The sequence below is a fragment of the Trachurus trachurus genome (genome assembly GCF_905171665.1).
Source record: "Trachurus trachurus genome assembly, chromosome: 5".
NCBI lineage: Eukaryota > Metazoa > Chordata > Actinopteri > Carangiformes > Carangidae > Trachurus > Trachurus trachurus.
This window is the reverse complement of record NC_139896.1, coordinates 33,642,998-33,787,176: the sequence shown is the minus strand read 5'-3', so window position 1 is coordinate 33,787,176 and position 144,179 is coordinate 33,642,998. Positions and strand designations below refer to the sequence as shown.

General features: G+C 41.3%; 5 protein-coding genes across 6 annotated transcripts; 2 read left to right on the top strand and 3 right to left on the bottom strand.

The window, feature by feature from the left end:
* Window positions 1-24,885: 24,885 nt before the first annotated feature.
* On the bottom strand, window positions 24,886-40,252 carry znfx1 (zinc finger, NFX1-type containing 1). 2 transcript variants are annotated; one of them, XR_014595419.1, is made up of 18 exons: window positions 39,752-40,252; window positions 38,893-39,127; window positions 37,978-38,330; window positions 37,691-37,870; window positions 37,197-37,303; window positions 36,165-36,403; window positions 35,922-36,053; window positions 35,478-35,626; window positions 35,144-35,287; window positions 34,902-35,016; window positions 34,236-34,465; window positions 33,586-33,725; window positions 31,263-31,395; window positions 30,698-30,865; window positions 28,592-28,702; window positions 28,324-28,419; window positions 25,086-27,820; window positions 24,886-25,050 (listed from the first exon to the last, which is right to left on the bottom strand). XR_014595419.1 is itself a non-coding variant. In XM_083972686.1 (17 exons), the coding sequence occupies exons 1-17, from the start codon at window positions 40,001-40,003 to the stop codon at window positions 25,352-25,354; spliced, it is 5,253 nt and encodes a 1,750-aa protein (XP_083828812.1). In that variant the 5' UTR covers window positions 40,004-40,252; the 3' UTR covers window positions 24,886-25,351. The 2 variants fall into 2 exon arrangements, 1 of the variants encoding a protein (XP_083828812.1); XM_083972686.1 differs by having other exon boundaries at window positions 24,886-27,820.
* A 6,225-nt stretch (window positions 40,253-46,477) lies between these two features.
* tbc1d20 (TBC1 domain family, member 20) lies at window positions 46,478-56,124 on the top strand. Its single transcript, XM_083972440.1, has 8 exons — window positions 46,478-46,904; window positions 47,113-47,298; window positions 47,476-47,556; window positions 48,576-48,762; window positions 49,000-49,101; window positions 49,951-50,092; window positions 53,476-53,654; window positions 53,888-56,124. The coding sequence occupies exons 1-8, from the start codon at window positions 46,847-46,849 to the stop codon at window positions 54,150-54,152; spliced, it is 1,200 nt and encodes a 399-aa protein (XP_083828566.1). The 5' UTR covers window positions 46,478-46,846; the 3' UTR covers window positions 54,153-56,124.
* A 362-nt stretch (window positions 56,125-56,486) lies between these two features.
* Window positions 56,487-66,910, bottom strand: rbck1 (RanBP-type and C3HC4-type zinc finger containing 1). Its single transcript, XM_083971732.1, has 13 exons — window positions 66,740-66,910; window positions 66,567-66,614; window positions 66,002-66,146; window positions 65,561-65,657; window positions 65,032-65,230; window positions 62,401-62,543; window positions 61,317-61,490; window positions 60,566-60,726; window positions 59,582-59,678; window positions 59,266-59,445; window positions 59,075-59,173; window positions 57,969-58,112; window positions 56,487-57,869 (listed from the first exon to the last, which is right to left on the bottom strand). Exons 2-13 carry the CDS (start codon window positions 66,604-66,606, stop codon window positions 57,789-57,791), a joined length of 1,560 nt encoding a protein of 519 aa, XP_083827858.1. The 5' UTR covers window positions 66,607-66,614; window positions 66,740-66,910; the 3' UTR covers window positions 56,487-57,788.
* Window positions 66,911-66,942: 32 nt separating this feature from the next.
* necab3 (N-terminal EF-hand calcium binding protein 3) lies at window positions 66,943-108,690 on the top strand. The gene is made up of 14 exons (XM_083971046.1): window positions 66,943-66,992; window positions 67,874-68,077; window positions 73,731-73,755; window positions 83,340-83,448; window positions 85,063-85,088; window positions 87,551-87,648; window positions 89,201-89,337; window positions 92,993-93,114; window positions 95,082-95,161; window positions 99,309-99,362; window positions 102,143-102,255; window positions 102,691-102,768; window positions 104,089-104,180; window positions 107,751-108,690. The coding sequence occupies exons 2-14, from the start codon at window positions 67,931-67,933 to the stop codon at window positions 107,777-107,779; spliced, it is 1,110 nt and encodes a 369-aa protein (XP_083827172.1). The 5' UTR covers window positions 66,943-66,992; window positions 67,874-67,930; the 3' UTR covers window positions 107,780-108,690.
* A 10,402-nt stretch (window positions 108,691-119,092) lies between these two features.
* On the bottom strand, window positions 119,093-143,757 carry cbfa2t2 (CBFA2/RUNX1 partner transcriptional co-repressor 2). The gene is made up of 11 exons (XM_083971728.1): window positions 143,384-143,757; window positions 130,464-130,622; window positions 129,937-130,178; window positions 129,654-129,743; window positions 126,987-127,171; window positions 126,618-126,871; window positions 123,822-123,907; window positions 123,436-123,628; window positions 122,105-122,173; window positions 121,730-121,920; window positions 119,093-120,764 (listed from the first exon to the last, which is right to left on the bottom strand). Exons 2-11 carry the CDS (start codon window positions 130,594-130,596, stop codon window positions 120,405-120,407), a joined length of 1,803 nt encoding a protein of 600 aa, XP_083827854.1. The 5' UTR covers window positions 130,597-130,622; window positions 143,384-143,757; the 3' UTR covers window positions 119,093-120,404.
* Between the last annotated feature and the right edge of the window lie 422 nt (window positions 143,758-144,179).

Genomic DNA, 144,179 nt, shown 5'->3' with positions numbered 1-144,179 from the left:
TTGTGGCTAAAGCTAGTTGGATGTGGGTGACCAGATTCTTGCTATAGGGATAAAAGCAGTGACAGAAAAACATATGGCTGCACCTCAAAACCCCAAGACACAACCTGATGTAAAATACACTTTGAAAACCATCTTAAAACATTCTGTCCAATCCACTGACACGGCAAAGTGAGCTTGATCCCGTGACACAGCAGAGATAATACATTTTAGTATGATACATTTTAAATGATTCAGTCTTCTCTATCTCCATTTGTTTTTTATCAAACATAAATTAAAGCAGATATCACTGGCACGGCCGTTTCGGCTAATGCTGCGTTCAAGGCAGGCTTTTGAAACCGTAAGTTACAGCTTCAAGTCACAACTACGACTTTGTAGCGTTCCAGGTAACCCGTAGCTCGTGTTTTTACCATCCTGTTGTCTGTGAAAGTTCCCTATAACGGCCACTCGTAACTTCCGACCCATGAACTCGTACCAGATCGAACTGGTATGACTTCACAGGAAGGAAAAACACAAAGTACGAGTTTCTTTGAACGCACCATGAGTTAGCAGCCCCCGCCCTTGTCAGGCATCAATTGGTCCTCGTGCTACGTCACCACATTCACACGCATCCCTTGGCTGCACACACAGCCCTTCATGCCGTTCTCTCTTCTCATTGGATAACACTTGTATCCCACAAGGAAAATTTTCCCCTCGGGTTACAGCAGAGCAGAGTGACGGAGAGACTCGTGTTTAGGCTGAAATACTTCATGTAAGTGATTGCTGACGGAAAATAGGACTATTTAGGACTTATATTAACAAAAACATTCCACTGATATCTGCTTTAACTGCCAGCTCAGTTTTTATGATGCACGCTATAAATAAACTATAAAACTTCGAGATCATTATTGTACACAAACGTATGTAATATGTAGGAATTCCCCCCATCTAGCAGTGCGGTTGCATATCTGAAAGTATTCTTGATGTTGCATTCACGTGAAATGGGGCAGACGTCAGACAGACAACAGACGCTGCATGTAACAGGATAAACAAGCCTCTATGTAAACAAGTGTTCCACCAGCACGAGGCAAAACAATACAGACATGACAATATGTTGACTGCACCTGAATGCAACACCAGTGCCTCCATCCTTCCTCACACTACACAGTGGTGACAGTTCTAACAGGCGCTACCTGGAAAACTTTCTCCCCGAGCCGACAGCTCCGCTGAGTTTCCATGGTTACCTACGATCACGCTGACACACGTAAAAAATGGCGATGCAACATGGCCGCCTCGGTTCGGTGCGTCGCCCACTTATGTATTTGTAACGACTTGTAACAACTCATTCTAAGGTACGAGAAAGCTTTCATTTGTATGCGGGTGTGATTCCACTTCGTATTTATGAAAGCAATATTTGATTTTTGCTAATAAAAAGCCAAATAAGTTACATACTGGGGCTTTAAAACAGATAGCAAAACTATAAAATAAATGTAACCACTGTCATAAACCAATGGAAGTGGGCAATGTCCTGGTTTTGTGTGGTCAGTGCAGCTACAAAACAAGTCCTCAGTAAACTCCATCCCACAGAGGCCACTGCCCTCAGAACTGCAAAGCGGCTCAAAGTGTTTCACAAATCCAGAGACAAAAGGCAAGCAAGAGTGAGCAATTTAGTGCTAACTGCTTTGTGAAGGGCCTCGCAGCCCACACAGCACCATTCAGGGGACTAAACATGGGCCAGGATTACGCTTATCAAGCATCAACTGTTTGGTCACACAGACAAAGGCTTATTGCTGTGGGACAACTTTAATGGCCCGTGGCTGAGTGCAAAGAGTGCCTCTTCTAACAGAGAAAGGGGGTGAGCCCAGGGCAAGAAAGGGAGGGGGCCACAGCCGCACAATCGCTACTTTCGATAATGATGAGAGCAAATGAAGGGATGTGCAGTTAGGGTTTGTTGAGTGGCATTATCTCTTTGCACCATAATGAAGAGGAAGCGGCACATGAGCCACGGAGTGAGAGGCTGAACAATGGCAATCCCTCACCGTCCAGAGGTCCATGTGCGTTTCTGAGGCTAATAATAGCTGGGTAGATGAACAGCCTGCTGAAGGCTTGGCTTTTGAAGTACTAAGAAACTATCGCCATGGAATTCCAATCTGTCAATAACACACCGTCGAAAAACAGTGGGTGCTGTTCCAGTTGGTTTGGTCCACATCTGTAAAATAAGGTTTAAACTTTTATGACCTTGGGAGACAGGTGTCCGCGCTGCCCTGCTGCCACCTGCATGGGCTGAGCGCCAAAATTTGACAAGCAACTTTTACTATATTAACACACAAATGCAAATCACTCCCTCCATTTTGCTCCTGTGTTTTGTTACTTTTCACCCTCTGCTTGACATTTAAGATTTTGTAGCCACCTTTCCTTTCTGTGACACTACTATTGTTATTCAGAGATCTGAGAATGCAGCGACATTGTTCAAGAGGACAAATGAGACAAGATATATACTATATAAATTCAACATACCTCTTTTTTTAACCAAAAAAGAGCAAATAAAGTGAAATGCTAAAATTAAAGTACAGATTATTCATATCTTAGATGCCCATATTTCCAGCTCCAAGTTTCGGTTCTACATGTTGAGGAACATGCTTCTTCCTTACCAAGATTTGGTTAAGTAGGGGCGGCGTTTAGCTCACTTGGTAGAGCTGGGCGGCCACGGTTCGAATCCCGCATCGGACGGCCCTTTACTGCATGTCATTCCCCCTCTCTGCCTTCCCATTTCCTGTCTCTCTCTCCACTGTGCTATCAATTAAAGGCATTAAAAAGCCCCCCCCAAAAAAATATACTTCAGATTAAAAGTAAAAACCATTCAGTAAATATTCACCTACCAGCAACTCTAAAGCTTATCTATTTTATAGTCCAAATGTTTCATGAGACAGGACAGCATACATTTCACATATAGCCTATATATATATAAATAAAATAAAAAGACACGGTTGATGTGACACACTGTCATCTGTCATTTTTGCCCAAGCAGCTTTATCTTAAATCCCTTCTGGATATCATGTGCCTACTGTCTCTTTTCGACTCTTACTTGAGGAGTTAGAGAGGAAACCACATTCCTGGTTCAACCAATTCTCTTCTATCCCCTTTTCCAAATGACACCACTTCATCTGCTCTTCTCTGCCTACAGTGCTTTAGCTCATTTCATGTAATACTTTTATCCTGGTGTTAACATTTTACAAGGCTCACCTACGTGTACCCTGAACCACTGATACACTCCCAAATCTATCAGATATCGTGTCTTTCTCTGTAAATCCATTCCTGGACTGCACTCCATGTAAATCCTGTTCTTCTTTTTTTCTTTCCTGTTATTTTCATTTCTATAATCCTCACCTCGCTATTTTTTTTTCAGAATCTTCTCCCATGGCATTTTCTTCTTCCCTTTTTTTCCCCCGCACTCTCCCTCACCTCCTCATCCTAAAATGTCTGCCCTCAGTCCTACATCTACTCAAGGACAATATGTAAACAAGAATAAGTGATTTGGCATCTTTCACCGCAATATGTTTTCCCACTTCTCCTCCTCCTCTCTCTCCTTAATGCAGCATGTCTAATTAAAAGGCATACAAAACATTACATTATGACTCTGGGACTTCAAGCTCATCTCCTCACAGATCTACAATAAAGGGTCAATAATAGGATGCAAAGTGCTGGGGAAAATTAAACCCACCATTAGCTGCTTTGCACCATCTGCGTTATTGCAGAGTGCACACGCAGAGTGATGTCGTAAATTTCAGCCTGATTTTTCTTCAGAGGGCATGCTTTGCTGAGTTTGCTCTTGTCGTAGTAAAGCATAATTATTGTCAAGGAGGTGTGTCACAGTTAATCTAATTCACTGACAAGATGACAGACTAACTACTTGGGGACGTCGTGAAATCGTAAGAAAGCTATTGGGACAATAAGATGTGTATTTGTGTTTTTGTTCCAAGAGTCCTGCTTTTGAAATGAAACGCAACGGACCAAAACCTTTCTCTGCCACCTCAAAATCCAGGCCATTACTCTGCCCATTGATATTCCATAAGAGTTTGCATTCTAAGGCTTCTCGTCTCCTGCATCCCTGTTCTTCGCAATGAGGTGACAATCTCTTCTTGCACAACAAAAAGACAACGCAACGTAGTGCAGCGCAACACAAAGATGCAGTCAAAGCAGAGTGGGTCGATCAGCCATTCTCTATTTGCGTTTGTTCTCGACATGGCAGACTTTCCTGTAGCGTCTGTGGCGGGTGAATACTAAAGAGAGAGGTAGGCTGTGATGTGTAGAAGGCACACAGGTCTCAATCACCTCCCCAGAGACGCCCGGTGCCTCTGCAAACCAGGGAAGAAACAGAGACTTGGACTTTATTCATTGATACCGCCTACTGAGGTAAAGAGTTTCAAATGGGTGGAATTACAGGATCAATAGTGTGATTAGCAGAGGCCTTGTAGCTATAGCATGTTGTTGGCAATCCATTGCATCAAGCTAAACCCAGGGGACAGGGGGGACGGGGGGGCTGCTGTGCCTTCCAAGCATGGAGGCCAAATGAGGAGGAGGAATGCGTGAGAAAGAGGCAGAAAAGAGGTCTAACCAGGGCCAGATGTAGTGAGCCTTCAAAATACAATACAGACGTTTCAAGATGTTGTGCCAAGATTTAAATGTCACCCTCTCTACATGTAATCTCGGCGCATCTCCTTGAATGATTGTAATCAGTTGGCAAAACTGTATTGCTTGGTGATATATCACAACAAATTGGAGCCTGAGAAGTGCTCTCTGCAAGAAAGAAACAAAGAAAACAAACTGATTTTTTTTTTTTTTAAAGGGAGAAAAAAAAAAAGGCAGACAGATGGCAGAAATTGTGAGCTTTTTGAATATTGAATATGTATTTGTTCTCTTAGGGATCACACTGTCAGTTTTGTTCTACTTTTTGAAAATCAAATAAATACTAAACTCTCAAAATATAAAATATAAAAATGAGCCATACTAAGATGTAGCACACATTTAGTGTTATGTGCATCAAGAGTCTGTGGAACACACTGCCGCTTTAAGCATTACTTTAAAACCCCAACTGCACTGTCATATAAGCAAAAGTGATAGGTGACTCACACTGCAAGATGCGTTAAGATTCAGGTTTACCTGTGGCTGCTAGGAACTGTTATTGTCTGCTATGCATCTGTGTACATCTATTATGGAGATGTCCTCTGTATTCAGCTATTGAGAGATGTAGCTTGTCCTGTTGCACCTGCCCTGTTGGACAGTGCCAGTATTGTTTTTCAAAATGACCTAGGACACAGGAGGCGAAACGTTTCTAGCTGCAAGAAATCTAAACAAGGTGGATCAATCAGTCGGCTAAACTGTCAAAACATAAATAATAAGTAATAAATAAATCACCCAGGAGGATAACTACCGGTAAATGTGATTTGGTTTGGAACAACAAACAGTTGACAGAGCCTTTCCTGAATGTGCATCATCCATCCATCGCTGGAGCCGGTCCCAGCTGTGAAGGCGCAGGCCAGGGTTCAACCAGTCACAGGGCCGACATATAAAGACAAACAACCTCACACACTCACAGTCCCACCTATGGGCACTTAGGCATCAGCTACAGTAATCAACCTAATGTGTGCAACTGCATCTCCTTGGACTGTAAGAGGAAGCTGTAGCACGCAAAGAGAGAGAACCCACGCAGAAACAGGGAAAACATGCAAACTCCATACAGGAAGGCCCCAGGGGATCGAACCCACATCGAACCACTGTCGACTAGACCGCCCAATATGCCTCATACTCAGGAAAATCTCTTGATTTTTCTGTTTCAGTCTTTTGCAGTGCAAGTGTCTGAACAAAAAATCTGCACTCAAGCTGTCATGTGATCCTGAGTGCTGCCAGGTCAAACTGTCACAAAACCCAGCACAAGTCTGCGATTTCTGCTGTAGGTTTACCACAGGAAGAGCCGTCTTGTCTTTTTAACTAGAATTTTTATACCACCAGACCTCAATACAGTCACTAGGTTTGGAACATGCCATTTGCCAGCACCTAGCCTATATAGTAATGGATATAATTGGGCGTTCTCTGAGCTCTTTTCTCTCACGGACAACCCTGGCATACGTTTTTTTTCCCCCAGATATCAATTACCAGCAATTTGAACACTAAATGTATCTATTTTCCTTTCACACATTTAACACTGTACCTGTAAATACTTTGTTCCACACTCATCATCATACAGGTAATACTCAGAAAATTAGAATATCATGAAAAAGTCCATTCACTTCCCCATGATTGCGAACTGTACTGAACCAGACAGAGAGCTTTTAAAGGCTCAGGAACCCTTTGCAGGTGTTTTGGATTAATTGGCTGACAATTTGAGCTACAACATTGAACTTTTTCACGATATTCAAATTTTTTGAGATTCTGATTTTGGGGTTTTCATAAGCTGTAAGCCATAATAATCAAAATTCTAACAAATAAAAGCTTGAAATATCTTGCAATGCCTGTTATGAGTCTAAATAATATATTCATTTCACCTTTTAAGTTGAATTACTTAAATGAATGAACGTTTTCACGATATTCTAATTTTCTGAGTATTACCTGTACTTACTCAGACAATTGCAATATCCCTCCTTTAACTGTTCCCAGAACATCCAGAGTCATTGGGAGAAGAGCCTTTAAATTCAAAGCACCTTTTGACTGGAACAACCTGCCAAACTCCCTTCGCTCCATATCCTCTTTACATACCTTCAAGATTGAGTTACTTAACCACCTTCTAGTGCGTGATATCTGCCTGGTCTTGGAGGTGTCTGATGTACATGTACAATATATGCGTCTCCTTTCCCCGTGTGCTTTGTTGTCGTTTTGTATGTGCATTGCCTTATGTTTTTGTCTCTGTCTCCTTTCCTCTGATTGTCCTTTCGTTTTTGTCTTGGCTCTGTTTTGCTTCTGTCTGTAACAGTGTTGATTGTTGAGATGCTAAGGATCCCCCTTGAAAACGAGGTGATCCACCTCAAGGGGCTTTTCCTTTAAATAAAGTTGATATATAAATTAACTGAACTCAAATTATTTTAATTCACAGTTTCACTCTTTTCCTTTCCAATTATGTATATGACTAAACAGTTGTACCCTTGTGTTTCATAATTCATACTGATCCTAATTTTAAAGCACAGGCCTAAATGAGCCTTGGGAATTTACCACATTTGTCAAATTCCAGAAACTATTTGGCACGTATATCTTTTTGAGCTAAGCACAAAATGGCCTTGCTGTCTCACTTGGCCTTGCAACCTCAAGTAATAGACTGCAAAGTGAGTGGTCCAGCTGGTTTTTGTTTATTGGCCCCCAAACTATGCCCAAAGTATAATCCCCCTCAAAAAAGCTTTTTTAAAACCAAAATTCATGACATTACAGGAAAAAACCCACCTTGGGTTCAAATCCAAAGTGGTTTTCCCTTTCAGCAAATTTGGGCCACTGTGGACCAGCACATATTTAGGGAGGTGAGGCAGATTTGCTAACCCTCCACTTAAAGTAGTACACCAGCAGGCACTCTGTCCCCTGCCCTCAGTGTGTGGCTCTACACTGTTACCAGTTCCTCTCAGTTCAGTCCAGTCTTTGTGCATTTCAAGCTGCTGGCTCTGACGTACTCGCTGAATTTCATTACAGCATGCTATTACATGAGCTAGCTGATGGGCTGGCCTCAGGATGAGAGGGCCAATCAATACAGTCAGTATCTGCCCCCTCTAATCTCTGTCGCCTGTGTTAGCCCTGCTATCTGTAATAGATCTTAAGGATTAGGAGGGCCCTTCTTAAGACACTTCACTTTACTGAGAACTGGCCGGCCAGCAGGACCCATGGGGGCCAGGCCCAGTCATGCTGATCCAGTGTGAGCCGCATGGGGAGTGCCAGTGGGGTGGTGAGAGCGACACACTCGCAAAAACAGAAGACAGGCAGTGGCATAGCTAAAAAGCGAAGATAGGGGGTGGGAGAAATAGAAATAAGGGGGCTGTCACACGGGAGCGAGGTGAAGAAGGCAACGGAGCCGCTGTGACATCGAGAGATTGATAGAGACGGGCAAAGAAGAGAGAAAAGGACAGTGGAGTGGGAAAGATGGTGGGTAAATGGAGAGAGCAAGGCGAAGAAGGTAAGGGAGCACCGGATGAAAAAAAGAGGAGAGAGAGATAAGCAGAGAGGAGGATAAGCACCAGGCCAGGAAAGGCGAGAGCCCATGTAATTTCTATAATCCTCCTGGCATTTATACTTTCACCAGACAGATAATGAAAATGAAAAATAAAATGGAAAACTTCCCCTCTCGGACTAGGCACAGGATTTCTTCTTTTTTTTTTTTTTTTAATCTGTTGCACTGCTCAACTTTTTGCTTTTTTATTTTTCTCTTTACCACAGTGTTTTTGCTGAGTCAACAGAACAGATAGACAGACAGATAGATAGATAGATAGATAGATAGATAGATAGATAGATAGATAGATAGATAGATAGATAGATAGATAGATAGATAGATAGATAGATAGATAGATAGATAGATAGATAGATAGATAGATAGATAGATAGATAGATAGATAGATAGATAGATAGATAGATAGATAGATAGATAGATATGAATTATTCAACAGCATATGAAGTCCTTAAGCTTCATTTTTACAAGACAAGGTTGCTGCTTATCATTTAATACATTCAGAACTATCCAACAGAATACAACACTCTCTCTGGGGCCACTCTGCACCTTAACAAGTACTTTTTTTTTCTCAAAATACATTTTAATGCTAATATTTATGTACTTCTGTAAAGTTATGAATAGATAAATAACTTTGTACTTCTGCCATAATTACACAGACTTGACTTTACACATCTTCTTTTAATCTGCCACAAATACTTGTTATATGAATAGTAACAGCGTGAACAGATTCTCTCCCTCGACCTCGCAACACACACAGAAAGGATATTGAACTGAAGTAATTGTGAGCAAGCTGGAGGGCAAGAGCCATGTCCAATTGTTTATAATGTGCATGGCATGAGAAAGCGGCTCCGATACACTTGTAAATCAGGACCGACAGCAGCAAGCCAATTAGAGAGACGTCACTGTTCATAGCCTGAGATCCATGTTCTTGTTGCTTATGCTTGTCAGGATGATGAGACTTCACGGCAAAAACCAGTGCCCCAGTCATTCCGAGTCACTCACCGAACATCATTCTCCACAGAGGAAACATGTTGTTTACGGAGATAATATTGACATAAAAAAATTGTGTCAAGGCTCAAATGTCATGAATAATACTATTTGGTTCTGTAGTTCACTTTTGACAGACTTTCACAGGAGCAAGCAGTGTATGCAGTGAGGAGTTTTATATTTAAAATCCTCATGAGGATTTGAAAGCAGTTGTGTGCTGCACCGAAGGATACAAAAAGGGCTCCTCCCTCCTGAGTGAAATAATAAGATGAAAGAAAATTGCAGTGCTTTCTAGGTGGTGCACAAAGCACTTCACTCTCATCTACAGCTCCTTCTGGACTCAAACAAACCTGTCCCCTTTTTCTAAGCACATCACAATTAACCTCAAGTACCACCAGGTCAGAACGAAATCATTCCAGTCATTTTCAGTCATTTCTACAACTCTGATGATGCCACTGCCCCTAATTCTTTATGAAAACTCACTATGTGATTGGCTAAACCAAGAGCCAAGATTAATGTTTTCATAGAGCCCAAGGCGTAGTAATGTAATTGCAAAAAGTAAATGCAAAAAACCAGATGTACTAATCAGCACCACATCTCAGTAGTTCCTTCCAAGGGTGTGTATGATTAAGAGAAATGTTGAATATTGTTTGTCATGCAAGTCCTTGAAAGTCCTTAACAACTTTGGCCTCTTTATGCAAGTTAGTCTGGGTTAATTTTCAAGGCTATTCAATTGATTTTCCCATTTGGTATCTTTTAAACTAACCGTACGTAAGGCAACAACTGCAGAACATAACAATTCAAAATAATCAAAACCTCACAAACTCTCACCAGGTGTCACAGTTTGCTACTTCGTTACATCTTTGAATTTCACCAAGCCTATTCAGGTCCCTGTCAGAGTAGTTAGAAATGCCAACCACACCTTGAGGACATATAAATCAAACCAAAAAAAAAAAAAAAACACTCCTTTTACACACTGTCAATATTTTTTTTGTTCTTTCTGTTGGTAGCAACGTCATCACATGCAGTTACACAGCACACACATCCACAGACACAAGATCCAAAAAGTAAGCTGCTAGCTCCCGTGCATACTGTCTCATCTCATCCCCAGGCTGGTGCTGCTGTGTGTCAGTGCCTCCATGTGAGACTCTTTGGTCAGTGATTGTGTGCTTTAAAAACTTATTTTGGAGATTTGCTCACCCTTGTATCCCTGAGCACAGTGTACACTCAGTGAAAGGTGTAGCGGCAATATTTCTGCTTTAACAGCACTGTGCTGGGTGACGGGTCTGTTTACAGAAACATGTCACACCACAAACAGAGGTTGGGATTCAGGGTTTCCGCCTGGCTGTCGTTTGCTTCTGCAATCATCATGTTTGTTAGAACTTTCCTCTTTGGTGAGGGGGGAATCCCCTGTGTTAATGCGGTTCACAGAGGGCCAAGGAGGAGGGGGAGGTTTTTCTCTTTCTCCCTGGTAGTTTACTTTCACCCTTCTTTCTTTTTCACGCTTCACTCAATCATTCCAGCTCAACCTCAGCCCAATCCCAATACTCATCAATACTCAAACTGTAGGCACACACAGAACAACACACACACTCACATACTGCACCTTCCACCACAATATACTGTACAGCACCACTAACACAACAGCACAATTATTTTGTCTAATTTGTCCTAATCCTGGTAATAGGTTGTTTTCCATGTCCTTCTCTGTTTGTGTTTGTTCCCCACTTGTCCTGTAACTCTAGCACCTAATAAAAAAAAAATTTAGAAAACAAAAGAACTTTCCTATTTGGTTATGTAAAATACTTTCATTTATCTGTCTGTAATAGAAACTGAGTGTAACCTACATTACTTGTTTCCAGTTGGTATTTAAAACGGACATAGTGGAAATAGTATTTCTGGAAAACAAAATAAACAGTTGAAGACTTGAATGAATGAATGAATGAATGAAAGAATGAATGAATGAGGGGATCTTCGTGTTGAAGTGCATTCAAATTAAACTTTTCCGTGATCAGCCAAACACACTATTGTTCTTTACTGTTTTTTCTACAGAGGAGTGTTGTTCAGAAAGTTCCACCAAATGTGTTGCTATGCAATGCAGCTCCATGGAGTTTAAGTCTGTGCTTGTCTTTCATCATTTGAAGTTACAGTCTGGTGCTTTTCTTCTAAAAGTTTGGGGTCATTATCTGACTGTTGGATGAACTTCTGACCAACCAGCCAGTCTTCCTTTGTCAGTTGCCTTTTTCTCAGCACTGTGCTAGCAATATACTGTACAGTAGTCTTGTGCTAATAAAGTATTAGAAGGTGTGGTAACATGGTTTGCTCCAGCACTGCCTTATACAGACAAAGGATTGGTAAATCATCAAAAATTGCATTAATTTCCAAGGCTTTGTTTACTTCCTCTGCTGCATGAAAGCTCAGTTAACTGCTTTCATAAGGGTTTTTTTTTCACTTCACAAATGTGAGTGCTCTCAAACTTTTCATCAGTAGTGTGAGCATAATTAGATGGCACTGCAGTGGTGATCAGGTGAGTGAATGCTCTCTGTCAGCGAGGGCTTGGTTCTGTCACTAAAAAAAAACTGACGGAGGGCTTTTGAATGGCTTTCTCCTGGATCCAGTTTTGCTGTCGCGGCACATTGTAACTATCTGTGCCTTTACAGCTGTCCAAATCCATTCTCACTGCTCACACAGTGCTCAAAGCGCAGAACATTTCTGCACAGTTTATCCAGGAAACAGAAATGAAAGGACCGTAGCAAGATGTTTGAATATAAGTCTCGAGTTCAAGTCCCACATTAGAACCATAGGCTCAAAATCATTTATGCTGTAGGTCTTGACTTGCCACACTAATTTGCTGCTTAAAAGTATTAAAGTAAAGTGGTATATGAGCAAATTTTAGGGCCCATTTGAGGCTTTGCTTCTGTATTTTAAGCATCTTTCCTATCTGAGGTTTCAGGATTCATTTTATTGCACTCTGGATCCTTTCCCGTTTCTAAAGCTGCTCTCAGGTGCTGGTGTGTTACTCATATGTCCTACATTAGTCTCAAATGGCAAAATGTTCAGTGCAGATTTATCAATTATCCCGGTCTGCATCCTCTTTATAAAATATTAAGTGACACATGCTTTACAGATGAAATAAAAGAGATCAAGTACAGAAACAATTAATAAAAACAAGAACAAAATGTTCAGTTGGACAGCTGCTAAACCACTAGGAGCGCTAAGTAATGAAGATCCACGGTGCCTTTTGAAAATGTACTCTGATCTGCCACTCTGTGCCTTCGCAGGAAGAAGTTCCAAAATCAACGAGCAACATCTGCTTAAGACTGAAGAAATTAAGTCAAAGACTCTCTCAGGGAAGTTAAGTATGTTTTCCCCAATCCCCAGTGTCTGGCATGATGCCTAATGAACATGGTTTTGTGTGGAGTCCACAGTAAACCAATATTACATTTACAAGATTGAATGATTTTAAAGCATCTTCATTTAGTTGATAATTTTCAGCATGGCATGCTTCTAAATTATCTACACCTCAGTACATTAACATTAGTTGGTTTCAACTGTACGTATTGAGGATTCTGGTGCTCATAAGCAGCTAAAGAGACATTTCACAGCAGGCAGTCATTGTTTTTCTCACCTCAGTGGGTTGAATGCACAGAGGGTGGGAATGTCGCCTTTGCCACTTCGGATTATTAACAAACGCCACATTAAGTTTTGTACAACAATTTTGCCGACAAATATCTCATTAAATTAGTGAAAAGTAACCTATAATCTGGTGCTGTCTAAAGCCAAGCATTTGTCATGAGCCAGCGAAATGGGGACGACACAACAGTAAACCTTTCAAGGAACCCAGCAAAGCATTATACATGTAAAAACAACACCGATGGGTCCTCCCTGCTGAACAGAGCAGTCAGGCAAGCTACGGTAGTAGTGAACATATCAGGATCTCTTGTCTCCCTTAGTGGTTATACTTCATGTTAAAGGGGAACTATGCAAGTCTGCTCGCTTTTCAGCTGTTCTGGTTCCGCTACTCTCAGCCATGTGTATTTGTTTACAACGAAGCCGGCGAAAAATCAATAAATTGAAACGTTACATAACATAAAGGATGTTACGGCGCCTTAACCGTCATAAACAAAAGATTAGGGGTTACAGAGCGTGTTTGTGTCGCAGTGTGCAGAGACGAGAGCTGGGACACCGGGGCGGCGACCGAGTAACTACACTGATGTTGCAAGGTTGGTTTTCAGCCGTGAGACGGTGAAGGCAGAGAGCCTCTGTTCTCACTCGTAACAAGTCACAAGTCATGTAGTTAACTATCACAATTACTAGCTTTTTAATTAAGGCAAAAATGTAGCATAGCCAAGGGAGAAATCCTGCTTAGTTCCTCTTTAATTTACTCAAAGTAATGTAGGCTATATAGTTAGAGCTCCAAAGTATGTTTTATACGCCTGGTAATGTCCTGTCTTTAGTTTCCGTAGCAGACCTTTATGATTACAATTTCCTTTCCTGGGAATACTTACAACAATGCAGTGGAGTGGAGTTTGAACTAATGGTTCTCAATCTGCATTTGATGCAGATTACTGGGGTTGGCTAAATAAATAAAAAATCAACTGTTCAAGCTCTATTTGAGAGTAAAGACATAGAGCATAGACTGAAGATGGATATGTAAAAGTGGACAAATGGGCTAGATGTAGGTACTCCTACTTTTCTTACATACTCAAAGTGAGGTAGGTACAGAGTAATAAACATGGTTGAGACATCATCCCGGCACTGACAGTTGTACACTAGTTTCCCCTGACTACTGATAGTGAGGTGAAAATTTGATTTAATACTGCTATTTAGTGTCACAAAAAGGCCACTATTTACTTTGAGGTGAGGTGAATATAAATTTGCTGTCTTACCAAGAGCTGGACATGTGGGTTGATCATCAGTTTTGTCTGGTCTCAGATGTGCTTTGGGCTTGCTCTGCCAGTAGAGGATGAATACCTCCATACCTGTGTGTCAAGTAGGAAGGTGGATGGCCACTGGTTCACCTGCGTTTGGAATCACATTACAAGGTAGGCTACATTACAAGGCTACCTGGGTATTTATCATGAGATAGTATAGTCACAGTCTGCATCAACATCTATTGCTCTAACTGTAAACGGTCTATACATTTCCCTACATAATGAATGTGCTTTAGGCTACATTAAACACTGAATATTGGCATTTAGCACAGACATTTTTACAGTACAACATCAACCACATTTTCACAGCTGTAAAAACTGGTGCTTAACTGGTTAAAAACCTTGTGTTAGTTTGCTGCATTACCTGGGTTTGCTAGCTCAACTGCACACTAACTTCTGCTGAGTGACAAGTTGCTTAGCCATAATCTTTAACTTTTTGTCCAGTCTGGTTTCCACAAAACATCATTTATAATGGTGTAGCTATTTGCTGGATGGTTTTACCTTGCTCCAACTTATCATTATCTGTTAGCACTTTTACTAGCCTGTGAATATGCTAATCGCTAATGCTTCCTGCACAGTAGCCTACGCCCACTTTGCTCCGAGCCCACTGCCAACATAATAATGTTGTGCAAGTGTTTCTGACATTTATAGTAGCCTATGTATGTTGTCATCAAAACACGACTCTTACTTTAGCACAATAGCAACAGTAGCCTACCCGGCTGACTTATGGATCTAACCTGACTCCACCGCGGTTGGAAACGTACCCAGATGATAGACTGATCCCGGTTTGTTGCAGGCACAAGCTCACCCAGCTGCCACTCATCGAGCCACGCCCCCAATTAAGCAAAAACATGAACAACATTGCACAAAAGTAGGCTAGAATAAAGAAATCCAGGATAACTGAGCAAGCCCGGCTTAACCCAAGTCTGATCGGCGCCTCTTGGCTTAATTGTTTGCATGAACACCGAGCCAGGCTGAGGAGGAGCGGCTCTGTCCAGCCAGGTGTAACTAATTATCTCATCAGTAGACCACAGATTGATCACAGATTCACTGATGAGAAGACACAGGTGTGGCTACTTTCCTCCAATCAACAGGAACTTAATGCTGACGTCACGTGACTCACCTCTTAATAAAAAAATAAGAAAAATCAAAAGCTCAGAGAACAGACTGCAGACTGGAAACTATAATCACAACTCAAGTTCCTTTCACAAATGAACAGCTGTGCACTTTGCCTTAATGATGAGCAGTGGAAGCTTTCATTCATTCATTGCACAAATTCCTTATAAAGCAAAAGTGGCCAAAGGTGCAACAGGTGAAAATGAATTAAATATAAAAAAAAACATTATGCAGTCTGGTGCTTCAATAAATTGCTGATAACAATGGTCACATGAGGTGTTATTTATTTGGAAGGTAGCTGCTCACACTCACTCAATTTTATTCTTATTTATGCCTGTTTAGGCCAATTATTTTGTAACATATTTTATAAAAATAAAAATAAATCTATATGGGGCGGTGCGTGGCGCAGTGGTTAAGGCGGCCGCCCCATGTAGAGGCTACATTCCTCAACGCAGGTGTCCCCAGTTGGAATCCTGCGTCGGGCAGACCTTTCCTGCATGTCATTCCCCCTCTCTCTGCCTCCCCCTTTCCTGTCTATCTATACTGTATGCTATCAAATAAAGGCAAAAATGCCCCAAAAATAGGCTAGGCTACTTAAAAAAAAAATAATAAAAAAAATCTATGCTATTTTGGCTCCATTGCTTTTTATGAGAAGCCAGTGATGTTAGTGGTCACAGAAAAATATCATAGATGGACACAGATTTGTAAATGTATTTTATTTGTTTATAAAGCAGGCCAATATGTACAAGAACATGGAATAATGTATGAAACACATTGATTTCTGATCAGAGTGACTGCTGACTTCACAGATAAAGACAACAGAATCAACTAAGCCTGGCTGTTATAGCCTGGGGCCTGTTGTTCGAAAGTAGAATAAAGATATCCAGGATAAGTGGAAAAGCCAGGTTGGACAAAGTCTCATAAGTCCATCCTGGTTTAGTTGGTTGTTGGAACGCCGAGCCAGGCTGAGGAGGGGCGGCTTTGTCAAGCCAGGTGTAACTTATTCTCTCGTCAGTAGACCACATAGATTGATCACAGATTCACCGATGAGAGGACAGGTGTGGCCACTTTCCTCCAATCAACAGCGGATCTTAATGCTGATGTCAGGGGACACACCTCTCTTAAAAAAAAAAAAAAAGCACCGCTGCTGTCGTAAAGCTCAGAGAGAGCACGGCGGACAACTGCGGACTAATTTAATAATCCAAATTTAGCCTATAATAACAACTCAAATTCCTTTCACAAATTAACAGTTGTGCACTTTGCCTTAATGATGAGCAGTGGAAGATGATTCATTGCACAAATCTGAAGTAAAGTTTACAGCACATGGCCAAATGTGCAACAGGTGAAAATTAATTAAATATTAGAACATTATGCTGTTTGGTGCTTCAATAAATTGCCGATAACAATAATGACGAGGTCTATAAATTATTTGGAAGGTGCTCACACTCACTCAATTGTATTCTTATTTTCTTACCTCAACCAATATTTAGGCCAATATAATCGTAACATATTTTATGAAAATAATTTTGAAGGCCTAATTATGAAAAAAAATATTGTAAATTATTATTGTTAATGCATTTTATTTGTTTATAATTCAGGCCAATATGTACATAAGAACATGTATGAAACACATTGATTTCTGATCAGAGTGGCTGCTGACTTCACAGATAAAGACAACAGAATCAACTAAGCCTGGCTGTTAGCCTGGTCTGGAGCAGGCTAGCTGCAGAGAATAAATCGCCATAGTAACTTGACCAGGATAAAGGTATCCAGCTTTCGAACAACCGACTTGAGGCTAAATTAGGCCAGGATAACCAACATATCCCGGCTTAATCCCTTATCTAGGTTTCGAACAACAGGCCCCCCTGGTCTGGAGCAGGCTAGCTGCAGAGAATAAATCACCATAGTAAGGAGGCTTCAACTTGAGGCTAAATTCAGCCAGGATATATCCCGGCTTAATCCCTTATCTAGGTTTTGTGCAATAGGTCTACCCCTGCTCAGTTGTCACGGCAAAGTTAATTAGTTGTACAGGCCAATCATATTTATTGTAGCCTACTTGATTTGAATATGTTTATTTATGTTGTGAAGTCCAATTCCATGGGAATAAGCAGCCATTCAAAGAAATACAGATTTGGTGTCAATATGGCCCCAGGGGCCCGTTGTTCGAAAGTAGAATAAAGATATCCAGGATAAGTGGAAAAGCCAGGTTGGACAAAGTCTCATAAGTCCATCCTGGCTTAATTGGTTGTTGGAACGCCGAGCCAGGCTGAGGAGGGGTGGCTTTGTCAAGCCAGGTGTAACTAATTCTCTCGTCAGTAGACCACAGAGATTGATCACAGATTCACTGATGTGAGGACAGGTGTGGCCACTTTCCTCCAATCAACAGCGGATCTTGACGTAAGGTGACACACCTCTTAGAGAAAAAAAAAAAAAGCACTGCTGCTGTTGTAAAGCTCAGAGAGAGTGCAGCGGACAACTGCGGACTGATTGAATGTGGAAGTAGCCTAATCCAAAATTATAATCACAATTTAAGTTCCTTTCACAAATTAACAGCTGTGCACTTTGCCTTAATGATGAGCAGTGGAAGTTGATACATTGCACTCATCTTTTATCATCTAAAGTAAAGTTCTTACAGCACAAATAGAAGTGGCCAAAAGTGCAACAGGTGAAAATGTATTAAATATAAGAACATTATGCAGTCTGATGCTTCAATAAATTGCCGATAACAATGTTCAAATGAGGTGTATAAATTATTTGGAAGGTGCCTGCTCAAACAATTGTATTCTTGTTTTCTTCCCTCAACCAATATTTGGCCAATATACTGTATTTTGTAACATATTTTATAATAATAAAAATAAATCTATTGCTAATTTTGCTTTTTTTTTTTTTTTTTTTACTAGTGGTCATAGAAAATATCATAGATGGGTCACAGATATCGAAAATAGTTTGTATTGTCTCAAGAACAGTGTGCACAATTCTGTGCTACAGATTTCACAAACCGTCAGACATCTTTATGCCCTGCATTTGAAGAAGCAGGCAGCGCTGGCAGATGCAATGATTCAGTGTGAGAAGCAAATGAATAGCCCTAATTATGAAAAAAAGAAAAGAAAAAAAACCTAATAAATATTGTAAATGTTTCATGTTATTTGATTATTGTAAATGTATTTAGTTTGTTTAGAAATCAGGCCAATATGTAGGGTACATAAGAACATGGAATAACTGTATAAAACATTGATTTCTGATCAGAGTGGCTGCTGACTTCACAGATAAAGACAACAGAATCAACTTAGCCTGGCTGTTAGCCTGGTCTGGAGCAGGCTAGCTGCAGAGAATAAATCACCATAGTAACTTGACCAGGATAAAGGTATCCAGCTTTCGAACAACCGAGTTGAGGCTAAATTCAGCCAGGATAACCAACATATCCCGGCTTAATCCCTTATCTAGGTTTCGAACAACAGGCCCCAGGGCTATGCAGTCAATGTAAACAAACAAACAAACACACAAATTGGCCCCAAAACATTTTCTCATCTGGTCAAAACACCAATCCAAATCATCAATCCAAAAGGCAAACAAACATAGCCTACTCTACTGTAAGGTGTGAGTGTGTGTGTGTGTTTGCGTGTGCCTGTGTGCAGCACTAGTTCCAAGTCCAAAGCTGCTACCAGTTAATGTAGCCTGGCTGTTGCCCTTGGCTCTTCTTAAAGGTAGACCCACAAATGACCTTTTTTTAAATAGTGGTATAGGCTATAAGTTCGTTTAACACCTGTTGATCTCTGCAAACCATGTAAAACTCGTTTGGTTCTCATGATTCATAAGAATTTTTTTTTTCCAGTTATAGGGAAGGTAATGGATGGATGAATGGTTGGATTAAGGTCACAGTATGTCATTAAGCATTTGAAGTAGCCTATTATGAATAATATATTCAGTCAGTTACATTCAAGCTTTAGAAAAACTGTTGCGGTGGAAAAGAGGGTCAGTGGGAGCACTTTCTTAGGACTATGATACAGTATTCTGTAGTTTCTCAAGATCATTCATATTGCACCATAACATCACAGTATTCTGAATAGGTTCAAATGTAGACTAACATGAAGCTAGTGCTTTAATTTGTAAAATATGGCCCAACCTAAAAGATATCCAACACAGTGCAAACAATTTTAATCATCTCATCAATATTGCCCCTAAGATTGAAGAATTTATCAGTATTAACTCTTTTGCTTTATTATAAGCCACTTTATACTTCTTCTCTCCTGCACTATTGATATTGATTTGACTCATTTTTATTATTCGTCACTTTGAAGATCTATGTTATGTTTTGCCAAAGATCACACTGCAGCACCTTGAACTACAAGCAGAGCTGAAATGATGAGCTGATTAACTATTTAGCTGATTGCCTCATCACTAGTTGTAACAAAGTATTTTTTTTTTACATTGCGTTTACAATGTGGACCCACTGTATTTTGGACTAGTCTACACACAACAGACCAAAATGCAATGTTTTATGGTGACTTGGAAGGAAATGTAAAGAGTAATGTATTAATTGATGTTGAATGGCTAGTGAAAAAATAACTGATGACAAATAAGTAACATTGTTTGTAACCTACTCAACATTGTGTATCTCTTGTCTCGTCTTAAAAAAAGAAGAAGAAATTATATACGAAAAAAGCTAAATATGTGGTCTCAGGTGATGTTAACAACTGTTCTGTGCTGTTTGCATGTGAACATGATTTCATTAACAATTACCACAAAGCTTTACCCCCCCCCCCCCCCCCCCTTTTTTTTTTAACCATGTATCTGGCTTTATTCTATGCTTCCACCTCCCTCATTTGTCCCTTTCCTTCTGAATGTAGATCAATGAGTTTGGCAGTGCACAAATGATACAGCCACACAGGCAAACACAAAGCTGACGGAGGCCAGGACAGAGTGTGTGCTGGTCTCTGCTAACACAAAACCCCACTGAGCCTCCGAGGGCAGATTCAGCTGTGTTGGGGTGGTGCCAGGGGGATGTGCATCTTTGCTTAATGTTTTCTGTCGATGGAGCAGAAACATAGTTTGTTTTAGGCCTGTCATGGCCTGTTGGGGCTGTGCTCGATGGTGAAATGCCCTAATACATATTGATAATGATACACTGATGGTAATGGTAATAAACCACCTTTGTCATAGTACTCAGGCAAAGGAGAGTAGAATGGATTAGCCCAGGTATTATTTTCCCTTTCTTGGCCATATTTCACAGCTGCTCTGTGAAACACGAAGCCAAGCTCATTGCATATTCTGCAAAGCACATAGCATATGGTGTTGTATTAAAAAATTTGGAGGTAAAGCCAGAGTTATGAAGCAGTTGAAGCAGCACTTGGAGGCCCAATGCAGCAAAACACCTTAATGTCAGTCACTAATCTAGTTGCAGGTGTTCAGAGAGGCAGAGCTCAATTAAACCAAATTGGCGTTCACACAGTTATTCAAATTAGTTTAGAATCAAACACTCACAAACCAAATATGCTTACCTGGGCAGAATCGCCCTCTTCCCTTCAACTCCCCCCCCTACCCCAGTGCCAAGATGAGGATGACGATGGGAGGAGCTGAAATAAAAATGAATTTACATTTAAATCAACCTGGAAGCCAAACAAAAATGCGATCTGGGTCTCTGCTTCTCCCACTGCTTTAATCAAAGTTTTGACGTGATGACACACACCCCAGGAGAAGTTGCCAGGCCTGCATCTCAAGAGAGAACCAAGGTAATAAGTTATTAATGTACTGCCCACGCTGCAATTAAGCACCAATTAAAACCACAGGTTGTGTGTCTGAAATATTACCACACTCAAAACCTTTTAAAACTCTCTCTTGCTTCCAGCTCATTTATAACTGAGTCTCACAAAGTACATGCCTGATTGTGGTGCAGAAGATTGAAAGGTAGCAGTGTTTTGGAATAATAATAATTTTTTTTTCAAGCATTCGTGCTTGTGGAAATTATTTGTCCCACAGTACAAGAATTTCTGACTATAATGAACTACAATTACTCACTAACGCGCTCATTTCCGGCTCAGTCATTCCTTCTGTACAATCAAATGTTGCCATCCAGGACTATCTTTAGTGTTTCTCAGTTATAACATACAGTTAGAGGGGTAAATCAAGTTGTGTTAGAGTAAAAAGTTTAAGTATAGACATTAGCTGACTTTTTTTTTATCTTTTTTTTTTTTTTTAAAGAAGTTGAGGCTGTGATCAGGGCCGTTGTATAGGGGAGAAAGGTGATGATAACTCTAGGGGCCCAGCGCCTAGAGAGGCATTGAGGCCCATAAAAAACCCCAGTAGTCTAATCTTTGTATGACTGATTTATTCTGCATAAGACCCTGACTAATACTCATAGTAATGCTGCATTAGCATCGAAACAAAGTAGGTTAAATAAAAAAAAATGATAATGGAAAAGTCAGGGGGTAGGGGCCCACTTTAGTATTCTTTAAGGGGGCCCAGAATTCCTAGCAACGGCCCTGCTTTGATAGTGCATAGTTGCGTCTGATGATGCAGAAATGAGTTAGTCAGCCTTGGTCTGAGATGTAAACTTCAGTTTTATTCTTTAGTCTTGGTTTTCAGGTCCTTGCTATTTTTTTTAAAAACCTTTTTTATACCTACATTCACATTTTCTCTCCTCTCTGCTATAGCCTCTTTTTTTATTTTGATTTTCCTCTTAATGTTCTCTTGTCTGCATCTCTCTCTACCTATTGCATTCACTGGTCCAGTGGAGAGGAAGATCAGTCAAACTATTCTATTCACTTCATATCAAGTCAGGCCCATTCTCCCTCCACATCATCTCTCCTTCTCTCCGTCTCTATCTCGCTGTCTTCTCCCCCATATCCAGTGTCTCTGGTGGACTGAGAGCAGATCAGTCAATCACTCCAGTACATCCTCTTCCCATCCAATCTGACTATCTCTCTCTTGATGTTATCTTCATCTCTCCCTCTCTGTCTGTGCGAATGTGTGTGCGCATTAGTTTCTGCCTGTCTGTCTGTCTCTTTGTGTGGCCTTCCCTGTCTAGTACCCAGTCCAGTAGATAGGGATCAGTCAAATCCAGAGGGATATGAACAGCATGTTAACAGAGCCCAAAGCATCCGTGGGAATCGTGGCTGGGGATGGAAGGCCAGTTGAGGCTAAGTGAGCTCGCTGCTGTCAGCAAGAGGGAAAAAACGGCTCGGTGATCCATTTGGTCAGAAAATCATGTTGCTGACAAATTTGTAAGAAATGAAGGCCAGTGGGGCCGTTGTGACAAAAGAGAGGTAAAGTAACATTTAATGAAAGTATGCTGGCTGTCCTTACTTTCATAAAAACTTGTGATGAATAAACCTCGACTGCCAAGAGTGGGAGCAGCCTTAAAGAGATCCAGGACCTTATACACAAGGCAAAAATAAATTTAAGCAGAATGACTGAAGAGAGCTGAGAGCTGAATTCCAAGTGCATATGATTAAAAGAATTTAATTTCACAAGGTGCAAGTGCCATCAAATGACATTATCAAAGAACTTTTTTCTTCTGAGATTAAGTGAAAGAAAGAGTTGCCATATTTTTAAGACGAATGTAAGAACTTCCAGGAATATGCTGCAACTGTGCAGCGCAGTTAAAAAAGTTTTAAAAACAACTCCTCTTGAGCACAGCCATGTAAACAACCTCTAATTTATTATTTAGCTCATAGACGTGGTTCATCGCACATGAAAAGACTTTTAAAAGGTATTACATGATATTGAGAACCAGTCTTTGAGTCACTTTGCTTAAGATGTTTTTGCTGAAAGAGCAGCTGAGTTGTTGTGTGTTCTGCGCAGTTGCATCATAACAATCACCCTTATCCTGAGTTTTGTAGAAACTTTAGTCCTCAACAGCTTTACTGATGAAATGCCTCCGAGGGAACATTAATGAGCAATTTTCTGATAGTACAAACCCATTTCCCCTGCAGTCTACATAATATCAACAGTCCATTCTGTGACTATAGCCCTTGCTGCATTTTCTCAGGAGTAGATTATTTTTTCTTTTTTAATTTTCCTACGGCTATGTTTAAAATGCAAAGAAACAAAGAACTTAAAAAGCTACAGTATACTCAGATGTGTTGTCAGAATGATAGATAGATAGATAGATAGATAGATAGATAGATAGATAGATAGATAGATAGATAGATAGATAGATAGATAGATAGATAGATAGATAGATAGATAGATAGATAGATAGATAGATAGATAGATAGATAGATGAGAATTGTGTTTGACTTCTGAAACTTTTTTTTTATTGGGTTGTTTTTTTCAGACTTCAAACTTTATATTAGCTATCCCACAATTCCACAAGTCTTTCTCTTTTGATTATTGTTGTTTGTTTTAGCCACGTTGTCTTAATTCTCTTCCCTTTTTTTTTAAATTTTATTTTATTTTTCTCTTTTTTCTTTCTTTCAGGTTTATTTTTTTTGAAGTATTTGAGGGTAGGGCGGGGTGATTGATGTAACGGTATATGTTCAGTGACTGTACATCATCATTTGTTTTGTGTCTGAATTAAAGCAAAATAAAAATTTGATCAAAATAAATAAATAATGTAACATATCTGCAGGCAAAATGATCTACTTTGACTAATGATGGTAACAATAGTTTATACAATCAAATTACCTAGTTGATTTTGTGAATGGGGGACTTTATACATCTACGTGGAGATTTGGATCGACTTGGTTAGACTTGTTGGTAGTTTCTTTTTGCAGGGACAGACCAGCTGAAACTCTGACAATAACATATTTTAAGTCCAGCTGACATGATAGATGAGACAGTCCACCCTGTAGGATATTACCATTTTTCTGCAGTGCCTCCTTTCGTCCAGCTCTCTCTCAGCCTGGTGCTTGAATCCTATAAATACTGGAAGAGTGGCACCCTTTTAAAGTTTGCTCAATTTTAACCTTGTCTTGACAGCACATTTTTGTTGTCCACCCCCCCCCACCCACAGACAGCACAGTTTGCATTGGAGCTGGTTTTGTGACAGGGACACATTCATCATGTAATAAAGTGATGCAAGGTTTTACAAAATGGCAAAAATGAAACTCAGCGACTATGAGTGCTGTACAGTAGTGAAGAGGAATTGTAGCTATTTCAGGGTTGTTTCTTTTGCTGCACACACACAATGATGGCCTGTTAGGGACACAAATGATTAACTCTTGCTATAGTGTTCTGTGTGTGTGTGTGTGTGTGTGTGTGTGTGTGTGTGTGTGTGTGTGTGTGTGTGTGTGTGTGTGTGTGTGTGTGTGTGTGTAAGCTTGAGAGATAAAAAGGTTACAGAGCGAATCTATATTTGCTCTAATGGTAAGGAAGAAATCTTCTTTTTCATCCATTAGGTAGTTAATATTTCTACAGAACAGTAACCCTAAAAATAATTTATGTATATTGATCATTCCCTTACCCTGAGTTTATGTGCTAGTCTCTTTTCTCTTTTCTACATATGCACATCTTGTAGCAGCGTTCATATTCACATTAAGCAGCACCCACATAAAAAATAGAAATAACATACACAGTGACCCCAATTATATTTTCAGAGACATGTTATTATAAAACATCTGCATGTAAAATAAATAAAAAAGAAAACAACGGGTTTATAGAGAAAGATATTTTTAATGTACTAAGTACTTATAAGCAAGTTGCAAGCATGACAAAAATCTAATAATTTCTCTGCATTTTTTCTTACAGTGCTTTACTGCCATCTATTGTGAAAGTACAGAACAGCTATTGCTTAAAACAAGGAGTCTTGAACAGATCCAAAGGGTTAGTTAACATAAAAAAGACCACTATGACTAAACAAAAAATACAACAAACTTAAAACAAAAGAAAACAACAGTGTGACTTCAGTTTATGAAAGAAAAGTGGTTATGTATGACTGAGAAATACTAATACTTTCAAAAGTGAGTTTCATGCAAGATGATCATTGTGCTCAGCCCATTTCATCTCTCAAAAAACTTGATTATTACCTACTCATGATTACCTACTCATTATCTACACCGAGTACAATAAATTCTCCAAGATCTCTCATCATCTGTTATGAATCCATATGTAATTGCAGTAAAACCATGACAACCATGATATTGTTCCTCGTGGGTTTTGCATGGTGTTTGAAAGGCAACCAGAGACCTCTTCAATGTGGGTTTCAGAGTTCAAGCTGATCAAAATTGAGAAGGTTGTTGGCTTCAGACCAGGCAGGATGCCGTGCCCCATCCATCTCCGTAGCGACTCGGTTGCCACTTGCCAGTCTGTGCTGGCCCCCGCCAATGGTAGCATTACATTCTGGGCACTGCCGACTCTCCATAGCCCCTCCACACTCCGTTATGAGATAGACGTGGTCGTTAGGACATTTGTGCCAGTGACCAGGGGGCAATGTTATAGCAGAGACGATCATCTTTCTCTCCTCCTCAGTGATCCCCAGGCCAGTGAGTGGAAGCTTTTGTTTCAGCTGCTTCATGGTTTCTTTCACTCTTTTTTCATCTTGCTCAGTGAACTGGCCAGACTTTTCTAGAACCTCTCTTATTGTTTGTACCTCAGGTTGAATTTTTGCACTCTGTCCTCTTCTCTCTGCCATATGACAAGAGACGTCGATCTCAGTAAGGAAGGTGAGTCTCCGCAGCTCTCTCTGTAAATCATAGACCTGCTGGTCTGTGAACTTTTGGCGGCGGCCGCTAAGCCAGAAAACAAACTCTTCAACATGACTCTCAAAGCTGAAGCCTTGTGTGACTGATGCTTTTTCTTTTTCCACCTTTAGTAGCTTTGTAACTCTTGTGAGGAAATCCATCTTGTTTTCCAGGACCCACAGGTCATTTGCTGTGAGATAGGGCTGTCCCAGTTTGTCAATGATGCGGTTATATTCATTGAGCTGAGGCATTAGGATCATCTGATCATCAGTGAAGACGCTGAAATTTTCACCCCACTGTTTTTGAAGGGTCTTCTTGTGCTCTTCAATGTCTGCCTTATGTCCATTTATCTTCGTCTTTACCATCTCTATCTCGGCCAGGCGGCGGTTGATGTAAGATCCATAACGTAGATTCCTCCGGATTGGAGTTCGACACCTGGGACATTCCTTGAGCTTTATGGCCACCTCTTCTTGATTTTCCTGCTGTTCGTCATCCATCTCCATGTACTTGTCCATGGCTGTGTATTCAATGATGTGGTGACAGTCTTCCAGCTCAATAAAATAAGCCTCAGGGTCATCCTCAGTTCCAAAGAAAATCTCTGTGACGTCACTCTCATTACAGATGCGACATTTGCGAGGACATTTGTCTCCACACAGACCTATGCAAGGGTGGCCGCATTCCAGGGTCTTGTCACAGGGTTGGGTGCATGGCGGTCGATCGCATGGCTCATGACAAAGCTTACTGCATGTTTGGTGAGGACACTGCCAAGAGCAGGGCTCAACACATGGATCACAGGGCTGCCCACAGGTCTTCGGACACTTACTGTGGACGCAGAAATTCTGACATGGGAGACGACAGGGGGGGCAATCCCTCGTGCAAGGTTCTCTACACTTGTGAGAACATATCAGGAGACGTTCACAATTGTGAAAACATGAGTAATGGAAGCGTCCCTGATGACACCTGCCACAGCTACCACTGCACTGGTGGCCGCATTTCAGCTGATGCGTACATGGCGTCTGACAGAGAGGCTTCTCTGATTGTGTTTGGTAAAAGCAAGCCCCTTGTTGGCTGTGCCCACACTTTAGCTGTAAGGTGACGATCACCTTGCACCTACTGGTACACGGTGCCCCGCACACTGAATCACATGGGTGTCCACACTGGAGCACTTTCTGGCACGGTTCTTGGCATTCAAATGTCTCCGGGTCCTGGTGGCAAGGAACCTTCTGCGTGTGTTGACACTGGGGTATGATCTTCTCAACCTTCACTGAACATTTCTCCGGGCATTCTTTATAACACAAGAGTGGACACCTGTGTCCCTGATCACACAAAATCTTCTGGCACTTCTTGTTACACATGTACTTCTCGTGCTTAGGGTCGTATGGGTGGCAGACTCTCGCGCAGACGTGGCCACATTTCAAACGGAACTCGCAAGGCTGAGTGCAGCCCCCCTCAGGGGCTTGTTTGAAGTGCTCGGCACAGGACGCTTCTATCTCTCGACCTGGATGATTCATGCAGCACAGGGTCAGGGCCTTCCCAGCCTGGTCGTTCTCCCTCAAAGTGTGGAAGATGTTACTCCACAGTTTCACATGGCCCAGTATTTCGCTGTTGCCAATACAGTAGAGACCTTTCTTGGCACGAGACAAGGCGACACAGACACGATTGGCGATGCTCAAGAAGCCAACTTTACCCTGCTTGTTGCTGCGGACCAGAGACAACAAGACAATGTCGTTCTCTTCTCCCTGATATTTGTCTACAACATGCACTCTGACCCCCTTGAACAGGCTGGCGGGCATGAGTTTGCGCAGACAGTGGAGCTGGCCAGTGTAGGTGGTAAGGATGGTAATTTGCTCTGGTTTGTAGTCCTGAAGGATGAAATAGCGACAAAGTTCGACTACAAACTCAGCTTCATGTCGGTTCTGGTGGCTTTTGCCATCTTTGATCTCTTCCTCATGATGGGTGTGCTCCACAAAGAATAAATTGGTATTAACGCCCTGTAAAACAGCAAATTCTAGGTTAATCTTTGGTTGTATTACATTTTTTTTTATAATTCACAAAATTCATCTTGTATTTGTTTCCCAACTTTTATTTAAAACATAAGAGTTCATTTGCAAAAGCAGATAACTCCGTTAAAAAAAGAAAATTCAAAACAATTTCTAATTATTATTTACACCAGGTGATATCAGTCAAACCAAAGTTGACTGGCTTTGACCAAGGAGTTGAGACATAACAAAACAGACGTAGCTCAAAAAAATAAAGCTTTATTGAAAACAACACTATGCAAACAATAATTCAAAAGCATCAGCTCATCTTTTTCAAAATGGCATTAATCTGCTTTTGCAAATGAACTCTTGATATGTAAAAGGTTGCAAGACTGTGAGAGTATTTCACATTTTTTTGTATTATTTTTGTAACCATGCAGGTTACTAAACAGATATTCACTGCTGGGAGAAACAGCAGAATGGAAACACAGCAGGACAGCCAATACAATACACACCTTGATGTTCTCATAGTGCAACACAGAGGGATGATTTTCCAGCTCTGAGTAGATGTGTGGGGTCAGAAGACGGGCAATTTCTGGCCTCATACGATGCTGGGAAACAAACAAAAACACAAGCATAGCTCAATAAAGTCTGTCACATAAAGATACAGAGTGGGTACATGCACCTACAAACATGTGCACAACTGCACCCAAAGACGTCTGCATTTTACTGGGTCATAGATGCTGCAACAAGTTAAACAGATGAAGAGATTGAGAAACAAACCTGGTAGTTGAGCCTGACAAAAGGATGGCCCATCTTCACCAGCCTCTCAAACATAGACATCTCCAGGTTGAAGTTCTTTGCAAGCTCATACACTGTGGCACTGGGGTGTAGCTAGAGGAGAAATCACATTTCATCTTATACTTTAAAACCTTTTTTAAGCTACGGAGAACATATGATATACATCGGTCTTATTTCTAGCTTATGCCTCCTTCCATCTAGTGGTGATTACAGTAAGTTAATGCGCAGGGTAAATGGCCACTTGAGGCTGGTCCTTCAAGTAAGTCAGTCCCCATAGTCTCCACGTTGAAATGACCAAATTTACAGCAGAAATAAATATGTTTATATATTTACGTCTGTGTAGTTAATTTCCTTACATGACAGAAGTACTGTAGGGTGGTGAAGTTTTACACACCTTATTATGGCTCAAAACCATGCTAAATTAGGGCATGCTACTTTGACTGACAGCCAGGCAAGCATAGGCTTGCCACAAGTCAATGTGAAGTCTAGGCTCCACACATGCCCCTCTTCTTTGCCTATTTTTGCATCAGCTGCCAGCTCATTTGAGTCAGGTAGCCTACTGGCAAAATGGCAACAGTGAAACGGCCTAGTCTCATTGTCAAACCTGCTCTTCAGAAATCTGTGGTCTACGTCAAAGAGGCTGTGTTCATCTTTATTTTGAGTCCATGGTGATGACAGTCATTGTGATCACACCATTTGCAGTTATGCAAATGCTTTTGAACAGTTATTACACAGTTCCTAGACACAGGTGGGGACAGTAATCTATACAGGAGGAAGCCTGGGAGGGATAAACAAAGCTCTGCTATGGTTCTCTGTCGAAGGATGACTGGATGGGAATGCATGCAAATGCACTTGAACTTTCTTTTGCTGTCCTGTTAAGTTTCTTGCTGTTTTGCCTGCATGTGTGTGGGTTTGTGCGTTTGTCTGTGCGTGTGTGCAAACCTAATTTAGCTAGAGGACAGAGTGTGATTGTGCATGTGTGTGGGAGGGGTGTGGGGGAGGCAAGACAAATTCTAATATAAATGTGAAGCATTGTGTTCTGCTCGATTCAACACCAAACCTGTGATTAATGAACAGCACAAAAATGCCAAAGCTTATTTTACTCGGAAAGTGTGATCCATCCACCTCCATTACATGCACACAATCAAGTTCGAGTTCCACAAAAACAAAGCTCCTCACATTTGTTCATAGAGTCAGAACAAATACTATCAAACTGTTTTAAACCCATGAAAAGGAGACTTTCTTATATTTGCCTCAGAATAAAAAAAATGTGTTTTTTGCAGGGTTTTTTTTTTTTTTTTTTTTTAACCTTGCCCGTGATTGTAGACTAGTTTAAATTGATAAATCAATATTGAAGTATGTCTGATTTATTTATTTTGCACTTATAGTCAACAAATATCTGCTGGATTAGTCTGCTGGTAGTTTCAGGTACACAGATAAATGATTTTTATATTAATCTGAAGTACCTGTATAAAAATGGCCATTGATTTCAAGCGAGTCACAATAAAAGGTATTCAAGTCAAAATCAATTTTAAAGTCCATTTCCATGCTTCCTGCACCTTCCATACAACTCTAACAAGTCAGGATTGTTTGTCTAGTCAAATACATGCATAAATGCATGTAGAACAGTGTGCTATGAGCAAATATTAGGAGAAGAGCAGACAGAAGTTACACAACAAGAAGAAACCAGGACAGAATATTGAGATATGTGATAGAACTGTGTGTAGCTGTGATCGCACACTGCAGATTGCGAGACAGGCTGCCTGGCCATATGTCCTTGGCAGGCTCTGACAAGTTGCTGTAATAGTCTGCTGATGTCCAGCATATCACTCCTCTCCTCTTGAAAAGTCTGGCATGAGATGTTTTTTTTTTCTTTTTTGGTCTAGCATCCATTTCCCTCAAGGCAACACACATAAACATACTGATGATTGCACAACTCTACAAAATCCCACATGACAGGCTGTCCTTCAAATTTGCACCTGGACATGCAAATGGGGCAATTTCACAGAGTGGCAGCCTATTAAAATACAATGGCACACAAATACATACAAGCCCAACACTGAGCAATGGGTCTGTGTGAGCTTTCACCTGCTGGTGGTCTCCGATGAGGATGAGGTGTTGGCACGCTTGGCCCAGTGTGGTGATGGTGTGGGCCTCCAGAACCTCTGCCGCCTCCTCTACGATCACCAGACGTGGACTCACTTCCTGCAGAGCTGAGCGGTACTTGGCTGCGCCTGTTGTTGTCATGCCAATAACCTGATGGACAAGATATCCGTTCAATTCCACACCAAACTAACTTTTGTTATTACCACATTCAAGTCATTATTTTTGCTGTCAGCCCTTGCAGGGCCATTAGACTGTAATGGTGGCTTCCTTATTGAACAGCCCACAATTTGACTCAGAGTTAAGTTTATTTTTTGAGTATTATTGATTACTATCATTATTATTATTATTATTTCATGTCAATAAACATCTCTATCTAAGCAATGAATATCTCAAATACAACCCAAACTATCTCCATGGCTTTATAACACTATATGTTTTTATATGATATAGGTGAATTAACAGTGTAACCTGTTACCTCTGCCTAAAACTAAACTCATGCTCATCTATTGTATCAGTCATAAGACCTACTCCTTTAGTTATGCTTTACCGTGGCTTTCTTTAGGAGACAGAGGCTTTCTTGCCGTTTTACATCAGCCAGTCTGTCTGCTGCGTTCTGATAGGCCTGTTCAGACTGTACAGCTTTGGTGCGAAGCTCCATCCTGTACTGTGAGACCCACAACCTGCAGACACAGAGGAAATTAATAACAATAAAACACTGTGACAACTGACTCAATTATATAAAGGCCTGAAGATTCACATTCTTTGCTCTGCATCTGTAGAAGTACACCAAAAAAAGAATGATGCTTCACTGCAAGTGTAGTTTAGCAATTGCAGTGAACCATGTCTTCTGGGATTGTCCCAAGTTACAGGAAAAGTCTTCTGGAGGGATATCAAATACCCCTGAGTTCTGATGTCCTGTACCCTAGGTCATGTTCCTTTTTTGAAATGTAGGAGAGAGATAAAGCTGCTGTAAGAAAGTAAGAAAACAACTACGAGAAGATGGTTAAGCCTGATTCAGCCTACCCTAGATGACTGGTTTGGAATTTCAGGATGGAAAGATTGACCCACCAAATAAGAACCCAAAAGGACAATTTTGATCAAATCTGAAACAACTGGATTTCATTCATAGCCCCCACGAGAGCAGACTTTACTTGATCTCACTGGTTTTGCTTTGTAAAAGCACAGTTTCTGTACATTTCATTAAGTTGTATCAGAATTTTCTCTAAGTGAACTCGTGTGCCTCTTCTAGCTTTATTTATTCCGAGTATTTTGTCAACACGGGCTTTAAGCGGATAACTGTGTTTCCACCGATGCTACTCTGGCGCAAGTCTTGCGAAGTTTATGTCATTAGACGAGAGTGGGTTCTGCAAGGGACAAACAAAGTCTGACCCATGATTTGAGACTGATGGCTGGTGCTGCTCATTCTCTGGACTCAAAACAAACAAAACTTATCATTTGTTTTTATTTTATTAGTGATGTCATGCAGATGTATTCTTCTGTCTGTTCCAAATAAACATACAATTTAAAAAACAAAACAAAAACAACTGCAGTGAGACATTTATCTGTCATGGCAGGATATTAGCCTATTTGTTAGTTTAACACTAGAACCGCCAACATTCCATGTATTCCTAGAACCGCCAAGAGGTCATTTTGACCTCCATTCATTCTAATGCAAAAATGGTAAATGGACTGCATTTATATAGCCATATATATTATATAACCAGCCAGACACACAACTCAAAACACTTTATAGTAATCCTTCACATTCATATACATACACATACTTTACAAAAAATAACAATAGTCGTTGCTAGGCAACCAATAAAGACGACTCTTTATTTTTCTATTTTTCGAACAGTGTGTGTATATAAAAATTTTCAAAATTGTTACAAATTTCTGAATTAATGTCAATTTCTCATGAGAGCAAGGGACTGTCATTGTTATGTTCAATGTTTATGAGTAATGTTAATTTGTTATCTGTTTGACAGCTTTCTAATATCTGAACTCGTGTTGTGTTGTGGGATGAGGTCAAAATGACTAACTAACTAAATAACTAACTATCTAACTAACTAACTGACAAACTGAGTGACTAAATGGACATTATTTAGCCCAGATTGCAATGATTAAAATCAGTTTTATACATTTTTATATACACACAGTGTTCGAAAAATAGAAAAATAAAGAGTCGTCTATATTGGTTGCCTAGCAACGACTATTGTTATTTTTGGTAAAGTATGTGTATGTATATGAATGTGAAGCATTACCATAAAGTGTTTTGAACTGTGTGTCTGGCTGGCTTTATAATGTATATGGCTGTGTAAATGAAGTACATTTAGCATTTTTGCATTAGAATGAATGGAGGTCAAAATGACCTCTTGGCGGTTCTAGGTAAAAGCACTCTTTTTTTCGTTCTCTTTTATACTAGAATCGTGAAAACGCATAAGCTGATGTAGAACACACTTTTAGGAAAAGTCACCGACTGGAAGACATAGGGATTTTACGCAAACAGAGTTACGTGCATTCTAAGAAGCAAGAGAGGTCAAAATGACCTCACGGCGGTTCTAGTGTTAAATGATCATTAAGACTATGTAAACATGAGTCCTTACAGTCCTGATTTCACAGTGATAAAAGTTATGTCTTGGCTCTGTGAGGTGACAAGATCCTCTGGGATCCTTTTTCCTGGTGATTAGTTGACTTAATTATACACACTGGGAATAGACTACTTCTGCCAGACTCAGGTTGCTGGGGGGATGAGAGGAGTGCAGGGAAATGGGGGAAAGAGGACAAAAATGCGAGAAAGGTAATTGAAGGTGATGAAGAGGAAGAGTAAAAAAAAAAAAGAATCAGGTAGAAAAGAAAAGCAAACCTACCGATAGAGTCGCCATCTGTCCTCCTGATTGAGGGCCCAAACATCAAAGATGTTATCTGCTTCCCTTTGAGACATAGCTGTAGTCTTCCCCAGCTCTCTTCGGACTTTCTTCTTCATCTTTTGCTTTTGGTGTCGTTGCACCTGTATGGATCAGGAAAGATCATTGATTTATTAGGATGGTCTATTGTCATCAAATGTTTTAGATTAAAAACTATTATCAAAGGGTAAGTACTGGTTCATTAGGTTATGTGTTAGTGGGAAGAGAAACATGACAGCAAATGAGTGAATTTAGCTACAGAATGTGAGGGTGAACTTGTGGTTTCAGATGTTTCGATGGGCATAGGCAGAGTCTCCACTGGGAATTCTTTGAATTTATTACAGTTGTAAATTAAAACATGAATACAGCTTCCTTTTGCAGCAAAGTGGCTTTAGGCTATTACACTGATTGACAGTTGGTGGCAGTGATCTGCCAATACAGACAAGAAGGACTGCTACAGAGCAAACACTGATATACTGCACCCATGGGTACATTTAAGAACAATGCTGATACCACTTCTTAGACTGTGAGCACATCCTCACATTTGTTCCTTGACCACTGCGCTAAATGAAAGAAAGTACAATTTCCAAATGAAAAACAACTTAAAATTGTACCTCAAATCCATCTGCACTCTGCTCCACCCGCATCTCAGCTCCATCCAGATTCATAGCCAGCATCAGCTTTTCCAGTTCCCTTACTGCCTCCTCCGATTCTTCCTGCTTTCTGCCACCTCTGTCACCGAAGATGTCATCAATAATCCGCTCTGCCTGGATCAGATCGGCCTCTTCTGCGATTTCAATGAGGTCCTCCCCCTCAAACTCCATTGCTTCCTCTGCTCTTATGTCTAGCACATTAATGTGGGAATTAGTAATAAAATGAGTTCAAGACTGTACAATAAATAAAGGCACAGCATTTTCATTGACATAAAAATGTTACAGGGTGTGAGAGTTTATTGCTAAATCATAAAAAGGGTTTGGTTTATATCATTTGCAGGATTCGTAGGAACATCATTGCTTCTTTGACAGTCCAACGTGTTCAACTGGTCTGTCGACAACATTTAAACAGCACTGAAACAATAGCAAGGTTAACAACTTCATGAAATAACACTAGATGTTCTGTTCTGAGGATATATAACTTGGGAATCACTGTTTTTCATGTGCTGGCTTTTATAGGAAGAAATTTTGTGCTGTTGAAACGATCCATAGAACAAAAAAAGATGCCAATTGTCATTATCCTCTCACATGGTTTCAGTGAAGCACCGCTTACAGTAGAAGCCTTACCTTCATTTCTATTTGCATTCTCTGTCTCCCTCTGCAGGACGACAGTGGAGCCCAAACCCAGCCACTCAACAATCATAGACTTCTTCTCGTTCCAGGTCTCGAAACCATCCTGCATCTACAATCAATAAACACAAACTGATGAGTCTTCACTGTGCTCTACCTTGCTTTTCTCAGTGAACACATACACACTACTATAATACTTTTCTATACTGTATATTTATATCTCATCAAGTATAACTCACAGGTGGCAGGTTCAGACTGTCCCAGTGTCTGTTAGAAATGAACTTCCGTAAGAAGCTTTCACGTAGGACGCCTTTCAGAGAACACTCAAGCATGACACTCTGACTCTGCAGCTCCCTCTCCTCCTCACTCAGCTGCCTGTGAATCTGTTCAACAGAATACACTGTGATTAGTTCAAGAAATAGCATAACAAGAATGTGTGTGATCCATGCTGCAACTTGCAGAGCTGAATTAAATGACAAGCAAAAAGTTTCACTACAGAACTGTTCAAAACATTATGTGAAAAGATGCAAACATAGGAACGTACACTAGGCTAAAAGGTAAGGGTGAACTCACCTCACTAAATGCACCACGCAGGTGACCCGGCAGCGACTGTCGGAAGCCATGTGAGTGGGTCAGTTCCCTTAGAGTAAAAGGTTTCAGGATCTCACTGTTGCTGCGGCCTCCAACTCTCACAATGCCACGTTTCAGGAATTCATAAATACCTTAGATGTCGGAGGCAAAAAAAATGCACATTCTGTAAAACGGGAAGCTTATTGGTCTTACTTTGACCAAGGTTTGTCAAAATGAAACTAATTAACTACACTTGAAATAAGTATCTGTCACTCAATGTTGAACATTACATCATATAAATAAATGCACATGTGAAAGATTTTTTTTGTATAAAGTACAGATGCATTTCTTTGGTTGACTATAGGTCTGAAACTGTGTTTTTTTATTTGCCAAACCACTTATACAAAGAATAAAATATATCTATTATAACTTGTTATCACTGCTTACCCTCAAGGAACTGATCCAGGGCATGGTTAGTATAACATACTACCAGCATCGGAGCGTTGCCGAGAACACCTCCCCAAAGGTCCTTATTGGTCAGCAGAGCTTGAGCAATCTTAAGGCCAACGTAGGTTTTTCCTGAGAAAATGGGAGGAATCAGAATACATACTTGTCATTTCAGAAACATGCAAACCACATTTAAATGTTCCTTTCATCCTCAATTAAGTCATCCTTCCGGCGATGTCTTACCGGTGCCAGGGGGTCCCTGTATGATGGTCAGCTCCTTTGTGAGGGCCATTTGGAGGGCGCTCATCTGAGACTCGTCCAGCCCCAGTGCCTCCATGTTTGGCCAGGAATCTTCATCCAGGCTGTGAAAGGGCTTCATTTTGCCCTTTGATTTGGGGACAGCAATACATGACAGGTCATACTTATCATTTCTCTGCAGATATGCTGGGGCCCGGACATCTGTGTTGCACTCCACGATGTGCCTGGAAGTATTATGAACAGCATTGAGTGTCTAGAATTTCCCAAATTGAAGCTTTTTCTCAGTAATTTAAATCTTAGATCGGGATTAATGAAGACTGTAACAACTATGGCACCATAAACAGTCAGTCTGTTTTTGCCATTCAAGTTAATCTATATAACCTTTGCACTACTGCAGCTACAAGTGTTATTTACAACATCAGTAAGCAGCAAGAGTAAGTTAGGGTGTATTTGAATGCAGTAACAGGTTTTAACCTAAGAATATATCAAAAGCAGTAGTGAGAAATGGAGAATCAATGTCAATCAAATGTCCCTAGCTCACCTGGTTGTTTTTAATTCAACATCAAGAGCAACAGCAAGAAAATTGATAAATGGCCTCAAGAACTGTTTCTGATATATAAGAAGTTTATGTAATGGATAACTCCCGTATTGCGGTTTTGAAGGAAACACTGGAGAGAAGTCGGAGAGACAGATGGCCAACAAAGTGTGTCATATAATGCATCACTTTGTGGTATCTGTGAAGGGCACTAGGAGTGCAGCATATAATAGAACTTTTGAAGTCATCCATGCGTGATAGCTTTCTGGGAATACCACGCCGGTAGAATTAATTTGTGCCAATTAAGAGTGTGATTGCTAAACTTACTTTGTCTGGTTTCTCCCCCTTGCTGCCCTCTGAAAAATCTACGTGTGAACTTGCTTTGAAAGTGCCTTGGGATTACTGTAGATCATGACTCTGACCTTGACAGCAAAATCTGAAATCCCTACAAAACACAGAGAGATAAAGACACACACTCATACCTTTGGAAGGGCAGGTCGTCCTCCTGCTGGTCCTGTAGGCCCTCTAGGACATAACGGTAGGCCTCAAAGTAGGCTGTGGACTCCACCATGAGGAACACTTGATCATTCTGTGGATAACATTGGTTCAGTTTAGTTCCTCTTGTCTTGTTTGTCAGATTTGTTAAAAGCTGGTCTGTCACTGCGTGTTTTACTTATTTCAGGTTTAATCTTGTACGTGTACACTTTTATAAGACATATACACAAATAAAATAAATGAAAAAGAATATACTGACAAGTGTAATATTTTCACCACTGTGTTCATACCAGACTAAACTATAGTAGAAGCTTCTTAGCGCAATGTTTTTATTAGGTGTAAACAATTAACAGCAAATGGGCTGTGGAAATAATGTATGTTCAAAACTTTTGCATGTAAATGTTAGAAACCACTTCCTCATGTTTCCTCACCAACTGAATGTATAAACAACTGTTGCACAAACACTAGACTATTGCCCCACCTGAAATCTGGCCAGCTTGTATCTGCTTTCTTCTGTGAAAGTAATCTGCACCTGCCCCTTCTCCAGGTATTTGGGGTCCCGATCTGACACTGTGGCAAACAGGAAGTTCTCAAAATTATCACAAGACAGGCAGACCAGGGAACCGTAGATGAGCCTCTTGGAATTCTCCCAGCGCACAAACTGTAGGAAGGAAGGAGATGGAAATATACTTTATATTAACCTGCACAGCCTCTGTTTGCAGCCAAGTAATTTAAGTATTAAATTGTGACAAACATCCAGGGGCCCACCTTAAGTGGCTGAATGTCAAACTGGACTAAATAGGCAATGCCAGTATGTGTGCACTTGGGGGCCACCACTTGTGTGTCGAAATAAATGCGGATATCATCGAAGCGTTTTGTCTTCAGTGGGCTGTCGTTCCCTCCCATCTCCAGCTGGTTACGGAGCAGCTGCTGAATCCCATCCCGGAGGGGCCGCACAAAGTCCTCCCTCATCAGCCGGAAGTGCGTGTCCAGGTAGAGGTGGGTGCTTGTGTAGCGCTGGGAGGTGAGGTTGGGTCTGAGGAAGGGCCTGTGGTCTGGGTGGAACTCCTCCACAGTTGGATAGATGGGTATGGTCCTGAAATCTTGGTGCTCCTCTTCACCTGGGTTAGACAAAAGGGGAGATTCAGTTACATATCTATAAAACTCTGTGGTAACGAACTACTCATAACACCTCCTAGCTAATTGGGCAGTGTAGGCTTGATTGCATAATCCCGTTAAGGAACACTACATTCAACCAGGCTGTAGTCTCATTCAAAGCATCACATCAATGGAACACAGTGCCACAATCAATCAGAGAATCTCCATCATATCAGTCATTCCAAGCACATGTTAAGAACTGGCTTGTAGACAGCCAAAGATGTGAGCATTGATGTTGTTATTGTTGTCCAAATGTGTATTTATTTATTAACGTGGACACGCATCACGTTGTCGTCGTCCAAATGTGTATTTATTATGTATGTATTTATGGACAGTGTGTATGTGGTACAATATTTTATTCAATTGTTGTTCTTTTAAAGGTTGCCTTGTACAATCTGGCAGAGGGACAGTCGATGAAAACTAGCATTTTTTAAGCTAATTCAGGTGCATTTACATGTGTTTTTTCTACAATGTTTATTAATGTGCATTGTCCCTTTTCAAATAAACTAAACTGAAGCCCATTACCTGGGTTACCACCACCAGTGGGTAGGAGGGTGTAGGTGTCACTCTTTGAACGCAGCGTCCCCTGAGCAGCTTTCTCCTGTAGGTGCTTCACCAGGCCATGAAGCCCCTCCATTGTCTCCTCCATTTCAGGCTGGATGTCCACTCCCATTGCTCTCAGCCGGTTGATGGAAGCTTGAAGCAGCGTCAGTAATAAACCCACTGGCTCAACAGAGCTAGCAGGGAAGCTGGTCAGAACCTGATGAACACATGTTATATACACAGCATTAAACATCTAAATCATAGGTTGCTAACAGAAAGAAACACTTAAATAATATTCACATTAGTTTAAAAAAAAAGAAATCTGTGAAACAAAGCATGTTAAAGGCCCCGGAGGGAGTCCTAGGATTGTGTTTTTTGGCAGGTTTAGGAAGAAATATAAATTTTTAAACATTTAAAGGGATACAGTAGTTCAACATTTTGGCAAATTGGCCCACTGCCGTAATCCCTATCTTCTTAGCAGTAGGTTCATTACCTATTTACCTCGAAAACAACTTTGTCTCATTATGCTCCGTTATTATCTCATAGTGTGGTGAATGTGCAGGTCACAACTTGTCCACCAGAGCGTTTTGGAGTTATTGGATTGTGTATTTGATGAGTTTGATGAGGTAAACCAAGAAAATCCATTAGCCTCCGTACCGTAGCTCTGAGCAGCTCGCGGCTCGGCTACGCCGTTCAAAAAATAGCTTACACCGACAATTAAAGGTAACAAACCTACTGCTATGACTATAGGGATTATGGCAATGGGCCAATTTGCCAAGATGTTGAACTATCCTTTTAAGTGAGGTGGCTGGCTCTTTCATTCATTCCCTCCTCTGTTTACCTTTGACAGAATAGCCAGGATGTTTTCCAGTTGATTAGGGTACTGTGTCCTGCGGACAGAGTTGTATTCTGACACCATGCCAGCTACGTAGTGGGGCAGGATGGTGAGGAAGAACACTGAATCTTTTACAATGTCGGCCAGGTGCTGCACAGACCCTCTGTCCGCCCGCGACTTGAAGGCTCTACTCAGCACCAAGCAGAGGAGTTCCACAAGGTCCTTCCTCATCGCTGTGTCATGCAGGAGATCCTTCATGGCTGGGTGAGAGGAGAGGGTGATGGCCACCACAGACGGGTCTTTTCCAGAGAGTTCCTCTAGTGATTTATAGCCCAGGCGACGAGCATGTGGTGGCCCAACTCTTCCTGTAGACTTTGACCTTCCTCCGTCCCCCCTTCGTCCGTCTCTCGACTCGTCTCCTCTCTCGCCTCCTCTACCTCCTCTCCTATCCACACTATTTCCTCCTCTCCTTGCCCCTGCTCTTTCATCTGCACCTCGTTCGCCATTTCTTCCTCCTCCTCCTCCACCTCTCTGTCTGTCTGCACCTTGCCCTCCATTTCCTCCTCTCCCTCTCCCCCCTCCTCTCTGTCTACCACCTCTTCCTGCACCTCTTTCATCCGCTCTTCCTGCTGCTGCTGCTCCTCCTCTTCCTCCTCCTCCTCTTCCTCTCCATTGCAACCCCTCACCTCCACCTGCCCTCTCCTGGTTGTCTCTTCCTGGACCTCTCTCTCCTCCTCGCCCTATGTTTGCTCTTCGTCCCCCTCTTCCACGCAACCCTTCACCTCCATCCACCACTTGTTCTCTCAGCCAGTCTCTGTGTGCCCCTCTTCCCCTGCCTCCGTTAATATTCTCATTTTGGCCAATATCATTACCTGTGGGTTTAAAAAAAACAACATATATTCAATGAGACTTCAAAATTGACACTTTAGTTTCATGTTGTTTGCTCTTGGTTTTACTTGACTGTGTAATTACCATTATTAGCATCTCTTCTCCCATTTGGTAAAGGCAGTCTTTCCATTGTCTTGCATTTGACAGTTTGTTTAGGCTGGTTTTCTGGTGTCTGAGAAATTAGAAAGTGAAAGACATGAATTTCCATCACAATAAATAAACATGCATCTTAATGCTGTGTAATTTGTGCACAAGACTATGAAAAATAACCACTATGGAAAAGAGTTCTAACAGCTGAACACTGAAAGAGGAAAAAGAAAATACAAGACTCAAGACACTCAGGTGGTTAAATAACAGTATTTACTTAGTAAGGCAGTTCAACAAGGTAATAAATCCAAATTGACAAAGGTGCACTGGCTCACTGAGAAAGACTGTATCTGTCAGACGCGCAGCTTGTTAACAGGCAAGGCAGGCAACTGCTTGGGGCCCGAGGGCAGTTTTATCTACAGAAATATCTCAAAATGCGCTACCCCCAGTGACCCCACCGCACCCCCCTCCCTGTATCGTTGTATATCGTCGATTTGCGAATTGGATCTAAGTAGGAAACCCCCCTAAGGGGCCCCATGTCATTCTCCTGATCCCATCTAACGTTAACCTGTATGATGCACCGAAGTTATCACTCCCAAGGAAAACATTTAAAAATCACTCTCTTATCTCTCTTCAGGATTATTATTTAGGTTTCTGGCAGCAGCAAAACAGACAGATAAAGTGCCCCCTCCCAGTGCTGACAGTGAAAACTGTAAGTTTATATTGTCATAAAGAATCTTTAGAGGGCTCTTTTGTTATCAGTTCAACGTCCACCTCCAGCAAGACAGCAACACATGCCCATCATGAAGATGACTTGTCTCCAGTTAACACCATAACTGAACATTTGGAATAAAAAAAGTTTAAAGGGACAACGAGGAGTTTTGGAAAAGCGAAGCGTTTTCACACTACATTTATGAGCCTCCGCGCGCACCGTACATTTCTTTGACCGGGCGCAAGACGGACTCATGTTTTCATTCATCAAGAATTAAAGTCAGAGGTTCAAAGAGGTTCACATACCGTCGTAGTTCAGACCATAAACGGCGATTCAGCTGCGTTATTCTCATGACTCGTTGCGAAACCGAAAGTAAGAAACGCTGGTCGGCTCGACCAGCATCTCCGCCACCACTAATAATAACAAAATAACGATAGAGACAAAACGATATATTTATCGAAAATGGGCCCATTAACAAGTGTGGGTAGCGGAGATTCATCCACATTAACGTGAGACTTTTTTATAACCAAATAGAAACTCCTCGTTGTCCCTTTAAATTTCATGCATTTTTTGTTGGTGTTCGATTATTTATAAAATAATGGTGATAAACACTGGTTGGAGGGCCCCCTTGGGATTTTAGCTTAGGGCCTGTTAGGGTGAAAACTGTCTTAAAGCAGAAGTAAGTGATATATTTGTGTTAATATAAGTCTTAAATAGTTATATCTTCCGACAGCAATCACTTACATAGAGTGTTTGGACCGAAACATGGGTCTGTCAGTCACTCTGCTCTGCTCTGAGCCGAGGAGAAAACTTTTATCATATCCTACAGTTTTTATCCAATGAGGAGAGAGAACGGCATGCAGGGCTGTGTGTGCAGCCAAGGGACGCCGTGAATGTGGTGACGTAGGGACCAGGACTGTTATGGTGCGTTCAAGGAAACTCGTAACTCGTGTTTTTCCGACCTGTGAAGTCGTACGAGTTCAATCTGGTACGAGTTCACGGGTCGGAAGTTACGAGTGGCCGTTGTAGTGACTTTAACAGGTAAAACAGGTCGGAAAAACACGAGTGGGTTGCCTGGAACGCTACAAAGTCGTAAGTTGTGACTTGAAGCTGTAATTTACGGTTTCAAAAGCCTGCCTGGAACGCAGCATTAACCAAAACGACCGGATCACTTACTTCTGCTTTAACACTGAATATTTGCCTTTACTAACTGAGATTGATATGGTGCCTTACTGACTAACAAATAAAACAGAACACCACTGTCTTACTGACTGATGAGATAAAGCTGAACCCGTGTCTCTACACTGTAGATTACCAAGCTGCACACAGTTACCTCATCAGAACTAACACTGAACATATATTCTCCACTTTGACATGACTGATCAACACTGAATATATCTCACTAATGATAGTTTTAGTAGACTGAGCACTTACACATTTACCCATTTAAACAAGTTAATCCTCAGTGGTGTGAAACTTTTGTCTTTATGTAAGTTGTTCTGAACTGTATTTGAGCTGTTGTGTCCTGTTGAAGAATGAGAGGGAGTCAGGCATTAACCCCGTGGTAGGCAAAGGGTTAACACATGGAGAGATAAGAGCCAGGACATACAGTATAGAAAGATTTATGTATCTGTTTGCTCTCACTTTAGGTAGTAGTAAAGTTTAGTCTCATGTTTTAACTAACCTATTGTGTCTTATATTTTTGACTAACCCATTGAGTTTAAAGACAACTGAAACTTGTAAGCAAACCATATACTGTAGATTTATGTTGAGTTAATTCATAATGCAATGAATACCAGTAACCTGATCATTCAGAGGCAAGTTGAGAGCACACACAGCCACAGTGAAAACAAAACATCTCCAAGACCGAAGGGAGGAGAGGATGAGAGGCCTGTGAGGCCTGCTGAATGAAGCATTGTGAGGAAGAGTTTTATGATCTGTATTATCTGCCTTGGACGCTCAGACACCTGGGATGGAAAATTTATGCCAGTGTAGGGAGCCAGCCTGAGCGCACCAACGAAGGGAGGGCCAAGTCTAAACCACAGCCACTCCCCACCTGTTTTTGACCAATAAGAATTAATTACAAATACACACACATAGTGCGAAGTATTAAGAATTAATGTAACGCTTTCGTCTTGGGCAGATGACAGAGAATTCTCACTCTCTTGGGATGGTGATTGCAGCTAACTGCTTGCAGACTCTAAAATCGCCTCTGGTAGGCCTATCCGTGTGTGTGTGTGTGTGTGTGTGTGTGTGTGTGTGTGTGTGTGTGTGTGTGTGTGGTGGTGGGGAGGTTAACTGACAAGACATAAAGTGTATCTCACCCTCCCTTGAGAAGTGTTTATGCCTATTTATTGATCACTTTTATACACTGCATGCTATTATTAGTGATTTACAAGGCCACTGGAGCAATGGACTCAGATAAGGGATGATGACTTAAACAGTCATCATCCCTTATCTGAGTCCATTGCTGGACTGTCTACAGCTTCTGAAGAAATGAAAGTGACCACTGTACTTCTCTTTGGTTAAAAAGTGACATCAACTTGTGTAATATCCAGGCTACTTGAACGACACACTCCACTCTTTCAACTCCGCCCATAGCTGCACTAACGTTACTGTCGCCTGGCAGCCAAAAGAAATAGCTACAACTTCATTGGCGACCCAGTTGTGAATGTGAAGTTGTTTATCGCTGTGTTGGCCCTGTGATAGACGGGAAACCCGGGAACCTGTTTTGGGCATGCACCGCCCTCCCCCCAATGTCAGCCGGGCGGGGCTCCAACCCCAGACACGCTACACAGGTGAGTCATTCCGCTAATTAACGCCGAAGTGTTCATGTTGTCTTCTCACAGCCGAAACTCTGGTGTTTTTCTCGCTGTCACTACTAGGCTATTACTTCCCCCCATCGTTGTCATTTACTTGTTCGGTCGATGAAATACTAAGAAAAGCTACAAAGTCTTACCGTTTTCTTACACATTGCTGCTTTTTTGCGATTGTGTTTCCGCGCCATCTTTGCTGTGACAACATCTGGCGACCGACGAGACAAGTGACAGCCAATCAGAGTGTCCGGTTCAGATACTCGCGGCTTCACCGTTAGCAGAACCTTTAAATTGAATAGACCTACCAGTGTATGCTATTTTTAAGGCCTCTATAGCTCTTTGCTTGTAGGCTACAGTAGTCCTATCCAAACTTGAATATAGCCCCCAAGGTGAGGTGAACTTGGACCGAGATTATTGGAGTGACAGAAAAAAGTGAGTGAATAAACTATTCTGATAAGCAGAATAATCGTGACAGATAAAAACTATGGTAACTTTCTATGTTGAACTTCTCTCATGTATGACAGTTTGCAGTGAGGTTCTAAAGAATATGGAAAAATTGAGGATAGCCTGCTTTATTCTAACAACCCCCACAGTTCATTGTTGAGTGGCATTTACAATTAGGCCTATGATAAACTCTCTGATTATGCGTAGGCTATTGTTTAAATGACAACTTTATCAGGCAAATTTTAAAGTTATAGGCCTATGTTAAAGGTCTTGATGTCCTCCTCAGAGGGTTAATAGCTGTGTGTGACGGGTAGTGACATTTAGCTATCTAAACGCACTTTCAGAGTGCACTTGGCCTGAAGCATGTCAATGGACTGAAGTCAAATGAAGAGCTGGCCCTCTGCTGGAAACATTAAGGAGTTGCATGGGGATGGATATCTTGTTGGTAAGTTTCCTTTCGCTTGAAATCGGATGAGTGCGCTCTGCTCTGACCACAAAATATCTCTCGAAGCTGGTTAAATGTAGGCTACGCAGACTAAGCAGGCACTGAATACAGTGGTACGATTTGTTCAGGGATTCTCTCAAATGCACAATCCTTCTATAGGCCTACATTTAAAACTGTCTTGATTATTGGTGTCAGTCTCGATCTTTATTATCCCTCCCTTCATACTGTATTTCTCTATCATTTCCTGCCACTGATCTCTCCGACAAAATAACATAGCCTAAATACGGTAACTCACCTACAGTGAAATCCAGTTGACATCAGTATTTCCAGGAATATTAAATGCAGGAAGCAGGCCTGTTTGTTATTATTGCAGCATCTGTGTAGCTCGCCGGTAGTCTGAGTTTCCCTGCTGCTCAGATCGACGCTCTGGCTGCTTCGTTCAGGAAGCTGCTATTTAAATGCTCAGTCATTTTCGTTTTCGTTTCGTCCGAAGGGATGCACCACACCTAGATGGAGGCAGTGTGGAGCGGGCATGGATGACTAAGGCGCACATGATCATGCAAATGGTTTATTGACAGTTTCGTCTGTCCTGTATATTTAGGCTTTATTAAGCACATTCTATGACGGGCTGCTGGGTGCCTGACAACCTGCCTGCTTTTTATTATGACACAGCTACAGCTGATGGGATGCATAGGCCTAGTAGCCTACTTCATACCACATAGGAACAATTAACGGGCTATCAGTTGATTAAAATTATTTTATGAGTAAAGGTGTAGGCTAAAAGTCGTCTGTAGTTCACTAACAGTTTCAACTATCCTTACGGAAACAAAAATTGGCTATCGGTGGAAGATGAACTTTAGATTTACAGTAGTAGCCTAAATCCCAAAAAATTGCTGAAATGAATGAAAAAAAAAAAGTTTTAGCTACATAATAATAATAATAAAAATAAATAGGCTATAGCCTCCTACTTGATTTTTGAGACGTTTTGTGTCAGTGCAGTTTCCTTTTGTAGCACTGTAGTAGGCTATAATTTGTGCATATAAGCAAGAAATTGTGTAGGAAGCTATAATTTCTTGCTTTTTTAAGCCTACAATTGCTGTGCCAACAAAAAAAACATGACGTCAAGTGTCTAATAATAAGAATAACTATTATAATAGGCTAATGTAGTAGTTTCTGGTAAAAGCAGTAACCTAGTCGTGGTGGTATTAACTTTCATTTTACAACCCACCTCCTCCTCTTTTTTTTTTTTTTTTAACCCACCTCCTGCTCGTTACGCCTCTCGTCATCCTGATGACGTATGATGAGTCAGAGCAGTAGGGAGGATCTCTAATGCTAATGTATCCCATTGGTCGCCTCAACCAATGTAAACATGTAGCCGTTTCATCGGTCTAACCCTCTAACCTCACTGATATCAAGCGTCGCTTCGCCTTGTATTAAATCGTTGTCAAGTCGGCCAGGTGTGTGTTTTAACGATGGCGGTGTTGCCTGAAGTGCTGGTTTCGGAGCCACGGCGGTGCAGCGTTAGCCCGGTGGCGAGCTAACGCTGAGTAGCTAACTGTCGGGGTCGTGTTTGTATGAGGCTGGCCTTTGCTAATTAACACGGTTAGCTTTCAGTTGGCAGGCACGGAGGGATAAATTAGAGTTTAGCCAGACGAAGAATGGCGAGTAATGTTATCTAACAAGGACACACCAAGACGTGGAGAGAGAAAATGAAGAAATCTCGGAGTGCTGGTGTCTCGTCGCCAGTGAATGGGAAACAGGGTAACGGTGAGTATTGTCCCGCTGAGTTGACTGTCTGCAGTTTAGCCTGCCATACTCTGCATAAGTAAAAAAAAACATGACAGCTCGTGTCTGTTGGGGTTAGCGAGGCTTATCATGTCCCCGACAACGCCTACAAATGTATTCATTCAATACACCCGCATGCTGAAAGTCAACATATGCCAGCTAGTTGAACGTGGTGTTGTGTGTGTCTCAGACTGGGACGCCAGGCGGAAGAGGAAAGTCGCGGACATCACGCAGGCCCTGAGCGTGAGTCCGGTGGATGTAGCAGCTCTGAGGAGGATGGCTATCAGTGAAGGAGGACTGCTGACTGATGAGATACGTTGTCAAGTGTGGCCTCGGCTTCTCAACGTGCCCCCTCAAGTCTTGGATCAGGAGCCAGGTATCATGTGTTAGCTACTCATGCATCGACAGAGTAATGACAAAGTAATACAAGCTCCATATCTATAAGCTATATTGCACACACCTGTCCTTCTATACATGGCATTTAGTAAGTCATGCAGTTGCAAGCTTTCACATTGACTCATGCAGTAGTGCTAATGGTTAGATGTCTTGTCAGAGACAGTGGAGCGAGAGAATAACAAGGACTACAACCAGGTGCTGCTGGATGTCCAACGCTCACTGAGGAGGTTCCCACCTGGTAAGTACTGACACACCACAAAGTGTGACTCTACATTTACAATGTTGTCAGCTGTATTGCTTCAGAAAGGGTGTTATACGCTCAGGTGAACACACAATCAAGCAGTGCTGCACCTGTCTAGAGAATTTGACTTACAAATGAATACTAAGCAGTCAATCTAGCTTCTCTACAAAGCCACCCATTCACTACAGTAAACGGTTTACTCAATTTACTAATTTAAAAAAATCTAGATTTTCTGTTATATTTATATTCTATGTTAAATAGAAACCACTTTGCTCTCACTTGATTTTTAGTGTTGCCTTTGCTAGGAGGCTTCTTGGCACTCAAGATTACACAGAAGGTTCAGCCACATTGTCTACTCTGTCATTACAGAATCTCTGCCAGTTCATCTTAACAATATTGTCAAATCAAGATCTATCCATTTAACACTATACTTGAAAAAGTCCACCCAGAAAGTGGCCATGAAAAAATGTAAGAACTCTGGAGATTTCAGCTTCTTTAAGCATGGATCTCAGTAAACTTTGATCAGTACCAAACTGTGATATCTTTCAATCATGAGGTTGAAGTCACACAATTTAAATTTCAGTACTACTGTATGGAGGAAAAATCTCAGCAATACTATACAATACTAAATTTTCACATTTAAACCCCTTAAAATAAATTAATGTAGGTATTTTAATGCTCAGAATACAAAATAATATGTGCCACTATAGGTTTTATACAAAAATTATGATGTTGCATTATTTATAATCGTGTTTTTCTTTTTGGCAGGCTTGGCTTCTTAGGTGATCCATGAATGTTACCATTCATACACACAGATTATCCTATTTTTGTCTGAGGATTATAACACAACAAGCACTGTTTCTAAATTGTTAAGTCATAGGCTTTAACGAATTAGTGAAGGAAATTGGTAATAAAAAAACTGACACTGGATTGTGTCTATTATTATTATTATTATTATTACAGGCTCCTTGGCATACCTAAAGCTAAGTGTGTTGATTTTGTTTTGTGTGAAACAGGTATGCCAGACGAGCAGAGGGAGGGTCTCCAGGAAGAGCTAATTGACATCATCCTCCGAGTTCTGAAACGAAATCCCCAGCTACATTACTACCAAGGATACCATGACATTGTTGTCACCTTCTTATTAGTCCTGGGGGAGCGCCTTGCAACTGCTCTTGTGGAAAAGCTCTCTACACATCACCTCAGGTACTTGACATATACATTTATAACAATATAACAGTGAGGCCCAAAAACTCTGAGTCTACTTTCCAGTTTAAAATAAGCTGGAAAGTGAATGCGATAGTTAGAATAAACTGTTTAGTCAGTTTTTCTTTCTTTGTTGATTGTCTACAATATTCTTTCCCTTCCTCCCTCCCTCTGTTTAACAATGGGCTCATTGTTGTGCACTTTCAAAATTGCTCTTTGTTATTTTCTTCTTCTCAGGGACTTCATGGATCCCACCATGGACAACACAAAACATATACTCAACTATTTGATGCCCATCATCGAGAGGGTCAACCCAGATGTGCATGACTTCATGGAACAGTAAGGCTCCCTGCCACTTTAGTGACAACAGGCCAGATCAAATGATTTTCTGTTGCTTACTGAGCTTTGTGAACTGCTCAGTTCAAACGTTTCCAGAGCTTTATTATGCAGTATACGTATAAGCCAAGTAATTGCCAGTTTAGGCAGATTTAACTGGTGCTCTCAGCTCTGAGAGAATAAAAACCTTCATATGTGACAGAGCTTCCCCTTTGGTTATAAAAGTTGATACTGTTTGTATCTGCTCTATAGATTGTGTCCGATGCCCTGAATTTGGACACTCATCCTTTAATTAATTTCACATGCAAGTTAGAAGAAGGTTTATAACAATTACTGTATGCGACTTTGAGCTTTCAAACATTTAAAAATCAGCTTGATCGCTCTACAAAAGATGAATGCCACATGTACCAGTAGCTTTTTACTATAAGATAGACATAATGTGTTCTTTTAGTTAAAAATAAAAAATCCATAGGATTTATTTATCAAAAGGAATTTGAAATGGGTGATACATTTATTTGAATTTGTTTTACAGCCAATGGGCTTCGCTGTTTCCTGTGAAGGATGACTGCTTTTACAGTATACTGATCCTATTATGACAGCTCAAAGTTACTTGTGCAAAGACTGAGGATCACATGTCACATGTCCTCCTACCTGGAGGGCTAACATGTTAGTTGCCCTCTATACCTGACTTTCAGTTCAACTCAGACTCAGACTTTCTTTATTTGTCATTGCACAAGAAACACAACAGTGATTATTGGCAACGAAATGTCAAGATCCTGCTGCATTGTACCTAGTGTAGAAAACTTCATTTTGTGTGCTGAGACGGGATTTCTGCCGTGTTTTGATTTTCAGGGCTGAGGTGGGTACAGTCTTCGCTCTTAGTTGGCTGATCACCTGGTTTGGCCATGTCCTGTCAGACTTCCGCCATGTTGTCCGGTTGTATGACTTCTTCCTGGCCTGCCATCCATTAATGCCCATCTACTTTGCTGCTGTGGTGAGTTCCCAATTATCAGCACTTGAAGTATACTGCCCAATCAGACATTTCTAAAGAATGATTTAAGGATTGACCCTTTAATACTGAAACTAAAGCAGGATACAATCTGCCTGTTTGAGGCACCACAGAAACCCCCAATATGTGAAAGTTACAAGAATTAGTGCGTACATGGGGCGGTGCGTGGCGGCCGCCCCATGTAGAGGCTACAGTCCTCAACGCAGGCGTCCCCGGTTCGAATCCCGCGTCGGGCAGACCTTTCCTGCATGTCATTCCCCCTCTCTCTGCCTCCCCCTTTCCTGTCTATCTATACTGTGTGCTATCAAATTAAAAAAAAGGTAAAAACGCCAACAAAAAAAAAAGAATTAGTGCGTACATTGTTTAGCTATCATGAGAGGGTCTGACCGTTCCTCCGATCAGCAGATAAGCTGTTGCCAGAGATGAAACCCCCTTTGCTGCATCGACCACTTGCGCATAGTCATAACCAGTCAGCTGTCACATAAGTTCACATGAGCACGAGTGATTCTTTTTCTTTTTCTAAGCACCATTTATTATGAGATTCCTATCTGCCACTTAAGAATATCTGTGTGTGTGTGTGTGTGTGTGTGTGTGTGTGTGTTGTTTATTCGAGCATGACTGGAAATGTCAAGGATACGGGTTGACAGTCAATTTGCCTTGGGGCAGTATTTTTTATTTCATTAGATGGCAGGCCAGAACATACAACAAAGGCTCATTTAAGAAATTGATCAATCATAAATGGAACTAGATTTTGATTGGTTAATATTCAACTGTGTGGTGCTGTGGCCCATAGGTGTATGTTATTTTATGTTTTTTTTTTTTTTTCATATAGCATAGTGTACAAAAAAGCACAGAAACCTTTTGAACTTTCTGTCAAAACTTTTTTTTTTTTTAGAATAAATGTCTTGTGAAGCTCTTAAATCTGAAAGGGACTCAGGCCTGTCTTTGTGGGTTCTATTCAAATAAAACATTTTCAGATGGGCTCAGCATTTTTACAGAGATCTATGGTCTCCACGAAGTGCGAGCCTCAAAATGAGAACAATCCAGTCTTTCATACTACAGAAAACAAAGATATGGGAGTAACCTCCCTCACGCGCAGCTTGTGGTTTCAGGATGGACAAGGAAGCAGCTCTAAGTTCTCCGGAGTCAAAACCTGATATATAGGGAAGGAATGCTGATAAAGAAATACTCCTTTACCACAGTCAAGGTCAGTTCACATGTAACTGTCAATTCATAATTAACTACAAAGGAGTTAAAACGAGGTTACATGAGAGGACACTGTTGAAAATGATAAATATCTTGGGACTATTCTGGATAATATGGCAAATTTTACCTGACATTCAGAGAACCTCCAGAAAAAAGGCCAGCAACGACTGTCCTGTCTGAGGAAACTCCCCTGATGATTTTATTTTATAGATCATACATCAAATCTGTGCTGACCTTTTCCCTCCTCTGCTGGTTTGGCAACCTTACACCAGGTCAAAAAAATGCACTAAGCAGAGTGATAAAATGTAACAGGTACAAGCACTCCTTTGTTCCTACAGCCGTCTCCCTTTTGCATTCAGGACAGGATACCTGATGGATTGATATTCTGTGGTTTCTCACAAGCAGGCTGTTTTTTGTTTTTGTTTCTTTTTGTTTTCATGTGATGCTGATGGTGTTGGAAATAATTGTCAGTACACACTGATTGCACTTTCCCTACCTTGGACGGGCTACTTGAGTCGCTGCTACTGACGTTTCAGCACACTGTATTATCCCTCCCTCTTAGACTTTTAATCATATGTCTTTTTTACTTGCTGCAACACAAATACCGGTAAAACTGAACTGACCATATGCATATACATAAATCTTTCCCATTATAATGAGAAGACTGATTCTGTGGATAACTAATGCAGCCATGAAGGAGATCTATTTGAGCCCCACAGTGCAGCTTATAGACCTGATGTAAATGTCTTTCATTCCCTCACAACATGGATAAAAGAATAACATGCATTCTTTCGGTGGGGGTAGATTCTGTTTTGTACATCGAAGCTAAATGTAGCACTGTCATACTAGGAGGTCAGATGTAGTGTCCCCGGTGTTGGGTTTCTACTTAGTTTCCTGTTTTTGCCCCCAGAGGGTTTTCCTAATTTTACACAGTCACACACCCTTTCCTTCCCCTCAAGCAGCTAGAAGCATACAAAGTGACAAATTTGGTATGAGGTTCAATACAGAATACAGTGATAATCATAATATATCAAAGGCCATTTACTACATTTATAACTCATGCATTTTTCTCCCACACTGTATAAAAAGATCACTGGTTCTTTATGTATGACCATGACTTTAAAGCCCCAGTATGTAACTTATTTGGCTTTTTATTAGCAAAAATCAACTATGTCTTTCATAAATACGTATTTCACTGAAGTGGAATCACACCCGCATACAAATGAAAGCTTTCTGGTACCTTAGAATGAGTTGTTACAAGTCGTTACAAATACATAAGTGGACGACGCACCGAACCGAGGCGGCCATGTTGCATCGCCATTTTTTACGTTCAGTGGCAGCGTGACCGTAGGTAACCATAGAAACTCACCGGAGCTGTCGGCTCGGGGAGAAGGTTTTCCAGATAGCGCCTGTTAAAGGGATACTTCACCCAAAATTCAAATTTCACTCATTATCTACTCACCCTCATGTCGACTAAGGGCCGGGAGAATTTTCAGAGTCCTCCGTGCCTTCTCAGAGTTACGGGGGGGGGTCCGCGCAGCAGTATTTGTCCATATAATGGTTGTGAATGGTGCTCACTTTTCTTCGTCCAAAAAGACACACCAAAAAACATCCAAATACCTCCATACTGCTCGTCTGTAATGTCCCTCTTGTATTGACAGTGCAAATCGAGCAGTGAACTGAGACACTGGAAGCTTCCGCTACAAACAAGCTTAAAATATAGACTTATTTAATTTTTTTCGGAACAATTTCTCATGTCGGGGCTTCAATACAAGAGGGACATTACAGACGAGCAGCATGGACGTATTTCACGTAAACAATACAACATCACCATGACAACATATTGTCACGCCTGTATTGTTTTGCCTCGTGCTGGCGGACCACTTGTTTACATAGACGCTTGTTTATCCTGTTACATGCAGCGTCTGTTGTCTGTCTGACGTCTGCCCCATTTCACGTGAATGCAACATCAAGAATACGTTCCGATATGCAACCGCACCGCTAGATGGGGGGAATTCCTACATACAGTATTATACCTTTAAATTCGTTTTATAAAGTAGCCACTGGTTCAGATTCAGATTATTCTAAACTCATGGAGCTCTGAAGCAATTGCATATTGTGACACTTTGAATGACAACTCTGTATTTGTGCCTGTGTTGCAGATTGTACTGTACAGAGAAGAGGAGGTTTTAGAATGTGAGTGCGACATGGCCATGGTTCATCACCTGCTGTCTCAGATCCCCCAGGACCTGCCGTATGAGACTCTGATCAGCCGAGCAGGAGACCTCTTTGTCCAGTTCCCTCCTTCTGAACTGGCTAAAGAAGCTGCCTCACACGAAAGGTGCTTATCTCTTTAGGGTTATCTTTACAGCTGCCTCAGTGGTGGTAATAATTTACTTCTCTGCTTCTACATTCACACGCTGACGTTATATGAACTGTAAAATTCATATTTCATTCATGTTTCTGCTGTTTCTCAACAACTTCAATCACTCACTGTTCTTTTATTAACCCTTTCATATTCTGTCTCTCTTGGTCCCTCTCTCTCTCTATGCATGTCTCTGTTTACCTCCGAAGCACGGCAGCCTCTACCTTTAAGGACTTTGACCTTGCGTCCACTCAACAGCGACCAGACTCTGTTCTCCGTCGCCGACGCAGGCAAAAACAAGCCGCACTGGAGAGCTCAGCAGCCGGCTCGGTCGTAGCAGTGGCTCAGCCTTCGGCGGCGCGGCGGTTTGTTCGACTGGCCGTCATGGGTCTGACAGTGGCTCTAGGGGCAGCAGCCCTCGCTGTCGTCAACACTGCCCTGGAGTGGGCCCCGAAGCTGGATCTGTTTCCTTGATCTGCTCCTCTTTTACTCCACTCCAGCTTCATCTGTCCCTAACTTTAGTTGGTGGGTTTGCTTCCAAGAACCCTTTAAGTAAATTAAACCACAAACCCATCAGTCGATAACACTGTCAGGAGCGAGATGTCTAAACTGCACCAGTTAACGCTCCTTTTCTTCGAGGATGTTACTAAACATCCCACCCTGCGTAGGGCTTTTAGGACCCCAGCCGAGGGGCCTCTCAGTGACTCCTGAAGAGCGTGCAGCAGTATAACACTAGGAGCTGCCAGTGTTCTGAAATGAAGAATCCATCCTGTTATAATGAAGAGACTGTATTTCTATTATCGATGGTGTCATTATTAAAGTTTATTTATATTTGGTATTAGGGTAATCTGATATTGAGTTATGCTCACAGAGATTTATGCTGAAAGCTTAGTGGACTCACTACACTTGAAACTGCTGCCAATTAAGAGAGCTGAAGTGAATGTATGAGCGTGTGCATGGGTTTGTGTGTGTGCGTGCGACTGCGTGTGCGCGTGTGTTTGCAATCCGTTTGTTATCCTTTGATACCTGGACTGAGACCAAATAGAGGATTGGTAGAATCCTCTCTTTGTATAATTTCCTGTTTCCTAATTCAAACTGTAGGTATGTCAGCAGCTGTATAGAGATATGGTCATTTCACACAGGCACTTTTTAAGGTCAATATTTTTTTTATTATGTTTTTAGGTCCTTTGGCCCCTTTTACTTGTTCAAATCAGCCTTTTCAGCAAAGAAAGAAAAACTATGAAGTACCTTTTTAAAGATGGAAACAGTTAATAAATAAATAAATTAGTGTCAAAATGTTCTACCAAACTCAATGTTCCGTCACCTGCCTAAGAGTTTATTTTATTTTTAGCTCAAAACTCAAATGTTAAGATTAAGCCCCTGATTGGAGTACAGCTAACAGGTGCACACTCACTTCTTTGAATTTGCAACCTTAAAAATGTGTCTGTGTTTCATGGCCTCAATCAGCTAGTCTTTGTTTTCTCTTTCACTTTTTCTGGAGTAGATGATTAAATCTCTCCTGTAGTTCAGCAACTGACTGAAAGACTCTCATTCAATTCCTGGTAGCAGAAGCAGCAGAGCTCGGAGAACTGGCAAAGAAAATTGAGAAAAGTTAGTGGTAGTCTTTGGGTGGGCAGACCCAGTTTGCACTGACATTAAAGTTAGTCTAAGGTGCTTGACTTGCACCTACTGGAAAAGGTGCTCCCGCCAGAGAAAGCACCTGGGGCCTTCGAATTAATACTGTCCAACAGTTGTGTTTTAAACATGATATAAACTTTGAACACAGCTTTTCGTAAGCAGGATCGCCTACAGTGTAGAATTTCAACAGCAGTCCAGCTTATTTCAATGTTCCAGTCGTTTCTTTCAATCACATGAATAAGGGATTGCATATGTGTCAATGGCACCCACCTGAATACCCGAGTCTTAACAGAAAATACTACTAAATAGTTAACCAGAGCACTTCATTATAAGTTAATTCATTTGAAATCTTTTTTGTCTTTTGCGTAACAGAAATGTCACCTGTATTGGATGGCTCAAACCCCAGTCAACTGAAAACAAATCATGAAAGCAATTCAAATTGATCAAATTAGTTTTATTGTTACCTGAGTGTTAGAAACTAAACACCTGGGCATCCCATTCCTGTATCTTGATTTATTAATTTATTGCCTTTGTAGTGAGCTACTGATTCAGCTGGTGAGAGATCTACAGTACAGTCAGATCAAAATGAAGGTGACCTGAAACGTTTCCAGGGATGCTCGAGGTGCCTGAGAGAATAGCTGTTCAGCAGTATTGTAATGCTACATGTATCTGCACTCAGTGGTTTTCGTTTATTTCCATTGCACTAAATGATTTATCTGCCTTTTATGTTTATTTTGTTATAATAAAACTGTCATACTAATGTTAAGTTGTACAGAGAATGCTAATAAACTATAGTGAAAATGTTCAGTGTGATTGTTGGAAATGAATGTAGAAAATGGAAATATCTTACAACCTAAAAAAATACTCGACTTTCAATAACAATTATTTTCTTTCACACATGAAGTTTTTTTGTTTTTTTTTCACAGAAATTTGTAAATGATAAAGCTTAATAGATGTCATCTACCTAACAGTCTATTCTGTGTGCAATGGAGGAGGTGGATGTTTTTAAGTTAATATAATATAATATTGAATAATTGAATAAAAATGCTAGGACAGCAGTGAGGAGCTTTTCTCCTTCAGCAGAAGGTAAGAACAGCCTTTCAGTGTAAAACTGCGGCGAAGATCAAACACCCAAATGCAATAGCAAAAACCCAGAACACAGCGTTGACAGAAGAGTAAGTTTAAGGTACATCACTTGGATACAGCAAAGATATTTTTCAGATCAGGACCCACCTAAAATAATAATTTCATCTTGTCCACATAAATCAATTTTGCTTTTCATCCAAAATGATATTTTGGTCATTTTAGGGCTGATGGAGACGGCACACATTGATGAAAGCCTTATGTAGTACCTTTTGTCTTTGAGATAATACCCTTCTTCTAAAATATTCTTCATTTTATGTAATGACATTGCTGAAGAGAAATTAACTTAACAGAAATAATTGATATTGATATATAGATACTTTCAACTAATGCTCAAATCCACCAAACATGTAAACAAAATATATTCTTATACCTGACAAAAAATATATATAGCAACACTATTTGTCAAGCCATGTTTTAAACCTGATACTTCAAAGATATGAACTGCATCAGCAGCTTGTTTTGCATTGTCAACACATTCATTCAATGTAAACACACTGTAGTCTGATTAGACGCCCCAAAGAAGTTCCATTGCTTACAACTCTCTTTATAAATCAATAATCGCTGATCAACTCTTAACAACTAAGTGTGTTGCTGACATCTGGTTTCAACTTCATTTAACTACCAAGCCAGAGAGATTTCACTTTCAGTTCCAGGAAATATAACAGTCATATATTTGTTTAAACTAAATGCTGACTTGAAAGTATAAATTATGCATGAATGCTTATTGTTCTTAGGTTGTAGTTTTTTTTTTTTGCACAGGAACTGAACAAAAGAAATTCCATATTTACAGACTTGTTAGCTATGGAGCAGCATTTTTACAAACTGAGTGCAAGCATTTGTCATAGTTTTGTCTAGAAAAGTATATTCTCACACACACTTGCCTGATCAAACTACAAGTTTTGCCTTAAAGCCATATTTGCATAAAAGACAATATCATGATTGAAGTAGGATGAAAGCAGCAGCCAGAGGTCGAAATGCATATGAAAAATTGATGCATCACAAAAAAAGGCATTATCATAGCTCAGAGTCCCAGATTATTTACAGTTGAGCTGCAGAGATGAACTGTAGCAAGTTAAAGCTGGAGATTTGCATGTCTAGTATTTTTAACCACACTGCGTGCGCTGTGGGAAGGTGTGGTGTTATCGGCAGGAAACCGCCTCTGCTGTCCTGTCAGTGTGTTGCTGAAATCAGGGTTGGAAGTCAGTAAAAATGAATCAAAAGAACCCGTGAATGCAGCCAGCATTAAGCCAGACACCTGAGCAGCTGAGGTTTACATTTCTTGAGATAGTGCATGTTGTTCGCTCTATGTTCATTCATGTGCTTGGCTCAGTGGCAGTTCTGACAGTTGGGATGACAAGGCTGATTATTCACTCTGCATCTACAACCACCTGTTATGTCTCCATTGCCCTGTGAAAGACAAAAAGAAAATAGTCAGCTGTACAGGTCACTCTCCTCAATGATGAAAATATCTCGCCCCCATGTGTGTGTGTTTGTGTATGTATTCACATTTGGTCCCCAGCGAGCTTGTTTAGTGACCCAGCAGATTTCTGTCTTGCACATCAGACAGCAGATCCAGTCGCAGCCGTCTTTCTTCTGGACGATGATGTCACACCGTGGACATTTCATGGCCTCCCCATTCTGCAGCAGGCTCTGTAGTCAAACCCAGTCAAACGGTGTTAAATGTTAAGTTGCATCATTAAACAGTGATGAGTCAAGAACTCTGAGCCTAGAGTGCTGTCGGAGCAACACGCGCACGGATATTTAAATATTGAGTAGCAACTTTGAAAAAGTCAGACAAATACTTCACAGTTAAACTTCCAGATAAAACAGAACTGATAGGCAAGATGCTGGTTAAAGTTTTTGACTCATCTGGTTCTGTTTTCTGTTTCTGGTGTAGTAAATACACTATTATTAGTCAGTGCTATACATGTATGCAGCAAGCTATCTTTATTTTATTTACTATTATTATTATTATTAGAGTTACTGTTGCTTTTGTCATCTCTGTTATTATCACCCCATGATAAGTTACTGTTCACAGGAGAAACCATGGACAAAGGAAGGTGCATATGGGGCAGATTAACTCACTATTATTACGGTTATTATTGTTATCTTGTAATTATCATTTCTCATTTTTCAGATACTCAAGTTACCTATACATTTTGGTAATATACCTGTTCAGGAGTGCTGTGTTAGAGAGTGTAGGTGCTTTTGCAATGAATACATTTAGAAATTTTTTTTCTTTCCTTTTCTTTTCTTTTTTAACCTATTTTCTTTCTGTATATGCTTTGATGAGATGTACATGTATGAGCTGTTTCTTCAAACAAAAACTTTAATAGCAAAAAAAAAACCAGACACTTCATCAGCACACACATCTGTTTTTTTTCATGACTAGAATATTCACAGTCCACGAGACAAGATAAAAAAAAGAGAAAACCTCTATGAGAAGGCTTAGAGTACGACACTAAAGTTCAAAAGTTCAAATGTTGCATCACTGCACAAGAAATAGACTGTACTGTTGCTCATAATGAACAGAAATAATAAAAAACAAGGTTGTCTCTGTTCCACATGCAGATGTTTATAGTTGAATGGCAGCTGTTGTAAATCTGACCCACCTCCAGCATCTGCTTGGTCTGCTGAGCCGCCTCGTCGTTGGCCGCCCGGATGCGCAGGTCATCCTGGTAGTCCTTGCAATTCATATCTTTGTGGATGGCCTGAAAAAAAAACCCACACACACAGCAGCTCTTATGCATGTGTCAAAAGAAATGCTTTACTCACTCAATAGAATAAATGTAAGGCAGCTAACCCTGCAGAGGATGCAGTTGGTCTCGTCGCACGTTTGGCAGTGGAACTCGTCGACCTCGTCCTCGTAGACGCACCAGCCTGGACAGTTGGGCGTCTGACAGTGGAAGCTGTGCTCGGCGCGGCTCTCTGCGATGCTCAGCCGCATCTCCAGAAACCGCTGGTGCTCCTCTTCAGTGAGCAGCTAACCAATCAGATCAATCATTTTCACATTAGGTCTAGATTTCCAAACAACCCATACAGAGTCATAACATGGATTATTTTCTAGATGACTCTGGATCAAATCTCTGATGTCTGATGTCTGAGTCTCCGTGTCTCACCTCTTTGATTTCTCTGTCCAGTATCTTGCTGTCACAGTTGTCCGGACAGGACACCTCAGCGTCTTGACAGTTCACTATTGTCCCTTTCAGACATTCCCTGGACAAGGAGACATGCACACACACAGAAGAAACAATGTCACATATAGTCCAGTCATTTTATGAAAATAGGTTGAACAAATTGCAACAGAAGCAAACTCAACTGATTTTGTATCCTCAACATGTCCTGAGTGAGGGAAAAAAGCCCCGAAGAATCCATTCATACGCCTATTAATTATTTTTCTCACGTGAATAGGGAAAAATTTTAACCTTTAGATATCTCCATGAAAATTACTGAGTTGATTACGTACATTAAGACAAACAAAAAATGTATTACAAGTTTTTTGAAATTCTTTGTTAACATGAGCAAACAGTGCATAATCTAATTATATATGGCAAATTTGCATACATACAACACCAGATCTAAACATTGGGTAGCAGGTGAAAATGTCTAGTTCAATCTTGTTGACATATTACAGGTAGGCAGTAGCTTAATGAGCTAGGGCGCTTAGGCTACCATGTAGCAGGTAGGTTCGACAGGTTCGAATCCAGTCCACGTCCTTTGCTGCAAGTCCTTCCATCTCTCCATCCCCCTTTCACAAATATCTCTCTATCTATCATTAAAGGCGAAAACGGCAAGAATACTTATACTACTTAAATCTAAAGGTTAAAAACTTTACCCTATTCACGTCTGAAAAATAATTAATAGGCGTATCATGGGATATATTTCGGTCTTTTTCGAAACTTTCCCCTAATGGGATTCTTCTGGGCTTTTTTTTCCCCTCACTGAGGACATGTTGAGGATACAAAATCAGTTGAGTTTGCTTCTGTTGCAATTTGTTCAAGGTTGAACCTCATTTTGGCTTAAAATGACTGGATTAATACTGTTCTTGTAGACGTATAGAGAGCAGACAATATGAGATGCTACAAAGCAGTTTCCTGTCTGACCTGCAGAAGGTGTGCAGACACTCCCTGAGCACAATGCCCTCTCCTGGCTCCACGGTAGAGAAACAGATGGGACAGTCAGTCTGTGTGACATTGGGGATAAGGTTCTGGTCTTCTGTTGCCAACAAGCGCAGGTAGTTCCTCTCTCGTTCTTCCTGCTTAGCCTTCATTATCCAGCAAGAGAGAGAGATACATACACAGCACACAGATCCATTAAAACATCAGAACTTTGTGTTTCCAGAAAATGTAAAGGGAAGCAACTAGACTGTTAAAATGAGCATCAGCAAAGTTTTCATTTACACAATTCTGGTGGTGTTATGCAAACTCTTCCATGCATAATTTTATTTAGTTGAGAATATTACTATTACTTATACTAATACTAATATTACTATTACAAATACTTTACTTCCAGGAAAATAAACTGCCACTGAAATGACTCTGTGAAGCATTTTAGGCCTTTTTACTGCCATTTTTATTTGCACTCTAGAAGCATAGATTCTCAGTTCTATTTAAGATATTTTATAGTAAATCTAGCCTTGTATCCTATTTATTCTCAATTTTTTTAAGCGAAACATTATGTTGTTTTTTTAATGTATGCAAGTGCATGAAAATAACTATCAAACTGATTCTGAATGTTAAAGGTGTCAGAAAAATGCATAAAGCTCTGAAGTCTGGAGCTGATGTAAATCCTCATTGCAAAGCTGCAAACCCAGCAGGTCCACACACAGGACAGCACAAGGATCTGGGCTGTTACCTGTTCATACTGCATCATGGCCAACTCTTCCTGCCGAATCCGTTGCACCTCCTGCTGGTCTGGCTGGTAGATATCAGGCACCTCGTAGCCCTCTGGGCGTTCCCCTCCACACATCTCACAGCCAGGACGCGTCGGCTTGTTCACGTATGTGCAAATGGTGCAGGCCCAGCCCAACTGCACACACAAACACAGATATTAAATTCAAATGTATTGAGGGATAACCCCTTGAGATGCATCATCTCGTCTTCCAGGGGGTCCTATACATAGAAACAATCAGACAATACAATACAGTCACATAAACACACAACACAAAACATACACTTAAAGTGTGCAAAGCGGCTCCCAAATCCCTCCCGCCCACCCCATCAGCCCCTAACCCATCACAAGGGCGAAATAGAGGTAAAAATACATTAAAATAATAATAATAATAATAATTTAAAAAACTAATAGCAACAGCAGGGGGTCTGAAACGAGGACATTAGTGAAGTCTTGAACAGATGGAAGGAAGTGACAGATCTAATAGATGGCGGTAAGTTATTCCAGTCAGAGGGGGCTTTGTGTTTGAAAGCACGTCTACCAATTTATTTTGAAGCTCTTGGGTCGGAAAAAAACAGCTGATGCGAGTGTCTGACAGAGTAAGATGGACTAGGTATTGTTTTAGGTAGAGGGAATAATTAAAGTGGACACATTTATAAATAAACTGAAGCCAATGGAATCATTGCCTACTGTTGAGAGGAAGCCAGTCAAGAGTTTGATGCATGATACAGTGATGGGTTCTATAAGGACATCTTAAAATAAATCTACAGATACTGTTAAAAGCAACATCAAGAGAGTGTACTGTAGGTATTTCTCTGATGTGTTTTGGTATATGGTGTCAGCATAGTCCATTATTGGTAGTAGCAGTTGGGTGGAGATTCTTTTCCTTACTTGAAGAGTGAAACAATTTATGGAGCGTTAAAGTATGCTGAGATTATGATTTATTCTATCAGATATAAACAACAGCTGGACATATCATCTACAGTAGGCTACATACAGACTTAAAAGTGCTGAGATGCGGGATAATGTCTGATAGTGTTTGACTGACCTGAGGTTTAGGAGCAACTGGGGGCTTAGGAGGAGGAGTTGGACGAATCTGTGGAGGCTCTGGAGGAGGAGCTGTCTTCTCACCACCACCTCCACCTAGCCCTCTAGCAAAAAGTTGCAGTGACCCCATTGACTCCACAATCCCTACAAACAGATTTCCATTCCATTAGACTTGTATTCAGTTAAATCCAACAAAACCTCTATTGACCTGTAAATGCCACTGGTTAATCCAGGCTAGTGACTGGCTCTGTCTAAAACAGGGTATTGAACCTCAATGTATTTTCTTTTTTTTTTCTTTTTTTTGATCAAGATTTTATTTCATTACTCAAAAATTAGGAAAATCATATGTGAAAAATACAATAGACAATAGACAATACTCACAAAAAAGCAAAAAAAAAGAAAAGAAAAGGGAACAGCACCAGAGCAGATGCACACAGAAAACAAGATAACTTTAATGTACAATTATATTATGAAAGAAATTTTTTTTTTAAATGAAATAGACGGATGAATGACAAAATAAGTACCGGTAAAGATGATAATAAGAATAAACAATAAGGTAACTATAATAATAATAATATATGTATAACTAGAAAATTTCCTCTCGGGAAATTTTGAAAGGCCCACGGGGCTACTGCCGGTTTTGCCATCTCTGTCAACATGGGAATCAAACCCACGATCTTAAGGTCAAGACAGAGCTGATCAGACAGACACATGGGCTGTGTTCGAAACCACATACTCCATACTGCATACTTCCATACTCCATACTACATACTAATCGATCATACAGTATGCAGAGCGTTCACACTGCTGCGTACTATGATAACCCACAATGCATTTCGCTCCTGCCCGAGCCGAAATCAGCCGCCCTGAAGCTGATTTCACTTAAGCTCTAAACTCTGTAAATATATAACTTCAGCAACATTTGAAACATTTTTAGGCGAGAAAGTACTACTTCGTATCCCCATGGTGTTGAAAAAATGACAAAATAACACCTATTTACAATTTTAGTCGGACGAAGTCGGACTTCTCTGGCGTTAGTAAAACCAGCCGTAGTGAGCACTGTACTTCCGGTTTCTGTGTCAAAATAAAGCACCCGTTGCAATTGACCATAAAGAAAGCCGTTACAATGACGTCAGTGCTCTTACTTTATAAACAGGAAGTGAACCTGTCCCCACTGTGGCTAGCTTGGAAACGCCGTTTGGACCGACCTCGTGCTCCTCCTTCTCCGTTCTTTTTTTTTTTTTTTCGCGGCAAGGAAGAGGCGGTCCTTGACGTCACGTTGCGTTGCATCTTGGGTAGTTTGAGTATGAGTAGTGACCTCATGATGTATACTCAACATTTCGGCCGAATCTAGTATGCATCCGGGAACTTCTCGCCTACTGCAAATCGCATACTGCGCAGTGTGAACATACTGCATACTCAAATCGTTAGTATGAGTAGTACGAGTAGTAGGAGAAGTATGCGGTTTCGAACACAGCCATGATCATCTTTCTATAGACCCTTTCAGAGAGTATAAACAAAGACAGGTGTTACCAAGGATACTAATTAAGGCTCCATTCCATTTAGTGTAGCAGAGCGTTTTCTAATGAGCCACACCTGTCTTTGTTTATACTCTCTGAAAGGGTCTATAAGCACTGATATGGAGGAGCTGTAACCACATTAGGGTGTGTGTGTGTGTGTGTGTGTGTGTGTAACTGTAATCACATGAAGCTGGTTCTAGAGTCTCTGTGTGTGTGTGTGACTATGAGCTGCATCCTGTGTCAGTCTGATTTAGCTGTTTCTCTGTTTATAAACATTTAAACGAGCGCCAGGTGGATTGTTTATGAAGTTAACGAGCTCTGGCCTGAGGATCACAGAGGTTACCACGGCGATAGGGGCCCCCCCAGGCTGAGACAGACAGAAACGTGGAGAAAAAGAGCGATTTTCTGCCTCTGCACTGGTCTCACATTTAGGCTTAGCGTGAGAAAACGGTAACTCCTATCAGAACAAAACACAGATCACATTGCTCTAAGGACTTACTGAAAATTTTGGTACGATTTGGTGTTTCTACAGTAAATATTTTGGAGAGGATGGCAGTTTTAAAACATCAGGCTGTTCTGCTTCTCTCAGAAAATATTTGTATTGGAGTCAATGAGGAGCAGAGACAGACGTGGCCGCACTAAGAGGCTCCGAGTTTAAATTCTGTAAGTCTCTCTGATATTTTGAGCAGATGATGAGTGACAGAACACTGGTCCCTGCAGCTATTTCATAGCTGTTGGGACCAGTGCCCGGTGCGATTGCCCGTGGCCCTAATTATACTGTGAGAAAAAAAATAAAAGCTAGAATAAATGGATAAATGACAAAAAATAAATAAAGTATAATAACAATGATGAAATAAAAATACAATAAAAATTCTGGTGCGGAAAGAAATTTTATAAACCACTAGTGGTCATTAATACACTTTGGGTCATATTACCCGGACAGAAAAATAATTAATAAAAAAGACAAGAAAAAAAAGGACAAAGAATATAAAAATATGCTCTGATACCATACAGCAATAACAATAACAATATATTTTCATAACTAATCTAAATGTATCTGTGTCCAGCAGCTTTGACCTGTCAGTGTGTGTGTGTGTGTGTGTGTTACTGACCCTCAAAGAGTTGCTGCTGCTGGTCGTGTTTGTGTTGATGCCGTGTGAGATGAGCAGCTTGGGCAGAGAGAATGAACAGGAAGGCCTGGTCTCCGGTCTTACGGATGCCGTGGCTGTATAACGTGTCCCGGTCCCGAGCCAACCGCTTGCCGATGACCCAGCGCTGCAGAAAGGGGTGGAACCCAAAGTCATGGCTGATCTGTGAAGGTGAAATTGAGGGACAAGACAGATCATTCAACAAGACAGATCATTCAACGCAGCTGCGGTGTAGCATCTGTGCAGAGGGAAAAATACTCTCACTTGTAATATGATCGATGATGGTTGTCTATGCACTGAATTTGTGCCAGTGTTCATGTATAAGTGCATTACAAGTAGATAAAGTGCTGTGGAAAATTGCAACATAAGTATAAAACTGCTAACACAGTAACAACAGAACATCTGCTGACTTCACAGTTTGCACTGTGTTTCATACCAAAGCACAGGAAATAGCAATATATAGTCAAAGTTGCTGTCACATCAGTAGGCCTACCTTGTCTTTAAGTTGTGCAATAGTCATATCAGCAGAAACCACAAGAGTGACTGGGATGTAGTTTTCTGACTGAGCGTCCTCCACTCCAACCTTCAACCTGCGGAACACAACAGCACAACGTGTCAGTGTTGTTTTAGTGTCTATTTTCCTTCTTCTTGCATAACAAGTCCAGTCAAATAACTTAGACACAGTCATGCCTGGGCACACTTTTTGTTATTCATTTCTTGTTGCCATATACTTGGCCTTTATTCTCTGTGACCCTTATCCACTTTATAATCCCCACCCCACTTTAAAAATAAACACTTCTCTACAAAAGAGGGAGGAAACGTCCCCGTGTGCAACAACACTTTGTGGTTTTTCTTGTTTTGGGAACATCATGCCAATAGTAAGGAAGTCTCACACACACACAAACACATGCCTGCACACACAGTGACGTCTCACCTTATGGAGTCCTGAGGGTAGGCCTGACTGTTGATACTGACAGACACGGGAACACCGTGTTGCGACAGCATCTGACACAGTTTCACAGCTTCGTCGCTGTTCCCGCAGCTGAGGGCTTCACCCAGGGAGAGGGCCAGTTCCTCGGCTGCAAGGGAACCAAGGGAAGGGAGGAGTTTATTTCCTCATGTCAGTTACTATAAATACACTTCATTGCCTAACAATGGCCGTCACCACTGGATAGCACTGTTTTGTGTATTATACAATACAATGGTGAGTAATTCCTCATATATTACAGGGGGGAAAAAGTCTCAGTTCCACCTGTCTGTCCTTTAGAGTGGTGTAAGTCACTTTTAGATTACAGCAGTGTGTTTATGACCAATCAAAACAATGGACACTGGACACTGTAACAGAGATCAATAATAATCAATAAACAGACTAAAATGATCGGCAACGTGTTTTAATGACAGACTCACAGACATGGGTGGTCTCGCATGAGGAGTTAAGGCGAAACTACATAAGATTAGTTTCAGCAATAACAAAATCGAAACTAAGCTGAATTGCTCACCCTCCTTCAGATTGACTCCCGGTGCAACTTTACAGGCCATGATCGCACCTGAAACGACAGGCAACACAACATGTGTCGCAGCAATCGTATGACAAACAGACGATCAAAAACACAACAACAAGAATCAGATTCAATCTCAGCTGTTTGGAAGACAAAAAGGTTTGATAACTAACTTTTCTCCGCTGCTCGCGGTGTCGCGCGCCCAACAGTCACTTCCGCGGGTCGAGTCAGCAGGTGGAGGAGGTCACGTGGACACTACAGGTGAAAGAAAAGTGACTGGACTCAACTAAACTGTGTGTTTTCTTCTAGCTTTCCTACAGCGAGTCGCCTCTGATCCTCTGACAACTGACAGCGAGACGCACAGCTGGAAACGAAAGTGAAACCAAGTCACGTTCAGGAAGAGAATTTTAAAGAAAAAGTGCACAGGTTTGTTAGTTAATGTTAAGAATTTTAAATAGGCTACACCTTGAATCAAAGGAGAAAGAAAAGATTATCTTTTTTTTTCTCCATGTAAACTGCTCTCACTTACAATTGTTTACTTCCCCCCGTTTGATTTAAGGCAGATCATTGTGTTCAAGAGTAGGCTAGTCTACACCAAGCAACTCTACATTATAATAGTAACAGTAATAAAACTTACTATAATGAAACAACCAAAGCAATGGAATATAATACTAACGTACTGGGATAATAATAAATGAATATAGTTTTTAAAAAAAATAAATAATAATGATCAACAACATCCAGCAGATGGCAGTGTCTATCTAAAGTTGGACAAATTAATGGCTCCACTGTTTGTTCTATCAGATTTTTTATTTATTTATTTATTTACAAGGTTTAACTTTGAGTTCTGTGTAAATTTATAAATAGCCTACTGTTTATTCCATTTGCACAATAAGATGTGCATGTTCAATTGTGCAAGTAACCCTCTTATGGTTTTGATTACAAAATTGGTAGGCTACAACAAATTGTTAAATACGGGATATCTGTGTTTGTTAAAAGTGACTGATAAATAAAATGATCTGTAGGAAAGAAACCTCTGCTCCTCCTGAGCTGTTCAACACTTTGATCCAGATGCGCGGCGCAACTAACGAGCCAATCAGAGCGGCTCCAGCAGGAGGGGCCAGCAGCCCTGCTCAGCAGCAGCAGCAGCAGCAGCCTGATCACAAAGTTGCAGAGCGTCTCCTCCTCCCCGCCTGCTCCGCTGTAGCTTTCACACCTGCCACCTGCTTCTTTCTCCTCCTCCTCCTCCTCCCTCTCCTCTTCTTCCTGCACACCTCCAACCTTCACTTCACTTCCCCTCCTTGCAGCCGTCAACAGTTTCCAGCGAACTGCACCGGTCAAAGTGTGTCTCGACGCGGTCCAACATGTTGGCTTGTACGGAGATGATCACTATGTGTCTGCAGTCGGCCAAACAGAAGCATCTCCGGGCTCAACAGCAGCAGCAGCAGCAGCAGCAGCAGCCGCCGCCGCCGCTCCACAGCACCGGCCAGGGGCTTAATATCTTTCATGATGTGAGTGCATCCACTGTCTTACTAATGCATCACCTTGGAAAAGTGCAGTTAGTCCACCAGATAATTAGCCTAATGCTTTTGCTGTTCATGTTTGTAAACTTCATCTTCATTGTCTTTAGATATGATCAGTAAAAGTCAAAATACATTAAAGTTCCTTCAAGGGATCATAAAAGATGAAATTATATAATACTGACATTTTTACTTGTTTCTCTAATTCCATGAAAGTGTTTTTTTTTTTTTTTTAAATCAAATGTCCTTATCCTATATACCCACATCACATTTCTAAAGATGATACAGTGTGTGCATGTGTGTGTGTTAGAGCAAAATAGGAGGCACTGCAGCTGCTTCCTCTGCATGATAAATTAAGCTCTCACAGTCAGACAGTTTTAGGGGCTGCTGGGGGGGGTCCTCCTCTTTTTTATTGGGTGCACACATACAAGAGCGCTGGAGGCACAGAACACACACACAAATCTTTTATCTAAATATTACAAAATCAATTGGATATTAAATCGTGTTATGTTGTGTCATGCTTTTTTTATATAGTTTATTGGACTTCAATGAATTTGGATTTTCTGTGTTACTTCTCTCTTTATCTCGTACATAATTACACACATACGTGCACCTGCCCCAAATGGAGCTTAAACCAACAACACCCCCGCTGGCTGATTAACCTACAACGCTGCAACAGAGACTATCCATCAACAGGCTAATTATCCAGCCATCACGTACTGTCTTGTCCTGGGTTAGTAGGCCAACGATGTGTCCAAATCTGACTGACAGCTTTCCATCTGCTCTGCCTCTAATGTAGCACACAGGCAGCTTCGTCTAAATAAGGACACACTATACTCGCATTTTGCAGAAATGTCACTTTATTTGTGCACACGCCGTGTTCCCTGAACGGATTACAGCACCAGAGTGGCTCTGCAATTAGTCCTCAGCCTTGGGTTTTTTGTTGTTGTTGTCAGAGTGGAGGCAGGCTGACAGAACACTCGGCTTGATGGTTCCCTGCTCAGAAACATGATTGTGTTTGAATTTTGTCTAAAACGGCCTGTATAGGAGATAATGGTGCTGAGAAATACTTAACACTCACAACAGCCAGACAGGGGCACGCTGTCATGGTTTTGATTACCACACTTGTCGGTTCATTGTCCCATTTCACCACATTCAGTCTTCTCTTCAGTCTGTCACTCTCGGGTTTAGTAAGGGCGAGACATTGTTCGAGATCTCATTTGTGACTGTAGGTAGCCTATACCCCAATTATTCCACTGGCAGATTTTGCCTTGAGAAATCAAAATGTTCATTTAAAGCAGGTAGAGAGAGCTGTCTCACGTCGCTGTGGCATTTCCCACAGTCCCAATGGTGCTAACGTGGCTAAATAAAGTCGGACAGGCAGATACTAAACCTAAAAAACATAGCATGAATATTTTGTGTGTGTCAGGGGAGAGAGTTGTAAAGCAGATCAATGGTGATTGATTTTCAGAGATAATGCCAGTGGATGAACTTTATAATAGCAAAGGTACACATTGATTATCAATAGAGACAAAACACACACACACACACACACACACCAGCTCAGTGGAAGTGGGAAGTAGAATGGCGATGTTAATGAATATAAAATTATGTTGGTTCTTGGAAGGTATCAGAGAAATGTATTTTCCATGTGACAGGCAGGAATATCAGTGCATCAGAGTCATTTTTACATGATGACAGAATAAGCTGCAGAGACTGTAACAACACACATTCACAGGGTAAAACACAAAGAAAAGAGTCCTGTTCAAAGACCAGGGACAATCGGTGATGGTTGAAGGAGCTGGTTATTATTCATATTGTGGGGTTTTTCTTTTTGTTGTCTTTGTTTTGTGCAGTGGTTCTGGTTTCCGAGGCTGGCTTGATTCACAGCACTTTCTCTGATTAATTTCTCTCTCCCTCTCTCTCTCTTTCTCTATCGCATCTCTTCCTCCTTTTCCTTAGCTTCATCTTTCACTGCTCTCGATTCTCGAACCAAAGAAAAAACAGGCATGTAGGCATGTAGTGAAACACAAAGGTAAAAGCAGCCGGGAACAGGAAAATATACATTACAGGCAATCTCCAGAAAAAAAAAAAAAAAAGGAAAATACGGCACGTGCAATATGCCTGGCAAAATACAGTATGATCAGTAGCTCCCGTTTCCTCTTTGTTAAGCTGAAAATCTAAAAAGGAAAGCAGCGTGTCAGCAGAGCCTGCGAGAACCCACTGTCTTAACACCTGCCACCATGACATCAGAACAGCAGCGCTCTGGGAAGCAGGTCTGACCTTTTCTGGGCTTGCTGTAAATGATGCATTATCTTCTCCTGACAGTGAAGAGCCCAAAGACACAGCCAAACAACAAACAAGTTTAACAGTACTGCACCTGGATTAAATGCTGTTTAAGATGGGTTATGGCACCAGGGGGGAGACACTTCTGACTGAGAAGGGGAGGAGGAGATTTGCTGTGCGATAAGTACGACCATATCAGATTCATGTTGTGCCATGTCATTAAAAGCAACATTAAAAAAAAACACAGCAATCTGCAGCTGTGCAGTCACCTTCAAGTCTAGACAGATGAATCAGAAACAGAATCAGAAATCAAGTGTGTTGTGAAGTGGAGTGGTGGCTTTAAAATAACCTGGCTCTTGTTATTAGTCTGGAGTGAAGTTGTAGAGAGATGGGGGTTGACAGGCGAAGGGTACGAGTGAGGGAAGCGCAGACTTTGAGCTTGTTGACCTAAGGAAAATGAAAGTGTGGGGCAGGCTCTGCTGCTATTATTAACCTGTAGGTCAGAAATGACGAGCATCACAGCACTGACCTCTGCCTGACGATGTCAACAACAGACTGAGGGGGTGGAAAAGAATCAATAGAATTGAAGAGATTACTTCATTTAATTTCTCATTTACATATCACAGTATGAAACCTATGATCATGTTACATTTTTTCAAGGTGGAGTTAATTGTGTTCTACTTGAAAATGTGATTGCAGGAGGAAATATTATAGCGCCACAACAGTTATAATTTATCATACATGTAAATAATGTATAGTTTCAGATTCTCTTTTATCTGTTTAAAGCATAAACCTGTTGAAGTACATCTCTGTGCACAGTTGGTTCTCCCTCTTCTCATTCTGACAGTGATATATAGTGGCGCACATCTTCCCCAGTTTAGTCCAATTATCTGAGCCGCATGAGAACAAAGGTGATCGTTAAAACTGTCACCCAAGCTGTCCATTGTAAACATTCATTTGGTTTACAAGAGGCACTTCAGACTACTTCAGCTGAGTCCACTGTACTGTAGTTATGTATGCATTAACTATTCAAGAGATATTTACAGTATAATAGGCATTTTGGGAGCTCTAATCTTTACTTTCACTGCAGATAAGTGGTTCAGTCATTATGGTGACACTGGGGAATATTTAAAACCTGTTTTCCTCAGATCTTGCACCGTCCTTCGATCTCAGATATTTGGCCATATGGTGAAGAGCCAAATACAAAATGTGGACGATAAAGTTGCTTATAAACAGAGAAAAACCCAAGCTGGAGTTTTTGCCTTGTGTCTTGTTCATACCAGGCTTTCCCAGTGATAGTTGCCCAATTTACACTAGAACTGATTTCAGCATATCTGTGCCAAGCGAGTTTATTTGTGCTTTAAAGCATAAACTTTTAAATACAGATGCTGTCTCTGGTTGCTGCAGATATTTAAACCTCTGGTAAAGAAAAGGCTTTTTATTATCTGTAACAATTAGAACAATACCTGCAGCCTCCGACACACTTAATTTCTCATCAGCAGGAAAGAACAGAAAGAACATGTTTTGGCGGTGTCATGTGTAAATGTCAGCCAGTTCCTCTATTAATCCTTGTCATATTCCCATTTTCCAGCGATCCAGATTCATTATTACTTGTTTAATATTTTTTTTGGTGCATTTTTTAACACAAAACACAACTGCATATGTCCAGTATTACCTGTGCCATCATTTGTGGCATGCGATTTATGATTTTTGTTTTTGCTTTTGTTGCAACTCGGTGTTGTGTTCACTTTTGATTGGGTAGCTTTGTTCCCATTAAGTGACCTATCCTCTTTTCATTCAGAAGCATCCTCATCATAGTTGCTATTTTAACAAACATGACAGACTTTGGTATCACAGACTCTCTTGGTAATCATTAACTCTCATAGTGAAACAAAAACCCCAGAAATCCCCAGACAAATCATCATCATTGTTTACTATGTGCACTGTGCAGCAGCATATATTTTATCCTTCCTCTGGTGTTCAGGTCACCAGTGACCCGTTTTCAGGTTTTAAATGCATAGAAGTACCACATAAATTTGTTTATAGCATCAAGGCTTTTTGACTTTGTCAGGAACCGCTATTTAAACAAAATAAAACAAAAAAAAGGGGGTCAATTTTGACCCGGTTATTATAGTGCAAAACCAACATTTTCATGGATAAGGAAGCCTAACAACGTAACCAAGAGATGAGAAACAAATGGAATGATAAATAATTATTTGTGGAAGGTTCAATTGAAGCCAAGGGGTTTACTGACAAAAAAGGCCCAGGGGCCCACACCAAAAATATTAAAACTAATATTTTCATGGACAATGAAGCCTAACAATGTAACCAAGAGAAGAAAAACAGATTGGATGAAAACAATGTTTTTAGTGTATTTTACAGCTGATTTAAAACATGGGTCAAAACTGACCCTAACACCATAGATGGGAGCAGAAAGCTAACACAAGACGAAGGTTAAGGAATAAGACAGCAAAAGACCGAACAAAACATTTTGATATAGCCACTTGTTTAACCTTGTTTGACCTAAAACTGTGATTCAGTCTTTCTTTGTCAGTGTAATTGTACCTGCACTCTTCCTTCTATGTCACCATTGTCAACTGGGTAAAATCTGGACTGGGGCTTCTTACAGCCACTGGCCAATCAACGCATTTAGCTGCAGCCAGTAGCCATAGCCACAGCAGCATTAGTGCCTGATGCTTAGAGCTGGTCTTTTAAATACACCACTGCTGTGGGGGATCTGCCAGCTTGGCATTCCTCTGGGCACCACTGATGAGCCTCAGCCTGTTGCTGTTGCTCTCCTGTTTATTGTTTATGCGGAATCCTAATTATGTGTAACCTGGGCAACAACTGCTCCTATGTATTAAACTAAAAAGTATAATCAACGAATGTTTAATTCATTTGCACATCCATGTCACTTGCTGCAAATTTTGTTGATGCAGCGTGTCTGTGCAAGGTGAAAATGGTTTTGAAGAGATTTTTTTTTCCACTTGAGTGGAGACAGTGACGAAGGCAGCTGCAAGATAATAACTGTTTGGCCTTACACTGATTCTGAAATTAGTATTTACCTCAGAAGAATAAACCAGTTTTCAAATTGACACATGTTACCAGCATTCAACCTGACATGAGTCACGCATTCAGAATGTAACCGCCCGTGTCACTGTCCTTGTTTGTATGACTGTTCTGTTCAGCGCAGCAGAACAAATGAACCTTGTACAGTGGACGTCACGCATCCTATTGTGTTTTTGACAAACTGCCACGATGCTTAATAATCTCTACCTGCCTATTGCAAGAATCCTTTTAGTGATGCCTGGTTAGAAGTAATAATAACCATCTCCTCTGCCCCCTTTCTGTGTTTCAGATTTTCCGCCGAGCAGACAAAAACGGTGAGTAAACAGTACACAACATGTCCTGTGATGAATAATTTGTCACAATGCATGCTCGTCGTTTCCCCCACATTCTTTCACTTGTTATTATGCCTGAGACAATCTGGGTAAGGAGAAACGAGAGAGACTTGCATGAATGACTGTTTGAGCGAATCTCCTTTCCTCTTCATGCTCCAACAAGATGCTGGCTCGTGGCCATGAGTGGAAGAACATGTCACACAGAATAAAGCACCTCTCTGTCAGTGTCGAAACAGATGACTGGGTGCTGTTTACAAATTAATGTGAGTCATGTTAACACAAGCCGAGCCAAATTATTCTTTTTCTGGCGGTGTGTGTGTGTGTGGGAGCGTGGGGGTGTTGGGGGTGTTGCATCATGAGTGTTACCTTAAAGTAGGAGTGGCCTCTATTGGATTGTGCAGTTTTAGGCAGATTTAAATTGTCATCTGGGGGGCGGTGTTTAGCTCAGTTGGTAGTCGAGCAGCCCTATCCTGCGTGTCATTCCCCACCTCTCTGCCTCCCATTTCCTGTCTCTCTCTCTCAACTGTCCTGTAGATTAAAGGTACATTGTGTAGGAATTACTCCCATCTAGCGTTGCAACTTGCGGTCGTATATTGCAAGCAACTCAATCGTATTTTTCATGCTGCATTCACGTGAAATTGGGCAGACAGCAGACGGACGACAGCTGCTGCACGTAACGGCATGAACAAGCCTCTATGTAAACAAGTGGTCCGTCAGCACGAGGCAAAACAAAACAACGTGACAATATGTTGTCATGGTGATGTCGTATTGTTTACCTGACCCACGTTTTACCGGCTTTCTCTGGACTTCTGTGACTAAAATGACATCTGGTTTGTTACCGACGGCCGTCTGCCCGACTGCAGGTGAATGCAGCATCAGTGCAACGCTCCATTCCTCCTCACTGCGTTACCGCGGTGACTTTTCACAGACGCCACCTCGACCTGAGCCGACAGCTCCGGTGTCTCCGCTGAGTTTCCGTGGTTTCCTACCGTCACGCTGCCACTGAACGTAAAAACATGGCGACACCACATGGCAGCCAGCACCGAGCTTACCCGCTCCATGTAGATATGAATGATATGAACGGCTCATTCAGAGCTGAAAGGAACACTTCACTTTGTTGATGGGGGGATTACTGATTAATGAAAAACAGACTTTTGAATGAAATAATCGATTTCGTGAATCGATAACAGGAGAAGTTACACATTTAAGGGCAAAAAATTAAAAAATTGTCATTTGGGAAACAAAGCCTGACAATGTGACTGCTGCTGTGAGCATGTCCACAAACTGAACAATCAGAATACAACCTGTTTGCAGTGACGCAGTGTGAAAACAGTGGCTGAAGGCAACACTGAAAGTTCCCATGTAGCCTATACTTGCCACTGTGCACATTGTGGATTGCATCTACTATGTGGTAGCCTAGGTGCTACTTTTGAATACAGCAGTGCAGTATTAAACTGCCTTATGCAATGCAATGTGTAGTGAGCCTTTGAGATGGCTGTTGTTGCTCAGAGTGTCAGACCCTCATGGGGGCTACAGTACATGGTTGTTGGCTTTGCTGATCAAACCATGGATGCACTGCACATAGACTCAAACAGGATTTGCTCAAGTTGCAGTTTTTCTCAATAAGTCCTGGATAACACAGTGTGATATATCATTGCTCTGTAACGTTAAGTGCATTCCGGGAGTTGTATGGGAATGAAAGTACTTTTTTTTTTTTGTCGAACCGACTTTTCCTTCGAGCTATCTCATTTAATTTTACTCAAGTGATGGTCCTGACTCTTGCAGTTTTGAACTAGTCCCAGGAAACGTGATAACGCTTGCTCCTCATAGCTGCTGGGTGTGCTAGTATGTGCTGTTGGATTAATAGTAATAGTGAAAAAAAACTGTCTGCAAGGTTTGTTATTGTTATGTCTCCACACCCATGACAGGCTAGCCAGGTATTAAGTTTTCAGGCTGGCTTTCAGCACAAACAGAAAAATGGATCCAAGGTTGAACTGATTAGAATTTGGTGGTTAAAGATCAAAGGTTGCCCTTGCAAAACACATTTCAAGTCACAAGTCACAAATTCATATGCCAATCATGACACAGTTTAACACAAATGTCTAGTGGGATAGGTCAACTTCACGGTGACATCACATGAAAAACACCTCTGGTCATTTTCATGTTCATATTCAACGCTTTAACTCCGGAAGGAGAGATTTGGACCATATTTCCTGGAGCTTGACTGGTTGGCAGAGACGTATAACAACGAGGTGTTGATTCTGTTTTAAATGTTATAGACTGTTTCTCTCTACACTATCCTGCTGTAATGGCACAGAATGATCCCATCTGTTGCTTTACTCTTGGCAAAATGCATAAACACATTTACCTCACAGAGTTGTGTCCAGCTCATATAACCGTCAGGGTCCAGACAAGCACAACTCCACCAACACAAATTATGTAGAGCACCACCCAGGACAGCTGAGCAGAGAAAGGGAAAAAAATCTCCTCTAACTTCAATTAAGTAAATGCAAATCCAGAATAAGTGAATGGGGTTTGTTGTTTATACCACAATAACTCACTTGGAAAAAAATACAGCATGCAGCCATCATTATTGTGTTGCATCCATTTAAAGAATGGGAAAATAGTCATCTTAGGCCACATAGACCCACTGCACTAGCTACATTGCTTTATTGATTGCCCCTGCCTATTACATCCAATATTAAGTAATATTTATGTGGTTTATTTAAACATCCTTGCCGTAATAATAACCTCCTTTTTCCTCTGCTGATGCTATGGTTAAGAATGTCTAATTAAGATGAAAATAGGAACCAAAGCAAATCAGGAAAAAGTGCACATTACTGAGACATTGTTGCTTTAACAAGGTGTGTGATCATTACGCCTCTAAACAGCAATTACCGGTACTTCTCAACAGCTCTTAACCTTCACTATGACGAGTCTCACATGTGATGAATGGTGCTACGGCTTCCAGCCAAATGTGTTCACCGCTAGATTTTTATTATAACGAGCTCGGCTGATATGACTGTCATGAGCCAGCTGTGGAGAGAAGGGGGGGAGGGGAATCAAAATAGTATATAGTGTGCTCCATCCATTGTTCTTTATCTTACAGTAATATATACCACAGGGATTAGACTGAATATGAAATATCAACGAACTAAGCAGCAGCAGAATGTAAAGAATAATAAGCTATTAGAACAACTGGATTTGTTGGAGTGCTTTTTTTTTTTGCTGTTCCTCCTCTCTGTCTCATCATTTCCTGTCTCACTCCATCCTGTCAATTAAAGCCAAAAAAAAACTAAAAAAAAGAAAGAAAAAGAGTTGGACTTGTTAACATGCAGACAAAGTCTTTCCTCAGCTGTAGGATGTCTTGCCTTCGAGTTTCACTAATCAATATACTTTACATTAAAATTAATCAAATGACTGAGTCTCAATCGTGACGAGCCCACAAATAACCTCCCTCTACTTTTCCCTCTGCTTCAACAGAGCATTTCAGTGTCTCTCAGCTCATGGTTTTACTTCACCTCACATCTGTCACATCTGCTGTAAAAGACAGCTGTGTTCAGCCCCAGCACCAAACATGAGACAGGTGAATTTAGCCACTAGTTGGTAAACACAGTGGAGCTTCAGCAGCTTAAGAGATAGATACTTTCAAGGAGTATGTGTAGACCAAAGCTAAAGGGAAATTTTACACTGCATTTGTCCAAGTTTGTTGCTTTGAGGTGGATTTAATTACTGCAAAACAAGATTTGCACATTCACTTTTTTTAATTAATATTTCAAAGGTATCACATGGTCTTTGAGCAGGGTAGCCAAAAAAAGAAGAAAAAAACCTTAAGCTGATTGTTAAAGATGAAAAACAGCATGTTCGTGTCCCTGAAGGTTTTTTTTTGTTTGTTTTTTACTGCAAGCACACTCTCCTTTAATAATGTTTTAAGACTCAACATCACCAGTGTGGATGAAATCCTGTGGATAATTAGACATCCTACAGAAGTTAACCAACTGTGACAACCTAATTGGCAGAATGGTCTCAGATGAGCAACCTTGTTTGACATTTCTACATGTAGCAGTTTTGGATTTTAGGTACACAAAATTAAAGTTGTCTAATTTGTATGAGGAGGAACTTCACATTTTACTATAAAATATAGTTGTTGTTCTCAAGATGTTCAGTTATCAGACACACTATCCAGTGGGGAAGCTGAGGAGGTCATTTTCCTCTTTGTCTCCTGGGTTTTTAATGAACCAGTGAACCTTCTTCTTGCCTGACATCCACTCCAACATACAGGAAAAGACCAGTCCGCTTCAGACCATTAGTGAGCATGAAAATGGAAAAGTGGTAGGTGTATGCAATCTGAAAGCAGCCTTCATGCTTAAATTGGGATAAGGAAGCTGAAAGACAGCTTATATCACAGATGGGCTGGTGGTGCAACACATCCTAAAGTAGAGCATTGATACTAAGAATACCAGAATCGGGAAAGGCTTGAGTATAGTATAGGAGTTTACTATGAAGAAACAAGACCCAACTCTCTCAGTATTGCTAGTTGCTTTCGAAGCAGTGATGCATTTGTGGGAATTTATAAACCACTTAGGAGAGGCTGCAATGGGACTAACCTTTTCAGAGATAAGAGCGCGGCCTACTTTGTGCCCTACTTTACAGGACTCCCTCACTTGCTCATTTTGGTTCTTGTTTACTCTGATCCTGTGAACACTTTGTTTAGACTAGTCTGACTTTTTTTTTTTTACTGTAAATGAGAAAAGGCCAGATACAGCATACAGAATCAGCAGCACTTAACCAGCCTCACTCAAACCAGCTTGGAATTCCTCAGTGATTTTTCTGGCTCAGTGTATAGCGAGCAGTCTACAACGCATATTGCTTTTGATTGGCCTCTGCTGTGTGATTTATAGCTACTTTCTTGCTGTAATAATGGCAGTGTGCTGTATGAATGCTTTACCTGTATATTTATATGCTTCAGTTTAAGTCGGCGATATTAGACAGTTAGCTCTGGTGTTCTGTGAATATTCACCACCGTGTCTGTTTTCAGCACGTTGATGATTTATTGTTTTTAAAGAAAACAGCTGTGATGACAAATTGCTCCAGTGATGAATGGGTCTAGCTGGGATTTGAGTCCTGTCATGTCCATACTTTTTATGATTCCACCATGTCAGTGACATGTCTTTGTTACAGTATTATCTCCTTTTTTTCTCTCTCTTGATCTTAGAAATGTGGCCTTGGAGCCTTTATGATGCAAGCTTTGTAATTTTATGAACAGAATCACTCTCATAAAAAAAAAAATCATCATATAATGAAAAATGTCAGAAGAAAAAAAGTGAAAAAACATCTAAAACATTTACTTTTGCTGTATAAGTCACATCACATTCACATTAACTGGAAACATGGAGTACCTCCACATAATGCATGATCTACTTAAAGAACTTAATGTTCCTTATATGTCACCGGCCATGCATGAATGATTTATTAAATTGAAGGCATCAGTTGGTATTTGTGTTGGCAACTCAGTAACCAGTGGCATTTTAATTTTCAGTAAAACACAACACAGAGGGACATAACAGGATTAGAAAATACATTTAGTGGAATATTTTAGGGATGTACAGTTTTAAAACAGAACAATGTATCATGTTATTCAGGCATGCACACGCAATAAGAGAAAGAGGGAGTTTATATTAGATTATAACACAACAGTATTAGGGCAAGAAATGGCAAAAGTTCAATGTAAAACGACATAGCAAAGATGAAGAACTCTGGTGTAGCACAACACATCAGTGCAGAATAGTATAGTCTCTGTAATATAGGGCCTATAGTATAATACATTATAAATGATAAACATCACTTCAGAATGTCACTTAACTGAGCAGTGACGCTCCATTTGGCAAATAAGTGTTGCGTGAACTTCTCCATCCTCCCATCATCCTCACATCCCACATGTCATAAATAGAGATCCAAGTGATAGGAGTGAAGATGCATAAATTGGAGTTAAGAAGCAAACCAACAGGTATGAGTCTTAAGATGACACAACAACACATAATCCCCCTCATCTGACTGTGCATCTTCAATTTCCCGATGCCATCTGTCGCCAACATCACTTCAGGGCCTGCAGGAGATTAAAGACATGATTGCTGTTTGGCATTTAAAGTGTGCGAGACAAATACATACACTTACAACTTTTGCCATTTATAAGTATAAATACAAGTATAATTTTAAACAGACTATACGGGGGGAACATACACACTGGATTTTTTCATTTATGTATACATCAGATATAAAATCACATGCAGTCTATTATTTTCAAAGGTGTTTAAAGGCATCTGCAAGACGTTCTTCTTAGCACACAGATCTGCATGTTCAAGATTTGAATTTGATGTCCTGTAATAGTAATGTGTTTTCATGCTACTGTACCAATAGAGCTGCTCACTAGACTTTGGGTTTGCACTTAATTTGTACAAACAACTTATGTTGAGTTTAAACAGTAGTTGATCACAGCTCCAGTTCTAAAGTGGATACAGATGATCAATTGGAAAGTAGAAGATCATGCAAAAATCAGTATGCAGATGTAACAAAGCAACTAAATCAACCAATGGGCAGCTTGAAATCTTGTCTCTTTACCAGTAATAGAAGAGATGACTCAGTTCCAGTCGTGTGTGTGTGTGTGTTTGTCGCGGTCATCCTCTTTCATGAGGAAGATGTTTAACCCAGAACTGTCAAAGTGAATAGAAGAGATTGCCAGTGCTCATCATTAGTCCATCAAACACATTATCAAGAGTGTCACTTCTGAGCATAACTGCTGCCTGTCTGGTTTGGCAGTCCAAATATAGGAAGCTCTCCAAACACATTGATTCAACACAATGCAACTGAGAGGAGACGAAGACATGTGGAGGGATCTGAGGGCTCAGATGCACAAACTAAGTACAGATGGCATCAGGATATGAGTAAAACTTTGTAAACTAAGCATAAAGAGTGTAAAGATTATCACTGAAGCGTGAAAATAATGAAACCCTGAAAAATTCTCAATATAAAATCTGTATTAAAATGCGAAGGTTTTCACCTTCAGAGTAAGATTATAATAAAGTGCTGCTCCAACATGCACATTCTTTGTTCTAAGGTACAGAAATAACACTGATTTCTTTGTATTGTATTGTTTGTTTTATCGCCTTTGCTGAAACAAAGATAGAAGGAAACACTTATCCTTTTTAAATCAATCTTTTTTTTTTCTTAATAAGTATATTTTTTGAGCTTTTTCATGCCTTTATTTGACAGTGCAGTCAAGAGAGACAGAGAGAGGGGGAATGACACGCAGGAAAGGGCCGTCCAATGCGGGATTCGAACTGGGGCCGCCTGCACGAGGACTATAGCCTCAATACATGGGGCGCCTGCTTAACCCACTGCGCCACTCAGTGCAACTTAAATCAATCTGGAAGTGGAGGAGCATAAAGCAGATAGAGAGTGAGAGGAGGAATGGAAGACTGTCTGAGAAAAAGAGAAACTGGGCCAACGTGGCGATGGCCAGGTGTGGTCTCTGACCAGAATAAGCCTATTACACATTCTGGTCAGAGGTAATGACGAGCGGTGTCAAAGAGGCTCCAGCAGAACAGATGGTCTCCAAGCTTGCCCTTGAGTTTTCATGCCGAGTCAGCCAACTGGAACTCCGTGGCATATATTAAACTGCTCCCAGTTTTACCTTGTCATGTTGCAGACAGGGTCATTATTTGGGCAGTTTTACTTGATGGGTTTATGGAGCCAAAAGTCCTCTCCGTTCAGAGGGTTTAAAAAGCTCAGTAATGACATGGCTGGGTTGCTTTTGTTTGTTTCAGGGGCTGTTTGACCCTCCATGACAAAACCAGTCTGTTTTTCCTGGTGCAACAAATAGGCTACTTCATGGCCGTTCTCATTTTTCCATCTGCACGTCTTGGCTCCGTGTTATCGCTCTAATCATTCGGCCTGTCCTTCAATCGCATAATCTGAGTAACCACCTTCCTCCCGCACACTGAGTGTCTGTCATGGCTGAGAAATGTTCCTCCTAGATTCCAATCTATCTGCTGCTCTGGATTCTGATGAGGGTTAAAACATCTCACAGTTTCCCTCCGGCAGACTGACTGCCGACCGATCCGTGTGGTCGGTGCCAGTAGACAGACTAATGGTAGGATCACGAAGGAGCACTTCTTCACAGATGACAACTGCGCTATTTATCTTCTGTTGATTTTTTTCTCTGTATTGTCTGTCACAACAAGCTGTGCTCACAGTTAACCAGTCTGGGAAGTAGGAGTAAACTCTAAACTGCTCAAAGTGTGTGGTGTCGGTCGTCCATTTTACTGTTTTATTCTGTGGACTGTTTCTGTGCAGTATTTTCTGCAGAATAATCTTATTGATGAGGATTTGAAGGTTTTCCTTGGCTTATACACACCTCCGAATTAAAGCATGACTTTTGTTTTTGACTGCCTGCCATGGCTACCAAACTGTAGAAGATATGTGCTGAAATAATTGGGCAATTTGGCAGAAAAGTGATAAGGAAGAATTTTGATGTTTCATTAGATCAATTAAACAAAAAAAACAAGTCAAACACTTATTCCAGTTTATAAAAACTGTGAATTTGCTTATTTTGTCTTTTCTAGGTCACATCTTTTTCCTGTGTTTTATTGAATTTTTTTATATATTTATTAAATTTGTATTACCTTAGTTACTAGCAGCTGACTGTTTTCTGAGTGATCAAATAGAATAGAAAATATAATTTAATCATTCCGCAAAACCAATACCTCTGAGGTTTTCTGATGGGAGAAGGTGGGTGGGGCTTAAGGCATGGCTGAAAGTGATGATTTCTTTGTTGTGACATCACAAAGTTACCAAAGTCAGTGTTAATATAGAACATTGACCTGCTCAAAGATAAAAAAAAATCTCAATCTCTCAATTTGAGTGAACATAATAGGTTTTGGACTGTTGAGTGCAAACCAAGCAGTACGGACGTTCTCCGGAGCAAGAGTGGAATGAAAAGAAGGAGAAGGAAGAAAGGAAACAAGAAATAACTAATGTGCACCAAGATGGGTCCCATCAGCTTGTAAGATTAGTGTGTTGTCACACCAGAGATAGAAAAAAAGGGGCTATAGACACGAAAATTAATGATATGGTGGATTCAGATTACAGAGAACGCAGCTTCTAGAGTGTGATTATCTGAAGCATGTTGGTGAGGGATCATCATGTGCTCTGTGAAATGCTAAATCTACATATTTCAGTAATTTTCTGATTAGTCTAACTAATGTGGTTATATTAAGGCAAATATAAAAATAATTGTATAAAGTGTTTGTAATTTGCTTTGTGTGAAGCTCGTATAAAAGCACCCGTCATTAGTACACTGTTGTCAGACTCGAGAGACTATCCCTTCAGTTTGACGCCATTGTGAGACTCCACTGTGCCGTTAAAATATAGATCAATGAAGTTTAGGAATAGAGGTGTTTCTAAAAATGTTCTGAGGTGATAATTGGGACTTCATGATCTCATGAGTGGTAACACACACAGCAGCTTGTTATTGTATCATAATAATCAAACACTCCCTTGTATTTCAGATGATGGCAAGCTGTCATTCGAAGAGTTCAATGCTTACTTTGCGGATGGGATCCTGACCACAGAGGAGCTACAGGAGCTTTTCTACTCCATAGATGGCCGACAAAATAAGTAAGTGTTCTTTTTTATGTTGTTGTTGTTGTGTTTTTTCTGAAATATCTTTAATCCGTCATGGCGCACAATGACTAATATTTTTGCCTTTGTTTTGTTTTTCATTTCTATAAGTGCTAAATTGCTTCACATCAGTTTTTAAACCCATGCCTTTTATCGTCAGAAAGACGCATAAAAGAGTGTGAACAGCAAGCGTTTTGAGCTTAAAGGCATCGTTAATGTGTTCCTCTCAAGCAGACTGAATTAATGTTTACCCCCTTCCTTTGTACATAAAGTACTGTGGGCTACACACCAGCCACTTCAAAACCTACTCCTCCAAAATTTCAATAGAAGAAATCAGCCTCAGGGCAGCTGCTGAAATCACTGGTCTACAGAGAAGGTTTAACTCACTCACTGCAGCCTCACAGGAAAAGAGCGTTTCTCCACAGCTGTGTTTTTTAAAACGGCTGTCATGGTTCCGTCCTTAAACCAGTTGTCTTTATTATCTTTGGCAGATTTGGGATTTGTATTCATAAAACAGTTTGCAACTTTCTACTGTATGTACTTTCTGCACTTGTGTATGTTGTATGTACCAACACTGAAAGCCAGACTTTAGAATTTAGCAGTCAAACTAGTGTATGCAACAGCTCAGATAATGTAGTGAATCCACTGTGACCAGTCTAGCATATCATACTGTATACCCATGGCCACACACACCCACACACCCACACACATACACACAATGCAGAGATACTCTGGTTTTTAAATTGACTTTGTTTCTTTTCTCTTTTTTTGCACCTAACCAATTAGAGTGAGAACAGTGTTTGGCTGCAGGAACAACTCTGCATTTATTTTCTGATGTGTTGCCAGTTCCTCTATCACAGTGTGATAAATTGCTTTTGGACAGGCTCTTAGGCTCGGACTGGCACCCACATGACATGGTCGCCCTCACAGACCTCTCCTAACCACACTCCAAGCCTTGAGGCACTTGGCATGAACTGAGCTCTGATGTCTAATTAAAGTCCTTTAGTTCTATTAGTTGTATGATAGCAGCGGTGGAAGAGGAGCATTTCCAAAAGCTGCAGGTTTTGCTCTTAAATTATTGTTGTGGTTGATGTGTAAAAACCGTGCTATCAAAATGAACATTTATCTCAGAACCTGGAAAAAAAAAACATGGTTTATTGTTGTGAGCTCTTTTAAAAACAAGCAGCTTTGCAGATGATAGTGAAAACCACCCGTAAAGGCCATTAGAGCCACAGGCCACGCAATAATTTCTGCTGTGACTTATATAGAAAATAATTATTGATTTAGATTTCTCCAGTAGGGTGAGAAAGAACTGCCGCCAGCCCCATTGCATTAACAGTCATTCTTCACCAGAAATATTCTTCTTTGCAAGTGCAGAAAAAATCATTTTCTAAGCAGAACAAATGTGTCAGCTTTTTGATTTGTAAGGTTTTCTACACTGGAATCTGTGAGCGTTTCTCCCCTCAGCTAATGTTACAACACAGTGCACAGCTCAGAGCCACTGTCAGCATATCTCTGTGGCAGAAATTAAGTACAACATAACTGTGAATTTCTTTAATTAACTTTCTCAACACTTTTCCCATTCCTCTCCTCTTGTGCTCTGCCCTGCAGTAATCTGGACACTGACAAGCTATCAGGTTGGTGGGAGAGTGCTCTGGCTGATTTAATGTGTCACAGTGCGTTAACGTCTGCTTTTAGGAATTCACCAACATCAGTGTTTGTTGTCTTTATCTGTGGGTCCATATTTTCAGGTTATTAGCAGCATGGATGACATCAAACCAACTCTTGTTTACTTTCTTGCTGAGAGGTAGATGAGAAGATTGATATCACTCGCTTATCTGTGTGGCAGAAGTGAAGGAAGATCCAGACAGCGGTTGACTTAGCTCAGGATAAAGACTGAAAACAGAGAAGGTGGTTGTTACCTTTGGACAGGTCATCTTAAAGGTATAATATGTAGGAATTCCCCCCCATCTAGCAGTGCGGTTTCATATCAGAACGTATTCTTGATGTTGCATTCACGTGAAATGGGGCAGACGTCAGACAGACAACAGACGCTGCATGTAACAGGATAAACAAGCGTTTCCGCCAACACGAGGCAAAACAATACAGGCGTGACAATACGTTGTCATGGTGATGTTGTATTGTTTACCTGACCCATGTCGAGTAAAATGACATCCGGTTGGTTTGCCGACGGCCGTCTGCCTGACTGCACCTGAATGCAACACCAGTGCCTCCGTCCTTCCCATAGACTGTAAAAAGAATGGATGTAGCACCCGTGACGTCACCCATTGGTTTGGGGGAGCCTGTTTTGTGCTGCTACTACGGGGGTTTGAACCGCGCCATGTTGGATTTTACTTGCTATATTTGGAGAGGTGCGGCGGTTGGCCGGCTGAGAACCCGCCCACGGCACTGGCCTCGAAGCAGCGGTCTTCAGACCTGTCACTCAACGTTTCCGCGCCCTAATTGGCCAGAATTTTAAACCTAATAATAGTAAAACGGTAGAGTTTTACAAAAATTCACCCCCCTCAGAGTGTGTGCGGGGGTAGAAACTATCGATTGAGACCAAAAAAATGAAATGTACCAGGCTGTAAATATGTTTTTTTAAGCTGTAAAGTCGGCTATTTTAACATGGGGCTCAATTGGAGTTGCTCCCTTCTGGAGCCAGCCCCCAGAGGAAGCCGAGGGGATTGCAGTTTTTTGAACACGGAAGTGAGCTTCACTTCTCAGACCGACAACTGCCCCCTTGGTCCTTCCTCACACTACACAGTGGTGACAGTTTTAACAGGCGCTACCTGAAAAACTTTCTGCCGAGCCGACAGCTCCGCTGAGTTTCTGTGGTTACCTACGGTCACGCTGCCACTGAACGTAAAAAAAATGGCACTTAAATGGCCCACTTATGTATTTGTAACGACTTGTAACAACTCATTCAACTCAAGGTACGAGAAAGCTTTCATATGCAGGTGTGATTCGACTTCCGTGAAATACGTATTTATGAAAGCAAAGCCAAATAAGTTACATACTGGGGCTTAATGCTGATCTAAGATACGTTAAGGTAACCAACTACTTGTGGTAGCTTCAACTTTTCTGCACAGACATGAGTGGTATCCATCTACTAATTAAACTCATAGAAAACAAGTGATCCAGCTATTGACTGTTTTTTAAGAATGTGTTATTTGAGTTGAAAATGTGCAAGCTGCACCTGCAACACTGTGAAAGTGGAAAAAATAAGTCTGTCAGGATCTATTGACCCATATTTTTTTTATCACTTTAAAAATGCATAGTGTGTGTCAGATGGCCTAAATAAAGAGAAGAGAAATAGGACAGAGACCTGTAATACCAGTAGCACCCAGAATAAAACTTGCTCTGCATAATTTATTGAATGGGAATAGCATCTTTTTCCATCTGACGTCAAGAGAAGTTGACAGAATGTTCCTCTCGTTTTTGTGTGTCACAGCAATGTAGAAGGTGCTGCGAGTCCATTAACCTTGGATCAAGTTGTTTTCTTTGTGTTACATTGAGTGAACTCTTTGGTTGTTGTAACACTAGACCTTTAATTAAAAACTTATTACGATTGGAATATTCTCTTTTCTGTTAGATTTAAAATGATTTCCCTATATGCATTCTCTTACTGTGATTCATTTAAAAAATGAACTCAATTAGTTTCCATGTTCCCAGTGTTGTGCACGCCCTCACATGGAATATTAATGTGTAGGAGTTACTTTATGTCATATGGCTATATCTGGTATCAGATCAATCTTAACAGCTACAGGTGTTACAAAACAAGGTGATGACATTGATGACTAACATAACACGTTCTCAGTTTCTTGACATGGTAACCCGCAAGTGTTGTGACACCCAGCCATGTAGAGATTTAATGCTTAGAATTCAACTTGACTATAAAGTTAAACATGGATATTTTTACCCATTACTAAGATATTCCCACTGTGGTTGGCTTTTAATTGGAATCTGTCATGGCAACATGTAAAAGTTTGTCTCTGGCTTTTAGAAGCTGAAACGCACTTATGTTGTGGCTGGTCGATGTTTTGATTGTATTGACATTGCAACAGCGCTGACAGCTTTTTTTCCTATTTCTTGTTAGATTACTTCTCTCAGCACCTTGGGGAGTATCTCAATGTCCTGTCAGCTCTGGAGAGCCTGAATATTGCGATCTTAAAGGCAATGGATAAAACTAAAGAGGTGAGGTTTCTATTTTTGCCTCTGAACGTTACGTCATGGGCCATTTGGTTTTTCTGTGAATTTGCCTTCATTCAGTATAATAGATCACAAAAACTCAAAAGATGCTGACTGAAAACAACTAGGTGTTAATACGCACCCACACACACACATACACAATGTCTGTTTGTGCCACAAATATGCTTAGTTTAGTGCTGATTCATGGCTGTGAGAGGAAACACTGGCGTGCACAGATGGAGCCAATGCTGCACCAAGTCTCCTGAAACTGATGAGTAAACAAAAGAGGAGGAAAAATACTTCATCCACAGGCCTTTTTTTAAACGACCGACTCTTAGATCTGACTTTAATGGAATAATCCAAGATTTGGAGAAATGCGCTTAGTCACCCTCTTGCCGTCAGTTACGCTGATGTAGATTAAAGTCTGCGTTTGAAGCTGCCAAAAGAAGACAGTCAGTCTGGTTTAGCATAAGAGCAGGGCAGGAGTGAATCAGTGATCCCTGCTCTATTTCAAAGCATCAAAATTTGTCTATCAACACCTCTAAGGCACATTTTGTTGACTCACTCCCTGTCTTCAGTATTTATGCTAAGATACAGTATGCTGACAAGCTGACAGTGGTTGGCTCATGCTACCATACAGATGTGACAGTCCTCTCATGTAACCCTTTGAAAACTCCCTTTGGATTCATTAGACAACTCTTAAAAGAAAAAAAATGACTGCCATAGAGTGTGAGATATTCATTCATTTAGCTTTCTTTTTAATTTTTGCAAATGTAGCTTAACTTTGGAGAAACCTGTCCACTCTCTAATTTGACCATTTGTGCATTTGAACCGTGTCATCACTGCAGGAAAGTGTATAGTTCCAGTGGTTTTTTTTTTCTTACATTATCTAATTGCAGTTGAAAATATATTTTAAAAATCTGAGGCTTTTGAGATAATAACCTTGAATCAGACTATATGTGAAATTTAAGAGAAAATTGTGAGAAATTGTGGAGAAAACAGCAAAGCTTGTTAAATGAAAAGAGGTGAGAAGATGTGTCCTGAATAATTATGCTTCCCGTCTTAATTAGTTCACCTTGCTCCTCTGTTCTGGGACTTTAAAGCTGTCGGTGTGGTGAAATCCATAGAGGATTGTACAGTCACTAGTTAGCAGCTGTGGTCTGTCACAGAGTGCCGTGGATTGCTAATCCCATGATGCATTTTCAGTAGAGGCTACTCGTCATTATAAGTTTTGACAAAGAGCCATTGCGCTGTTACTTCATTAGCACGTTGCATGAACATGGCTCCTCAGAGAATGTGTAATCATGCTCTTGTTTGGGGACTCGAGCGGCAATTATGCCTCCTATTAAAGCTCTTCCACCTTGGATTTTGGATATGCGTTGCTGAATAATGCATGTGTGCAATTAATTAGACAATTTAACTGCAGCTGTCACAGGTTCCTCAAGTGCCTGTAGTTGTTTTGGAGAAGTTATCACACCATCTCTCTTCAGCATCTGTCATGTCTCTGAGATGCTCCTCTTTCTCTCCATCTGTCTCCATCTCCCTCTCCCTCTCTCAGGAGTACCAGGGCTCCAGTGTGTTGGGCCAGTTTGTCACCAGGTTCATGCTAAGGGAGACGTCCAGTCAGCTGCTGTCTCTACAGAGGTCACTGCAGTGTGCCATGGAGGCCGTGGAGGAGCAGAGCAGCCCTGCCCCGTGAGAAACCGCAATATGTCACTGTCTGTATTGTGTGTCACTTGTGCAGATTGCCTTGTCACTTTTTACACTGTGCTGTGTCATTGCCATGGGTAACTGCTTGCTCAGGAATGGCCCCGCTGGTGTTCTGTTTGGCTGGCACGTCTCCACCGCAATCCTTTTAAGGATCTCTGTCCACACATAGTGTCATGTCCTCATAGAGCAGTGGTGCAGTAAAGACTGTAACCATGAGAATTGTACCTCCAGAACACAGTTTTCGGTTGTTTCAACAAAAACAACAATTTGTGGGACAAACTGTATAATCACCCAAACCTAGCTGTGCCTTAAAGGGATAGTTCAACATTTTGGCAAATTGGCCCACTGCCATAATCGCTATAGTCATAGCAGTAGGTTCGTTAACTTTATTTGTCGGTGTAAACTATTTTTAGAACAGCGGAGCGGAGCGGCAGGCTGCTCAGGGCTATGCTACGGAGGCTAAAGGAATTTCTTGGTTTCCCTCATCAAACTCATCAAATACAAAATCCAAAAACTCCAAAACGCTTTCGTGGACAAGTTGTGACCTGCACAATCACCACGCTATGAGATAATAACGGAACGTTACGAAACAGAGCCGTTTTCGAGGTAAATACAGAGTAAATACAGAGTCTGCTTGCTGAAAAACTGTCCCTGAACGCAACGCGCATCAGCAGTTTTGCATGTACAGTATTTACCTCTAAAACAACTCCGTCTCATAACGTTCCATTATTATCTCATAGCGTGGTGATTGTGCAGCTCACAACTTGTCCACAACAACGTTTGAGAGTTTTTGGATTGTGTATTTGATGAGTTTGATGAGGGAAACCAAGAAATTCCTTTAGCCTCCGTAGCGTAGCTCTGAGCAGCCTGCTGCTTCGCTCCGCGGTTCTAAAAATAGCTTACACCGACAGTTAAAGGTAACGAACCTACTGCTATGACTATAGCGATTATGGCAATGGGCCAATTTGCCAAAATGTTGAACTATCCCTTTAAAGGTATAATATGTAGGAATTACCCTCATCTAGCGGTGTGGTTGCATATCGGAACGTATTCTTTATGTTGCATTCACGTGAAATCGGGCAGACGTCAGACAGACAACAGACGCTGCATGTAACAGGGTAAACAAGCGTCTATGTAAACAAGTGGTCCGCCAAGCCTCCAACTGCTAGAGACTACAGGGACTCTGGAGACATAGCACTCCTCAGAGAGGTTATAACCTCTTTAACACAACCATGGTTGAAGCACTTGTCAAGCTACAATCACCTCTACTCCTGGAGAGAAACCATTATCGACAGCAGAGAAATCTTTATAATTACCCCTTTAAACCATCTCGAGTGGTTCATCACAGCTTGCCTTGCAGCAGGAGTTTGAGCACTGCTCATTGTGCTGTTTAGGCACGAGAACTTGTCACACTTTTACAGGCTGAAAAATTGGAGGAAAAGATTAATAAGCGGCAGTGAACCGTGATGTAAAATCAGCTTTTTGGGAGATTTGGTTTAATCTGTGAGAGTTGGAAAGCATTCCTGTAAAGCAGCCTCGGCTTTTAGTTAGAAGAAGTTAATCAGTAAAGAAATTCTGCTTTATCTCAAGGTATGCCATTGCCATTCAGTACAAAGCTCTGAATCTGCTGCAACTGGCACTTAATACATTTCTCTTTACATTGTAGTTCATTGAGATCTCAGTTGGGGGGGGTCACTTTTTAAATACATTCAGAGAAGAAGCTGCTCTGTGAATCAATCCATCAAGGGGGCGTTCAGTAAGTAGAAATCTACCTCACCCCAGGTCAATATCATGACACGTGGCTTTCAAAGCAATTTCAAATGAACCGTTGGCAGTCAAGGATATACCCTCCCCACTTTTCAAAGATAAATAATTCGGAAGCCCGACGTGCAGTGGCCGGGGTCGTCTGCTGCACCGCATGTGTCATGGCTCAGCGGAGCTCTCCTCTCTCCCCTCTGGGCGCCACACTGGTATTATCGAAAATAATGGAGCGATTATAGCCAGGGTGAATTATTGAGAGGGGACTTGGGGGAGGCAGGAGGGGGTTAGCAGAGGGAGCAAGGAGGATAAGGGTGGCATTGAAAAAGAGAGCAAGTGTACCAAGAAAGATGAACACAAAAAGTAAGTGAATGACAGACAGTCTGGGAGGCTGTCTGTGCCAATGAAGGGAGGGGAGGGGGGCATACAGAGGGTCTTGATAAGGATCTTTTTGCCCATAAATAACTCTTTTGAGACAGCTCAAACAGGTATAGATTTTAGAGAGAGAAAGATTGAGTGTGTGAGCGTTGGGTGGTGCTGAATTACAGACATATTGAGTTGGCAACAAACATCCATTTCTCCCTCCTTTGCTTCCCCACAGTGGATTTATGGCTGTTGCAGTGGCCTTTGGGCTCCAGGCTCTTCTCAGCATGTGAACCTCCTAGCAATGCGCTCCCTCCGCGCTGTCAGCATGACGCTGCACACACACACAAAATAGCATGCACACACAAAGACACAACAAAAAGGAGTGAGAGAGAGACACACACACTACAAGGACAAACACATGCACTTGGGCATTTAGAAATGGTTAGGCACGCACACACACACACACAGGAGAAAATGAAAGTGTGCACTCAGATATACACAGTCATCATGTGACTCAGTGTCACACTCTTATAACTTGATGTCCTGCCCTTAAAGGTATAATATGTAGGAATTCCCCCCATCTAGCGGTGCGGTTGCATATCGGAACGTATTCTTGATGTTGCATTCACGTGAAATCGGGCAGACGTCAGACAGACGACAGACGCTGTAACAGGATAAACAAGCGTCTATGTAAACAAGTGGTCCGCCAGCACGAGGCAAAACAATACAGGCCTGACAGCTCCGGTGAGTTTCTATGGTTACCTACGGTCACGCTGCCACTGAACGTAAAAAATGGCGATGCAACATGGCCGCCTCGGTTCGGTGCATCGCCCACTTATGTATTTGTAACGACTTGTAACAACTCATTCTAAGGTACCAGAAAGCTTTCATTTGTATGCGGGTGTGATTCGACTTCAGTGAAATAAGTATTTATGAAAGCAATAGTTGATTTTTGCTAATAAAAAGCCAAATAAGTTACATACTGGGGCTTTGATGCTCTGCATTTACACATGGCAAACTGCTTTCCTTTTACAACAGAGCTGTGTGTGGTTGTCTGTGTGTGTGTGCATATCTGAATGTGTAAACAGAGGAAACAGTTCTCTTTAACACGCAGCCTGTGGGTTAATAAGCACTTGTGTGTATGCTGCCCTTCTCTTGACATTGTTTTCACCTCTGTACTGTTTATCTGTGGCTGCTGAGTCTACCATCGACTGCACTCCTCTTGCATCAGATATTAATCTCAGTTTCTGATTTAAATCAATTATTAATGCATCCTTCTTTACCTCATTCCCCCTTTCTCTCCGTCTTTACCTTGCACTTTTTACTCCAGTCCTCTCTCTTTCCTTCCGAGTTGCATTAGCCTGTATGTCCTCTTCTTCATCTCCCATGGGACTATATCTCTCTCTCCCATACCTTCAGTTTCTGTTTTATTATTTCCCCCCAGCAGACTCCTCTGACAGTTGCTGTCTTTTTCTCTGATGTTTGTCTCCCTTGGTCTCCACCGCTGTCATGGCAGGAGAGAGGTAAAGGCACCTGAGCTGACAGCAGTACAGAGGAATGGCAGGCGGTGTGGTAGGAAGGTCCATAATAACCTATGCATGTCCCCATCAGACCCCTGCTCTGGCATCCTGACCACAGGTAAGAGGAATACCCAATTATAATTTATAATGCAACTTTTAAACATATGTCCGATTATCATCAATAACAAAACCAACCATCAGTTATTCCTCTGGACTGTAGAACTCCAATGTTTTAAAAGTAATTCAAGATAAATAAAAGAGCAATGTGTAATATAAAAAATGTTGATGATGGCTGCAGATTTGGGTGTTCCTCTTTAAAACGGTTTGTCTGTGCAAGCAGCTTCTTAAAGGGATACTTCACCCAAAATCGATAATTCACCAATTTTCTACTCACTGTCATACCAAGGAAGGGTTCGGAGAACAGTATGCAGTATGGAGGTATTTGGATGTTTCGTAGTGTGTGTTTTGGACGATTCAAAAGTGAACTCTATCCACCGCCATTATATGAAAAGAACTCCAAAAGCGTTTTGATAACTCCTTGGCATGACAGTGAGTAGAAAATTGATGAAAACTGTTGTTTGAGTCGTGTGCTGAAAAAATTGAAATCTTGTTATTTTACACATGACTTTAATTGTGTGTTTACTATTGTTACCATGACAACGAAGGTCCGGTAGGCTATGTCTCCTCCTGGTGCACTTCTGCAGGTCATGAGAGGACAGGGACCTGATAATATGTTTTTGCTCTTGTCAGCAAAGCTCTCTCTTTGACCAACCTGTCTGTGGTTCCTCTGGAGGACATAGATTTTAAAGCAGGATTTATTTCCACTGCTCAAAAACAGAGAATATTCTGTGTTGTGCTTGTGAGTATTTACAGCTGTAGGGCAGTGTATGTATGATTGTCTCAGGGTAAATGCTGCTTAATTAAATCATAATAAAGAAATGTCTCACCCCAGTGCAACAATGTGGCTCACACATTAATAATTGTTGGACAAACCTATGGCACAGAGGACTACTGTGTCCTACATCAGGCTGGGGCTGCACAGCAGGACATAATTGTGGTTGGTTTTGATATTTCTTAGAGCATGTGTTTTTTGATTGATTATTGTGATTATGAAATGAATCCGTGAAAAAAAAAACAAGCGCCTATTTTGTATCGCTACTGTAATATCCTTTGATGTGTAAATACACAGTGCGCAATTGTCAAAGTCTCGCAGTGAAGAAACACTTCTCACATTCTGATAATTTGATTGGTTTTACATTCCCACCAAAGCATATCAGTGAGGAGACGTACGCCCTCATCATCAGACATTTTGGGGAATTGTTTTCAGTGGTTTACACATGGATGACTCCCATCACTGTCATTAGTACTGTGCATAATTAGAGCAGACAGTAAGCTCTCCCTGAGGGCTTTTCTCCTCTATTGACATTTACTAGAGAAAATAATTTCATGTTGAGCCTCATTTATTATCTTCTTCACTGGTATTGATGGACTGAACAGCTGATATTGAGCCCGCAATGAAGACACTCAGATTTAAAACCAATCAGACGTTTAATGTCCATGTATATATAGGCCTAACCTGGTTTTATTTTACAAAACTTGTTGCACATTAATATTATTTATCCTTACACACTTTTTTCATGGAGTACATTACATTCTTTCAAAGTGAAAAGAGATATTCCCAGAGAGGGAGCTTTTACACATATACTGTGAATCCACTTCTGCACTGTTCTCTCTATGTTTTGTCCTTATCAGTTGATGGAAACCATCTGTATGAGGTCTCTGACATCAATCAAATTATATTCTCAGCATCTAACTCCACAGTGTAAAGCAATGCTATAAAATATTCACTGGACTTCTACACTTACTCAAATCAAATGGGTTGCGCAACCCACGAGGGCACAGATGCTCTGAATAGAGAGTCCCCACAGTTCCACTCCCAGTCAAACTCTTTGCTATATGTCTCCCTGTAGTGTGTACCCACACTACCCTAATTTTAAAAGAAATATGATTATCGTACACAATGGACGTTGGCCACACTTTTATATTTTTTGGTCATTCCACTGATTTAGTATTGTTCCATCTCAGGTGTGAGCCCAGAAGATGGAGAGAACTGGTGCTCCCAAATCAACAGGCTGCAGCAACTTCTGGATAAACTAGAGTGTCAGGTAGGAAAGTTTCCTTTATATTTTGACAGTAACGTACTCAAATGTGTTAACACATTTCAGTAATATTGAGAAGGAGGAGATTGCCTTGCACAGCACAGATCAGAACCTCACAATGGTGCCGGCATACGACAAAGAGGTCATATAAACACTTATTTATGTATTTAAAAAGTCAAGCAGCAACGCGTTTCACCCATGTGGGCTTCATCAGGCTTGTGGCTCAGACACAACCACTGCCCCTTGTAGGTTCTTACTGCAATCAGTGGAATAAGCCGCAGCTGGCCATGGGCTGGTCCAGCCTGTCTTCAACTCATCAACTCATCACTAATATATCAAAGGTTCCACAGGTTCCATAAATACAAATGCTACTACAAAAATATACATCGATCTGAATTCAACACCGTAAACAAGAGAACAAAGAGTAAAATATAACATACTTCCTATAGACCCCTGTGAGGGGAAAAAAATACTATTTAGCATATTCATGCAATTGTTTATTGACTTGTATAGGTCCTTATATTTGTTTTTTGCTACTTCATGTGGTCTACTGTGTCAGTAGTTCATGAGCCACCAAGTGAGGAGTAATAGCAGCACATCCCCACCCCTCCCCTTCCTTCACCTATCCCCCCCCCCCCCCTTTTTTCCCCTCACAGGGGTCTATACTGTAGGAAGAATGGGCCTCATTCACCAATATCTTCTTAAGAACCTTCTTAGATTCTTTCTTAAGTTGTTCTTAAGAAGTTCCTTAAGAAAACCCTACGTCAGATTCATCAACGCGTTCGTAAGCCTCAGAATTGTTCGCAGCTGTGTTCTTATGCCATCTCCTCGTAAGTTGAGGGCGTGTGCCAGGTGAGTCTAATTAACATAGGATTAGCATAGGTAACAGCCCCATCAATGCCCGTAAAAGGGCATGAGACTGCAGGGCCGTGTGCACACAGAACCCACAGGCACTGAGCAGAGAAGGTGGAGTGAGAAAGAAAGTTGAAATGCTCAAATCTGGCAGGGAGCACCAGACTCCAAACGTAAAAAGAACTTAAGTAGTGAAGTGGCGCTACTGCGGCAGGAATGAGACAAAGAAACAAACAAAAGGCTTATATTTAGTTTATATTTTTATATTTATATTTAGGCTATATTTAGTTGCGTCAGCAGTAGATGCGGCTCTTCGGGTTGTTATCAGAGAGACCACACTCTCACGTGTGCCATCATAAATATCACCATATTTATTATCACCTATGAAAAAAAAAACAGTTGTGTGTAGTGTGCACTGTTGCAGCCCACAATTAGGAAAAAAAAAATCATATCGGCAGCTGTATGCCCCCCCCCCCCCCCCCCCCCCCCCAAAAAAAAGAGAAAAAAAACAACTGATATGAATTAAGTGTCTATAATGTTTTTTAAGAGACTGCAATGACTTGTCAATTATTATTATTAATATATATGATTATTAAAAACATCATAAAAGATAAGAAAATAATTCTTATTCAAATCATATAATATCATACAACTGCAGAACAAAAGAAAACGCTATAATCGGTTATTTTTGCAGAAGTCTCAGCACCTAAAAGTGCGTAAGTATACTCCTGACTGTTCGTAGATTTTGTTCTTAGTTAAGAACAAATTCTGGATAAGAAAACATTCATGAATGCCACAATCTTCGTAAAAACTTCGTAAGTAGGATTTAAGAACAAATTTGTTCCTAAGAACGGTTCGTGAATGAGGCCCAATGTTATTTTTTACTCTTTGTTCTCTTGTTTATGGTGTTGAATTCAGATCGATGTATATTTTTGTAGTAGCATTTGTATTTATGGAACCTGTGGAACCTTTGATATATTAGTGATGAGTTGATGAGTTGAAGACAGGCTGGACCAGCCCATGGCCAGCTGCAGCTTATTCCACTGATTGCAGTAAGAACCTACAAGGGGCAGTGGTTGTGTCTGAGCCACAAGCCTGATGAAGCCCACACAGGTGAAACGCGTTGCTGCTTGACTTTTTAAATAAATAAATCAGTGTTTATACGACCCCTTTGTGTGCGGTGGAACTCCTTCCCTTTTTTTTTTGGACATTTCAGTAATATGTTGTCTTTCTGTGCCTTGCCTCTATTTACTTTTTTGATTATCCTCTGCCCCCACTGTGTGAGTAGGTGCACAGCGATGCAGCAAGTGAAACACACATCCAATTAAGTTTGAGGACAGAAAACCTCAAAGAACAGTTGTTCTTTGAGGTTTTTTATTCTAGAAACTGTGCACAGCAAAAGCAGACATTGCGATTATGCCAAATAATGAGTTAAATGAAAGGTACCTTAGAAATTAGCATGTTCACAACACATCACTGTCCTGGTTTAGGTTATGGTTCAGAGATGGCTCTTCCTTTGAGCATGAGAAACCTGGTCATTCATGTTCCTGTATACATGATCATAACAGCATCAGTGTTTTATCTGATCATAACCAAGACACAAGAGCTCACTGATTAGTGCTGTAACAAAGATGTTGAAAAGAAGCAAAATGTAACATGTGAAAGATCAACATGAAGGTTTCACAGTCGACTGAAAGCACAGGGCGAAAGATTCAAATCCACGACCAGAGGCAGAATCTAGTCTCTCAGATCAAAGTCTTTACTGGAGAAAAGGTTCGGTAAACCGGCAGTCAGGCAAAAAATATCAAAAAGCTCTAGGCTGAGGTCAGAAAACTCAGAAACTGGTCAAACAGTAGGAAATGTCTGGTATACTCTCCCAGCAGGGAACAAAGACAAATTGGTGCAGAGGGAATGGAGCACAGGGACTAGAGAGAGACAACAACACGTTGCACATTGGATTGGACGGATAATCACAGGAGTGGAAGACACATGGGGACACCAGAATAAAACAGGAAAAGGGGGAAAAACATAAAACACACTCATCAATCTGTTGAGAATATAAATATGTGGGTTTTAGCTGTGATGTGGAAAACAACAGATTTCTTCATCAGGCCTGTTTCACATTTGAAATGTATCGTCAAATGTTTACTCAGATAATCACAAAGAATAATACAAGCCCTCACATCGTGTAAGAACAATGCTTCTGCAGAACTGTGCATCCATCAAACACAAAGCAAAGTCACCTCTCCTGTCTCATTCGTTATCCAATGACCCGTTCTCATCACCGCTCCTACAAGCCTCTTTCATCACTTCATTTTCCTTCTGCTCCATCTCATTCTTTGTCCCTGTTCTTTTCTTTATTAGCTCCTGTTATTCCCACTTTTTGATGTTCATTTTCCCTCCTTTCAGTCTCTCAAAGCACATTTCTCTCTCCAGTCTTCGGTTTTGTCCACCCAGGGGGGGGGACTCAAGAGTGGAATATCAAAGCAATTCATAACCTGTAGGATATTCTGAGTGCAATATCCATCCCCACATCATCAACACACATTTTGCTCCTTTCCCCAGCTCAAATCTCAACTGCAACCGAATGAGTTTTCTGCCTCAAAGGTTAGGCTCACTGTCTGTATAAACACAGATATCCACACAAGAACCATAACCTTTAAGAATGAAAACTCCTTCCATGTTATTACATTTGCTTTATTTCATTATCCATAACAACATATTGATAGGCTACATACAGCCCCAGGGTAAGGTTGGAAGAAATAAATGTCGTAGATTATACGATTATATTTCCTACTTGTTTTTCTGTGATTGTACATTTTTTATTTATTCTCTGTAGAGCACTGTTTCAGACTGTTTCATCATCTTGGTTACATGTTTAGCTATAAGAAACACAAGGCCTTTTTAAAGACAAATATATTGTTAGCAGGATAAATACAGTGGGCATTTTTACACTACAAGTACCATTTAAACATAACTATGAGTGGCAATAAGCAAAGGTACAAACATTCTATGGGATTTATTTTTAACAGGACTTGTCTAATTATAATATATAATAATATAATATATATATATATATATATAATATAACAAATTATACTTCAGATACATGTGCTGAATGCATTCTGTTTATAGAATATTTTTCAAATATCCTGGCAGAAAAGTTGTGAAGGCACATGCAGACATTGGTTCAGTGGTTTAATTACAGTACTTTATATCCATACTTCTGGCAGCACTAATTAGCCAATTGTTCAGCAGAGCCAGCAGCTTTTTCTCATGTGTTTTACTTTTTTCGTTTTAGAGTCCTAAGCTGGAGCCACTGAAAGAAGACACACTGGCCAGCACGTACAAGTCTGTAAGTCACCACTGAGAGCAAAGCTTGCTCTCTGCAATGGTCACCACCATAGAGAATAACCTCCCCTCAGACTGGTTAGACTGGGTATACACTGGCTAGATCTCTAGTTTATTTAATTTTTTCTTTGGTGGATAATTGATGAACAGTGTTTTCAGATTTTGTCTTTCTGTCATCCTTATGTCCTAACTCAGCTCAGATCATTTAACATTCATAATGCACATTATCTAAATAAAAAACCAGGGATTCAGTATCACAATAGTTAATCAAAAATATCAAATTACTAGCAAAATTCTCCTCTAAGTAAATATCGAAAGGACCCGTGTGTCAGATTTAGAGGCACCTAGTGGTCAGGCTGGAGATTGCCACCAACCAAGGCCTTCAGGTAACATAAAAATATGACTCTTTCTAGAGCCGGGGATTGGATTTGTCCATTATGTTCAATAGAAACATGATCGTGAGCAGCTTCTCCTCAGGTACGAAGTATTCATTCTAAGCAAATTAAAATATCATGATTCTTAGTTTCAGGTGATTATGCACTAATGAAAACATAATCATGATTGCAATATTCCCATAAATCTCTCCCCAGATATTCTGCTTCCTCTGATTCTCTCTGCCTCCAGCATTTAGAGTATGTTCCCAAAGCTGACATGATATTATTTAAAGTCTTTTTCAGCTGCACCAAGCAATCAGTCTCTCTTGAAATTGCATTTTAGACATCCATTTTGTTCACTGTCCTCATTTTAAATGTCAAGCAGTGAGCAGCAAGGGCCAGTTGATGTTTGCTGGCCTCACTTTAAAATGAGAGAGAAGCGGCTAGTTTGGGTCTGATTTAACATCTTCACAAAAAGAAATTACCAACACTACAGCAGTAAAGTGAAAGTCTGTTTTAACTGTTTCCATATGGGCTAGGTGTATTTCTTTTAGGCTTTTATAATACCTAGTCCTAGATAGCTACCAATATGAAAACTAATGAATGTAGATTTCCTTGTGAGGAGGAGCTGAGTGACAAAATCCAACAATGCATAATTGTATGATTGAAAAATCTAATAAAGGACATATATTCATTTCATTTCATAACCTTTATTTAAACTTGGAGATATATTGAGGAGTAACCTCATTTACAATATAGCCAAGATGAAACACAAAACATATAAGGACAGAAGACAAGACATTTGAAACATACAAAAGCAAAACAGAATACCGGAAGTTAAAGGTGACAATACAAGGATAAATTGAAACATAGGTGTAGTTAAAAGCAGGAGCAGTTAGAGGTCAAATAAGATTTGGTTATGGTTTTAAATTGTCCTATTGATAAAAGTGAGGTAAGGTTCAGATGATTTTGCAGAGTGTTCCAGGTTGTAGGTGCAACAGTAAGAGAAACTGGTCTTTCCAAGTTGGGTGTTAACAGAGGGAACCTGCAGTGTGAGCCAGTCTTTTGAGTGTGTGCGATAGAGACCTGCATTAAAATATACTAGTGAGTTGTTGTAACTTTGGAATACAGGTCACAGTGATGAGTGTTGTAGCTGTCGCCAGTAATAAACCTCAGGGCTGAATGATATAGGTGTCAAGGGGATGTAGAGTTGTAGCTGATGCATGCCTGTATAAGATGTCTCCATAGTCTAAATCTGACATGAAAGTTGCCTCAATAAGTTTCTTCCTGCAGTGAAAAGGAAAGGATGATTTGTTTCTGTAGAAAAAGCCTATTTTTTGTCTTAGTTTAATTAGCAGATTAGATACATGATGTTTGAAGGTGATTTTGTCGTCGATTCAAAGTCCAATATATTTGTATTCAGAAACTCTTTCAATAGCTGTATGTTAATAGTGGAGATGATTTGCGTATTATTCTTCCTCACATTAAATGTTGTCTGCTCAGGCAGATTGTTTCAAGACATCTACCTCTAAAACAAAGACAACAAAGGAGACTATAATTTATTTTCCTCCTGTATTCTTAGTTACTATTTTTGATATCATGATAACTCTCCCCAGGGACATCTGTGGACTGTTCAGCGCTTAACTGTTATTTTTAAACACTTTGAGCATCACGAATTAAATTCCATTTTTCTAGTGGAGATACTCAGAAGTCTTGGGTTTTTGTTATGTGAGTGAAGTGAAAGGAAAACATAAGACAGGCTTTACTGCAGTAATGACGCGCTCACAGCACTGTATTGTTGATCATGTAAAGAGGGCGGGGTGTGGATGTGGTACACTGGTAGGCCACATGCCAGATAAGGGACCACAGTTTCCCGGAGGGGGGTGAAATGTGACAAATAAATTGTGTGTTCAGATTTGGTTGAGATGTAAATAGCATATCCTGCTTCTACTGTCAATATATTAGATGAAAGCAGTGACAAGCTACACTTAAAGACACTGATGAGGTATCATGGCAACATAGTTATTATAATTCAAGTCTAGCCTCAGTGCTCTCTTATGTAATAATCAGTTTCAGGGTTTTTGATTCATTAGAGCTTAAAAGAGGCCCTTGATTTCCACTGTCTGGCTTCAGTTTTCGTCTCCGTCCTTCTTCACGCAGCTGTTTCCACTTGATGACAAACAAAACTGAAAGGACTTAAAGTCAGAGCTTGCAACATAAATTCAAAGAGGCATGACATATATTTATTTATACCTCATCTGTTTGTCAGGGACGGTGATATATGTACCCTGAGGAAGGTACAGCAAGTCGTCCATCAGGGGTTTTCAAAACTCTTCCATCTTGACAATGTTTGTTTAATGTGTCAGCCCACTTCATCCCTCATTTCTGTCTCTCACTGTGTCATCCACAGAACATCCTGCTGGTTCAGAGGCAGATGTCAGTGACCACTGAAGATCTGGACAACTTTCAGAAAGTTCTGAAAAGCTACATTGATGCCACCTCAGCCCACTCTGACAACCTGCAGTGAGTGTCTTTGATTGTATTCAGTATATCTCTTTAAAGCACTGTCAGGCTCTGCTGCATTGACGTCTTCATGAGCACTGAGGCAGCGTCGAATCAGGAGTTTAAATTGTCGAAACAGATGTTCATGAGTGAAATGGAAGGATTAGCATTCACTTGTTTGATTTACATTATATATTGAAGTTGAATGAATGAAGTTTTACATTAATGTCAGTTTAGCATTTCCCCAACTTATAACTTAATGAAAAGTTAAGTTACGTTTTATTCTAACGCTCGGTTTGTCTGTCTTTCTTACTTTTCTCCCTGGCTACTTTTATCTCTTCATCTTTCAAAGAAGTCAAACTCTTGATGTGATTTATCCTCGCCCAGTGAAAACTCACTTACACTTTGTATCCTCTTCTTGCCCCACTCTACTTTTGTTCTCTATCCTGCTGTCAGTGTGTCCGTTCACAAGCTCCCGGGAAAGTCGTGTTACATAATGTATGAGTTCTGGCAAGACCGCATCTCCTGGATGAGGTCAGTATGGTGTGTGTGTGTGTGTGTGTGTGTGTGTTTGTATGTGTGTGCATGAATGTGTGTGTGTATCAGATATTGGCAGACTTATTTGGCACTCTTAACTTTTTGATGGAAATGTTCCCCACCAGTGAAGATGAGCAGATGGCCCATCTCTCAGCACGCACACACACGTGCTCTTTTACACACACACACACACACACACACACACACACACACACACACACACACACACACACACACACACACACACACACACACACACACACACACACACACACACACACAAAGGATGCATATAACATGGTTTCAAATGGAATCTATGCCATATACATATCAATGAATATATTAATCTGTCATTCAGAACTTGTGCTCAGATTTTTGAAATACTACTTGTTTAGTAGAATTAAGGAGAGACACTACAGGTGAATAGGGTAAAAAAAATTTAAATAACAGATATCACCATGAAACTTCCCAAGTTTATCACTTACATTAAGACATATATTTTTTGCATTACAAGTTTTGTCCAATTTTATGTAAATGAGGCAATATCTAATGAAATATGTGCTAATTTGCATACATTTCCAGAACCAAAATCTGAAAAATGGATAAAGCCCCTATTTTGTTGACATATGAGAGTCTGAAGTTTTTACAGAGGGGATTTTGGATATCTCTTTTTATCACTCTGTAAATGAGAAAATACTGTCACCAGCCTGTTTTTAGGAATAAAATGTTGTATAAATCAGGCTTTGAATGATATACTGTATCAACAATCCCCTCTGTAAAAACCTTCAGAATATAGACAGGGATCAAACTGGAAGGTTTGGTGTCTCTAAGTGCTGCTGAAGTGGAGATTTTGGACTCAGAGGAAAAACTCATTTTGAGAAAACGGCCTTTAAAGACTAGTATTGTAAAATTCCATAAATGTTCAAGAGAGAGAGAGAGCTTTACAATGATACCTGACATGACATGGGTCAGACAACAGACACAGCACAGTTTGTCACAGTGGCTGTTAACTTTTGGTGAATTTAGGAGAAATCTACTGACAAAAGAGACTAAATGAAGTAAAATAACCACCTTAATGTGGATGTTCTACCTTTTTTTCCCCCCGACTTTTCTGAAAGAATACATGTTAAAGAAGAAAAATAGCCCAAAATCTCAAAATTGATCAGTGCATGAAAAACAGTGTTTTTGCCTATAGTGTCTTGCTTATCATGCATTCTTTGCAAACTGATACGCAAGTCAGCTCGTTCTGACCTTTTCTCTTTCTTGTTCTTTATGCTACATTTTCCTGCTCTGCTTCTTTGTTGTCTGTCTCTCTAGCTATCTGCAGTCCAACAGCAGTAAAGATTTCCAGCGCTGCGTCATTGACATGCTGGAGGATGCTGAAGTGGTATCTACAATGTTGCTGCCAGGTGTGTATACTGTGTGTGTGTGTGTGTCAGTGTGTACCTTGTTACTGTGACATCAGCTCACATAGGTGTGGTTTAACGTCTGTAAAGAAAGACAGTGTGCCAGTTTTATTGCAGTGGGAAACACAGATATTTCTTATTTGGTTGTTCCTGCATAATTCATGAGTCCAGTTTTTTGTTCTCCAGACAAGTCAGTGCACATTCAGCCCAAAACTCCCACAAGTGGAGCAGGTACTCACAATTCAAACTGCCGTCAACATTTTCTGTTGCTCTCAGAGTTGTTGTGAGGTCACACAAGCAGAGCCCTGCTTCTCCTCTGCAGAAATTCATCGTCTTTTTAAGAGCATCTTTAGAAATGTATCCTGGATATACAGCAGACTTGAAAATGACATACTGAGTTTGCAGCATCCATGTCAGGGATCCCCACATTTTAGAATAGCTTTGAAATAGCATCATTGACTTGCTATTCAGCCTTTTTCTGGACATTCAAGTGTTGCTGGTGTTTTTAAAGGGACATTGTGTAACTTCTCCTGTTATCTATTCACGAAAATCGACTATTTCAAAAGTATGTTTTCCATTAATCAGTAATCACCCCCATCAACAATACACTGATGCTGCATTCATGTGCAGTCGGGCAGACGGCCGTCGGTAACAAACCAGATGTCATTTTAGTCACAGAAGTCCAGAGAAAGCCGGTAAAACTTGGGTCAGGTAAACAATCACCATGACAACATATTGTCACGTGTATTGTTTTGCCTCGTGCTGACGGACCACTTGTTTACATAGAGGCTTGTTTATGCCGTTACATGCAGCGGCTGTCGTCCGTCTGCCATCTGCCCAATTTCACGTGAATGCAGCATGAAAAATACGATTGAGTTGCTTGCGATATACAACCGCAACGCTAGATGGGAGGAATTCCTACACAATGTACCTTTAAATACAGTATGCATGCTAAAACACTTTCATGGGTTTACTACTTTGAAAAAAACTTCTCTAGAAGTAGTCTGCAGTATTAAATTGAGGCGCAGCTATAGATCATTATGTTGGCCTGGCGTCACAGTCTTTCCCACACAGGCTCCTGCTCAGCTCAGAGGTATGATTAGTTAATGTGCTGACTGATCAGTGTGTGTCTCCAGATTCTTGGGGTTTTGGCTCAGTGTCCGCTGTGTGATGATACTTTGGTGTGTGGTGATATGTTTGGATGCACTAAAACCTCCCATCTGTGGAAACCGGGGGTGCATCCAGAGTTTTCATCCCCCCTCCTCCCCTGACAATAACACTTTGGGACTTTGCTTATTGAGTCTGAAGGTAGAAAATGTTTTCAAAACAGACATTTACTGTGGAAGTGCAAATAATTGATGAACTGAAGATCCAAGTGGGGATCTTCTTCCCCAAACACTATTTTTACATTATCTGTTTCAAAGTTTGCTGAATCCGGTGATGGCTCACATGCACAGATCAGTAATACAGGATGTAAAAACAAAGAGTATCAAGTATTTTGTTGGGTTCTTTCACATTTTGCATAATGAGATAGGCACCGTATTCTTGGCAACGTGACTTACATCTGACGCACATTACTTATTTCTTGTCACCGCGTCGTTGACTCCTCATCAGGATCGATGGGAGAGCAGCATGAATCACTGCCACTCCAGCCCCGGCTGCAATCATAACTCCTCTCTCTCATCTTGACATTTGATTAAGTTGTTGTAGGCCCTCTAAAAAATGTGATGCAGAAAACAGTGGCGTTAATTATTACTTCAGCCTGTTTGCGTCCATTGCAGATGGTGATTTTGCTGCGTGGGCTGCGAGGGGTTGTGATCGTTGCTAGGTTACTGTACATGGTTGTTTACTTCCACATCTGTGATTCACATGCGGGCACGCCGACTGTGTCAGACATAAACTGTAGAGTTTTGGTGTAAACACAGGAATCAGATATGGGTCATTTTTGAAAGCAGATATAAACAGACAGCACAGAAAAATCTCCTGTTGGTAAACAGAGTCGGAGAAATACAACCTCAGCATCACCAGTGTATAAAGTGTTGAGCCTCATGGGGAAAATTACTGGAAATAAGCTTCTTTATCACTCATCATTAGATGCAAACAGACCAGTTCCTGGTCCTGGCGTGTTGATGCTTCACCTTCCTGCGCATTGATGGAGTTTTGAGGGGTTTTTTTTTTCTTCGTCTACTAAAACTAAATCACCAAGATGCTTTTTGCAGAAAGAACTCATCTGCCTGCTCTGAGACGCTGCCGGTCTCAGTGCAGACATTATTAGTGGCTTACTTTGCCCCTGAGCGTCAGAGGCGTTTGGCCGCTGAGAATAAGAGTGCAGTCGTGATGCACTGATTGGGAGGAAGAAGGAGGATAGTTTATGAGGTGCACGTCAGAAGCACAGGAAGGAGTTGACTCTGGAATCAATAATAGAAAAATAAATAAATCACAGCGTTCTGCTGCTCCTACCTGCAGCTATTATTGTCTGTGCCGCTGACTGTCACTGAACACTGGCTCCGCTTTTTTTTTTTTTTTTTTTTTCCCTACAGCCTTGTGTTTTAAGAACATGGTTGTCCTGTCCAACTTTCTTTGATTACCAACCAAGAAACTGTGGAAGGGCTGTAGCGAGTGAGTGGTTTTCTCTGACTGAAAAGGTCAGGTTAAAAATAAGCACCAGGTTAAACATACTGTAAGATCATTTCTGCCCTACAAAGGCAAAGTGCAGTATCTGTAAAAATGCCAAACTGAGAAAAACAGCTTTTTGTGTTTTTCATTGTCAGGTTTAAGCATCAAATTATGAATAACTACCAAGTCTATAATTGATTAGATAAAGGTGGACTGAATTAAATGTATTTTGTAGTTTGTCTTTCTGACCAATTTTGACCGTTTTATGGCAGATACTGCACTTTTGCCTTGGCTTTGGTGCAGATACTGCACTTTGGCTTGGTATTAGCTACAGATACGACACTTTGCCTTGGTTTTATTCCAATGGAATTATAGAGTAAATTATAGAATGTAGGGAGTACAGTACTCTTTGCAGACACTAAACTTTGCCTTGGTTTCACTGTGCTTTTTTGGATGGATGGCAAAATAAAAAGCCCAATAACTCCGGAAATTTTAGCAGCAGTACCAACCAGTGCCACACTTTTGATTGGTCAAAAAAAGAAAAGAAAAGAAAAAATGCAGATACTGCCCTAGATTTGCTTTGTATCTGCCCTGTGTTTGTGACGTTCATGTAAAAACAATATAGCTGTTAAACAAGGGAACAATGCGCAGAATGTTATATGAATGGATATAATATGAATATTATATTATATTCTGTGTTTTTTTCAGTTGCCCTGTTTTGATTGCTGCCTTCCTCAAACGACGCAAATCATATTAGTTTGTTGGCTGATATAAATATTTAGCTTAATAAATTGGAAAAACTGGAGGTTAATAAAAATGTAAATTAGATTAATGATTTGTAAATGTAGCCTGATGACTCCCTGAGGAGTCATGAATTGTTAGTTAAACAGCAGGCTGTCGTGAAGTGACCTAACTTTCGCTCTCTCTCCCTCTGTGTGTGTGTGTGTGTTTCCTCAGCTTCCTGGTGGATTATGACTAACAACTAACGAGTGAATCCAGAACGTCACATCTACTGCCTACACTGTCACACGGACAAAGACACATCGGCACAGCAACCCACCCACCTGCATGCACACGCTCACTCACATACACGCACATACTCACACATACACATACACACACACATGCATTTAAATGCTCATACGCACACAGAAGAATTCAAAAGGCATCCATGTGTTTGAAAGCAACGGGAGCCAGAGACAATGGCGTCACCCAGCATTCTCCAGCAGCATCTTTTAATGTTCCTCTGACTTCGACTGCTCATTATTGTGCCGCTTGTATCAAAGGGATAGTTGACACCCTATAGCCAATTTATAGACTTGAAAGTGACTGATTTTCTGCAATGCAAAAGCCAGTTTTTTTTTCATTTATGTTTTTATTCACAACCCTGACTTGTGCTATGGCCTCCTTTTTTGCAGTACTTGTCTGATAATTATTTCAGTGGAGAAAAGCCAAGAAGACGCTGGTGTAGGCTACTACATCAGTCCTGGTGAATTGGGAAGAAAATGACATCGCCTGTAGTGTTTTAGGCTTGTGAGGAGTTGTTTACTGGTGAATAAAATTAAAGTGGTTGAAAAAGAAAAGAGGATGAGAGATGGAGGGTTACTGCTGCCTCAACATGCATGCTGATGACTGTGGCCAAGAGCTTTCAGGAACAGTTCCTTTAGATCCTGGCTTGTATAATGTTGTATGATATTGTAGAGCTGTATTTCTTTTCTTTAGCTACCTTAATGTCATGTGCAGAGAATGAGAAAAAAAGCTGTTATTATAAAAGCTACACCTGCCCTGACATCTATCTGCAGTACTGCTAGATACAGTGGTCAGTTTTTTCTCTTAGTTACCTCTCCTTATCCTTCAGCCTGAGACAACGTCTTGGTCTCAAATGTAAAAGTAAAAAATGTGCGATTTTCTTGTATCACTACATTATAAAGAGAAAATATATTTAAGGTATCTTGTATTTATTTTCATCATGATAGAGTTCATTCCATCTGTACATTTAGATCTCGGATATATTCATATTTCTGTTGTGCTTTGGTTTGGTAATAAACGCCTATACCTGTAAACAAACTGAAAAGCAACTTTAATAAACTATTAAAGCTATTAATTGTTTTGACAAGTGAAAATGCTTCTGAATTTTCAGTGTGGACACAGCTTTTTTCCGTCTTTTTCCATCATATATATACATAGTATATACATATTGCAACGACAGGAAAATACTGCTGGACTGAGAGATACAGAAGATTCTTCATACAGCCATCAGGCTTTTGAATTCTTCTGCAAATGACAGACAAATGAATTTCCCTTTGGGGATTAATAAAGTCATTCTTATCTTATCTTATTATAAAGACCAATATTTCCACAAATATTATAATTATTGATAATAATAATAAAAACACAGGGGATGCTGGCAGCAGTACAGTGGTATTGAGGCATCATTGGTGTGCTGTACTTTGGTTTCAAATCGCAAGCCAAATCCAAACAGCCCGAATGATGCATCAAATGATAGTGTGAGAAACCATCGTTCACATTTATGACCCCAGCTCTGCAGCTGAATGGAGCAGTTCACTGTTTAGCCTAATAATCTGACTCACAGATAAGGAGCACAGAAACTTTTCCTTCATCTCTGTCAGTGATTTTGTTCATCAGTGTTGTGTGAGCTGTGAATGTCTCTCAACACTTTGACATAAAGACAGCACTTGAAATTTATTCAGAGTTTTTGTGACTCAAACTGGATTTAGCCACATCTAAGTCCCAGGTTGGAAACCTTTATGTGACAGTACATTTTATCCTTCCAATTCAACAGAAGGGCTGAAATGCAAATGTAACAGTGGCACACTGCAGCATCCAAACCAGACAGGAGATGCTGCACATACAAATTTATTGTGAATTGACCTGAGGCTACACGTCGAGGCCTGGAGAAGTCTATGTGTATGACAAGCTCTGAATAGCTGAATGTAAAGTCCTTCTGTACAGCCAGTATCTTGTTATGACAGGAACGCATAATTGCTGGAATTGCTGAAATTGTTTGTGCCAAATGTGCGACTGCACACACAAGCGTGCACACAGGCACAGGGGCTGGCACATCATTGCACTGATTGCTGGGCCTGTAATATTTGATTGCATGATTGATGCTGGCGAATTGAAACCCTCTCATCTTTAGCCTCCTGTTGGGCAGGCTGCTGCTAAGGCAGAATGAATATGTAGTGGCCATCAGGGCAGCCATGTAGATGAGGCTTGGAGGACATGTAGCCACACATCCTTTTTCACATCTTCAAAACCTTGAGGGGCATGTGTCACCACTACATCTGTTACCAGGAGGGGCGTCCAATTCACAGTGAATTATAGGAAGCGAAGAAAAAAAAAGAAAAAAACACTTCATGCACAGTGGATGCCACAATCAGATGAACAGTAATGTATTTATTTTAAACAAAAAACACATTATGGGAACATTTCACTGTGATGAAATGTCTTTATTTTGTTTTGTATCAACTCTTCTCCCAGAAACACCTGATAATGAATACAGTATAGATGCTGTGAAACTCAATAAAAGAACTGTATAGAGCATAATAAAACACATTACGTATAAAGCACAATTCATTCAGAGAAAATGCTTTGCTCTTATTTGCTTAATGTCTCATCCCGAGGTATGTAATTGAATCCAGGGAAGGAATGGCATACTCTGCCACTAACGACGAAAACCACATTATATAGAGGTAATGAAACAATTGTATAAATAGATTTAATTGTTATTGCTGAAAAAAGTATTGTAACAAATAGTGTTTTATTTCATTTTATAAAATATATGCCCCTTTTCTTAAAGGGATAGTTCAACATTTTGGCAAATTGGCCCATTGCCACAGTCCCAATAGTTTTAGGAGTAGGGTTGTTACCTTTAATTGGTGCAAGCTATTTTTAGAACGGCGGAGCAGAGCCGCGAGCTGCTCAGAGCTACGCTACAGAGGCTAATGGGATTTCTTGGTTTCCCTCATCAAACTCATCAAATACACAATCCAACAATTCCAAAATGCTCTCGTGGACAAGTTGTGACCTGTTCACCAGGCTATGAGATAATAACAGAACGTTATGAGACAGAGTTGTTTTCGAGGTAAATTCATGCAAAACAGCTGATGCGCATTCCCGTCGCAAGTAGTCTCTGCATTTTCCTTGAAAACAACTCTGTCTCGTAACGTTCCGTTATTATCTCATAGCGTGGTGAATGTGCAGGTCACAACTTGTCCACCAGAGCGTTTTGGAGTTGTTGGATTGTGTATTTGATGAGAAATCAAGAAATTCCATTAGCCTCCGTAGTGTAGCTCTGGGCACAGTGGGCAGCTCGCGGCTCTGCTCCGCCGATCTAAAAATAGCTTGCATCGACAATTAAAGGTAACAAACCTGCTCCTAAAACTATAGGGAGTATGGCAATGGGCCAATTTGCCAAAATGTTGAACTATCCCTTTAAGCTGCTGCGACACATACAATACTTCTGTTACAGCTGATGCTGCGTTATTAATATTCTATACCTGATTTATTGTCTGTCTCTGAGATACGGTAGGGGTTGATTTGCACAGCATCTTTTCCATTTTTGCACACAATGTAGGGTTTCTATGCTGGTGCTGCTGCTGCTGCTGCTGCTGCTGCTGCTGCTGCTGCTGCCGTCCCTGATGGATGAAAAACATACACATAGAAGCCACAACAGTTATTCAACATTCCAACATGGTACTGAAACAACATTCAGTGAGCGCCAACCAGCTTCTTTGCCTTTTACTGGATTTTATTCTGTGTAAATATGAACCATTTTTAAACACTTAGGGACATTTCCATAACCTATTCACTCTAGCTACACAGTATTGTCCTATTATATGTCTCCTGATTGTGAAACATGGACACCGATGAATAGCCAAAGTCAAGGTTCAGACCTTGTGCAGTCATTTCAAACGGTACAGTCCTCTGAATGACACTGCCGCCTCTCAGTGCACCCCTCCTTTAGCAGAAGTGGAAAAAAAGAGTCCTTTTTTAAATTCATTTTCAGGCAAGTGCCCTTGGTTCTCATTTGCGCAAACACACGTCACCAGAGCGAAAAGCCAAACCCTAAGGTGACCAAATTAGATTTGCTGTCCTGTATCATTTCTCCTCCTGCCTATTTCTCTGTCTTAGTTATTTCATTGTGCAGAGGGCAACACACAGAAGGTATTTAAAGTCAAAGCTTGTGTCACCTCTCTGTTGACAATGGCAGAAAACCTTGAAGAAAGTCAATACGACAGCACAAGATGGCTGTATTAGATATTTTAAAAGATAGTGTGAATGTGACTTAGCTCGCAGACACACTTTTCTAAAGCCACATGGCAAAATAAAAGTGTTGTAACATATTTGATACATAAATCCAGTTATAACTATAATGTGTGTGTTTTGCTCATGAATGAGATGTACAATATACAATGTCAACAGATGTCAATGTACAGTACAACAAACAAAAAGATAGGACACATGCAAATTAAAGAGGGCACCGGATAATAATTTTTTTGTGAAACTCATCTTCAGAGACATCCAAAAACTGGAGGCCAAAGGTGCCAAAGCAGCAGCTGCTGTGCTATTTCGTGCTTTACTTTCTCTGTTTCTTTTCACCCTGGAAACTTTATTGTGTAGGAGGTAATATGCTCAGAGGACGTCTTGTCTCTGAAAGACTGAGTCACTCACCCTCGTTGACATGGAGACTCCTCACACTGACTTTTAGGTTTTGCTAAATAGTGCCGTTTATTTTCCCAAGCTAATTGCATTCATAAGATAAGAATGGTTTACATTAAAAATGCAGTTTTTTGTGTGTTTTTTCCATGCTAAAATATGAAAGCTACATTTTATGCCTGTCTTGGATTGTGTTTTGATGGCAGCCCCTTGCAGCAGAAGTAGTTCCTCAAAACCAATTAGTGCTTTAAATCACTTCTGACCTTGAGGAACATTAAGTGTTCATAATAGCATGCTGCCAAAAAGCTTTTGAAAAAGAAAATGAGAAGGAGAGAGGGCGGGAGGAGGAAACGTCTCTAAAGAGAGATGTGATGTTGTGAAAAAGAAAGAAACGGATGGAGTGTTATATCAAAAGAATGGGAATTCATTGTCATGTCATGTCCAGCATGGGACTAAGTTATCACTCCAATGTCTTTTCGGTCTCTCTGTGAACTGAACTCTGGCCGATCCTCCAGCGCAATCGTATAATTTAAGCATCATGTTGAGCGGAGGTGAAATAAACAATGATAGCTCCCTATGGCCAGTTCCCTATGGCCCAGTAGACAGAGACAGACAGAGAGACAGAGACTCTGAACCAAGTACGGTGGGATGAAGAAATGATTTATTGAAAATGAAATTAAAACAAACGCACGATTGAATACAGAAGCTGGCATAAACACAGGCGATGAACACAGATCAGTCAACAAGGGGCAAACGCTGAGGTTAAATACACGAGGGAGAAATGAGGCACAGGTGGGGCAATTAACACAGGTGAGACACATGAGGTAATCACAGGAAGACAAGACACGGGAAATTTCATAAGCAGGACAAACAGGAGGCAAACCATGACACAAATCCAGAGGGTACTGGCAGGGCCGTTGTATAGGGGAGAAAGGTGATGATAATTCTAGGGGCCCAGCGCCCAGTAGGGCCCACAAAAAACCCCAGTAGTCTAATCTTTGTATGACTGAATTATTCTGCTTAGACTCTGACTAATACTCATAGTAATGCTGCATTAGCATCAAAACATATGTAGTCTAAGAAAAAAAGTGATAAAGTCAGGGGCCCACTTTAGTATTCTTTCAGGGGCCCCAGAATTCCTAGCTACGGCCCTGGGTACTGGATCTGACAGACACATTTCAGGCTATCACAAACTGTTTCCCCCTGTGATAATGGTGTATTTAGGAATGTCAGGCTGAAATTTGCAGTCCTCACTTGTTGCAGATAGATAAGTCACCATGAATTTCCTTCATTTGAACATGATTTGAAGGCCACATTTCACATCGGAACTACCCTCACGATGTTCCTTTCCTTTGGCAGCGCAATCTGTAAGCTGCATTCTTAGCTGTTAAGAGCATTCCCCTCTCTTTCGATTGTGATATTTTGCGATAATGGGCTTGAATTAACACAGAGTTGGTATTGAGAAGCCAGCAATATAATATGAATCATTTATTTGACAGATTTATAATGTTCCTTTACTATTGGATTTAGAAGAGACAATATCAGTTGTCAGGGTCAGAGGAAATTAGCTTAAAAGAAGCATGTTTTTTTCTGCTGTAAAGTTGAAGTAGGAGTCTGTGGGGATCGATTTGCTTTTGGAGCCAGCCTCAAGCAGCCATTTGAAGAGGTACAGGTTTTTGGTACTTCTGTGATGGCTTAATTTTTCAGCATTAGAGGTTGCTGCTTGTGTATAACATATCAAGATGGAGAGCACCATTATTGTCATTGAGAGCATTTTAGCATTTAGGCCAAAGACCAATTGTGCCTAAGTGTCCTCACAGTGTCACTGAGTGGCTGCACACGGTTGGTCTTGTTCCCTTTGTTTACAGTCGACTTCTTATCCTCTCACGATGAACAAAACCATCTTGATTATATATCATTATGTGAAACCCTCTACACACTCAGCTGCTGTTGTACAGTAGGCTACATTAGATGTATTATTTAGTAATCCAATGCACATACTGTATTGCTGTGCAGCTACTATCTACTTCACATTATTATACTGTAACCTATTCATCATTCAGAAGAAGCTTATTGTTTTCTGTGAAATGTATTCAGATTACAACGGAACAACAAGCTGCACAAGCTGCACATGGGACCACACTCCAGTTGTTAAAGGAACAGTTTGACATTTCGAGGAATGTTCAGTTTCACAAGAGTATACCACTTTCATATCAGATACTCATATGACCAGCTACTGGTTAGCTTAGCTTAGCAAAGAGACTGGCAATTGTATGTGATTTTTAAAGGAAAGATGTTTGCTTTTAACTACACGTTTGCATGCAGATAATAGCTGTCTAATGCAGACATTTAGAGTGTCAGTTGCACTCGCCCACATAAATTAACAGTACATGACCTCAAGATACAAAATGCACATGAACACTGGGGGCAGTGCAGGGACAGCCAGCTGTTCTGCACTGAAATGCTCAGTGTTGTGGTGTTTAATGAGCAGACTAATCCAACAGAGCGAATCATCAAACATCTTGGCAAATATTGGTTGGTGTTTCTGAACTTTCACTTCTAACACTGGAGAAATATTTTCATGATGTGGGACTCACAGACCATCTGCAGGGGCACCGCTGTCAGTTCTTCAGCTGTGATCTCTAACTAAGAAAAAAAAGGGAAAAGAAATTCAGCCTCATCCTCCAGTAACATGTGTAGCACTTTGACAATTATGTTCCAGAGACAGCTGGTTGTCTATATATCTCTGGCTTTAGAGGTGCCGGTGGGCAGATGTTGCTATGTTTGTACAGAGCTTCAGGCGTGCAGTGACTTCCTTTCCCAGTCTGTACCCTAAGCTAACCAGATGCTATATATATATATTCATTGCACAAACACAACAGCAGAATCAGTTGTCTCTTCAAGTGAAAAAGCAAATATTCATATTCCCCAAAAATGTCAAATGAATCATTTAGGTTTTTTGAATGTAACATATTCACATGCTGCAGCAAGTAAAGAGAAACGTGTCCACAGATTCATTTGAGGCTAATTATGTTTCAACACATAATGCAAGATCAGTTAACTTATCACAGGTATTGTGACAAAGCTGCTGCATATTCAAAGGTCATTGAAGTGAATTGTTAAATGTAATTCTTCTACCATGTGGGAAACTTATGACTCATAAAATGAAACCAATTAGATGTAAAAACACACACTTAGCAAGATGAGGTAGCAAGAAGAAACTATCAATTTCAGTGTTTGTGTGTATGATTCAGTCTTTGTTATAAAAGTAGATGATGGAAACTACAGGAGTCAGAGCAGTGGGGAAATCAGAGTTGAGGGATGAAAAGAGGGGACGGTTGGGAGCGAAAGAAGGAGAAAAAATATGTTTTCTGTGTCTCTGCTTTGCATGCTGCAGCTTGTTTTTGAGGCATCATGAGACAAGCTTTGGAAACGAGAATCTAAACTGACATCCATTACGCCGCCTCCGGCGAGACATTGGGACAGAAACCAGGCACATAATTAAACCAGTCTCTCCACAATCATTACAACATTGTGTAGTAGCTTTTTTTTTTTTTTTTTTTTTTTTGCCAGGAAACTAGCAGAAAGAAGCAAAAGCAGACTCACCACACACTGCCCCTCTGTCCCCAGTAAACACAGACACACACACAACTGTGTACGTTTGCTGACTCTACTTTTTCCCCTTTCCTCTGTGCAGATTCACTTAGCTGCCAACTAATAAAAATAATAACCAACAGAACATCTTTGACGCAGAACAGAGCAAGATGACAAGACCAAGAGCACTCACAATAGACAGAGTTGTAAACAGCTCCATGCCTAAACAGAGGACACTCAATACTCTTGCATAGGCCGACGGTATACACTATACAGAATTCCCACAGTATGGAAGGGACAGTATGTACAGATCCATAGTAGCTTAATAGAAAAACAGCATCTTAGTCACAGCACGAAACCACTCAGTGAATTATCGATGGTACAAAGCAAACGTCACGATCCTGCTACTAGACAGGCACAGAAATAAACAACAACAGTGACTCTGGCACACACGCTGACTCACACAATTACATCTACAAAGCATGAGTCATATTTCATTTTTAGATTAACTAATGATAAGTAAATGCAATTTGTAATCAGTCTTTTTCAGATCTTTGCTAACAAAGACAATTTATTACACAGAAAGCCAAACTACCGTAGCTGCTTTTGTTCAGATTTGTTATTCACCACTGAGAGCTATGGCTGCTGAACTGTGAACTGCAACTAGACAATTAGTCACACACTGAACTGTAGAATACATCAAATAGCACCTACAACAGCAAAACGCTGCTCAAACATTAATGCATAAATAACCCTTAAAATACTCAGTAACATAATTTGTAATGGAAAAACACTCTTTACACTATAAAACTCTTTCACTTGTTTTTTTACTCTAGTAAAATATTTAGGATAGGACTTGTAATCACAGTGTACTATTGCTACCATTCATTACACAAAGTATCCTAATGTTTGCACTACTGTCCACTCATACACTGAGTGCATTTCTCAATCAATGCATTCAATTATCAGTTTCATAATTTGACTAGCACTTGAGTGTTTATATTTACCAACAGTCTGCTCTGATAAATTGTTTTTCAGTTCAAGATACTTTGGGGATTTTGCATATGAATAGTGTAGACACAAAATACTGAATTATAAGATGATAAAATGTGCTGCATTGCAATAGATTAAGCTATTGGGCCAAATTACGATCATTTCTATTGTTACTGTTGTTAATCTAGTCTAGTTTTTCTCTCCTGGATGACATTGTGCTCAAATTCTGTTTGAAGAGATCCTACATACTGTAAGCCATGATTTGTACAGGCAGAGTGGAATATTTGGGAGACTGTGATCAAAGAAATTGGGCATTTCCTCTTCATTGCAGCCTGGTGCAACAAGTCAGCAGGATGTCGGATCTTCTAACTGCGCAGTCATACTTCAACAAATGAGATCAGATACTGCCACCTTGTGGTTACAGATTACATTGCACTTCACTTCTGCCTGATGGCTTTTGAATTGGATTAATGTTTTTGCTTCTTTGAAGTAAAACATGATGACTAATGTAACCGTTGAAGTCAATCATCCTCAACATCTTACTGTTCTCTTGAATAATGATCTTCAATGTGAACTGACTCGAATATTAATTAACTTCAAAGATGGGAAAAACATTATGTATTATACATGACAGAACTTCCACCCACTTTAGAATAATTCAATCTTGCCAAGAGCCTCCTCATTACCTCATACCTGAATTCAAAGATGCCTCTTGCATATTTCAAAAGCAGTCAATGAATGATTCACAACATCAAGGAGACAAAGAGGAGACGCAAAAATAATAATAAAAAAACACTTGTGTGGCTTTTGAGAAGAGCCCCGACCTCAACCGACTGAGCTGTGGAACCATAGAGTTTGTTTCTATATTCTTTCTCAGAAAATCTGTAACAAATTTCAGAAGTTGTATAGAAACAATAAACATATTTGGATATGGATTATTTTTCTGTAAAAGTATATCTACCTCTTTTAGGAGAATCTTTTGCAGATCTATATAATGAGGTTTTATGGGAATTCTACAGAGCCAAACTAGAGGAAAGTGGCCCACAAACCAAATATCTAAAATACTAAGAGTGTTTGAGAAAATGGCACAAAAAGTTGTGTTGCTTTTTATAGTGCAGGTTTAGAGAATGTTCTCAAAATTATATAAAGCTAAAGCTAATTAATGCAAAATTAAGTAGACCATCTAAATACTGGATAGAATATTTTACTTAACCATTTATAAGACGAGCAGTAGTTTTTTCATTTAAATTCAAATAAATAAATAAAGACATTTAAAGCAGAAGTAAGCGATATTTTTGTGTTAATATAAGTCTTAAATAGTTATATCTTCCGACAGCAATCACTTACATAGAGTGTTTGGACCGAAACACGGGTCTGTCAGTCACTCTGCTCTGAGCCGAGGAGAAAACTTTTCTCGTATCCGACAAGTTTTATCCAATGAGGAGAGAGAACGGCATGAAGGGCTGTGTGACATAGGGACTACGACCAATAGATCCATGACGAGGGCTGCTAACTCCATCGGCTGACAAGACGTTATGGTGCGTTCAAGGCAACCCGTAACTCGTGTTTTTCCGACCTGTGAAGTCGTACCAGTTCGATCTGGTACGAGTTCACGGGTCGGAAGTTACGAGTGGCCGTTATAGTGACTTTCACAGGTAAAACAGGTCGGAAAAGTAAGTCGTAAGTCGTGACGTGAAGCTGTAATTTACGGTTTCAAAAGCCTGCCTGGAACGCAGCATTAGCCAAAACGACCGGATCGCTTACTTCTGCTTTAAGTCAATATTGACAGACTTTTTCTTTGTTTATCATATATTTAACCACAGAACAGAAGGTAAACATTTGAAGTAATTCTATTTCTTTATTTCATACTTCATGTCAAGATATCTTTTTTCATATGAAGTTGTTATGCCTCATAACAAAAGAATGTTTAAAGAACAAAGGGAAAATCGTGGCTCACAAAATAAAGGCATCATCTCATAATATTCTTTACAAAGTCATCTTACAACGAACAAAAACAAGAACAATGTCTCAGTTGTAACAGCAGAGTACAATATATCAAAGTTCCGCACTAAAACGTTTGACTTTAATCTAACTGTGACAAAAGAAAAAAAAATATTGAACAGAAATGATCTGTACATACAAAAAAATAGATTAACTCCTGAGATTCTCTGTGGGAGAGAGAGTCGCTGCTCCAAAACCTGCACCACAGCAGAAAGCAGAGCTGTATGAAAAAAAATTGGTCTTCTGCTCTGATAAAAAGCATTGCAGTGGTGCATGATTTGGAGCAGCGTCTGACCCTGCCCGACGACTGGTGATGTGAACAAGTGCCAGAGTGAAACTGCAACCAGAATAAAGTCAGAACTGATTCTTGAATCCTACGTTTACTCAATCCAGCCATCATTCTCTTTTTTTTCACTGTTGTTTGAAGATATCTGATGATCATCATAAATGAAAAATAGAAACCAAGAGTTCCTCGTTAAACTCATTACACGAGCAGATACGACATGTTGGGGGGGGGTAAGTGTATTATAAGTATCTCTTGTTCACAAGGACATTTACAGGCAATGACAACAACTCTCTCTTTAGTGACCGGAAACTTTGGTAATGCAGAAACGGCTTGAGATACCCGACCACTTCATCTTAATATTGCTTTGACAAAAGTAATCATATGCTTTACAATAATCACTGACGGCACGACCATTTGACACACGCATTCACACAGAAGAAAACCTGACAAGAAGTTGGCGAGCAAATATTTATGTATACAGGAGAGCTGCAGAGACAGTCTTACGTGGTCTACTGTCTGATGTTTCCTACGGGATGAAGACAGATGCTTTATGGCTGGTACTATTACACTGTTTACATTTAACACCACCACCACCTCCTTATCTTAAATCTATACACAACAAAGTGAGAATATCAGTCAAGGGGGGGGGGGGCTTTTATGCCTTGCTGTCTTCTAATCTCTCTGCCTTTTCCTCATACGCCTTCCTCCCCACAGCCAGAGATAAACTGAGATCAATCGGCAGTTTTTTCCCTCTCCCCTCCCCAGATCCAAGAATTGGGGTTTTTTGGATGAAGACAAACACGTTTCCATCTGTTAGGGAGATCTGTTTTCCAATGGATGCATTTGAGAGGAGTCCTTCTGTCCTTTGCCAAAGCCAAAGTCCCAGTTGACATATCACTCACACAGTCATCCATAATCTGTCCTTTTTTATCTGCCAAAGATTATGATGAAAAATCTGTTATCCTAACTTAACCCACAAACAGTTCCCGTGTGGTGCTGATTCAATTCTTCCTCGTAAAAGGAAGAGGATGGGTGAATCTCTGAAGTCTTTCACTTTTCTAGTGTCCGTTGGCCTCGGGGGCCGAGGCGGGGGTGGAGGGGGTGGAGGAGCGAGAGGCGATCGAAGCCTTCTCTCCGCTGGGACTGGAGGCTGACGGCGCGCTGTCGGGGGCCTTGACCCCGGCCAGACCGACGGGGGACACCCCGGCTGCTGCTGCCGCCGCCGCCGCCGCCGTGGCCATGGCGGCTACTCTGCCTGCGGTGATGGCAGAAACTGATTTGGGTTGAGCCTGAAGTCCTGGGCTGCAGATGAGGTGATGCCTCTCCCAGTCTTTGTGCTGGCAGAAGGAGCCACAGTAGCGAGCGGCGTTGCAGCCGCTGCAGGTCTCGCTCGCTTTGCGGCCGCAATTCCAGCAACACTGAGGAGGAAGAGAGAAACAACTGTGAGTTTTCAGATTTGTGTTGTCACTTAATTAGAGTCGGTCTCCTCTCAAAAATAAAATTCCATCACCCTGCATTTACAATTTTTCTGGTCACTTGGGAGCAGTGAAAAAAAAGCTATAAACACACCACTAACACTCCAACACCCCAACACCTTCTGGTTTGCACAATAAACAGCTGTCTATTTACCCATGCAGCAGATATGTAGGAGCATTAGCATTTATTGGGAGTCATATTTCTGTCTATGTTAGTCTCCACTAACTCCAGTAACTGAGGGAAGTATCTGACTTGACCTGAGTCTGTCCTGCTCACCAGTGGCTAACTAACCATATAGTCTGCCAGTTAGAACAAGAAAGAAAGAAAGAAAGAAAGAAAGAAAGAAAGAAAGAAAGAAAGAAAGAAAGAAAGAAAGAAAGAAAGAAAGAAAGAAAGAAAGAAAGAAAGAAGGAAGGAGGGGGATAGACAGATAGAAAGAGGTAGATAGATGGAGATAGAGAGGGGTAGAAAGAAAGAAAGAAAGAAAGAAGTAAAAAGACAGAGAAAGGGTGTAGAAAGAAAGAAAGAAAGAAAGAAAGAAAGAAAGAAAGAAAGAAAGAAAGAAAGAAAGAAAGAAAGAAAGAAAGAAAGAAAGAAAAACACTGAGCCTAAAGACAGTAAAACACTTCCTTCACCATGGACAATCTCCACTTAGATTAATCTAATACAATGATATTATAATAATAATAATTTTATTTATATAGCACTTTTCAAGAAAATGCACAAAGTGCTTTACAGATAAAACATCACAGAAAACAGAATGCAAACCCCCCTCCCTTTGAGGTCACATGACCCACAATCAATCAAAAATACCCCATAGTCACCAGCAGTGCACCCACCAAAACAGTAAAAGCACCAGCATTGTCACCAGCATTGCGCTGGCTTGATAACCACCATCAGTGCTCACCTCACTGGAATCCTCCTGTTCGTTGATGACCATGATGGCGTCCTCCTGAGCCTTCCTCTTTGCGTCAGCCAGGGTCTTTTCCATCTTCGCCCTCTCGGAGGCGATCATCTCGAAAGCCTTCTGCTCGGCCTCGGCTACAGCTTTCTGAACCTCGTCCATGGCCTGGCGCTTCACCTCATTCACCGCCTCTTCTAGATGATCGGGGGAAGATAAGTTTAGTTTACGTGTTCAGCAGTAGAAACAGACCACACAGCAGCTTTACATTTGAGTTGTGCCTTAAATGTGCCGTAATCTTAACTGTTGCTTTTCTATCTAACAAATCCTAGTAGCGTTCTTTTTATAATGATTAAATTTCAAATTGTATGGTGTTCTTACCAGCTTTCCTCCAGATCTCATCTGTAACGTATGCTGAGCCTGGCCGTGGAGCAAAGTCTCGCTGGGAGTCTGTGGGAAAGCAGAGACAGAAGGGATTAGCACCTGCCAGGGCTTATAGAGATATTAAGATGATTAATTGTTGAAATAATGGTTCAGTTTGTGACTGACAGCTCAATCAAGGTAACAGGTGCTCACAAAGAAAAGGCCACACAGGAAGGCAGTAATAATATCTTTGTAATGTCGATGCAAACAAGGCTGCGTATCTAGGCCACAGAAGAACCAATGTAATTGTTGTTTATCAGAGTCTTGGACTGATCTGAGATCTGACAACTTCAGAAAGGAATGTGTTTGGCTTGGAGGGAATATGTGAACCAACAAGCTGTGTCAACATTCTGTCTGCTCGCCTCAAATCTCTCTCTCTCTCTGCATCTCAATTCATTTCTGTGCTGTGCTGCCCCCCCTTCCCCCAAATCTCTCATATCCTCACCCCTGCTTTCTCTCTTTTCCTTCATTTACATCCTCTCTCTTCAACCGAGCCTGCGTACAACACCATTTCCACCCCCACTACAGTCTTTCTCTGCCCGAGCCCAGGCAGGCGGGCAGGCGGGCTTCCCGGCTGGGGGCCCAGATGGTGCTCTGGCGAGTCCGCCAGCTCTGGGTCTCTGAGCCTGCAGGACGGCAGGACGGCCCTTCTGTGGCCGATATGGCCGAGGCCAGTCCTGGCACTTGTCTGTGACTATGGACCAGCAGGGGGACGGCAAGGCTGGCAGTCACAGAGAACACTGCCAGTACACAGCAGACTGGGGGACTAACTGTGGAGGGATGCACCAACAAACCGACATGTGACTTTAGGTGCAATTCTATAAATAACCACTAGGTGGAGTGTGAAAGCCTGCTGCCTTGGTATCAGGGCTGTTAGTATCATGTATGTCCAAATCCTTAGATCTCATCAAGACATTTGGATCTGGTTTCTAACCGTCTCAAGTGGTAACTATAGTCGCCTGTCTCTAGGATTCAACGACAATCAGTATCTCTGAATGAATTCCCAATAGTGACACTCTCCTGCCAAAGACATATCTGTTTTTCAGGACTTGGATTGATGCTCATCTATGATCATAAAATATCAGTTCACCCTGTTAATACTATCAGGGTATCTGTATTTTAGGTGACCTGACTCTTAAGTTATTACCAAAAAAAAACTGATGTCCAATGAGTTACCTTGAAGCCATCCTCTCCAGTGAAAAACAACAAATACCAAACTCAGACACGTCAGAAAATGTGATTGATATCTGCATACCAACACGATTCCACCAAAAACCAGAAGAACCCACCTGTCTCTGCCGAGTGAGGGCTGTGTGTCTTGGAGAAGGGAGCGGAGCCCGAGCCTCCTTTGCGTGGATCCTCCTGCTCGCTTGAACGCCGTCTCCAGTAGTTGAGCTCCTCGCGATCCGACTCCTGGCATCGTCTGAGCACGCTCACTGACCTCCGTGTCTTTTCCACCATGTCCACGATGCAGTTCAACACCTGAGGGCACGAAAGAATAATGTTCTTTGAGTTTGCTTTCGGCAAACCATAACAAGAAAAAAAAACCTGATTATATCTAAATGTCACCAATGAATAATGGGAGATTAGTGGATCTGCAGTAAAACAAATTACATTTTACATTCTTTCTATATCACAACCTATTAGCGGTGGTGCTACTTGTCTGCAGACTTACATGGTCCAGATGCCTCCATTCATCAGCCCACTCTCTGTCTGTCAGTCTGTGGTCCACTGGCTCCTCGCGGTAGCCCCCATTAGTACCTGATTAAAACACACAGGAGACAAACCACAGGCCAACATGATTAACATTCCTCTTAATAGAAAAGAAGCCACAAGTGTCAGTAGGTAAGAGAAAGGTGTGTGCATATAAATAGCTTTGTTACTTCCATTTTAAAATTTGAGTTAGCTTCATTATTTCAGCACAACATAAACTGTGACTTAAAAAGTAAAAGAAATGTATACATATACTTATGTATTTCAATTTCTTACAATAGTGTGTACATAATACATACATGTATACAAATTTAGTGCAATATTAGACACACATCTGCATGTGCAATCGTGTGCCATGGGCATAGTGCAATTTAAGTCGATCCTGCACTTTATTGGGGCATTGTGCAATCAGATTAAATTTAATCTTGCACTCGTCACTTTAGCACATAGCACTTTAATTAGCAATTAGCCACTTGGCTACAATCCCACATATTTACACAACAGTGTTCATTAATATGTACTGTTCCCATTTTAAAAAAATAAAACAAATCTGAATCTGAAAAAAGAAGCTCCTTAAATACTAAATTCGAAGACAGGAATTGGGTAAAGTAAATAGGGAGCAAAGAGCAAAAAGACAATAATATGTGAGATGGACTGAGGAACTGTGAGAGAGAAAGCTGGGTGAAAGAGAAAAAGAGAAGCCTGTGATGCAAAACAGACTCCCAGCTCGCAGAGTTTGAACACATCTGGAAGTCAGCTGTCAACCACACACACATACACACATACACACACTCCCCAAACTTCTCCCTTAGCACCTCCCCTCCTGGAGCTCACAGCATTCCAGTAGGGAGACACTCAGGCTGAGTGGAGTGGCTCCACTTCTAAACACAACCAGCCGGTCTGACACTCAATGTGGACCATTACAACCACACACACACACACACACACACACACACACACACACACACACACACACACACATACATATGCACACATACACACACAGACCTATCTGTTTCCAATTCAGTTATTACACAACGCTGTGACTTTAGCAATATCTAATTGTACATTCAAAAGTAATAATACAAGCTTGTCCTCATGCAGAGCCTCAAAACACACACAGACACACATGCATACACACTGCATGAACATGAACATACACACATATGCTACAAAGATGCAAACCACAACCTCCTAAAATTTAAAAAGGAACAGCCAACAAGAGGCCACATGCACACAGGGCCTGTTGAAGAGACTAATGATTCCCTCAAGCGCGCACTCGCACATGCACACGCACGCACACACACAGACCAGCCTCTTCTCCACTCCTGGTTCTCATCAGTGTTCATCAGTTCAAAGCCATGAGTGTGTGGACTGATGTGTTTATACATGTGCATGCGTATGTGTGTGTGTGTGTGTGTGCATGTGTGCGTATGAGTTAAGTGGCGGCAGGCGGGCGGGAGGCTGTCAGACAAGGGACTAAGGCCTCGTAAACACAGCACCTCTACCATGAACATATCAAGGTGTGCGTCTGTATGTGTGCGTATGCGTATGCGTATGTGCGTGTATGTGTGTGTGTGTGACTGTGTCTCTGAGCTACTGCTGTTTCCACTGTGTGCTGACAAGCCCCAAATGGAGGGCAGATATACACCAGAGTAGATCCAACCCCCCCCTGCCTGGACAGTATGGCTCTGTTTATACACACATGTAGACTCCAGAGACGTACGGGAGCGGTTACACAAACACAGAGACCACCCGTTATCGCACAGAATACGATACGTGTGTGTGTATATGCGTCTGTTTTTATGCAACTATTTCATTTCAAAATGTGTTTATTAGCCACTTGCACTCGCACTTTTGCGCAGAGCCGGGCTGAGTGTTCTGTAGTAACATAGGATCTATCGTAGCAGAGCATCTACCAACTGCTACAAATTAACACGTCGCTTTGATTTAATGGTGATTTGTCCCACTGCTAGCGTCAACTTCTCACCATCAGCAATAATGTAATGTTAGTTTTTTATTTCCATATATGAATTACTGCAATATTGTCTAGTCTGCAACGTATCCAACTAACCTGAACAAATTACTGTTAATCCAGAAAAGATTTCTAAGTACGATCTCTCGGTCTAGTATAGAACCATCTGCACCCCTTTTTATGAAATATTCTAGTATAGAACCATCTGCACCCCTTTTTATGAAATATTCAATATTGCCCATTCCCAAACTTAATGTCTTCCACTCATGTTTGTTTGTGCATAAGTTTATCAACGGTAAACAAAATCTTCCTGACACTTTTCAACATTTTTTTTTAACTTTTTCATCTGACCTTCATTGATATTCAACAAGGCATAGTGGCAATCTTCATCTACCCTTCTGTCGAACATCTGGGCATCAATTTAATATCACATTCAGAGGTCCAAAACTCTGGAATGGTCTAGATGTGTTTCTGAGGTCAACAACGTCACTTTCACAACCTTTAGAAAGTTACTGAAAAAACCCCTTATGTCATAACCTTCAGTGTTATTTTCCTGATGTTAATTATGCATCCATCTTCCTTTCTTTTGTTGTTTATGTTTTATAGTTTTTCTATGTTGCATTGTACATTTTATTGTTTATCTTGAGTTTCATGTAATTCTTCCAGGCTTCGTTCCCTCCTTGCACTGTTTTTTTTAACTTGTGCTAAATAAACCAAATTCAAAAATTCAAGAAAACAAGAAAATGAAATGCCACTTGGACATTTAGGTTTGCCATCACATACCGGGGACTCTGGGCCTGTCTTTGAGCTCGCGGATCTCCAACATGCGCTGGCTGTGCTCCCGGTGGAGGATGTGTGGTGCTGCAATGTCATCCAGGGCGTAGTGCTGCAGGGGCGGAGGGGTCGGGTGGAGCTGGGCGCTGAGGGGCAGCGGGTGGGCGGGGCTGTGTCGAGGAGCGGGGCTGATTGTGCAAATCCGTTTGGCGGCGGGCTCCATGGCAACTGGCGGACGTTCGTGAAAGCCGTTCTCTTTGGCCCTGGAAAAACAAAACGGCAAGTTGTCTCTCATGAAGACTGTGCTTATGCTCGTGGCCTGTCACAGCATCACAGGTCTCAATTTGCTGCAGCAGGGTTTGGTGCTTTGATCCTAACCTGCTGGGGCTGTGTCTCTTGGTGGCGACATCAGGAGGCTCCATCAGCAGCTCGGAGGAGTCTGGAGAGGAGGCCAGGGTGGTGCTCAGCAGGAGGTGCTCATGCTGGGACAGGTACTGGGCTGGGGTCTGCTTGGCTGCCCGTGCACAGTGGAGCAGCTCCCTCTGCAGCAGGGGTAGGTTCGCCTAGCAAGAGATAAACAGACATGTAAGGTTTGATTCTAATTTACAAAAATAAAGAGCAAGAGAAGGGCATTTTAACGGTACATTGTGTAGGAATTCCTCCCATCTAGCGTTGCGGTTGTATATGGCAAACAACTCAATCGTATTTTTCATGCTGCATTCACGTGAAATTGGGCAGACGGCAGACGGACGACAGCCGCTGCACGTAACAGCATAAACAAGCCTCTATGTAAACAAGTGGTCCGTCAGCACGAGGCAAAACAATACACGTGACAATGTGTTGTCATGGCGATGTGGTATTGTTCACCTGACCCACGTTTTACCGTCTTTCTCTCCACTTCTGTGACTAAAATGACATCTGGTTTGTTACCGACGGCCGTCTGCCCGACTGCAGGTGAATGCAGCATCAGTGTAACGCTCCATTCCTCCTCACTGCGTTACCGCGGTGACTTAGATAGATAACAGGAGAAGTTACACAATGGCCCTTTAAAGACTTCCTGTGTTTGACAGAGCATCATTGTAACAGTATAAATGTATTAATCTGATCCCATAGAGCTTTTCAGTCACTCTCATATCAGAAGCCAATGGACAGAAAGCCCCAGGCAGCTGGCTGTTAGAGAAGAGGATGGGAGATCTGGAGAAAAACAGACCAGATCGCTCCTGTAACAGAACTGAGAGACCTCCTGCAGAATATGCCTCGCTGTGAGGGAGGGGGAGGGGGGAGGGGTTGCTGACTCCTTGAGGTCTGGCTGTAGGGCCCAATATGGGTCTGGGTGTTGTTCTGTGGCTGCCTCCATGGTGGCTGTGGTTTCTCCTCTCTCCAGTGAAAAAGGCTGATTTTTTTTTCAAAAAAAACCTCCCCCCACCCCCCGTGCACCCAGCGTTGAGCGCTGAGCACAACACATTGGTCACAGCAAAGATATGCAGGGTGATACCAAAGGCTTAAAAACATTTCAAAACAAATGATACACAGGCTCCACATCTCCCTCATTCCTTAACCGCTCTCCCTTTCTTTTTTCCTTTTTTTAATATTTATCTGTGGCTGTCTCTGTCGTATCTTTCCATCTCGCTTTTGTTCCCTGCATTTCCCTAATTAGGAACAGACTCCGGTGTGTTTGCAATTACACCACTTCCTCACTCCCTCTTCTCAACCCTTTTTCTTGAGAAACCAACTCAGTAACCGTTCTAGTTTTGTGACTGACCTCCTCCCCCTCTCGCATGGCAGATTCTCAAAACTCTTAATGCAGTTTCCCATCAAAATCCAAACTTTCTTTGCCATCCTGTTACTGATGACTTGCAGCATCCCTCTTACTTCACCCATAAGATGCTGATGTTTCAGCTTCGTGGTCGATCCTCTCTAAACACCCTGTGCTCTCTTTTTTGCCCGTCTCACAGTCTCCTCTGTTCCCTTCTTTCCCCTCAGGCCCCCAGCTAGCAGACACATGTGCTGTGTGTCAGTTCAGCAAAGGGCTCTTGAGGGGTTCAGCGGGGCGGATGCTAGATTGGCGGCGCCTTGGCAGCTGAATGCTCTTTTAACAGGACAGCGGCTCCATATGGCGCACTGGAACCCATAAAAAAGGGAAGGGAACACTTTATAGGCATGTTTCACACTTCCGAGTCCCTGCTTCTCCCTCTCTCCTCCTCACCCACCTCTTTCGCTTTCCTCCTTACCCACCTCGCTCTCTCTCTCTCTTTTCCACTTCCTCACCCCTTGACTTTGTCCCATCTGTCCATTTTTTTACCCCCATCCACCCACCTTCCTCTTCTTTTCTCTCTTTCTTAAGACAGACTAACTCTCAAGGAGCAGGAATTAAGTTGTGGGGACCCCACCCCCTTGTAATAAATTAGTAGAAGGAGGGGAACAGAGGTTTCTTGTCTCAGCACCCTCAGACAGACAGCTGGAGGGGCTCCAAAGGTGAGTAAGAGGTAAAGCGTGGAAAAAGAGCAGATTTTCAACTGCTTAAAGTTACAGCGGTGCAACCGACTGAAGATTTATGGGCCGCTTTACTGAAAGGAGCTCCTAAAAAGTATACTCTTGCAGGCTCCCCTGGTTACAAAGGGACTCAAGAGGCTGTTTAACACACGCACACTCATCTGTTGCTTGTCAAGTCAACATCAAGTCAATCTTGATAGCTACTTCGAACCACGAAGAAGCAGTTTATTCAATTATTAACTCTAAACCAGAGGCCTATTTATAGCACTGCATTGCATCCTGGAATGAAGTGTAATGAATCTGTTGCTTCTCTGTGTGATTGCCCATAGATTATTCACAGCGTCATGAATGAGATTGTATATTAATGTCAAGCGCCTTCTGTTCATTCTGCAGTTAATAATAAATCGGAGTTGACACAGGCAAGACATCCGAGGCTGATGAGAAGGTGATGTGTTCAGGGGGGAGGAACGAAAATAAGGAAGTGGTTCCAACGGAATAATGCAAAGCAAATATAGGAAGATATCATGGGATGGGCAATGAAGATGTGTTTACCTTGAGAAAAGGAATAACAAAAGGTCGTAAGGGGAAGTTGGTGGCCTCCTGGAGCCGCGAGTGAAACTCCTCAATGGTAACTGTTGAATTCTAGGACACAAGACAAGTGAAGATTAGGAAAGATAAATAAAGACAATGAATGAATCTGCATGGAAAAGTTATAGTAGCAGTTTCAGTTGCAACTTAATCTGAGATCAAGAAGGGGAGATGAAAGGCCTTCTTTTTTTTTAAACAGGATACAGGATCATTTACTCATCATCAGCATGATAACAAAGCGACTCACCACGAGGGCTAGAACTAAGCTTCTGACGCTGTCTCCAATCTCAGGAGAAATGTCGTTGCCAAACTGCTGCAGCGTGGTCAGGAAACGTTTCAGCTTGCTCAGCTGGCGAGCCCCACAGGTGGCCGGCAGCTGCTGGTTAGCTAGCGACGAGGAAGAGGAAGAGGACGGTCCGTTGCTGTAGCGCTGCGGTGGAGATGGCACTGCATTCAAGGTTGGTGGGGAATGATGATTCCCATTGGTCACTGGGGATAAGAGATGAGATGAAGAGGGGGAGAAATAAAGGTGGATGAGCTTTTTTTTTTCTTATTATGACTAAGAATTACATTTCAGCCTACATTAGGGCTAGGATTTATTTGATTAAATTAGACAATTAAAGTCTTCCATCCATTCGTGATGCCGTTTATTAAGGCATACCCCAGATTGGTTGCCATCTTAGCTTATGAATACAAATGTACCTTTAGGTGGGGAAAACATAATCAGAAACAGACTTTATTCAAGACAAAAAAAGATTTGAAAATGCCCCTTACGTGCTGTGGTGGAAAAAGAGGCTGGGCGAGGGCCGCTGGGGTTGACGGAGGGCAGGGGTGGCATGGTGGAGATGGTACTGCTGCTGGGGGCTGATCTAGAATGAGTCTTAGCATCCACAGGAGAACCGGGCATGGCAGGGCTCTTCTTCTCTCTACTGTCTGTAGAAAACAAGAGGAAGGAGGTCAGCTGCAGGTCAGAAACCAGAAGGCTTTTAAAAGACGTTGTTGTCCTGCCGACACAGCGGTGAATGGAAATCAGAAACACATTTTTGTGACTCACATCCCACCACACATGGCTGAAAGTTACTTGAACTGTGTTGCTCCTTTGTTATTTAGCTAGTAACTTTGAACAAGTGTTTGTTTTGATAGTTGCTTTTTTCACATTGCGCTATATTGTCTCTGCTAAACCAACAGCCCACACACACAAATGTACAAAATAACACACACATTTTTCTTGAAAACCATAAAAAGACGTGAACGAATTTAACTCACTAATGCGTCGTCATGACAAAAAAACAGGTCAATAAATGCCACCACTTTAACTCTCCATATAAACTCATTGCTTAAAAGTCACAAAAGGCGGCACAATAGAAAATGCCCACCTCCCCCCAACTCTCTTCACATCACACAACACCTACTGCCAGGGCACCAACCACCCTGCCCCCCCACCCCTTCCCTTCCATCAATGAGACAGATGTCTAAAGTTTAGCCCCTCACTCCCCAACTATTCAGATCAATAACAGAAGAAATGCTGAAGAAGCCTATTGTGAGGGAGAAGAATGCCCCCTCATTGAGCTCCCCAGAAAATGCGGGCGGGGACAGAGGGAGAAAGGGACGGCGCTATTTCACGCTTTACTAACAAGACCGGCAAAGCTTTTGAATGTTAAACGCAACTTCTCAATATGCTATTTGCCACTGAATGAGACCACCAGATAAGGGGAGAAAGTGTGGTGGAGGGGGCGTGTAGTGGTGGTGGTGGTGCTGTGGGATCAGAAGGAGTCTTTGTCTCCTGGAGACCCATGAGGGCAGGGTCCCGTCTCCATTTAGAGTGGATCAGACTTTTCTAAGAATTGACGATTAATAGACAAGCACGGTCTCACAGGTCATGGGTCAGCAGAGAGCAGCTTTTTAAAATGTGGTTTCATGGTTTTAAGGCTTTGACTTCAATGGCACCCTGTATATCTTTTTCACAGCTATGAACTCTGCATGGCCTTGAGCCACAGGGTCCCACTTTATAAAGGCTTAGGTTGGAAGGTTTAAGCCGTCAGCACGTAACTCAGGAGGTCTCAAAAGGAGAAATCACGCCTATTAAATTAATTAAGACCATTTTAGACTTGTTAGTGAAACAAATGTGTAAAAACACGCAGTAATCAACACGTTAGGAATTTAGAGAACAGTAAAATTACACAATAAAACACAATCATATGTGAATGCTCCCCCAACGCGCACACAAATACTTAAACTTAGTTGAACTCTCACTTTGTATGCCGTCTTGAAAACAAACCTCTTTCCTTTCCTAGAGTCCGTCTATGCAACTCATCTGTCATGTCTGCAACTCATTATGCAGCTTTGACTGTTCTTCCTTCTGTTTTGCAGCCTCCATCTCTCCCTCTGCCTCTTCCCCTCTCAGCCCCGTGGCCTGCCTGCCATCGCTCCACCTGTTCACCAACATAGGGGGCAGGAAGGAGGGATCTATGCAGACATTTGGACTGTCATACCCACCACACACGCGGTCTGCCAGTGCACCGCAGGAAGCAGCCTGCAGCACGCACACACACCGGTTCCAAAGCTCTGCACACTCTGTCCATATGGCCAGGAAATTAGACTGACATCTCAATAACAGAATCAACGGGGCATATGGCCCTTAGTGTCAACACTGTTACCATGTAAACAACTTTATATAGACACAAGACGTAGGATTTGGGCATTCAACGCTTGCTATATAGTCGCCTTTGCATGTAAATGTATTCACAAGTTATTTGTTGACACATCATCATCATCAACAGTTCTCCACTGGCAGTGAAGAGGAGTTTTCTGTCCAAATTGCCTGTCATCCTCATAAAGCTTTAAAAGGCCATGCTTGGTAGGCCCATTGTGTTTGACAGACAGGCCATATAATACAAACAAGCAAAACAGACAGAAACATATGTCTGATAATGCTTTCACAAATGAACTGCAACCCTGAACACAACTAGACTTTTACCCAGAGGAGCGCTATAAGAGAACGCAAATGTCTGTATCGGTTGGACCAGACATTAAACAGACTTTATCCTGCCAGCTCCCTGGTACAGGGTCTGTGTAATGTCCAACTGAGCCCATGTGTCAACAGAGCAGGACATTGTCTGCTGGATTCACAGCGAAGAAGTGGGCATATTTATTATGTTTCTATATCATGTGACTGGTGCCAGATGATATGCGACAAACTGTGATGTCTGTAGTGTATTTTTGTGTTACATCCTGTCCCTGTCCCCTCTACCTAGGTGCCCACCCTCACCCACACTGCAAAAACTCAAATATCTTACCAGCGCTTTGGGTGTTGGGTGAAAAGCGCTATATAAATGTAATCCATTATTATTATTACCAAGAATATTTGGATTATTTCTAGTCGGAATGTCATTTCTAGTCAAAACAAATCTCATTATACTTAAAATAAGACACATCACATAAAAAGTAGCTCGTTTTTAGACACTTTTTACTTTTTTCAAGGATATTTTCACTTGAAATAAGTAGGAAAATCTGATAGTGGAGCAAGTTTTTCTTCCTTATTACAAGCACAAAAAACTTGCTTTCACTGGCAGATTTTTTAACTTATTTCAAGTGAAAATTATCTAAAAACAAGTTCATTTTCTAGGTGATGAGTCTTATTTTAAGTGGAAAGACATTCGTTTTGACTAGAAATGAGACATTTTGACAAGAAATAAGACAAAGATTTTGAGTTTTTGCAGTGCATTACCAGTCAGAAGATGTCAAAACAACTCCAGACTCTTCACACTGTCCAGAGTTCATATGAGAATATGCCCTCATTGTGCATCCATTTCAGCATGGAGAAGTGAGGATACAGCTGCACTCGCACAATCTTAAGATGTGAACTGGTCTGTCATTAAGCCACGCCAGATGTATGATGGCCAAAACAGGAGACATCAGGTGTGTGTGCGTGTAGTGCTGACAGCCCATAGAGAATTGCCTCTGCTTGTCAATTAGACAGCGCACATAGCTGGATGACTTCATCTGGCTCACGAGCACCTGAGTCCACTGTATGCAGTCACAGGACTGTCAGGGGAGGCAGCTGTCACAGCAGACACACAACACACAACACACACACACAGTGCACAAAGTGGTCTAATGTTAACTTAGGTGAATATTGGCTTAGAGGAGGATGTGGACTGTTTGCCTGGTCTAAATGCCACCTGTCATCTTGGCTCTAATGGAACAAAGGGGAAGCACACAAAGCTCTGCACCACACATCAATAGGATTACATGGAAATGCCACAATGCATAGACAACACTTTGAAGCAAAAGGCTGCAAACAGATCGAAGATAACTGTTGTGAAATACACCAGAAATCTGTCTGATGACTGATAAAGACGACTATATTTATAAAGTCTGCTCTGGGCTTCCTCTATGTCAAACAGATGCTATAGATATAAAGTTTTACAGTCTTGTACGTTACCTGGGCTGACTTATTTGCTCTCTACAACAGTTGTTATTGCAGGGATGGAAAACCTAATGTGCATCTGTGGCGAGGCTGTTGTTGCTAGCCAGGTGTTCCTTGTTTGTTCAGCTTCAGGTGACGCTCGTCTGCATTAAAACATTCAATCTGCTTTAATTGCCTCTGCCTCTGCAGGTGATGCAGAATGAGGCAGAGACGGGCAGAGAGGAACAGAACTGGGGTATTCCCACTGTGCTGCCTCTGACACTTGAAAGCGATTCATTAAATAATTAGAAACGACAAGGCAAATAAAGCGCAGAGGACGTTCATTTACATCCTAATGTAAAGCGAGGATGGATAACCTACTTTAAGTCACTGCAAATAAATTACACTTGATGTGATGTATAAATAAATGTGTTCAGTGTTAGGGTTTATTAAGCTCGTGGTTTAACTCTAGAGTTTAAATTCTCTGTGAAAGGTTGGCAGCCTTGAGTCACGAGTGTGTGTGTGTGTGTGAGTGTGTGTTAATGCTGCTATCGCTGTCCTGTCATTGTAGATGAGGTGAGAGAAGATGTAACACAGGCTTGACTCATTTATCAGTGAGCCAAAAAGACAATGCACAGCATGTGTAACGCTACAACTATGTGGGATCTCAACACGGATATGTTAGTGCCCCCACACACATATAAACATGCAATTGGTCACTAAACCAACAGCTTGACTGCTAAAATCTTATAGAGGAAGGGAATGTTAGCTGAGTTATAGCCTAGCTGAGCTGAGATCATTTGTCTTACAAGTGCAAAGCTTTTGTGAATATCATGTTTAACGATAACTAAAAATATTTAAGTCACATTTACACTGCAGTTTTCTCCTTAAAAAACAATGGTGTACAACCCTGTGTGTTTTGATGGCTATAGCTTAGCAGCTAAAAAGGTGACATAAATAAGGCAACTTGTGAGTTTTTTAAATGCTATTTTTTTTCAATTGTTTGGTCTGGTGAGCTTCCCCCACCCATATCTACTCTACGCTAAGCCAGCCCCAACATGACCTTAACATGGCTGTGAGTGCACAGACATGAACTTTCTAACGCTTCTGGCCAACATGTTGGTGTAAAATCATTATCCTGTCTCCAATCACAGCCAGCCATAAACACATCTGAGACAAATATGAAATCTCTTCGTTTTAACAAGTAACAGAGTTTTCATGTGATCGAAAAATAAACACAAAACACAGGCTGCAGCGATTTGATTTGAAAATTGACCGAGTGAGATAACACGACCGTATAGTCTCCATACAGGAAGTGGGGGAGAAAAAAAGTGTAAAGACAGAAGAGGATTTTGTCTTGAAGCTTGGGGCAAAAAGAGACAAGCTAACAGCCCTCTTAGCACCCATGCAACTGATGGGCACCCCCCCTCCTCCTCCTCCTCCTCCTCCTGTACCATATGGATCTAATCGGCCAAGAGCTGGCCAGCTGGGACCTCCAACAGTCACCTGTGAGGGAGGAGGAGGAGGAGGAGGAGGGGGGGGGGGGGACTGCTGGAGTCTCCTCCACTAAGCCAAGGCTGCCCCCTCCTCCACACAACACACACACACACACATCTCTGTCTTCCCTCCAAGGACAGGAGGAAGGGGGGGGGTTGTGTGGAGGGGAGGGGAGACACGAGGCGGCTGAATGCGAGCGAGTGGACTTAAATGCCAGGGAGACAAAGGCTGCACCTGGTCCCCGTCCGTCCACGCACACCGCCACAATACAGCACACATCTGTTCCTCTATCCTGCTCCCTCCTGACCTCCACCCACCCACACACACACACACACACACACACATACACACACACACACACACACACACATACATACAAATACACTCTGCAAAGGCAAGAGTGCTTGCACCAACACTCACAGAACCACACATCCACTTATAAAACAGATAATTCAACAGCGTATGGTCTCTCTCAGTGTCGGGTTGCTGTTCTAACCTTACGGCTAAACAACAGGTTCAAGGACCTGCGTGTGTTCAGTGTCAGATTTCTGAAAATGAGGGAACATGTGTCCTCTCCGCTTATTTCAATCAACTTAATTAATATTATTGCTCTCTTGGGGGCTGACACCTCCTCGACTGTTGCCACGTCACAGAGGCCACACTTCCACTCCAAGCAGACATCAGATACGTTTTACAGCACACTTCTGCTTTATGCATGGTTTGCAGTATAACCACAAGCTTCAGTTTTACAAACCTGTATGATACAGATCAGTTCAAATACATCTGTGCATTATTTGCATTATTTTCAAATTCACTGGAAACAGTTGTCAATCTCTTTCCATCATCATTTGGTATTCATAGTAGGGTCCAAAAGTTGACTACTATGTGAAGGAAATCATTGTAACACATATTTACAGACACTATTAAACAAGCATCCACAGGAATAAGATATTAGTCTAGAAATTAGTGGCGCCAGAGGTGGACAAGGAGGCATGCAGAGAAGGACAGAGAATGGGGAGGAGGTGATAGAATATACTATTTATATTCTAATACTAATACTGTTTTCATTTGGTTTCATCGGGAAGACTAGGCTGGTTGTCAGACTCGGAGCCAGGCTGTTTTTCTTGGCTCTCATTACCACCTTCCAGCCCCATAGACTACATATTTGGACAAAACCCAATGTCAACACTCTGCTCCTCACTCTGCGAGGGAGGGGAGGTGGCAAGGTTGACAGTAAAGGAGGAGAGTGGGAGAGAGAGATGTAGAGAAAGGTAGAGCGAAAGAAGGAGAAATGGGGGAAAAAACACAACTGTATATGACTTCCATGAAGAAGCACAGATGTGTTCGAGGGGTGAACTCGTCACATTTCCCCAGGACGAAGTGATGATGAGAGAAGCCCTCACATAACCTCGTCACTCAGTGAGATAATTACAAAAACACTGCTGTAATCCACCATGCCACATAGTGAAAAAAAAGGGATCCAGGGATGGAAATGTACTTAGTGGCAAAGGGAGAGAAAAAACGAAAAGAGGGGACGGCAAGGCAGACAGACGTCGTCCATAAAAACTAAGAATGAGCAGTAAAAAGAGGCACAGTGATGTTATGGTGGAGGCGGAGGAGGGAGAGGAGGTTTGGCAGAGGTTGGACAGTAAGAACGAACAGTGTCCACGTGTACATGAGGTCAGACTAAAGGGAGAATAATAGAGATTAATGAGATTTGAAGTTTCTGACCTCACAAACACTCAAAAACACAAAAGTCGGAGATAAATCATCCAGGCAAGTTTCATGCTATGTTTGCTATGATTTCACAATTGGATCCTCTTTAAACCCTATCACTGTGTGAGTAAGGACTAAAACTTGAAGCGACATCCATTGCCTATTATAGAGAGGCAAAGTGGGAGGAAAAGTTCTGTTAATTTTCTGAATAAACAACTTTAAGTGTCGAGCATCTGAAGCTGTTCCAGGACTTGGATGCAGATGAAACTCATGGTTGAATCAGGACGAAGCATGAGCAACTGCGCTGAGAAACATCTGGTTCTTTGATAAAGAACCATAACCATAAACCTAAATTATCCAAGATACTCCCATGTTCCCGTGCTCCTGTGCTGAAGATATTATTAAAAGAAGACAACTTTCAAACAGACCATGAAGCATGACTTCATGTCCCAGACATTTAGGAGCAAACAAGAAGAAGGCCCACAGCGGGTGACTCGACAGATACAATGGGGAAATTGTAGGTATTTGACTTTGAGTCACATGTGTGTGTAGTTACACTCAGCCTCTGTTGCAGGCTCCACCGTCTGTGTGTCAGATGAATGTGTGTTATTCAGAGTGGCACAAACTTTAAAGGTAGGCTACATTGTGTAGGAATTACTCCAATCTGGAGTTGCGGTTGTCGCAAGCAATTCAATTGTATTTTTCATGCTGCATTCACATGAAATTGGGCAGACAGCAGACGGACAACAGCTGCTGCACGTAACGGCATAAACAAGCCTCTATGTAAACAAGTGGTCCATCAGCACGAGACAAAACAATACACGTGACAATATGTTGTCATGGCGATGTCGTATTGTTTACCTGACCCACGTTTTACCAGCTTTCTCTGGACTTCTGTGACTAAAATGACATCTGGTTTGTTACCGACGGCCGTCTGCCCGACTGCAGGTGAATGCAGCATCAGTGTAACGCTCCATTCCTCCTCACTGCGTTACCGTGGTGACTTTTCACAGACGCCACCTCGACCTGAGCCGACAGCTCCGGTGTCTCCGCTGAGTTTCCGTGGTTTCCTACCGTCACGCTGCCACTGAACGTAAAAACATGGCGACACCACATGGCAGCCAGCACCGAGCTTACCCGCTCCATGGAGATATGAATGATATGAACGGCTCATTCAGAGCTGAAAGGAACACTTCAGTTTGTTGATGGGGGGGATTACTGATTAATGAAAAACAGACTTTTGAACGAAATAATCAATTTCGTGAATAGGCCTAGATAACAGGAGAAGTTACACAATGTCCCTTTAAACACAGATGCACTCCAGCGTCACACACAGCTGGGCTGATAGAAGTGGAAGTGGATGTGTGTCATCGTGTGTGTGTGTGTGTGTGTTGGCCCCATTTACCAGGTGGTAGGGCTGTCATCGGCTGAGCGGAGAGAGGACAGTTATCCCTGAAGTAACACACGCACACCTGTGAAATGGCCTGCCCGGGGCACACCCATACAAATAACAACTGTGACATAACCGGGACAATTCGAATCTGTCAATCATCACCTCCAGCCACAAAAGCTGTGACACTTACACACATACACACAGACACAACCCCTCCCTCACTGAGGCCAGTAGATTATCTGCCTATCTGGTTACAACCCTTCTCACCTCTCCGTAGCTAATTGGTTAGCCTGCCCATCAATCACCATGAACCTCATAATTCTTTAAAGCCCAAACCACCAAGTGAAAAACAATCAGCAGGAGAACCTAAAGATTCATGACCATTTAAAAGTAAGTTGTCCTTATTTTCCTTTTCCTATTTCCATTTCCCCGCCACCCAAAAAAAAAAAAAAGATGTCAGGACAGACTTATAGAGCTCCCCTGCACTGAAGATGTATATCATCGTGTCTGTCTGGAGGATTAAGGCTGGGTGGCTCCCACACATCACAAACCCAGACAATCAACTTAAACTGCATTCAGGCAAAATACTGTTTTTCCTCAACTCCGTACTTTGGGTGACATGCGTACGCAGACACACGCTCTTAACTGGTGAGTTACAGTAGTCCATAAAACAAAAATACGAGCTCTAGACATGAGAAAACAAAGTAAAATGTAAAGACTGCCCTGTTTCAGACCAAGTGTCAATGGCCTTAACAGCCAAATGGCCTGGGCTCACGTCCAACCAGATGTTGCTATCACCACAGGCCATGCAGGAGACATTTTCGTGGCCTTTCCTGACCCGGACTGGGAAAGTGGGACTCTCTTAATGTTCAGGTTCAGCTCAACACTTGTACATATTCACCATGTTACTGACATTTTAGCTATAGGCAGGTGGGAGCGACTTTACTTGACAGTAAAAACAGGACAGTTGATGGATGTATACAACTTGTTTCAGATGTCTCCCCTTTCCTGTTTTTCCCTCAGGTTTTTTAGACTCCTATTTTGTTGCCCAGCCCTTCTGGAGCACACGATACTTTTCAAAAACATACTGTCAGTCAAAGCTGTTGTGAGTCACAGCATGGAGCTCAGAGAACACTGAACTCACTCAACTCACTGTACTGTAATCAAATAAATACAATAATATAATATAAAAACAAATAAAATATATGCTCTTCAAGCATGCTTCACAGAGGACTAATCTGTCACCCAAAGGTTTTTTTTTTTTGGGGGGGGGGGGGGGGGGGGGGGGGGGCTGAACAGTGAGAGTGGTCCACTAACAGAACTGTGGGCAAGCTTAGCCCAGCAGTATGAAAGACCAGAGCTCAACAGCCGTTGAGAGAGACAGATAAGTAAAACAAAGAGGCCAGCTGTGCTCAAAACAAAGAGCAGAATGAGACAGATAGCCGTGGAGGATGAGTGCACGGTTGTGAATGTGTGGGCAGAGGTGTGTTTTGATGAGACTGTTATCGTCGTGTTATGTTGTGCACTGCGTGGGTTTGGTTGCACATATGTTTAAGAACACAATGTTTTATGTCTTATGTACAAGGCTTTTTGATCATGAGGTAACATTCTCTACTATAAACAAGGTGCTGCAGTGCGAGTAGCAAATGATTATAGGCAAGAAGAGAGAGGTTTTTTGTTTTCTTTTTTTTCTTAGTAAGAATTTCTTGCCAGCAATTTCTCAGAAGTAGACAGAGGGAAATGCAATGGAGAGAAAGAGAAAATAATGACTAAGACAGACAATTCACCGAAAGGCAGCACCACCCATTTCTTGTCCACCCACACACCTAACAACACAAGCACATGCAAGGTTTTTTTTTGGTTTTTTTCTATTGCAACCTCACTTGGGTATCAATTCTTGCCTGTTGGGGTTTTGTGTGTAACACTTCATTTCCAGGAAAGTTTCACAAGTTTAATTGCTGTTGCTTAGTGTTTTCATATGCTCTCAAAAAATGCTAAGTTGCCTTCTATCTATGGAGAAACTGGAAAATCCTATAGTTTAGGGATTCCTATCTCAGTGTAATGTCAAAGAGAAGCTAATGGTGCTGAACGTACTAAGAATCAGTTTTTATTATTTCTTTTTTTTTATTTAATTCTCTGATATACACTTTACTGTGTGTATAATATGTCCATCTGTGTCTGCTGGACACAAAGCTGCTAACATGGATTCCAATTAGATGTAATTTATTATTCATCTCATTACAAGGACTATTAATCCCAAGTCAGGGCTTGTATTGATTCGTTTGAGGACTTGCGTTGCGGTCAATTTATAGCCTTTTAAGCATGTGCTGAAACTTTTCCCTTCTCAGACCTCAACAGCCCAGTAAATGAAGATCTTGTCTTGGGTCACTGCACGGGTCTGTCAGGCCAGCGAGGGGTCAGCAGACCCTTCAAGAGACCTCTGACTCATGCACTTAGCACAAGGAGAGGAGGCTCCCATACAATGTCAATGAGGCTGCAATAGGAAGAGGGGGGCAGGTGGCTAAATGCTCATTGACACAGATCTGTATCTGCACATTCATCAACACACAGAGTCAGGAGATGTTCCCCCGTGATGAACCAATCTTTTAAAGTGCTACTTGTAGTGACTGAGCAGTTTTGGTTGAGTAAGTGACCTAACCCTTTCATGTCCATATACACACACACATAAGCTCACACAGTCAAACACACAACCACTGGCTTGAACCCCTGGGGCCAGATATCACAGTCCTCGCCACTGGAACTAATAGAGCACTTCCTGCATCAAACTCTTGAAGCAGCTGCTCTATTCTCTATGTATGTGTGTGTTGAGAAAAAAAAGGAGGGGGGTGCTCTGTGGATGAATTCTTCAGATAATAGCATGGTGAGCATGGGTCATGGTGGTCTGTTCCTCCATTTATTACTACACTTTCAGTTGAGAAACTCGCAGCTGGGATTGAGGTCAGGAGGGTGGGGGGAGAAAAAAAAGCTACAGATCGCTTTAAGACGAGTAACCTTGTACTTCAGCAGACATAATGTCTCCAAGACACCTGGTGCACACATGCACACACAGACACAACGATACACACTTATCAAATACGTGATTGTGATTGAAAATCCCCAAAGCGACATAAATCCGCAGCAACTGCCCTTTGGGAATGAATGGAGGTTAAATTTGTGAATAGAAACAAACTGAAAAAAACATCTCTGAACAAACACGCACGCAAATACAGAGCATGGCGTCTGCTGTCATGAGGGTGACAGTGTGCAGCTGAGCAGACAGGGGTCTCTTGTTTGAGACTGTGCAGCCCCACAGTTAGTCGCTCCTATCTCCCTGATGGACTGGACTGGCCTGGCGTGGTGGTGTGACATTAGCCAGGTCTCTCTGCCTTTTCTCCGTCTGATTCTCCTCCCTGAGCCCCCCCACCCCCCACCCCCAACCCCCTTATGCACAAAAAACATGAACACATTTTCACCTCCAAGGCAGATGGGCAAGTGAGAAAAAAAATGCTACCCATAACAGAAAAAGGTGTTCCAACACTGGAGCTCCAGTGCTTGTACGCAATATCCATAGTACAACAATGTGACATTTGCACTCTGCTGGGATCCAGATTCCCACTGATGTCAGTGTTGTGTAACATGTAGGCACAGCATGAAAGACAGACGCAGCAGTTTCCCTCCTCTTCCCATATGTCTGCGGTACTGTACAACAGATGCACACGTCTTCTTTACCTAGTTTCTTCTGCTCCGCTTGCCAAGTGGAAAAACTGATTACTATCTGAGTAAATGACAGCTGAGAGAGATAAGCACCTTTCACACATGGAGCCAATCCCATTTCTGGGTTTACTTATCCAGTTATAGTGGCAAAGGTTTTTGATGTGTACTCGCAAGTCTCATTTTTTACGGGAAGAAAAGGAGAAAGTCTGTTTCAACATAACCATTCTAGGTAGATAAGCTTTTTTCCCCCTCTCCTTCCTTGCCTTAAGTGTTAACAAATGGGATTTCAAGCTGAACAATAAAGACGGCTCGAATGTTTTGGATGTTGGACATGTTGCTACTTTTGTTCTCGCAAAAATTGTAGTTCAGGTGTAGTTCAAGTGGAATCCAATTACACCCTGAGACCTTTAAGCAGCAGCCAAGCAGCTTATACAGAGTCAACTTCTGCTACTGATGCTCTCACATGAGACCAAACATTAAAGGTGTATAGGTGCATTTTGGACAATAGCCAGACAAATTCTTCCTTGAGATCAAACAACTTCTTAATGACACCCCCCTGCAAAAAATAAACTGCTATATACATCTTAACCTCAATGACAAGACAACACAGAGGTTAAACTTTCTATAACAATCAGTATTTTGTCCATATGGCAGTTGAAGCTTTCTGTGCACAAATTCATCCCTCCTTCCCTCCTACCTCAGTAGACGAGGATGAAAAGATGAAGAGATGAAGAGGAAAGGATGAAGCACCATCTGTATAGTAGGCTACAGAGCAGCTCCGGGAATTAGCAGGATGGAACATGCACACACAAACGCACACACTCACACACGCACACACTATGCACATAATGCACTGTTTGCAGAAGTAAGACTCACTCACGAAATAGAAATAAAATAAACATTTATCTACTAAAAAAACACACCCAGAAAGACACAAACACAAACTCCTCCAGGCTGCAGTCCTACCTCCACTCTAGTAGAGTCCACTCTTGAGTCCGTTGGGGAAAGTCAGCTGCAGTGCCGTGGTTTTTTTGCTTTCTTATCCTTTCCTTTGTGTCTCTTTCTGTGACTCCACGCCTTCATATGTCAGGCATGTGTTTGCATTCCCACATATGTGAGCTCCAGTGTGGTGAAGGCCAGAGCCAGAGACACAGATGGCACCCAGATGGAGACAGATAACCGAGCAGACCAGCACAACGCTGCACTAACACACTCACTGTGCTCCTCTCTCTCTGACTTTCTTTCTTTCTGTCTCTGCCGTTCCTCTGTCTCATGTGAAAGCGTCCTGTATCTCTCTTTCTGTCAAGCTAATCCTCTCCTTCACTGGATCTATACGCCGCTGTTGTATTTATTTTATTTACCTCTCTCTCTCTCTCTGACTTGGCGTCCTCTCTCGCGCTCCCTCTCTCAAGCTCTGAGCCTCCCACCCTCTCGATAGCTCTCTTTCGGCTCTAGCTCCTCCCCTATTTTCCCACACACTGTCCTCTCCTGTGTTTTCATGGGCTGGGTGCTCTGCCGACGTCCCACAACACAACCCTACCCCCCCCCACCCCCACCACCCGAGCCCTGAGCACCCCCACCCCTGCAAGCCTCCCCCCCCTCCCCCACCCATTCCCCCCATGGATCCTGGCCAATCATCCGCTGCTGACTTGCTCCATTCAACCTGCATTCACCAGCAATGGACCCTGCAATTAACATAACTAATTGCTTTGGCACCTAAAGGCTAAACAAGAGACTGTGCCAAAGGAGACAAAAGTGTGTG

What these genes read in the sequence shown, in the direction of transcription:
- cbfa2t2 (XM_083971728.1), bottom strand. Translation starts at nt 130,596, where the DNA reads ATGCCCGGTTCTCCTGTGGATGCTAAGACTCATTCTAGATCAGCCCCC. An exon ending in TTGTTATTCCTTTTCTCAAG is followed by an intron (nt 127,172 to 129,653) that starts GTAAACACATCT and finishes ATCTCTTGCTAG; the next exon opens with GCGAACCTACCCCTGCTGCA. An exon ending in AAGAGACACAGCCCCAGCAG is followed by an intron (nt 126,872 to 126,986) that starts GTTAGGATCAAA and finishes TTGTTTTTCCAG; the next exon opens with GGCCAAAGAGAACGGCTTTC.
- necab3 (XM_083971046.1), top strand. Translation starts at nt 67,931, where the DNA reads ATGTTGGCTTGTACGGAGATGATCACTATGTGTCTGCAGTCGGCCAAA. An exon ending in CAATGGATAAAACTAAAGAG is followed by an intron (nt 87,649 to 89,200) that starts GTGAGGTTTCTA and finishes TCCCTCTCTCAG; the next exon opens with GAGTACCAGGGCTCCAGTGT. An exon ending in GCCCACTCTGACAACCTGCA is followed by an intron (nt 102,256 to 102,690) that starts GTGAGTGTCTTT and finishes TCCTGCTGTCAG; the next exon opens with TGTGTCCGTTCACAAGCTCC.
- rbck1 (XM_083971732.1), bottom strand. Translation starts at nt 66,606, where the DNA reads ATGGCCTGTAAAGTTGCACCGGGAGTCAATCTGAAGGAGG. An exon ending in CCATGATGCAGTATGAACAG is followed by an intron (nt 60,727 to 61,316) that starts GTAACAGCCCAG and finishes TGGATAATGAAG; the next exon opens with GCTAAGCAGGAAGAACGAGA. An exon ending in TGGACAGAGAAATCAAAGAG is followed by an intron (nt 59,446 to 59,581) that starts GTGAGACACGGA and finishes CTGATTGGTTAG; the next exon opens with CTGCTCACTGAAGAGGAGCA.
- znfx1 (XM_083972686.1), bottom strand. Translation starts at nt 40,003, where the DNA reads ATGAAGGATCTCCTGCATGACACAGCGATGAGGAAGGACCTTGTGGAA. An exon ending in ACAGGGACCCCCTGGCACCG is followed by an intron (nt 36,054 to 36,164) that starts GTAAGACATCGC and finishes CCATTTTCTCAG; the next exon opens with GAAAAACCTACGTTGGCCTT. An exon ending in TGCGTGGTGCATTTAGTGAG is followed by an intron (nt 35,288 to 35,477) that starts GTGAGTTCACCC and finishes TCTGTTGAACAG; the next exon opens with ATTCACAGGCAGCTGAGTGA.
- tbc1d20 (XM_083972440.1), top strand. Translation starts at nt 46,847, where the DNA reads ATGAAGAAATCTCGGAGTGCTGGTGTCTCGTCGCCAGTGAATGGGAAA. An exon ending in GAATGGGAAACAGGGTAACG is followed by an intron (nt 46,905 to 47,112) that starts GTGAGTATTGTC and finishes TGTGTGTCTCAG; the next exon opens with ACTGGGACGCCAGGCGGAAG. An exon ending in AGTCTTGGATCAGGAGCCAG is followed by an intron (nt 47,299 to 47,475) that starts GTATCATGTGTT and finishes ATGTCTTGTCAG; the next exon opens with AGACAGTGGAGCGAGAGAAT.